At 36.8% G+C, this 144,179-nt stretch overlaps 4 protein-coding genes across 7 annotated transcripts; 2 read left to right on the top strand and 2 right to left on the bottom strand.

The window, feature by feature from the left end:
* Positions 1-58,762: 58,762 nt before the first annotated feature.
* Positions 58,763-108,503, bottom strand: ccser2b (coiled-coil serine-rich protein 2b). Its single transcript, XM_052610799.1, is given in 11 exon segments — positions 58,763-60,080; positions 60,082-60,831; positions 71,817-71,927; positions 73,525-73,611; positions 75,179-75,259; positions 78,628-78,784; positions 79,577-79,688; positions 82,013-82,112; positions 90,168-90,352; positions 90,779-92,140; positions 108,298-108,503. Coding segments are annotated over 10 exon segments (2,949 nt in total). The 5' UTR covers positions 92,106-92,140; positions 108,298-108,503; the 3' UTR covers positions 58,763-60,041.
* A 44-nt stretch (positions 108,504-108,547) lies between these two features.
* Positions 108,548-128,273, top strand: paqr4b (progestin and adipoQ receptor family member IVb). 4 transcript variants are annotated; one of them, XM_052610798.1, is made up of 12 exons: positions 108,548-108,645; positions 112,346-113,006; positions 113,112-113,267; positions 113,379-113,536; positions 113,692-113,789; positions 114,107-118,609; positions 118,919-118,969; positions 119,338-119,391; positions 120,030-120,144; positions 120,284-120,352; positions 123,218-123,433; positions 126,555-128,273. In XM_052610798.1, the coding sequence occupies exons 9-12, from the start codon at positions 120,117-120,119 to the stop codon at positions 126,986-126,988; spliced, it is 747 nt and encodes a 248-aa protein (XP_052466758.1). In that variant the 5' UTR covers positions 108,548-108,645; positions 112,346-113,006; positions 113,112-113,267; positions 113,379-113,536; positions 113,692-113,789; positions 114,107-118,609; positions 118,919-118,969; positions 119,338-119,391; positions 120,030-120,116; the 3' UTR covers positions 126,989-128,273. The 4 variants fall into 4 exon arrangements, with proteins under 4 accessions (XP_052466758.1, XP_052466757.1, XP_052466756.1 ...); XM_052610797.1 differs by having other exon boundaries at positions 119,548-120,144; XM_052610796.1 differs by lacking the exon at positions 119,338-119,391.
* Positions 128,274-128,557: 284 nt separating this feature from the next.
* pelo (pelota mRNA surveillance and ribosome rescue factor) lies at positions 128,558-136,733 on the bottom strand. Its single transcript, XM_052610793.1, has 13 exons — positions 136,535-136,733; positions 135,424-135,516; positions 135,141-135,291; positions 134,826-134,916; positions 134,166-134,329; positions 133,844-133,904; positions 133,592-133,753; positions 131,019-131,065; positions 130,849-130,922; positions 130,301-130,372; positions 130,120-130,194; positions 130,001-130,032; positions 128,558-129,914 (listed from the first exon to the last, which is right to left on the bottom strand). Exons 1-13 carry the CDS (start codon positions 136,573-136,575, stop codon positions 129,820-129,822), a joined length of 1,158 nt encoding a protein of 385 aa, XP_052466753.1. The 5' UTR covers positions 136,576-136,733; the 3' UTR covers positions 128,558-129,819.
* A 240-nt stretch (positions 136,734-136,973) lies between these two features.
* Positions 136,974-142,293, top strand: ppp1cab (protein phosphatase 1, catalytic subunit, alpha isozyme b). The gene is made up of 7 exons (XM_052610794.1): positions 136,974-137,400; positions 138,305-138,436; positions 138,540-138,770; positions 139,382-139,486; positions 139,902-140,125; positions 140,779-140,913; positions 141,227-142,293. The coding sequence occupies exons 1-7, from the start codon at positions 137,346-137,348 to the stop codon at positions 141,341-141,343; spliced, it is 999 nt and encodes a 332-aa protein (XP_052466754.1). The 5' UTR covers positions 136,974-137,345; the 3' UTR covers positions 141,344-142,293.
* The last annotated feature ends 1,886 nt before the right edge of the window (positions 142,294-144,179 follow it).

Here is a 144,179-nt window from a genome sequence, read left to right as displayed (position 1 = left end):
CACATCGTTCTTGTAAAATAATAATAAGTATATAAAAATCAAAATCACTTCGCTGAGAATGAAACACCACTTACCAGCTGCCACGGTGTTGAAAATATTAGCAATTAAAAAATGCGCGTGTGGCGTGAGGAATTTTCTCAGTCAGGTGAAAGGTCATCATGTTGGTAATTTTATTTACGGCAAAATTATTATTAATAAATTGTAATAATATTATGATTGTGCGTGGGCAGGCATTCACAAAAAGGTATGTTATTACAAAAAAATAATAATAATAGAGGAAATTGTGCTTTAACAAAGGGGAATTTAAGGTGCAAAGGAGCAGTGCACAAGTGAACCGGTTCATTCGGACAGTTCGATCAAATAAACCAGTTGAAAAAAAAAAAAACAGTTCACCGGTTATTTTGCACTCGATGTAATGTCATTAGCAATGACTGCCCTTTATTCAAGCCTTCGTTTACCCGCGCTTATAACATAAGCACAGAATCAGTTCAGAATCAATCACCAAATTGACCCCCCTTGGCACCGCCGGTGCCGCATTCGTCACTAATCACACAACACCAACATACTACATCATCCGCATATGACATATACTGGAAGTGTGAGAAAAGTGTTTATTACATTGGAAATATGGATGTTTTCTTACAACAACACATGGATTTGCTACAGGAGGCCTTAATTCACCCCCTGGAGCAGTCTGGGGCATGTTTTATTATGGATGCGCACAGTTTATTTGACGACTTGCGGACTGGTCAAACTGCCGATGACTGCAATGATAGAGCTTGTAATAGCCAGGACAATTTTTAATATAACCCCGAATGGATTTTTCCATATATACACCTAGGATGTCTTGAGGGTGAGTAAAACATTAGCTAATTTAAATTTTTCCATTTAAGTCCTGTAAAATGGTTAGTTTGAGAAAACTCAATAAAACAGTTGTTAACAAAAAAGAAATGCCTCAACGTTTGTCAAGTATTCAGTGGATAATATGATTCTCAATATGGCAACTTAAAGGACGATTGACATGTCACAAATTATTCCCTCACTCAGCTCCTGCGGCTTTTGTTAGCTTTTAGGCCACTACAGACAATTGTAAAAGAGCGGAACTGGATGATGACATCACTGAATCATCAATGAACTGGCTTTTCCTGGAAAAAATACTCCTTGATATTGTCATTGTCTTTCATGATCCATCAGAATAAAATTTGTTCCTGATTGAATATTTCACTTTTCAAACTTTCACAATCAAGCATGTTTAAAAGCCTAAAAGTTTAATTTCAAATATAATGAAAAAGGTGAGTGTGGCAGAGAAAAGTTGAATATAATATGAACATAATGACATCATCCCTCCTGCTGTTCAATTATTTGATCAGTGTTTAGTGTCATCTGTACCGCTTCATTCTGCAACCAGTTTGCAATTAGCATGACTAACACAAGCCATCCGCAACCTTATCTCTAAAAGCAAGGTTCCAATGGGAAGCTGACCTTGAGAAATAATTTGCTGGATCAATATTTGCCTGTAAGACAGTGGGTGAATTGGTGTTTAGCAGAAACCAGATTAAGTGAATATTTATAGGTTTGTGAAGAGCTGCATTTTCTGAAATGGACTGCAAAAAAGACATGCACGTTTACATGCAATACATTTATTAGCTGTCTCTGGGTTAATGTTGAAACCATCATAACCAGTATGGTAAAAGAGTTATCTGTAGATGGCACAATAGATTTGAATCAACACTGGAATCTTTTGAGCATACAGATGATCTGGGTCCTCTCATACTTTCAGTAATAATTGTAATAATTCATTCATTTCAGAAATAGTTTGACCACAAATGAAAATGTGCTGAAAATGTATTTGCCCTCAGTCCATCCAAGATATAAATGACTTATCAGAACAGATTTGGAGAAATTTAGCATCACTTGCTGACCAATTAATCATCTTCAGTGAATGGGTGCCAATAGAACAAGATTTTCAACTGCTGATGAAAACAGCCCTATAATCCAGAACTAATCTACATACTGTAACTCCAGTCCATAAATCAACATATTTTGAGGTAAAAATCTGCAAGTTTGTAATAAACAAATCGATAGAGAAATTTAATTTAAAACATTGCATTTGACCAAAATAAATAAAAAAATAAAGTCCTCTATTCATAACATTGCCTTCTCCATTGAAAAAGTTAATTTTAGTTTGTTTATTTAGTAAATGCCTCTCTTTACTGTATTTCAAACAAGAAAGTGCTACAACAAAGCTTAATGACATTTTCAACAAAGCGTTTTGTTTGTAGGTTACATTAACTTGACAAAATTTCTGCTTTATTGATTCTCCCTAAGCTGATAAAAAAATTAAAAAAAAATTCCAAAGCCTAATGAGGTTTCTGGATCATTCCTACCTCTAAAGGAGTCTCCGGCCTAATGGTAAAAAAAAAAAAAAAAAAAAAAATATATATATATATATATATATATATATATATATATATATATATATATATATATATATATATATATATATATATAATGCTCTGCATTGGCAGCATACCAATCATGAGACCTTTGCAAATTCCTCTGCAACCAGTGCATGCTCATCAGTACCAGACTTTAAAGTGCTTTGTCTTTGCAATTCTACAGCAGATAAGAAAGGGAAATCATCGAGTCTGTAAAATAACTTCTCTCAGCCATTATTTAATACTTGACTGCACGCATGCTGCTAGATGCCAGTATAAGTCCAGCAGCACTGACAAAACCTTTTACCATGGAATAAATTATGAAAACATAATTCATAATTATAGAACATTTATTATAAATAATGTAATCTCTGCTCATTGGGTACATTCTAGGATTGTATAGCAGATGTGCAATACATCCAATGCAAATACAACATTGTTCTTAAGGGAGCATCTTCCCCAATACATCTCTAATTTTTATTATTTTGCTGCATCAAATAGAATACAGTGGTGTAATTAACATGTGATATTGATGCCAAGCCTATGAACTCTGTCCACATTTATTTATATCATACCTGTTTGCCCGTTTGTATCTAAACATAACTACCATCTAAGGTTAATTAAACTTGACCGTGTACTGTATGTAACATAATAGTGCATTGCAACCAGCATTTACAATCTTGAAGTACAGTAGACATAAGGATGATAAATGACTAAAGTTAAAAAAGTTATTTACACCAATTGCTTTTAATAGCCAATGTAACGCATTTATTTATTTATATGTATAGATGCTGAAAGGGTGTTTGTATGGATGAGTCAGTGCCAAAAGCTATTACTCCATGTGTGTGCTAGTATCATTGTGTTGTAGATTCTAAAACAAATATTGTAGAAAAAAAACCATGACAGACCTGATGTATAGATCTTGTTAAAAAGTCCAAGTGTACATGGCTGGATCGCTGCAAAGGCCTCGTTACTTATCAGTCACTGTCGCCTTTTTGCAAAGAGATCTGTCACAAGTCAACCAAATCTGCAGCAACCTGTTCAGAGGAAGAAATCTAGACTTGCATTCCAATTTGCAATATGTTTTTTTTTTTTGTCCACTGTGTTTTGTTTTATATATTAATCAAATCATCTCAAGGACTAAAGGAGCCCCTGGCTTTTCTTCACTATTAGGCTGTAACATTGGCTATGTCATTTTGCTAATTTACTGAAAACTATGCAATCGCCACTAAATCAGGGTTGTGACCTGAATGATCCTTTGGGGTTAACAATAAATGAAAACAAAGTCTTATTTCAGTGCTATAATTTGATGCCTGGACATGCGGTATTAGCTCAGTAATTCTCTCTTCATGAGATAAAGGAATGTGGCTACACAGTCTCACTGGCCAAAACGTGACTCTACTGACACCTTTGAAACACGTACCTATACATACGTATAATTCATTGCCGTTTCCAGCTGAAATTTATAGTTGAAAACAACAACTGTTATCTCTTAACACCCCAATTATGATTAACAGGAGCAGATTATTGATTAATACTATCAGTTTAATACCTTTTTATTGAAAGTCTTTTGAGAGTTCCTAATGGTCTTCTTTTAACTGTGGATTCATGGGTTGGCACCTGCGTATTTATCAGGGCTTTTACATGTCCATGCTCCTGTTAAATCACTGAGGTCATCCAATCAGGTGCTCCTAAATGTTCTGAGAACCAGGTTAAAAAATAAAGGTGGCCCAGCTTTTTCAGTGGTGGCACCTAATTTGTGGAATAGTTTACCTGTACACATAAGAACTGCTCAGACTGTTTGTCTTGTTTGTGTGTTACTTTTTATTTTTTATTTTCTGGACATTGTTAAGCACTTTGGTCAACTACAGTATGGTTGTTTTTAAATGTGCTATATAAATAAATTGAACTGAACTGAATACTATGCTGCCTCAAAAATAATGTTACGCTATAGTGCAAGAATTGTGAGCTAATAATGTAGCAATGTTTGATTGTTTGCATAATGTAACCAGCTCAATATATATTTTATTTTGATGCACTAAGGTCAGTTAAATCAAATGGTACAATATTGCACTAGTTCTGTATAGCAGTTGGATAAGGATCTCATGGAACACAATAGATGAGCTGAGGCCAAGCATTTTTTTTTTTTTTTTTGCCCACTCTTTCAGCAGAGGGATTACTGAATATTAGCTTAAAAAAATCTCTAGAACATGAAACTAACTGGAATATCATCCCTGCAAATTTACAATATATAGGAAAAGTGACTTAGAATGAATAAATGGGTGGGTGTATGTTAAATAAATGGAATGTACACTAATACTTGGAATGTACAAAATCTAATATGTGTTCATCCATCATCAGATCCAGTTCAGTCAGGCAAGATGTTCCACACTGTTTTGCTAATAAATTGACTACTGCCTATCCTACTCCATCCCGATAGCTAATTCAAGATTATGTTGATCACTCTACAGTATATGTATTGCTAACTAAATTATTATTTTCCTTTAAAAGTGACTCCAAACTCTACATATTTTGAATGTCTTTATTGTCTGAAAAACCCATTTCAAACTATGATACTGTTACAATTTATTTTATTTTGTTTGTATTATATTCTGTATGGAATTGTCATTGTTCAGTATGCACTCCCTTCAGCATAATCTAACACACACACTCTTTGTCCATAACTATGTATTTATATGCATAAATTGTACGATTTGAATGTCCAGCAGTCTCAAAACATGCCCTTTTCATCATTATGTGTGTCCACATCGTATGGCTAAAAAAATATTCGAGCACAATGAAAGGACACAATGCTTTAAAGGCAATGCAAGCTCATCTGGTGATTGATCATTAGTAGGCTGCCATCTTGAGGAGCATGATCAGGGAATAGTAACAATCCAGATGCATTCATGCACAGCATTACACACACTCATTCATAACAGCCAAGCTGAAATGAGATATGGAACAGCAGATCAATCAATATTACACACTGAAAAAAATATGAAGCCCAACATAATGATTGATTTACAGCATCCAAGGACATGTGTTGGGAGTGAAATGTTTATAGTCTTACGTTGTTAGACATATTATAAAATGATCAGGATATTTTGGTTGCACTTTATTTTACAGTACGTGTACTAACATGTACTTATAGTGTACTCACAGTGTATTTATCTAAGAAAGTTTTGGTAACACAAGGTAATTACATGGGGTAGGGTTTGGTTTAGGGGTAGGTTCAGCGTTAGTACCTAGTTACTACATAGTTATTGTAATAACTATAATAAGTACATAGTATGTACATGAGGAACAGGACTGTAAAATAAAGTGGTACCGATATTTCTGTGAAAATGGAATGCATGGTGATGACACTGTAATTTTACATTTTTAAGAATAAATTAAAATCGCCAGAGATAATTTAGAATGTGAACTACTACCCTTTAATTATTTCATAAACAGGTGGAGCTGCAAGGCTCATTCTCAGCAAAAGTTATCATTTGTGCCCCCGTGATTCAATGTTAAAGGACTCATGCATGAATAATGATAAGGTATGTTTTTGTCATTGTCTTAATATACAGGGATGAACTATATAGATATCAAATATAGAAATGCATACTAATAATTACAACTAATAATTGAATTGTATTATTCTCTTTCCCATAATTACGGCACATCTCTGTGTTAAAGGTATAATACTCTTTTCTTTTTCTTTTTAGTTTTTATTTGGGGGGTGGGTGGGGGGTATTACACATACAAAAGAAAACATATTAAAATACAATGAAATATTATTTTTATTTGAATTGTTTGAAAATGTAGAAGCCATAGCTTCAGGGTGGCCAAAGGCCAAAACAATAAATTAAATAAATCTCAACCATTAAAAAAAAAAAAAAAAGTTAACATGTTCAAAAAAAAATACACATTAAAATACAATGAAATGTTATTTTTATTTGAATTTTTTCAGAATGTAGAAGCCATAGCTTCAAGGTTGCCAAAGGCCAAAACAATAAATAAAATAAATTTCAACCAATAAAAATAAAAAAATAAATAATAATAATAAAAAAACATAACGTTCAACAGAAAACGCATTAAAATACAATAAATTTTTATTTTTATTTTGATTGTTAAAAAATTTAAAAGCCATAGCTTCAGGGTGGCTAAAGGCCACAACAATAAACAAAAGAAATCTCAACTAAAAAAATGATAATAAAAAAGTATAAATAAAGTAGCCTACACAAATAAGAGTGCAGAGAACATACCTAACTTCCTAACTAAACAAATCAATGTAACTAAAATAAAAGGCAGGTCATCCCTACACTCCAACTTCTAATATAATTTACAATAGCAGGTAACATGGACATGGGTAATGCTATCTAACTTGCGTTTAATATAAAATACTTTTGATCTGTCTAAAGGAGGAAGAGTCCATGGAACCTTTCAATGCAATGGGAGTGAATCTGGAATGAACTCATCTAATAATCATCTAATAACAACAATGCCTTATTAAGGCACACACCAACAGAGCTTATACCATTCTCTCACCTGGCAATACGCTAGTTGGAATTGCACATTTGAGAAAGAAAAATCTAAGGGTTTGATCAGTAAACACTACAATGTGCAAAGAACTGGATCCAACATACCTGTAGTTGTTGATCCAACATACATCCTGATCCTCTTACTGTAATTTAGCTTATTAACTGAAAAATAACTGAAAAATAACATACAAGATTTTCAACAATATTGATATCATCATTCAAGTGGACAGCACCAGCATCAGTAGCACTTGCATCAATCCTGTGTGTGTCATTTTCTTTTTTTTCCATGTGAAACGACTTCTTGAACATGTGAGTGCCACATCAGTTTTAAAATAAAAACAAAATAAAATAAAGTGCACTGATACACAATTTATAATAAACATAAAAAAAAAAATGATAGGTTGTCAAAAGACAGGAGGGGGCAAAAGTGTCTTTACTATCTCAAAGCAAAATGACAGTCAGCAGTCCACACAAATTCCTGAGAGGAAATTGCTAATAGGCAAAACTACATCAGACAAATTCCTACATAATTCTCTAAAATGACCTATAATCCCTAGAACATTTCTAAGATTGAATTAGTTCAAGATGGAAAAAAACTCAACAAATGTCTTAACCTTTGAAGCAACAGGACAGACTTTTCAAATAAACAAAAGAACACTTATTGATAATCTCAACTCAGGATGGCGATTATCAAATTTGGGGCAAGTAACCATGATTAATGGTCAAAGACATAGCATAGCATGACCATCACATGAGGAAAATTTATTAGAAACTGTGCTGGGTGGTTTCCCCCAGACTGAGATTTCTTAGGAGACCTTTAAACCTCTCTGGCAGTGCTTTAAGAGGCCCAAAAGAGGTGCCGGTATTCTATCAGAGTTTATATATATATATATATATATATATATATATATATATATATATATATATATATATATAGTTTGTTTTTTTTTTTTTTTTTTTTGATGACTCCCCTGAGGTAACAACAAGACGGCGTCTGCGGTCTTGGGTGACGGGATGGGGGGATTAGACTTCGTAGCCTATAATACAAGATAATTAATTTCAAACCTTAACTAAACACATTTTTATTCAAAGATCAATCGTCTGTCATTACTCTTTAGTCTGCCACAAGAAACAAGTCAACTCAAATGTCTTTGTAAAAAAAAAAAAAAACAATGACTGTTGTAACAGTGCGTAAATCAGACCTTTCTGTAACGCTAACGCTAATGAGCTTAAACTTATTCTTTGTACACAGTGCCGCGAACTGTCAATCACTCCTGTACGCGTACATCACTGTCCTCCTCGCAGCTGCAGCAACTTGCGCTCTCTTCATCAATCTTTAAAACAAAAAGGGGACAAAAAGGTCATATTGTCTTTATGTATATAGATTAATTCGATAAATGAATATCTAAATTTGTGCCTAGCCGCCCACGGTATTTTTTTAGAACTTAGAAAAAAAGATGCTGCAGCCAATATACAAACGGCAGGGGGTTGGTTGCAGGACGACTCAACCTCCGCAGAGAGTTTTTAATGTTTAAAACAATAACTACTCAAGATTTTGCTTTAGTATAATTTTCGGGATAATTAGGGCCAGATTCGTGATTCGGTACAACAGTTTAGATTTCGGGACTGTCCCAAATTTTTCGGGACGTCTGGTCACCCTACCTGAAAGAGCTACTGCATTACTTCATTAGCTTGCGTCTGACTTACAGTGATATGATTCAGGCTTGGTGGGGTGTCAGCCAGCGAGATTCTGACCGTTTTGTTTTAGTACTCACAGTCTGAAGCCAGGAGAGCATATTAAGTATTTTTCACCGAATTTTTATTCAGCAGAGTGTGCGGGTTTCACACACTCTCTCCGGCCACGTCAAGTTGTTACTGACACCGGCAAAAGCGATGCATACGCTTTTCACTTGTAAAACTAAAGGATGTATGGGTAATGTAGTCTCTGCTCTCGGTGGGACGAATTAGGAAGCTTGCATTGTGAAGTGCGCTCTGAAAAGCGACAGCGCAGGCAAAAGATTAAAACCTCAAGAATACGCTCAAGATGAAAAGTGGCAAGACTATGCCAACACAGGGCAGCTGTCCATATGGAAGGCAAAGTTCACTGAGCCATTAAAATGGATCAGGAGCTTGTACAGTTATTGAGTTAGATTTTGAATTGAATCAGTCCAATAAATTGCTCCTAAGACAAACTTCCAGAAATGCAGAATCCTATGTACTAAATCTAATCCTGTCTGAACCAGACTCATAACATAGGCTCAAAATTACTTCCTGCAAGTCTGTGTCCCGGCTTTCAATTTGGTTTCAATAGAACTACTAACATAGCCTATTGTGTATAAAAGTTATATCTGGAGCTTACAAAAATAACTGGCAATAGAATGATTGAAAGAGCTGTTAACTTCTTCTTAGTCTTGTTGTTGTGTTGTATACATTCTGGAGCTGCCTGTTCCTGTCACAAAGTTTTACGTGTTGAGTTGCATCGCATAAACATAAAATCATGTCCGCATTTGTGATCGGAGAAACGACAAACAACAAGCACTACTCTACACTGCTCAAAACTTGTGTTTAAATCTTCAATTGCAAATTCTTTAAATATGAAAACATACTTACAGGCTGTGAATCAGAATTGTCAGAATGTCCTTGCAAAGTTGCCCCACTTTATAGAAACAGCCTTTATGCACAGCCTTCCCAGTATCAAGAAACAGTCCTCCATAAAATGCGCTGTACACATTTGAATATGGGTTGGGTTGAATGAATGGGAATGAATGGGTTGAATTGTTCTGGAACAGTGTTGTAAATATAACTTAACCACAGATTTCTAGTTGTGTCCTCTTTTGGAAGACCAAACCAAGTAGTTTCAAAATGAAACACAGCATCTCCACGACATGACGGCAGGGGCAGCAATAATACTACTGTGAGAATCAAAGTCAATCCTTCTTACTTCGCATGAAAATTTGAGGTGATGTTATGCAAATCTTCCCACACAATGACATAGACATGGGGGTGTGTTTGAAAATGGAGTTTATTAAATTAAAGGAGGGCATAGATGAGTCTTAATCTATCTGTCTTATCTATGCACGAACAGTTTGTAACACTCCAAAGAGAAAGCAAAACTTGAAATTGCCTCATATGACCCCTTTAAAATATATATATCAGATTTGAGCCTTTTTATACACTAAACATCTGGTAGTTTAAATAATATGTGAAAATACCAATACAGTAGCAAGGTGGAGCTCCACTGGCTAGAATATGGGTACAATACAGCAGAGGTTCTCAAATTTCCACAAAGGCAATTCTCTACAACATAATTAAAGATATTACATCTTAGGTTGAATCCAGTATCCGACACTAACATTAAGAGCAACTGGTAGGAACTAATGTCAAAACATCTTCATATGGTTCAGTGCATGAGTTTAAAGCACTTATCTGTGACACAAATTACCAGCAATCATTACATACTGTTTTAATTATAGAAGCAACCATATGGCCCCTTATAAATAATTAATACCTCTAATGTAATAAAGCAGAACAATATGTATTACACAATGCACAGCTGTGAAAAAAGCTCACTGCCATTGTATTAATGGTGTAAGTAAATGCAATGCAGGGCAGGCACTGTGGGAGGTCCCCGCATGGTGGGGGCCCCATAATGTTGGATTCAAATAAGTAGGCCACAGTTTATTTGACAAAGTTAAACAATTACATGAAGTCACTCTGCACACAAGACAGAACTCCTTTCTACGGTGCACATAAGGAGACATGGTCGGTTCACTTTGTTTTGTCATGGCCATGATATAATAACTCATGAGAACATGATATTATGTTGTGGCCACGAGATAATTTTGTCCAGGTAACCACATCCTTATGCTGTGGCCTCAAGAAGCTATGTTGAGGGAAGGATATTCATTTCTCAGGGCCATGACTTCTTATGTTGTCGGAACGACACATTTTTCTTATGGCCATGAGTTTAATGTGTAAACAAACCTGTGTTTATCAAATATACATAAAACATTTTTAATAACATTAAACATTTGGTAACACTTTATTATAGGGTCCAATTCACACTAATAACTACTTGCTTATTAGCATGTCTATTATTAACATATTGGCTGTTTATTAGTGCTTATAAAGTACGTATAATGCATGACATCCATAATCCTACCCAATACCCTAAACTTAACAACTACCTTATAAACTATTAATAAGCAGCAAATAAGGGGTTAATTGAGGCAAAAGTCATAGTTAATGGTTAGTTAACAGTGAGAATTGGACCCTAAAATAAAGTGTGACCAAACATTTAATTTAATATTTGTATATTATTATTATTACATTTACTTATTAGGGCTATGTATTTATATTCATTGTTATATATGCCTATTTCCATTTTCAATTTGTATATTTTATTTCACCTTTATTTAACCAGGAGAGTCCCATTGAGATTAAAAACCTATTTTTCAAGGGAGTCCTGGCCAAGAGGCAACAACATTTACACAATTATAAACATACAAAGAAACATTAAAATAACACAGGTTATGAAAAACAATTGCACATTATTTCAGCTTAGTTTTAAAAGTGTTTAAGGACAAGAGCTCAGTTATGGGATTTAAATCCTGCCATAATTCAAAACTGAAAATAAAGTTCTGAAAAGTTGAAACTAAGTGTTCGAAAACTCAAAATCGTACATAAAATATATATATATATATATGCAAACATTATGTTGTTTTCGAGATTTCCTTCTTCAGAACTGCAACATTCTTTTTACGATGTCGCGCAAAGAATTTTTCAGAGTTTCACATTTGTCAATGTTCTCCCACTCTATTAGATTGTTTTCCAGGTTTGAAACCTTGTAAATGGTGATCTGAAAGCTGGTGTGCGAATGTCTGAAAACATTTTTTGAAACTCTGAAAAGAGAGCTTTGCAGGCTTGCAAAGTGGTAAAAAAAATTAAATCTGAGTTTTCCTTCTTCAGAAGTGCAACACTCTTTTTAATGGTGTTGTGCAATCATTTTTTCAGAGTTTCGAATTTGTCACTGTTCTCCCAGTGTATAGTTTTAAACCTTGTAAATAGTGTTCTGAAAACTGGTGTGCGAATAGGTGAAAAAAAGTTTTGAAACTGAAAACTGAGGTTCGAAAGGGCGAAACTTATTACATTACATTACATTTGCACTCCTATTGCAGACAATTTTTTTAGAGCTGAGTTTACAACACCCACTTTGGGGAGATACGCCCACACAGTTGCGAGCTTGCGACTCACGTGATTTGTGGCAGCGTTGTCATGCAGCTCTGCTCTGAAACTCTGAAACTCAGACTGAGCGAAAATGAAGCCTGGAGAGAGGGCCTTCTGCTCTTGGCCAATGCTTTGCTGTCTGCTGACGTACAGTCCAATCACAAGTCGTATTTACTGGAAAGGTGGGATTGACAGACTGCTCCACCATGGGATTTAAATCCCATACTCAGTCAGTTTCCTTCTGCAGCATATTCCAAGCAAAAGGAGCCTTGTGGACTAAGGCTTTCTTCCCCAACTCAGTGCGGGCAAAAGGAACAGAGAGCAACAGCTGATCATTCGATCGCAGAGAGTAAGAGTCAACACTTCTCTGTGTAACAACAATGAGTTTTACATAGTAATTAACTCAAATGATATATAGGGAATTTGAATAATTAATCAAGAATTTGATTAATATATATCTCAGATGACAGTTACATTTAATTTTATTGATTATGAAAAATAGCTCAATTGCCAATACCAATACTAATCACAGGGCACTGTAATTTACTCATTAATATGTCAATATTACATTCTTCATATCAATTATTGTGATATCTCTTACTGTAAATTATTGCAGATCAAACCGTGGTATGTCCCGCACACCACTATAGACCTATCAATTTTCAATAAAGTTATCACGCCTTATAATTCAAGGAAAAGTATTCTCTGGCCATGAAAATATTATCCTATCCTTATGATAATTTTAGTTTCTAAATTTAGAGCTTGTAGCTAAAGACCAAAACATTTCAGTGACTCGTAATGTGAGTGGGGTGGAGTCCAAAGCCAATCATTTTATATATGAGTTTTTAATAATTCAACTAGTAATACATCAAACTACAAATCACACAGAGTAAATATGCGTACGAAAATACAGACAATAAACATTTAAGACATAACGGAATCCAAATAAAAGAGAGAGAGAGAGAGAGAGCGAGAGAGAGAGAGAGAGAGAGAGAGAGAGAGAGAGAGAGAGAGGGAGAAGTGGAGAAAGCGAGAGAGATCACAGAATGAGCTCAGGTATGAAAATCAGTCAGTAAACCTTAGTGGAACCAACAACAAATCAGATCATAACAACACTTTAAAGCAGCATTTAAATCTCCATAGAAAACGATACTTGCATGGCCCAGTGGGTGAGCGTGGTACCGGCGACGCACGTGTGATGTCACGTGGTCCTTTGAAAACTGCGCGCGTGGGCCGGAGGCCGTGTGGCGCGCGTGCAAGCTGCGCTGGATCTTGGCGTGAGCGTGGAGTCACGTGTTCCTTTGTTGCAAAGAGGTGTTCGTTCATCTTCGCGCGGTATTTGAAAGGTTCAACAAACAATGTTCCAGAATTCGTCTTCATTGTGTGGAGAGGCGAATAGTTGAATAAACTTAGTAAAGAAAAGAAAACAAAACAACGAAAATGAAAGTTTCCAAATGAGCCATGAAAATGGCTTTCCTCTCCTCAGTCCGTGTGCTGAGGGGGGAGGAGAACCAAGCGCGGCCTGAGGCCGCGCGGAGCGACGTGTCCGAGAACGGGAAGAAGAGCAGAAGAGAGCGGAGAGCGAAGAGAGAGGCGGACCTTGTTCGGTCGACTCTTATAGCTTGAGATGTTCACGCCTCTTTTCGCGTGAACCACCCAATGAACATCCGCGATCTGAAGCGGCGGGAAAGTTCCTTTGTCTCTGTTGAGACAACCCCCTGATGATTTAGGGCCTGTCCGATTTCATCAGGAATATTAAAGCAAGTTCATTATTCCAGATTAAATACATTTTTCATTACTTTGCTCTAGATAAATGGGTCTGTCAAAGCATGACGATTAGAACAAGACTAGACATAATATATATATGACCAAAGATCTAATTTTTAGATCGAATTACACATTTAAAGATTTGTTTAACACATGATAACACTGCAGATATTCCCAATTTATATGGGAAACCTCTAATGTACCGCAAAAACAATACTATACACATTAAGACTGCATTTGAGTACATTCTATCATTCTTTTGTAAGGATTAGGTTTCCTGTCCTGTGGTCCTGTGAGCTCGTAAAATTTTACGAGCTACCAAGGAGTGTGGGGGTTGCAGAACATTTCTTTTTGAGAAAGTATAAGATTGAAATCAAGCATTTCCACTTATAAGTCAGCACTTTAACCATTTACCCAGGATTAACCATTTTATGCAATACACAAACATATAAAATACATATTTAATAAAGGACTTACAAAAGTAAGGAACAAAAAGAAAGGTTTCTTTTGTGTGTGTGTGTGTGTGTATGTTAAGGAATTTGGTTTCAGGTATCCTTTGAGGCTCGCATGGGTATCGTAAAGTAATTTAAGTCCAGCCAGGCTGGTATTTAGTACCAACAGTCTGAATTTACAAAACAGAATTTAACCCATGAATCGCTGACCTGCATATCTGTTACATCTCCCCCTTTCGTCAGATGAAGTCCCTGTGTGGACATCATCGGACGGCAATCATCAGGATGGGCAGATGAAAGGTGAATCGTGATGGTCATGTAGCAGGTGGGTCATGATGGCAGGTGGTTCCTGAAGCTGAGGACTCCCCTTGATGAGGTTCGGTGTTGTCTTTGACTTGGCACCCCCTTTCCGGGGATTCCATCGGGGACCTCCAGCCACAGTTGTCGTGAGTTTGGCTGTAGAGGTTTGCATCTCGTTGAGTACCCTGTATAGGATGAAGGTTACGCCAAGAGTCAGGGCGGGACCAATGACGGTGGAGATGCACCGTGCAGTGTCGGCAGCAGTCCAGGCTAGGACCGCAGATGACTGGTTCAGAATGGGCTGTCGAGACATTGCTTGGAGGGCTGTATCGACAGGAGTAATGTCAATGTGTTGGGTGGTACCTTTCAGTACTTGGTCCAGCAGGTTGGCACGGGTGGCGGTGTCATGCTGGTCGTAGGTCAGCATAGCTGAGCGCACAGGAGTGTTGACGAGCCATCTGTTACCCACAATCTCTGCTTGCGTTTCTGTGACTTGTGTACGAGGCTTGGCTTCGGCAGGGCAGCGCGTATCGCTGACCCAGGGTTGCAGCTCGCAGATTCCTTCAGAGTTGTGTCTGAGGAAGGGTTTGCTAAGGCAGAGATAATGAATGTCTTTGGTTAAAGTACACATGTGCATGTTTGGGGCCAGGTACAGCTGTGTGTTGCTGTCGTGGTAGGCCACCACATTTGGAATGTGTGTTTTGGTGTGGGTGTTGCTCTTCCACATCCTGACACTGACAATGTCTTTAGGTCTGTAGACTTGGTTTGACTCGCTGATGAGTTGGTTCAGGAGCACGTTCACTTCTCTCTGTTTGGGGTTTACGTGCCGCAGGAAGGCGCTATCCAGAGAGTTGGCCAGGTGCATTCGTAGCAGGTCAGCTGGCATGGTGATGGTGTAAGACAGCACAGTTAACACAAGGCTTAAGGGTATCATGTATGGTGGGGTTTTACTCGTGGTTAGGCTGTCTTTGGAGGAGCTAACCTCCCACAGCATGTCTGTTGTTAACGCTGTAAACAGCTGAGTCTGGGTAAAGTTCTTCTGGAAGACAGTAAACAGTGGTTTCAAGGAGTTTACAGTCTGGTTCGCTGCATTGACACTGGACATAACAATGTTAAACATTCTGGCGGCAGCAGCAGCGGCTCTAAGCAAAGCTCCCGGGAACTGTTTGGAGCGGTGGTGGTGTCCACCTAACTCCATTTGTGTAACCGTCACTTTCTCATATTGGCTGAACAGGTGTTTGACATCGGCCTCAGTGTGAGTGAGGGAGTCCTCTCTCCATCGGAACCTTGTACAGCTGTATTCGGTTACAGTGCTGGGGTAGTGTGCCCTGTCATCGGTAGTCAGGAGTCTCAGCGGTTTTCTCGGTGGCAGCTGTCCTCTCTTTGGCTGACAGCACGGCACGGCAAACCACAGCAGCATCCTGGTACAGATAATAGGGAGAGAGAGAGAGAAAGGGGAGAAAGAAACAAACAAGGCCTGTCTTTGGTTGGACAGGACAGTCTCTTTGCTTCGTGGGCGGCGACTGGGTTTATCTCGCCCTCGCCCATGTTTTGCCACATCTTGCTGCTGGCATGACGCTTGCCTCAGTGTTGTGTCAGTGGCTCTGGTGCTGCGTGGTGCAGCACATGCTGCGTCATGGAAATATATTGGCAGTATCCCCCTTTTGCTCCGTGGCATTACACGCCCTGGCATTGTGATGTCAGACGGTGCACAACCCACAATATTGTTCTGTGCACGCAGCATGGTTTGTGTATCATGCAGTGGTCTGGGGCTTTTGTTGTCAGTGACTGTAGACTGGTTGCCAGGGTGGATGGAGGGGTCTGAGAGGTGGTAAAACAAAGTCATTATCAAGGTTTCAGAAGCCCGCATGTCCGCTATGTTGGTCTGTGTAGACAACGGAGCCTGCGTAAGCGATTCTGAGGTAGGCAGTTTAGCTAGTAAAGTTCTTGTGCTGTGTGTAATCACTTCAACCTTGAATGTGGGTGGGTGGGTTGGGAGTGACCACAGAATGTTGTTTAGTGTGCCAGTTTTGGCAAGGGTGTCAGTGTGATCTTTAAAGTCCTCGTCTAGACTTGGTAACTTTGAGTGTCCTTTTACCTTCTTCCAGTACACGATCACATTGTGTGTTTTTGTGATGTTATCACATTGCTGGAACAGGTGTTGGTGTTTGACATGCTTGTTTGCAAGTGTGAGTCCGAGTTTCACACATTCAGGTGAGGATTGGGAGAAACCCAGCGTGTGGTGTAAGGTTTGACCACCTTGCAGGTTGAGCCGAACAGCGACCCCTTTGGTGTAAGCTGGTACCACCGTACCCTGTTTGTTGACTAAGGTACAGAGGCTTGAACTTGGGCCTGTTGTTAGGGCGTTGTACTCATGGCTGGCTGCTGGGGTTCCCGTGACCTCTGTGACCTGACCGTCTGGCTCTGTGGGAGTTCCCGTGACCTCTGCGACCTGACAGTCTGGCTCTAGCAACCTGTGTGGCTGGAGAGAAAGAGGTTCTCGCACTTGAGCAAAGTCTTTTAGCTGTTTGAAGTTCAGAAAAGGGTCAAAGTGTTCTAGCAGGTCTTTGTCGATGAGCAATGTATGAGTGTTCATTGGTGGGACATACATGGGATGTATTAGACTCATCGGAACGAATGTCAGGTGAATGGAAACAACCTGTTCAAACTGGATGTCATCCTGTCTGTACACCTGTACATTCAGTTCATAAGTTTGAGGTGTAAGAGTTCGATCTTGTCTCTTAGCTTCAAATTGGAGTCTTTTGAAAAGGTAAGATGAGATCACCGTCAGGTTTAATCCTGTGTCGATCAGGTCTTCCCTGTTGACTCCTTTTCGGCCCACCCCCTTTTTGACAAGGCTGCCCAGGAATGTTGGCATCAGGGCAGGTGGGACGATCGGTGGTTGGTGGTCTTGTGTAGCTCGCTGCGAAGGCAGGTAGTCGAAACAGCATTTTCTGGTACCTTGTGTTTGTGGTACCTGTGCTGTCTCGTTCAGGGTGTGCAGGTGTTGACTGTGGAGCTTGGGTGTTGCTGTCACCTTGTGCTGTGACAGTTAGCTCTGTGGTCTGTAGATGACGGGCAGTGTTCTGGGTGCTTGGCTCATCTTCCTTGTGAGTTTTCATGTGAAGAAGCACTTTCAGCACCCTCAGGATCTCTGCTGTCTCAGACGTGGCTGCACTGTGTTGCCCTCTGCTGGCTTGGAACGGTATTGACTCTCTGTAAAAATGTCTGTGACTGTGGTGTTGTAGGGCGCCATCTAGGGTTAACTCCAAGCAGTGCTCAGAGACAGAGACTTTGGGTTTTTTCACAGTCTTTTCACAGATAGTCTTTTGCTTGGTGCAAGCTTTGTGGGCTAAGTTCCGTAACTCTTGTGTAGTCCTGTTACGGGGACACGCTGGGACTCTGAGATGAAAACTCCAACTGGCATGTAGGTTTGGGAGGAACAGAGTTTTTAAGTTGAAATCCTGTTCCATACCTGGTTCGTTGCATGCTCCGAAGTAGGTGTTTCGTAGCTGACTACAGAAAGTCTGTGGGTTTTCAAATCGGCCCTGTTTGAGGTCCATAGCAATAAGGAGCCCATGGTCTGAGTTTGGATCAGAGAATTCAAGAATCAAAGTCTGTAGCAGTTGCTGGTAGTACGCTTTGACAGTCTCTGGTTGACGATCCAGAAAGCAATGCACATCACGGCTGGCCGTGATTTTTAACAGGTACAATGTGTTCACATCTGTCACGTTGGCGACAGTTTGCAAATGAAAGTCAATGGCTTGTAAAGAAGCATGAACATCATGTCCTCCTGCAGGATCTGGAATGAATGTAGAGATGCTTCTGGCTAGCTTGTGAAGTTCTCTGTGAGCAGTGCAGGGTTTGGTGACATGCGTTCTCTGGAAGGGTTCTCTTCCCTCCGTTGTTGACAGATGTTCTTGTAAGCTGGGTCTTGTTACACCCCCTTTTCCAGCTCTGGGTTCTTGGCTGAAAGGGTTGGAGTGGCGGCCCGGGAGAAATTTTGTGGTGTGCGTTTCTCCGATCCAGCCACTCTGTAATCTGTGAAATTGTCTCAGTTCTGTGTGAACAGTGTAAAGTTCATCTTGGAGCTTGTCTCTCTGCAGAGTAAGCTTGTTGAATTTAGCTTGGGCCGCTTGCAAGTGTGTTTTGCAGGCCCAGGTTTTATAGTCTTTTTTTTTTTTTTTTTTTAGTTCAGTCTCTGCTCTTTTTAGGAGAGCGTCGCCTTGCTGGAGTTTTTTGTTGAGTTCTTTTCTGGCTTCTCTCTCCAGATGTTCTCTTCGATCTGTGTCGAGGCGAAGATCTTGCAGGGCATTGTGAAGTCTTTCAACTCCTTTCTGTAGCTCTGGATCTGTGTCGTCCTCTTTCTCGCGCTGGTTCTGGGTCTCGAGGAGAAGCTGATCAAGATGACTCTGGGTTGGGGCCTGGTCCTTCCAGGCCTCCTCCGCGATGTTGCTCCGTTCACTGAGCGGTGCCTGGGCGACGAGAATGGGAACTAGGCTTCCGAAGATCCTGGCGAGTTCTCTGTAGTAGTCGCTTTGGTTTGGATCGCGTGCCATCAGTTCATCTAGCTCGGTGTCTAGTTGCTCTGGGTGCTGCAGGTTACTGACGTCCTTGGGCAGGAAGGGGGTCGTCACTGCTTTCAACCATGTCGAGAGGTGGCCCCCGTGGACTGCTGGACTGGATGCCTGGAACATCCTGATTCTCTGTCGGTGAGAGAAGCACAGCACACACACACAAAAAGACCAATGCAAGTTCGTTCTACGTTTAACGAGCTATATTCATACGGGCTGTGCCGTTTATGAGAATTTTGGGGCTGACTGATGCAAACAGTCAGACAGTTAAGTAGCCAATTAACTTGGGTCAACGAAGGACCTGCAATGGAGATTTGACAGGCAGTAGCCTAGCGGGTCGTGTGATGACACCGGCTGCTGGTGGTCGCTCTACTATTTAACTTCGTTGGTGGCTCCCAGGTTACTGTCTCTATGTGAAATGAAAGAAACAAATCACAACAGAACAGGTGGTAGAAAAAGATCAAAGTGAAACACAACACTTGAAATGAGAAGAAACACAATGTGTTAGTGAGAATAAGGAGGCCTAAGCCTACTGCTAGGTTTTAAGATAGGGCCAACAGGTGAGTGGGCTATCTGGGTAGGAAACCTAGAAATATGGTGTGGCTTAAAGAAGCAAAAGGGTCAAACACTTAAAATATATCCGGGGGAATATCTAATATTCTGTGGCTTATAATAAGTGGATGGGTTTTATCACATTTGGTTCACCTGGGTGGAATCCAGCGGCACGGTCAGCCTCCCTGGCGCTCCCAAACACTCAACCGCAGTGTCCCTGGCCCTCCGTTACTCTGACGCTGCGCCCTCTCAAACAGCTTGTGACTTTTAACACAACCGGCAACACCAAGATGTCAACCGCCAGACAGCACTACAAAATTGGGCTGTTCCCCAGAACCCTCTCTTCGAAAAGAAAGTGGGCCCCGATTTAGCCCCCGGTTTAGGTACTGGTCCCAGAGATTGCGTCGTGTGTCGGCTGGACTGATTGATCACCGTTGGAGTGCCAAATTGCTGATGTCTCCACTGCGTGCCGCAAACGAACAGAGATAAGAGGGACCGAGTTTCACTCACAACCAGTGTTGGTAACGCCGGTCGGCCCCCTTGCTCACTGGAAACCTGAGATGATTGTCCAATCACCAAGGGAGTTCTACAATCAAATACACAAAGGATGAACAAAGGAAACTTTAAGTTAATTAAGGTTTGGTTTGTTTAACATCAATTGAGTAACTATGTAGAAAGGAAAGGTAACAGCTTTACCTAATAATGATAAAACAAAGAAAGGGAATTATAATAATGGTAATTATTAAAATAACCTAAATCAAAAGAGAGAAGAAAGAATAATACAAATCAAAATAAAAGACAGGAATGAAACAAGGGAGAAGGAGTAGCTGGTTTTCACCACAAGATGGGGGTAAGTACTGCTTCTCTGTCTTTAACCTGCTGAGCAGAAAACTTAATTCAAATTAAAAATTCAAAACTGGTTTAAATCAAAATTTAAAATAAGCATGTAAGAATTAAAAGGAAAATCTGAATAATATCCTATAATAACCCATGATAGCTTGTAAGTTATCATTAATAATTATGAAATTAATCAAACAGGGTGAGATTAATTAAAAAGGGTAGAAGTGGGCATGCACTTCAAAACAGAATGGAAAAGACAGAGGTATGTTAGTCGATTTAACAGGAGACTGCCACTAGATGGCTTACCTTCTAAGTGGGTCAATCAGTGGTTGACCTGACAACATCTAGATTTCCACTATTAACAATTACATTTTAATTCAAATCATGTTTGAACTAAACTCAAAGTAAATGTAAACAGTCAAAGGCAGGGAACATTCTTTTGTTTCCCTGTAATACTATTCGCACGAGCAAAGCTGTAAATGCAAATAATTATCGAGAATTTAGACATCCAATTCAAATATACATCACAGGGGATTATAAATTAGCAATCAGAGCGCATTATCTGAAATGGCCACAGGTTGGCAGCTTTGCACTCATGCAAGCTGGAATCAGAAAGCAGGGTGTACCCTGAAATTTCTAACCCACACGTTCCCTCTGGTGTTTAGATAGCGGAATTACAATTTCAATATGACTTAGAAATTATCTGATCGTTTGTCAGGCTGATTTTCTGCATCAAAAATCACAAGTAACAAACCAAAGGTTTTAATCTCTGAGGTGCTATATTAACATAGGTTGAAGAAGGATCCGTTCACTTCCAAAACACAACTGTAATAAAAACAGGAATTTTCCAACTGTTGACTCCAATAAACATTTATCAAAATAGCACTTATGATTTAAATGTTTTAGGTTTAAAAATCGGGTAGCTAAGCCAATTTTAGACCAGGAGTTTTTATCGTTTTATTTTTGAATATTATTGTGGTTCACCACGAATTCAATAACGATATTTAATAACAAGGCCTTTTTACTGAATCAGAGGAACATCGCTCATGTTCAGATTTACATGTTGCAACTAATAAAAGATTTCTTCATCTTTTACTTATTCATATTAAAATGTTCTCACTGTAAAAAGATTTTGGTCTTTCTTAACAGGATACTTTTAACATTATACTGCAGTTTACTTTCATTAAAAATAACAGTGACTATACTGTTAAGTTTCTATAAATACCTAGCGCTGACTGACCAGCTTTTTGCCTCAGTCAGTTGAGTGAGTTCGCGTCTTGCGACTTATCTCACCAGTAACGTTACATAATTTCATAGCGCACGTGCAGAAATTATTAAAAACCATATACACAGATTGATTGCTCACAAAACGAAGTTTGAAATGCCCGCATTCTCCACCAAAATGTAACAACAATGAGTTTTACATAGTAATTAACTCAAATGATATATAGGGAATTTGAATAATTAATCAAGAATTTGATTAATATATATCTCAGATGACAGTTACATTTAATTTTATTGATTATGAAAAATAGCTCAATTGCCAATACCAATACTAATCACAGGGCACTGTAATTTACTCATTAATATGTCAATATTACATTCTTCATATCAATTATTGTGATATCTCTTACTGTAAATTATTGCAGATCAAACCGTGGTATGTCCCGCACACCACTATAGACCTATCAATTTTCAATAAAGTTATCACGCCTTATAATTCAAGGAAAAGTATTCTCTGGCCATGAAAATATTATCCTATCCTTATGATAATTTTAGTTTCTAAATTTAGAGCTTGTAGCTAAAGACCAAAACATTTCAGTGACTCGTAATGTGAGTGGGGTGGAGTCCAAAGCCAATCATTTTATATATGAGTTTTTAATAATTCAACTAGTAATACATCAAACTACAAATCACACAGAGTAAATATGCGTACGAAAATACAGACAATAAACATTTAAGACATAACGGAATCCAAATAAAAGAGAGAGAGAGAGAGAGAGCGAGAGAGAGAGAGAGAGAGAGAGAGAGAGAGAGAGAGAGAGGAGAAGTGGAGAAAGCGAGAGAGATCACAGAATGAGCTCAGGTATGAAAATCAGTCAGTAAACCTTAGTGGAACCAACAACAAATCAGATCATAACAACACTTTAAAGCAGCATTTAAATCTCCATAGAAAACGATACTTGCATGGCCCAGTGGGTGAGCGTGGTACCGGCGACGCACGTGTGATGTCACGTGGTCCTTTGAAAACTGCGCGCGTGGGCCGGAGGCCGTGTGGCGCGCGTGCAAGCTGCGCTGGATCTTGGCGTGAGCGTGGAGTCACGTGTTCCTTTGTTGCAAAGAGGTGTTCGTTCATCTTCGCGCGGTATTTGAAAGGTTCAACAAACAATGTTCCAGAATTCGTCTTCATTGTGTGGAGAGGCGAATAGTTGAATAAACTTAGTAAAGAAAAGAAAACAAAACAACGAAAATGAAAGTTTCCAAATGAGCCATGAAAATGGCTTTCCTCTCCTCAGTCCGTGTGCTGAGGGGGGAGGAGAACCAAGCGCGGCCTGAGGCCGCGCGGAGCGACGTGTCCGAGAACGGGAAGAAGAGCAGAAGAGAGCGGAGAGCGAAGAGAGAGGCGGACCTTGTTCGGTCGACTCTTATAGCTTGAGATGTTCACGCCTCTTTTCGCGTGAACCACCCAATGAACATCCGCGATCTGAAGCGGCGGGAAAGTTCCTTTGTCTCTGTTGAGACAACCCCCCTGATGATTTAGGGCCTGTCCGATTTCATCAGGAATATTAAAGCAAGTTCATTATTCCAGATTAAATACATTTTTCATTACTTTGCTCTAGATAAATGGGTCTGTCAAAGCATGACGATTAGAACAAGACTAGACATAATATATATATGACCAAAGATCTAATTTTTAGATCGAATTACACATTTAAAGATTTGTTTAACACATGATAACACTGCAGATATTCCCAATTTATATGGGAAACCTCTAATGTACCGCAAAAACAATACTATACACATTAAGACTGCATTTGAGTACATTCTATCATTCTTTTGTAAGGATTAGGTTTCCTGTCCTGTGGTCCTGTGAGCTCGTAAAATTTTACGAGCTACCAAGGAGTGTGGGGGTTGCAGAACATTTCTTTTTGAGAAAGTATAAGATTGAAATCAAGCATTTCCACTTATAAGTCAGCACTTTAACCATTTACCCAGGATTAACCATTTTATGCAATACACAAACATATAAAATACATATTTAATAAAGGACTTACAAAAGTAAGGAACAAAAAGAAAGGTTTCTTTTGTGTGTGTGTGTGTGTGTATGTTAAGGAATTTGGTTTCAGGTATCCTTTGAGGCTCGCATGGGTATCGTAAAGTAATTTAAGTCCAGCCAGGCTGGTATTTAGTACCAACAGTCTGAATTTACAAAACAGAATTTAACCCATGAATCGCTGACCTGCATATCTGTTACATCTGTGTGATTAAAGTACACAGTGCCTCCTGGTGCTCCCAGAAGAACCTACCCGTTAATTGTAATCATCCATAAGGGAGCGATCCAGTATGTCCCTCGCAGGAACTTCTCTCCTCTGGACCGTAACCTTCCCAGTCCACCAAGTAATGGAATCCGCGTCCCCTCTGTCTAAAGTCTAGAATACGATTTACTGAATGCGTTGGTTCACCATCTACGAGTCAATGTGTGAATGAAACACTGGCTTTAATTTGGAAACATGAAACATGGGGTGTATCCTCCCATTCGCAGGAGGTAGTATGAGACAGACTGTTACCAGACAAAGGATCTTGGCAACAGGGAATGGACCAATGAATTTAGGAGCAAGCTTATTACACACGGAGTGGAGAGGAATATTTCTTGATGAAAGTCAATTTTTTTTACCCAGGACGTAGACGGTGGGCTTAGACCGGTGGCGATTGACTTGAGCCTTGGTGCGTGGCCCCACCTGGAGCAGAGTCTCACGGGCTCGACTCCATGTGTGATGACACCACTGGACAAAGGTGTGAACGGAGGGGACCACGACTTCATATTCCAGACTAGGACAAAATGGTGGCTGGTAACATTAACTAGCTTCAAACAGAGAGAGGCCGTGGACAACACTGGTAATGATTATAATGACCAAAATGATCACGGTTATCACAGAATCCTGTTCAAAAAGTCCTAATGCTACGCAATGAAATCAATTCACCAAGTTTTATGTAGAAAACCAGCAAATAACAAATAAAATTAGCATCAATATGTATCTTTTTGTTTGCATAAACATTAAAATAATAACATTAAAAATGATGGCCAGATTTTAAAGGAGTGTCTTGCAACATTATCTACACTGCACAAGTTCAAATAGTTTTGACAAAAAAGGTTTTATAAAAAGATAAAACTCACATATTTCAGCCTCTAAATCATTTTTATAAAAGTCAAAAAAGATAAATTACTGACATTTACAATGCACATTCTCCTTTATTATTAATAGTATGCTGTCCGATTTTCCCGTTGTGTCTGTCGTTGCTATGCAACCCTGCAGCTTTACAGGGGGAGCTTTACAGGGGTATGGCTTATCTAAATGAGATGTAAATGAGCCTTATTAACACTCCCAGCAGGTGAGAACAGGTGAGAACTGCACAATGTTTAGAGGCCATTTTTCACCCTTTTGAGCTTTTTTGAGTGCCTACCTTCAAATGGCCACAACTTCTGCAAATATTATCAGATTCCCGTGTGTTACACATCATTGAAAGCTTGGAGACTACACTTTCAGAATCTGTGAATAACTCAAAATGCCGCAGAACCGACTTGTGTCCCTACGTTCCGTGATTGGTCACATTTGTTTCCATGCTTTCCAGACACAAAGAAACTCTGCCTTTATTTATAACTGCTCCTCTAGCCCCAGCTGGCCCGCTTTGGCCTGAGGTTTTCTTCGGGCCAAAAATCTCTGGCCATTGGCCCCGAGGAAGCCTCGCCAAGGCACGATCAAGCCCCGGAAGTGACAGTGGAAACGCGACTGGCCCTGGCATGCACTAGCATGCCCGGTTTAAGCTCGCCAGTGGTAACGTGTCTACTGAGGCAGAAATATCAAAACTTATCTTATCCAGCCATCCTACAACATGCCCTCTAGACCAAATCCCCTCACACCTTCTCCAAAAAATCTCCTCTACACTCTTTCTTACATCATCAACACTCAAACAATCTCTCCTCAAAGGGACCTTCCCCACTGCAATCAAGATGGCTCAGGTAACCCCACTGCTAAAAAAAACTACATTAAAGGTCCCGTTCTTCGTGATTCCATGTTTTAAACTTTAGTTAGTGTGTAATGTTGTTGTTGTTGTTGTTAGAGTGTAATTAATATCTGTATCAAAGTTCATTGCCAAGCGAGATATTTTATTCAACAGAATTCGCCTACAAAAAATCGACCTGTTTGGACTACATCCCTCTAGTTCCTGCAGTAATGACGTCATTAAAACAGTTTTTTGACTAACCTCCGCCCACATGAATACACAAAAAGGAGGGATTGGTCTTGTTGCGCTCCAACAGAGATGAGGAAGAGCTGCGTTTGTGTTTGTTGCCATGTCGTCGAAACGCTGTTATTTTCATCTTGGAGTCCAAATAATCTTTGTTTGGCCTTCCCAGGGATGCTGTACTTGGAGATTAATGGTTACAATTTATGTTTAACTCGGTTCCCGAAAATTATAATCCACATGTAAAACTATGTGCAGCACATTTTGCTGAGGACAGCTTGCTGAGGACAGCTTCCTCAATCTCAATCAGTTTAATGCCGGATTCGAAGAAAGATTATTCTTGAAAGATGGAGCAGTTCCCTCTTTGTCTGGAGAAGGTGTTGTTTATGGACCACAACCAGTAAGTGTATTTTATTATTTAAGTTGGTGCGTTTAACAGTTTCTGTAACTTATTACACAAAGGGCAACGCTGTTTAGCTATGTTAACTAGATGTTAGGGCTGTGCAAAAAATCGAATGCGATTTTCATGCACATCTCGTCAGTAAAAATGTTCCTGTGATTATCTCCAGCACATGAGGCTGCGCTCAGCTGCTGTCGAATCACAACACAGGAACCGCTGGCACAATCAGAACTTGCTACGTATTTCTAAAGGAGGGTCTTCATAGAACAAGGAAGTCATCAGCCCGTTTTTATGACAGTGAAAACTGCGGTACACAGATAGGTGAATTGTGTGAAAAATACTGTTTTTTTTTTACACGCAAAACATGAACACATGTTATATTGCACAGTGTAAACACAATCAAAGCTTCAAAAAAGCGCGAAAAACTGAACCTTTAAACACTTCTCTTACAGACAGCTACCGACCTGTCATTTTCTTCCATTTATAGTGAAAACCTTTGAAACCTTTGAAAGTGTTGTTTGCAACCAGGTATCACTGTTTCTTTCAGAGAACAACAAACTGGGCATTAACCAGTCAGGTTTCAGGAGTGGCTGTTTAACTGAGACTGCGCTACTGTCAGTCATTGAAGCCTTTAAGATTGCAAAAGCTGATTCCAAATCATCAGTTCTTATTCTGTTGGATCTATCTGCTGCTTTTTACACTGTCAGTCATCAGATCCTCCTGTCTGCCCTCTCATTGCTGGGAATCATAGGGATTTGACTTCACTGGTTTGAATCCTATCTCAATGGTAGGTCTTTCATGGTGGCCTGGGGAGGGAAGGTATCCAAACTGGTCACTGGGGTTCCTCAGGGTATCTCTCTACATCACTGTGGCCCATCATACAGGCACATGGTTTTTCCTACCATAGCTATACTGATGACATGCAGCTCTATCTCTCATTTTTAACAGATGATCCAACAGTAGCTGCACGGATCTCAGGCTGCCTGGCGGACATCTCGGCATGGATGAAAGAACATCACCTACAGCTCAACCTGGCAAAGACTGAGCTTCTTGTCTTCCCTGCCACTCCAAATGGATTTCAAATGATTTCACCATTCAGCTAGGTTCTTCTACAATTACCCCTTCAACTTTGGTCACAAATCTTAGCTTAATCTTTGACGACCAGCTGACCTTCAAAGACCACATTGCAAAGACTGCTTGATCTTGCAGGTTTGCATTGTACAATATCAGAAATATTAGGCCCTTTCTAATGGAGCATGCTGCAAAACTTCTTGTCCAAGCCCTTGTCTAGGCTGGACTTTCGTCAAGCACAATCAAACCTCTACAAATAATTCAGAATCCAGCAGCATGACTGGTCTTCAATGAGCCCAAAAGAGCCAATGTTACACTTTTTTTTTTTTTTACCTTTATTTATATAGCGCTTTAAACAAAACAAAAAAATTGTGTCAAACAACTGAACAATATTAATTAGGAAAACGGTGTGTCAATAATGCAAAATGACAGTTAAAGGCAGTTCATCATTGAATTCAGTGATGTCATCACCTCAGTTCAGTTTAAATGGTATCTGTGCAATATTTTGCAATCAAGTCAACGCTATATTGCTGTAAATTAAGTGACCCCAACTAAGCAAGCCAGAGACGATAGCGGCAAGGAACCAAAACTCCATTAGTGACAGAATGGAGAAAAAACCTTGGCAGGCTCAGTCGGGGTGCCAGTTCTCCTCTGACCAGACGAAACCAGCAGTTCGATTCCCGGCTGCAGTAAAGTCAGATTGTGCAGAAGAATCATCTGTTTCCTGTGGTCTTGTCCCGGTGGTCGTCTTAGACAAGGTCTTTACAGGGGATCTGTATCTGGGACTCTAGTTGTCCTGGTCTCCGCTGTCTTTTGGGGCTGTAGAGGTCCTTTCTAGGTGCTGATCCACCATCTGGTCTGGATACGTACTGGATCTGGGTAACTGCTGTGACCCTATGATCTGTATACAGACTGGATCTGGTGGCTACGGTGACCTCAGAATAAGAAAGAAACAGACTAATATTAGCGTAGATGCCATTCTTCTAATGAAGTGTTTCCGGTTCCGGTTTGCCTAACTAATGCAACCTAAAAATCCTTTAATGGATTTGGATATTAGAAGTGTATTAGTGTGTTATGTGTAAGCTAGGATAAAGAGATGGGTCTTTAATCTAGATTTAAACTGCAAGAGTGTGTCTGCCTCCCGGACACTGTCAGGTAGGTTATTCCAGAGTTTAGGTGCTAAATAGGAAAAGGATCTGCCGCCCGCACTTGATTTTGATATTCTAGGTATTATCAAATTGCCAGAGTTTTGAGAACACAACGGACATGGAGGACTATAATGTAACAAGAGCTCATTCAAATACTGAGGTGCTAAACCATTCAGGGCTTTATAATTAATAAGCAAGATTTTAAAATCTATGCAATGTTTGATAGGGAGACAGTGCAGTGTTGACAGAACCGGGATAATGTGGTCATACTTTCTGGTTCTAGTAAGAACTCTAGCTGCTGTATTTTGGACTAACTGGAGTTTGTTTATTAAGCGTTCAGAAAAACCACCCAATAAAGCATTACAATAATCTAAAATTGAGGTCATAAACACATGAATTAACATTTCTGCATTTGGCATTGAGAGCATAGGCCATAATTTAGATATATTTTTTAGAAGGAAAAATGCAGTTTTACAAATGCTAGAAATGTGGCTTTCTAAGGAAAGATCAAATAGCACACCTAGTTTCCTAACTGATGACGATGAATTGACAGAGCAGCCCAGGGCCGTAGCTGGGGTTTGCAGGGCCCCGGTGAAGGTTGTACCAGTGGCCCAATACCTGAGGCCCTGTTTGAAATAGTTTAATTTGTATGTTCGTTAATTTTTATTTATTTGTGCTATTTACACAATGTTTACGTTTTTTCAAGTTTGTAGGCGTCCAGGTACAGAAACCGAATAATTAAATGTAAAATAGCACTTGATAGTATTCAATGTAAAAATGAAATATACAATCAAACCAAAATTTATTCATACACCTTCAACATTTCTCGCATTATTACAGTTTATTTGCTATCGCTTGTAAAATGGTTAAAAAATGACAAGAACTTAGAGTTAACCTGTGTTAGAACAAATTTGTCTTGATAATGTCATAACTTTGATAGAAATGTATGCAATTGATTACAATCAACCAAAACTACAGACAACTGTTATTATGACAATATTTACACAACTATCAATACTTTGTTGACCAATTACCAAGCAATGCTTAATTTTTTTTCAGACTGTGGTGTGAAAAGGTTGCATTAGCAATTCAGAAAGAAAAAAAAACATAAGCAATACATGGTGCTTTATAAGGTGCTGAAAAAATTTTGGTCTCTAACTTATATATATAATAGATAGATAGATAGATAGATAGATAGATAGATAGATAGATAGATAGATAGATAGATAGATAGATATACACTTTTTATCAGTTTCACTAGTAGTTCACTGTATGATATCAAAAATGATATCTGGTGTATGAATAATTTTTGGTTTGACTGTGCATTTATTCTTGTTATTTTAAGAGAAAATGAACGAATCCAATATAATACACATCCCATTTTTTCCCTCAACTGTTTACTTTTACCTAAGGAATAACTGAGTTTTTTCGAGCATAATTTCCAGGGCCGATATTTTGAAATATTTTGTATGTATTTGTCGGCACCAGAATAATAAGAAGCAAATTCGGTGTTCAAGCATTTTAAGAAGCCTTTCTCTGCGTGAGCCCTGAACAACAGAACACCACAGTACTGAATTGGACTCTTTCACATCTTTTTATTTGTTCAAACTGCGATTTGTATTTGTTTGTTCAGTTGCTTGAGGGTCTTCGAGGAGAACTTCGCAGAAGAGAGCTTGGTTCAGTGTTGCTGTCCGTGATATGCGGCTCTCTCTCTTGTGCGCACCGAACACAGCGCGCGAGTAACCAGTATCATCAACATAACAGTGAAAGCTAACACCATGTTTCCTGATGATATCTCCCAAGGGTAACATGTAAAGAGTAACGGCCCTAGTACTGAGCCTTGAGGTATTCACCTGTCTTTATCTCCTTGCACTGGCTACCAGTTGAGCTCTATCTCTCATTTCAACCAGATGATCCAACAGTAGTTTTTTACTTAAAATGACAAAATTTGTTTTTTTGTTTTTTACTTAATGTAGATAAAATGGAAATAACCATTTTTGGCCCCACAAAGTTAAGTAGTAGTCTTATAAATTAGCTTCGTAATAATTTATCCTAAGTCTCTTCCAAGGTCAGGAATCTGAATTTATTAGCTTGGTCAAGCAAAGTTCAGTTCTCAAGAACAGTTTTTACCAATTATGTATCATCTCAAGATTGAAATTATTTTTGGCTTCATGCTTTTATTACTTCTTGCCTTTATTACTGTAATTCATTGTATTTTTGTCTTCCACAGTCATCCATTATACAATTAGAGATGGTACAAAATGCTGCTGCAAGGCTGTTGACCAGAGCAAAGAAAAATGATCATGTTGCACAAATTTTAGCCTCTCTTCACTGGCTATCTGTTGAGTTTAGAATTCAATATAAAATTGTGTTGTTTGTTTTTAATGCTCTCAATGATTAAGCCCCATCTTATCTCACAGACCTTCTTACTCCTCTTTCATCCTCCAAATCTTTAAGATCTTCTGACAGGTCAGTTATTTTTTTAAGCTGTTCCTTGTTCACGTTTAAAAACAACGGGTGTTTTCTGCTTTTTCAGTTGCCGCCCCGCATCTTTGGAATGAGCTGCCTCTGAACATTCGCCTTGCACAATCTGTTACAACTTTTAAAACGATGCTAAAAACATCTTTACTCCCTGGAATTCTAATTGGATTTTACCTATGTTTTTATTGTTTTACTGATTTATTTATTTTAATGGTTTGTCTTGCTTGTTTTATGTTTTAAAACTTTGATTCTGTTCAGCACTTTGGCCAGCTTTGCTGAGATAAATGTGCTATACTGTATATATAAACTTTACTTACTTTCTCACTCTATCTTGTGTTTGCAGATACTGAAGTTGATGTTCACCTCCATCCTCCCCACCAACACCAGGTTGGCCCTTTTCCATGCATCGGGTGTTAGGCTCCAACTTATTCTTTAGGTAGGAACACATAGAATCTACATCCCTCCAGATCTGAGCTATGGCTGGGGCCTACACCAAAGAACTCTATAATTATTGGTTCTGTTTGCTGTTTATTGTTAAATAAATACTATTTATTCATTGTCATCACCTCACAAGTCTTTCTGATAGAACTGAAGAAAAAACCTTGGGAGAAACAAGGCTCAGTCTGAGCACAATTCCTCCTCTGGCCCGAAGAAAGCAGCAGGGCATGGTTTAATTCCAGGCTACAACACAGGTCAGATTGTGCAGAGGACCACCATCAGTCCACCATCACATGCTTGTATGGTTCACCAGTGGTTAGATTTGGATTTAACGGAGAACAATATTATTCGGTTTTCCAATCATTTAGAACACATGACAGCTTCACCAGGCCCGAAATAATGTCGAAGTACACAATTATATGTTCTGTTTAGTCCCATATGACCAGCAAATGGACTATTATGCATGAGTCTCAAAATTTTAGAAAGATATGAGGAAGGAACTATTATCTGCTTAATGATTTGCCAATCATTAGCAGCAGATGCTGTTGGTTGTTTCCAATTCCTCATGAACACACCATCTTCAACAAATTATATTTGTCATTCATGTTCAAAAATAAGCTGCTTGCATGACAATCCTGACCCGAAAAATGTATATCTCTTGTTTTAACAGCAATGTCTGAACCAATAAAGGGGGGGTGAAATGCTATTTCATGCATACTGAGTTTTTTACACTGTTAAAGAGTTGGATTCCCATGCTAAACATGGACAAAGTTTCAAAAATTAAGTTGTACGTTTGAAGGAGTATTTTTGTTCCAAAAAAACCTCTTCCGGTTTGTCACAAGTTTCAGAAAGTTTTTTTCGAGTATGGCTCTGTGTGACGTTAGATGGAGCAGAATTTCCTTATATGGGTCCTAAGGCACTTCTACGGAAGTTCTAAGCGGCCATGCATTATAATATTTTTTCTTCTCGTTTTCTCGTTATAACGACTTAATTTTCTCGTTATCTCGACATAACGAAGTTCGTTTTCTCGTTATAACGACTTCATTTTCTCGTTTTCTCGACATAACGAAGTTCGTTTTCTCGTTATAACGAACTAGTTTTCTCTAAGAAGTTACAAAACTGCGCCAGCAGGTGGCACTATAGACCTGAATATAACTGATGGGGTGTTGTATACTATACACTTTACTGTACGCGGACCTTCCTCATGATCGCTATAATTTGTGCAGTCTTCATTACTGACATTTAATTAATTCATAAATGTTAAATATGCTTGAATCAATATGAATATTTTGTGTATTAAGTTCCTGCTAGATGCATGAGTTTCACCAACGCGTTCTGTGTCATAAAATAACTGCTTATCAAAACCAAGGTTGACATCACTGTATTCTGTTTATCTACAGTAGGACGTGATTTAACGATGTACGCTGATGTGCTTCTTTTCCTTATTACTAATCTTTATTGTTAACCATATTAATGAGAAATGTGATATATATGTAAAATCCATAGGCTTATTTAATTCAGTTTTGTTCTATAATGTTGTAATCGTTTTTTTCTACACACACACACACATACACTACATGTACACATGGACGCTCTTTTAAAACAGAAGCTTGTAACACACATGATATCTGCCACATCATATAATGACTACTACAAATTACAAATTATATATAATTTTATTTCAAATAAAGGGAAAATGAAAAGTGAGTTTAATCCAAGCAGCTCTAATTTCGCGGTGTTGCCATTTAAACATGTTAATTACAAAAACAAAATGTTCGTTGTACTGTCTCTGGAAAAATCAACAGTGATTGATCAGCCTTTATTTATATACAGTATTGTAGACGTTATTACCTAGGCGAAATATAGGCTACAGTATAGCCCCTGCATGGTTGTCCATCAGATGCCTGTCAAAGTTGAGTTCGTTACTATAGCAACAGTAAAACTGTCATGTCCTTATAATGAGAAAACAAACTTTCGTTATGTCGAGATAACGAGAAAAATAAGTCGTTATAACGAGAAAACGAACTTCATTATGTCGAGATAACGAGAAAAATAAGTCGTTATAACGAGAAAACGACTTTCGTTATGTCGAGATAACCAGAAAATTAAGTCGTTATAACGAGAAAACAAAAAGGAAAAAAAAATTATAATGCATGGCCTCTTAGAACTTCCGTACACTTCTGCCGGAAGAGCGCGCGCTCCCGTATAGCGAGGCTGAGCACAAACATTTCACTGATCAGAGCGATTCACTGATCAGAGCGATAGCGTCGCGAAAAGTCACAAAAGAAGTGTGTTTTTGGTTGCCAGGGCAAGACAACCCTGCACAGATTACCAAAAGAGAAACAGCATTAAGGGACCAGTGGATGGAGTTTATTTTTACAGAGCATCAACGGAGTTTTGCAAGTGTTTTTGTTTGTTCCCTGCATTTCGAAGATGCTTGTTTTACAAACAAGGTCCAGTTTGACGCCGGATTTGCACATCGTTTATTTCTTAAGGATAATGCAGTTGCAACGAAAAAGGGTCACGATCGTGTGTTTGAACCGCAGGCGGTGAGTAAAACTGCTTCAAATATCTCTGTGTTGTTCACTTAGCTATCGGCGCGTGAGCACATCAAGTATACAACATGCGATGTTGTCATCAAACTGCACTTTCCACATGTACAGCTTAAAAGAATAAATAAAAAAAAGACGACATAAAGTGGAACTTAGTCATTTTCCAAAACCGCTAAGCAAATATATACAGTTTCAGTACATACCACATAGAGACGCCTTTGCTGTTGCTGCTCTTGTTAAATTTCAGCCTCTGGATCTGTGTCACAGCTTCCAAACGCTCTCAACACAAAAGCCTACTGGCGCTCGTGATTCTTTAGCTCCGCCCACACGTCACGCCTCTAGGCGCTCGTGTTTTTCCGGGAAAAATCAGTACAGACTATCTTTCTCTTATAAATATAATAAAAATAAAGACTTTTTGGAGTTATGAAGGGTGCAGTACTACTCTATAGGTACTCAAGATTAACAGGATATTGAGTGAAAACAAGCATTTCACCCCCCCTTTAATAAAGTTAAAAAAAGAAAAAAAAATCTGAATTAGAAACAAAAAAGTGAAGTGACGTGGCCAAGTATGGGGACCCATACTCAGAATGTGTGCTCTACATTTAACACCTCCAAATGCACACACACACCATGAACATACAACCAGAGCAGTGGGCAGCTATATTGCTGTGGTGCCTGGGGAAAATTTGGGGGTCTGTTGCCGTGCTCAAGGGTCTCACCTCAGTCATTGTATTGAGGGTGGAGGAGAGTGCTGGTTATTCACTCCCCCTACCAACAATTCCTCAACTTTCGGGTCACAAGCCCAACTCTCTTACCATAAGGACACAACTGACACAACTAATGGTTAATAATTGGATTATCATTCAAAATATAATTCCATTTTATGATTTACCAAAACATTTAACTCTCAGTCTCTGGTTCATAGCACGAGTAACAACATACTTACTTCTGGGTACTTTTGTGCCAATTTGCCAGGAGTAGAACAGGGAAGAGCAACATCAGTTAACAAACTGAGTGAAACCATCAGTGCCGTTTTACAACAGGGTCTACAGCTTACTAAACCTCTGTTTCCTTTAATTAAATGTATAAATGTCTTGGCCACTGAATTAGTGTCTGGATGCTGTCTCAGATGAAATTCTTGTTTTTTGAAGGTTCGATGGTGTTGGAATTGTAATTGTGCTCTTCCGGGCTGGAAGAGTGACAAACTTCAAAGATCTTAATCTGACTTGGTGGCAGGGAGAATTCGGTAACACTTTTGTATAGGGTCTAATTCACACTGATAACTAGTTGCTTATTAGCATGTCTGTTTTTAACATATTGGCTGTTTATTAGAGCTTATAAAGTACATATAATGCATGACACCCACAATCCTACCCAATTCCCTAAACTTAACAACTACCTTATAAACTATAAGTAAGCATCAAATAAGGAGTTAATTGAGGTAGAAGTTATAGTTAATGGTTAGTTAATAGTGTGAATTGGACCCTAGAATAAAGTGTGACCGAGAATTCTGTCCCAGATGAAAAGTTGAAACATGGCATGATGCAACTTTAATGTCCTGGCGATGTGGGTGAAGCCCCATGGGTCACTGTCTGACTGGATGTCTGAGAGGCAAGGAGGTAAAAGCGCCAACAAAGAAAAAAGACCGGTCACTGATGTGAGGCCTTTTAACTTCTACCTCCAGGTGGTCGGAGAGACAATGGTAAAAATTAAAGGCGTGGTTCAGTGTTTTTTTTTTTTTTTTTTTTTTTTTTTCTCTAGGCTTGATTGTATTTATGGGCTGCAGTCTAATGTGTAAATGCTTGTTTAAAAAAAAAAAAAAAAACGTAATTTACCTTTTTTCCACACTTCTCTGAGAAATGGGCTGATCATTTACTTATTTTATGAATCCACTCCCTCATAATTGGGTGATAGGATCTTATTGGTTAGCTAGCCCAGTGCACATCTAAATTTACCGCCCCTTACCTCCGCTCCGCTTGTATTGTAAACAACGGCATCTTTAATATGGCATGTTTACAGTTTGAGCCCCATTGAGTAGCAGAGGATACTATCGAAGAAGATCGTGCAGAACCTGTGCAAGCACTGCTTTTAATGGTAGCCCTATGTTTTTTGTTGTCTAATACTTTTATATACGCTTTTATTTGTAAATGCTACTGCTTAAATGCTACAGCATGACGTTGCCCCCTTTGCTGCCTTTTCCTGAGGGTAGGGTTTATCTGGGTTTATAATGTCACCTGGGAAGTAATTCGTTGTAGTTCCTACCAGCCATTTTTTGTAGGTATTAAACTGCCAGAATTTTAAAAGACGATATCTCCAGTTGCATTGAACTTTCATCTTTGTAATTTTGCAGATATTATTTATGCTCAAACAGCAACATTACACACTAACTAACATTAAAAAAGTGAAATCGGGGTGATAGTTGCTCTAAAGAGTTTTCCACAAAATATTGACACATAATTAGCCTTTTTTTAGGGTGAGGGGGTCTGCTGGATTATTCATTAAATATAATAAATAATTGTGTATCTGATTGGTCCTAACGCTACAGACACATTGTCCATCAAGGGTCATTCAAATAACTTGGTTCTATAAAATTGTCCTCCTCTCTTGGGACATAACAAAGTGCAATAATTGTATTCACAATTGACACAATTGCTTTTTGTTCTGGTTGCTGGAAATAATACAATACAGTGGGTATAGAAAATAATAACTGTCCTTTAAAATAATCACATTTTGTTGCTTTACAACATGAAATGAAGATGGACACCTTGTCTTTTTTTTTTTTCAGTGCAACTTATAACATCCAAGTGAAAGATATAATACCAGCATGTCATTCCACAGATTTTCAGTGAGACTGGGGTCTGACCAGGCCATGAAAGGACATTCACATTTTTCTCCTTTAACCACTCTGTGGTCAGTTTTTTTTGTGTGTGTGTGTGTGTGTGTGTGTGTGTGTGTGTGCGCTTTGGGCCATTGTCGTATTAGAAGGTAAACCTTATTTCCATTGACAACTTTCTGGCAGAGGGCAGCAGATTTCTTCCCCAAGTGTTTGATGGTATTTGCCCCATCCATTTATCCGGTCCCACTTTATATTAGGTGGCCTTAACTACTATGTACTTACATAAAAAAATAAGTACAATGTACTTATTGTGTTCATATTGTATTGTAAAACACTTTTGCTGCTATTGAGGTGGGATAGGGGTAAGGTTAGGGAGAGGGTTGGAGGTGTGGGTAAGTTTAAGGGTGGGTTAAAGTGTAAATTATGGGTCAACAGTGTAATTATAAATGTAATTACAGAAATTAAAGATGCAGATGCAATTACACGTAGTTTTTTTTTTTTTTTTTAAATATAAGTACATTGTAAAAACATGTATGTACACAATAAGTACATTGTACTAAATTATTAATTAAAATGTAAGTACATAGTAGTTAAGGCCACTTAATATAAAGTGGGTCCATTTATCCTCCTATCCTGAAAAGTGCTTCAGTGTTCAGCCCTTCCTACAGAGAAATACCCCAAAAACAGGATCTTACCACATCATATCTTTATTGTAGGAATGTTGTTATTTGGATTCTGAGCTGTATTGGATATATCGGTTGGTGTTGATGCCAAATCATTTCAATTTTAGTTTCATCTGCCTCAGAATCTTCAGGCGTTTTGGCAAAGCTCAGTTGTGACTGCATGTGGCCTTTCTTGAGGAGTGTTTTTTTGTTTCTTGTAACCTTCTCATACAAGCCCCATTTGTATAGAACTTTTGAAATTGTTTTCACATGCACACAATGACCACTCTTTGTCATAATTTCCTGAAACTGCTTCAGAGTAGCCAGAGCTCTTTTGAGAGTGCTGTTGCTGCCCATAGTTGATTATTTCTTCAGTTTTACTACCAAGGCCTTTAAAATTTCTTGCTGAGCTAATCACAGCTGATCACAGTTGAAAGTCAAATGGATTTGTGTGCCATTGAGAAGGTGATTAGCTACACCTGATCAAGTTTACAAATCATTTTAGGAGGGGGTGATTCTTTTTCCAACTCATTCATTCCGTTTATATATATATATATATATATATATATATATATATATATATATATATATATATATATATATATATATTTGTATTTTTTTTGACATGTGTTAGATCTTGCACTTGAATGTTTTTAATAACTTATGAATATAACATGAATAGAAACAACTCTAGTGGAAGTCTGTACATTAAAAATAAAAAATCATTGTGCGCATGTATGAAAATATAAGATTAATGGTTATTCTGTTGCTTTGTATTTTTATGTTCAAATGTGGCTCTTAAGTGTAATGTGACTTCATTAAGGTACATGGAGTTCGCTGGTGTCTGTTATCTTGCATGTCACTATGGTAAAAGGGTTAAAGAAACCCCAAATTAGGTAATATGCTTGTTTATGGACCAAAAGTGTGGTGAAATGTAATGGATAAAAGAACATTATATTGTCATGGTTGATTCAGAGTATATTCAGGCTTTAACAGAATGTTTGTGCTCTTAAAAGGGTTTAACAGATAAAAGATAATACTTTGGTTCATAGTTTGCTTACAGTTAATGCAAGATGAGCAGATAATGCAAGAGAATTGAGACACTCTGTTTCTAACTGACTTTATATTGTGTTGTGGTATAATTCTAAATCTGTTACTAAATTAGAGACAGAGTGAAAAACCAGTCTTAGGATTTATCTTTGTAGTGTTGTTAGGTGTAGTAAATGCAATAATAAAAGGAATTTGAAATGTAGGTCTTTGGTATGAGGACAAATAAAGGGAATTATGCATATTTTCCATTTTCAGAATGTTTATTAAACATACTCTTTTCACCCCTGTTGGTATAATGTCAGTACAATAATGAAAATGCTCACAGTTCAAACATGTCCACAGTTCATTTAGTGGTATACTAATGTTTACCACAGAGCCACAAACACAGTAATTATTCTCAATTAGAACTGTCCCTGCCATACTGAGAATCTCTCTTCCCCTGCTGAAGCCCTCCAGCTCTTTTCCTGTCACTTTTTCTATTTCAGTGATGTAGTCCTTACCCCCTGTCAAAGTTCAGATCAGTGGAGGCCTCAAAGACTCTTTTAGAATGATGAAACCATTACCAACCTCATGACTTTATATGACACGCACGCTTACGAAACCTATTTTTGTTTTTACTCCTTATTTTTCTTTCTTTTACTGTGCATTCCTTCACTCCAGTCATTACATTTTCAAAGAGTCATTTCTATTTTTTTATTATCAAATTTAAATTTATTCCTCAGTCACATTTTCTTAGTTAATCATTACTAGACTATCAGAAAAAGAAAAAAACAACAACTCTATTTAAAATTTTTACATTAACAATGCATTTATTCCAAAATAATTACTAAAGACAGTAACAATTTTAACATAATATGTTATTTGTGAACTTACATTCAGCTATTCTTTTTAATAGTTAATTTTTAACTTTGTGAAAATCTTTCAAATAATCGACCATCAAAGCTTGGTAAAAACTGAGATTTACTTTAAATTTCACCAAGCTGATGACAAATCATATTTTCAAGCTATTTTAAGTCTAATTTTGAGTGTGTGTGTGAGTTGTTTACTTTATTTTATTTTATTAGTCTTCCCATTAATGCCATATTCTGTTCAATCAGACTGATTCACAAACACGGAACGTGCACAAACAAGAGGCAATTTATTATATGTATTATATTTATTATATTACAAGAGGCAATTTATAGAGGGTATTTATTGCATGAACCAATCACAGCGGATCTAATCATCCGATCATATCACAATGGAGGCACTTTCCCATATTCATTCTCAATCACCCCCCACTAAACCCACCTCAGGATTTATGGTTTTGTTAAAACTCAATGTGTTTAGGCGAGTCGAGTGAGATGCGGACTACAACTGTAACTTTACCTGCTGGTGCCACTGTTGGACAGTGTTTCTTTTAGATTATAAAGCAATAAAGCAATAAATAAAAGGCACAGAAGGAATGGCTTACAGCACAAATATCAGTGTCTGTCACATGAGCACTCAGTCAGTCTACAATCACAATCATTGAAATGCAAGGCCAGTCTCTCCAAGTCCATTTGGTATTTCGGTCAAGTGAGATTTCTGTGTTGGCTGGGTCCAGCGCAAGGGCAAAGAAATAGAAAATAAATAATGGAAACAAAAATGTGTGTCACTCATGGAGATCGGGGAATCAAACACACCTTATTCATGACATCAACTCATTAGTTAGAGGCTTCACTGAACGTGGTTGGTGTGTTACATGTTGCTTTGTCATGCAATAAAAAGAAAATGTTACATTGCTAAACCGCTAATACATTATTAAAATGTAACCTTTGATATGCCACACTTCAACGTCTTGTTTCAACAGCAGTCAAGTAGACACAGGAAATAATATTATGTTTATTAAAGTGTTCCATTATGCCTTTTCGAATATTACCTATCATGAAATGTGTCATATAGCTGTATGAGAACATGAGTGCATGATAACTAAAGAACACGATAACTAAAAACGTAAAAAAAAAAAAAAAATGACTCAGCTCAAAATCATCTAAATGAGTCATCAGGAATTTGAACCTTATTCTGTTACAGCTGTACGTCATGAAGTAACACATTTGCATATTGTCTGCCCACGTTCTACATCGCAGACTTAACTGCCACAAACACAGTAACATTTCTGTGTGGTTAACATCATGTCGAGAAGACGCTGTATCCTACACTGTGAGAGTAAATTTGTTTTATCACACCTTATGATTACCACAAACTTGTTAACACTTGACACTTACCACTGAGAAATGTCCTGCTCCAGTCATGCTTGCGAATCAGTCTCTTGTTGATCAGCCACTTCAAATGTTTCATCATCTGACTCCAGCTCGAATTGGTAAGGTACAATCGATACCATCTTTTCTATGCATTGACAAGTCTCCAAGGCGACCCTGGCTGAAGAGGTGGGCCAGAACACAGTTCGGTTGGGCTCGGGCACAGTACACATTTAGTTTGTGCACTAACCATGCTGGAGCATGGAACAGTTACTATTTTGTTTGCTCTACAGTCATCATTATGACCGCAAACATATTATATTACTAATACTACGCTACACTTTTCAGTTAATTTAATTCAATCAAGTATATTTAAGTTTAGAATGAGCCAGGTTCTCAGCTTATTGATGAACTGGAATTAGTCTGGGATTTAAAGCTGCAAATTCTTTAATTAATGTCAGCTGCCTCTATAATAATTCCGGGGGATGATCGCACTCGGTTCAAGGCAACAGTGCCTAGTGTGAGTACACCCAGTCTTCAGAACGTCATTTCTCCAGTTGCATCAGACCCTTGCATCAGGCAAGTGTTACTATGGAAGCTGCATGTTAAAAACAGAAATAAAAAGAGCCAGAGGATGATTTTCCAATGCACCATACTGAGATCAATGCTGGCTCCACAGTGAGAGCTGGCAGTATGTATTATACCCAAGTGAACCCCACTATGGGACAGGTCATAACTAACTCTGATTCATACATATTTGCATAACAATTTGACTTTTACTGTGAAAGGTTATGATGAGGTAGAAGTGGTTTAATGATGAACTAGGCAGGAAAGACCCAGATATACTACTAATAAAGTATCTAAATTTGAAAAAAACTACTTCATCTGCTATTAAAAACACCTTTGTGATTCAACTGGAAAGCAAATTGTCAAATGCAAGATCATACAATAACTATGGAACAACAGCATAACAAACATACTAACAAAAAATTTACAGTAGTGGCCAAAGTGATATCCTGCTTAGAAAAGCAGAAATCTTTAATATATATATATATATATATATATATATATATACAAAGCAAATATTATGGCAATCTCCTTACATTTCTATTGGCCACTGCTCTTTGGCAAATTTCAAGCACAAAAGCCCCTAAACTTACCAAAAATCAAAGTAAAAGAACTGCCTTGTTGTCTACTGTCTACACAGGCAGTTTCTATCTAAGGCAGCATCCTAGCTGGAATTTACCTAATTGATTGATTTTAAATTCTTTTTCTCGTCGTATTTTCCTGACTCTTTTTGATGATTTGAAATATTGATCTTGTTGGGACTTTGCCATATATATGGCCATTCCACACAGCACCTGATTCCTGAATGAGACCCCTCCAAAAAATGTACTGCTTTCAGATTTGAACCTCTTGGGTTGTTTAGCAATAGCTCACCACAATTAGAGGCTTGCATGCTGGTGAGATCCATAATTCCTGGAGACTCTTTGTACAGCATTTACCTATATTATAAGTGAATATAATAAAGAGAACTAATCACTACAAAATTAAAATCATTTAATTACATTAAAATTACATTATATATACTCTGGTGAGGAGTCATAAAAATGCACATGCTTCCTCACCAGGGGTCTCTCTCCGTAGATTTCATCCTAAAATTTTACATAGACACAAAAGCTAGATTTTGGGTATGCCCAAAATTTTCAGATTCTTAAAATATTCGTACGCTAAGACCTGTGCAAAAATCTCTTTATACATTCCAGTCGGTGGAAGTATGTGCATCTCCACCCCAACTCCTCCCCGAAATATATGGAGCTTACAACGCTTAGATTTACTATGCATAACCTCATCTGCATATCATGTTTAACACAGAAACAGTAGGGAAATAGTATTTTTCCTATGTTTTAGAATAAATATATGAAAATATCCATAAAACTAAATGGTTTAAAGTTGTTCTCAGATATATTGTAGTTCATCTCATTCTTTTACACTGGCCAAATCGTATTTCAATTGTTTAAACAATTATTGCAGTGTATTGTCTGATAAGCAACGTCACTGACAAAGTATTTTTTAAAAGTAAACATGCAAATCTTACCATTTTTCCCTAGTTATATCCTTCAAATATATTGGTATTTTTCATAATGTTGTAGAGATGATTTATATGACATTAACAACTCCATGCAGCTGTGGTTGTACAGTTATCCAGCAGTGTCCGCCATAATATTGCAGTGAGTGCGCATCATCGATCATTGTTCTCGCTAAAATATTTCTCATAACATGCGATCTGTAGTTTAGTTTAGTTTAAAGATGAATTATTGTGCACTTAGAGCACTCTTCGCTGTCATTAAAAAATAACGTCACGGGAAAAATGTGTTTATTGTTAATGAAATTATGTAATTATGTTGTTTGTAAAATTATGTAATTTCATTGTTAATTTCCTTTAATGCGAGTGGAATATTTAATGCAAATTAGTATATCAACATGAAAACTATATGAAAAGTTTAAAATCGTTGTTTATTTCATTACTTTTCTCACTCCATGAAAAAGAGTTCATACACTTGGTTTATAATGTCCGTACAAAAAAAAAGTAAAGTTTAAAGTTTATTAAAAATAAAGTTTATTTTTTATAAATCACGATATGCGCATGGAAAATTGCATACGCATATATTATGCCCATTTTGTGCATACGCAACATTTATAAATGAGCAGCATTTAAGTAAGAAATGTATTCTTATTAAAGCTGCTAAAGTTATTCATTCAAGAGCAGTGAGTGATTTTTTTTTTTTTTTTTTTTTTTGTCCAAGAGCCAACTTATGAAGCTTGTGTCATGGTCCAAATGCCTATAGACCTAAACTCCGTATCCACAGTGACAAATAGCTTGCTTTGGAAATTGTCATTAGATGACAGTGTTTTCAGTAATATCCCAATGTAATTCATTTCTCATTTTGCAAAAATAAATAAATAAATAAATAACAATTGCTATTACATTATAAGTTTAAGACTATAAAGTTTTGAGAAATTCATTACATTATGAACTTTGTATTACATTAATAATGTAAAGTGAGAGAGAGAAAGAGAAAGAAAAACAGAGGGAGAAAATTGATTACTATGAAATTAATATTAGCTTAGCAACAATATATCATGATTCATTTTTTTTTTTTTTTTTTTTTTTTTTTTTATATATATAAAGTGTAAACAGAGTGCATGCAACCATAATCAACAAACAAAAGGAAGATAAACAAATCGCTTCTGATCATGAAGATGCATGAATGTCTCCACAGACACACAATAGCTGAAGCAGTTGCCACAGTCAAAGCCTTTGGAGGATTACATGCTTCTCAGTCTGACAGACACCAGCTGAGATCCGACTTCACTAATCACTTTCCCCAGAGCTTATACCCACAGCACGGGAAGCAGAGAGAACACAATTTATCCCTGACATTGATCCACATCATTAAGTGGCTGGTGGCACAGGACAGGCCTGTTGCAAGGATCAGTAACTCCTATAAGAACTGATTAAAATCACTCTTGAACTTTTGCTGGTCCCTGGACTCCCAGCCGTGTTGTGAGTTAGGAGAAAATCACACTTCTGGTGAACCTTCATTAAGTTCCTTCCATCTATCTCATTATTTAGATACTTTAGGTAAAATAATGTACATTTTTACATTTTCTTAAATAAATATGAAATTTAATACAAATGTAGTAACATCAACTTGCCACCACAAAATGTCTCCCACAAAGATGACATAAAGCATCATCACTGATTCTCATGTTTCTTGTCACCAGCATTGAAAGTGTTATGAAAATTATTCAACACAAGCACACATGAATCTGAAAGGCAACATTATTAAATTAGGCATTGTGGTTATGATCCAGTTTCCCAAAACATTCAATTCATTTTCAATTAAATTCCCTTTTATTGTTATTGTATTTTTTTATGATTAATAACATTAACAATATTTTTAGCATCTATCTATCTATCTATCTATCTATCTATCTATCTATCTATCTATCTATCTATCTATCTATCTATCTATCTATCTATTTCGATCTGTCTTTCTGTCTTTCTGTCTATCTATATCACATCATTATTGTGAACTGGCCTTACATACAATTAGTCCAACTGAAATATGATCGTTCAAAGTGCAATTGAGAATTCAGTGTTTAACAGTATTCATTTCCCGTATGGCTCTGGGGTAAACTGTTCTTAAATCTGTTTGTTCATGATACAATAGATCTGAAGTGCCTACCAAAAGGCTGCTGGACAAAAAGATGATGTCCAGAGTGGGATGGGTCAAGAGCTGAATAAGTCTTCCAGTGAGGGCAGTGGGCAGCCGATGATCTTCCAGGCTGTACTGATGACACTCTGGAGGACTGAACTGTCCGCTGCTGAGCAGCTGGTATGAAACACAGAGATGCAGTATGTCAGCACACTTTCTATGGAGCAATGAAATAACAACAGGAGGAGTATATCAGCAGTTTTCCTTGCAGTTGATTTTGCTTGAGGATCCTCAGGAAATGAAGTCTCAGTTGTGCTATATATTATAAAAAGCTTCCTTTGGAAATCATCATAAGAGTGATTTCATTAAGATCACAATGTAATTAATTTCCCATATTGCAAAAATTATATTACATTATGACTATGAAGTTTTGAGAAAATCACTACATTATGAACTTTTTATTACATGAATAATGTGTGTGTGTGTGTGTGTGTGTGTGTGTGTGTGTGTGTGTGTGTGTGTGTGTGTGTGTGTGTGTGTGTTTGTGTGTCTGTGCAGTAGTGTTTTAAAATGAGGCAGATTTATTTAGAAATACTACATAAAAAAACAGAACAAATATAATCATATTTTGTATTTTATTAATATCTTTTTTATACTGATTATACATTTCATAATATTTTTATGCAGTTTTATATTTATTCTAAAATAATAACTAAAGGAAGTAACAAATTGAACAATATTCTGGAAACAGTTTAGAAATGTTTTCATTAGTTAACATTAGTTAACTATTTTAATTACCATTAACTAAGAGTAAACAATAGCTTGCTTATACAGCATTTATTAATCTTAGTTAATATTAATTACAACATTTACGAATTAATTATTAAAATCAAAAGTTGTGTTTGTTAACAAGTTTATGCACTGTGAACTAACAATGAACAACTGTATTTGTATTAACTAATGTAAACAAAGATGAATAAATACTGTAATACATTTTTATTGTTTGTTCACCTAATGACACCTTATTGTAAAATGTTACCAATATTGTTTAATTGTGAACTTAAGTTCAGCTGGGTTTTTTTATTTATAATCAACTTATTTCGGGTCATCGTCATAAAAGCTCTGTAAACACTCCCACAGACATGAAGATATATCTTTCCTTTCATCACACTGAATGCTCACTAAAAACTGATGCAGTCATCACATTTTCAGACCATGTCAAGTTTTATTTTGACGTGACAACGTAGTAGTTTCTAAGCGGGAGAGTTGCTTACTTACTTTATAATTAGTCGGTAATGCCATAATTTTCTTCATTCAGACCAAGAGCTCACACGAAAACAAGAGGTGGAATTTATCACACGCACCAATCACATTCAACCTTAACCGTATCTTAATCATATCTTCTTATAGTGCGATGGAGACATTGCCTCCTCTCACATGAATTTCTCCCATTCATCTCAATGTGCCTGTGCTTTGGGGTCTCTTTAGAAAGTCAATGGACCAAAGGGAGGCAAGCCTCTGCATATACAATAATGATTTATTAATTATTAAGTTGTGGCTGCTCTGGGCAAGCAGTGAACAAAGCAAATTGCCTGTCCAGAATATTAAATTAATTGTCCTGATCTATCAAGCTTTAAATGCTAATATTTGTTATCAATATTTCACCAGACTGCATGGAGTTGCCTTTAGATTTATCAAGATTATTATACATTATTACTTTGATTTCTTTTGTTCTAGTTTTCTTTTAAAAGCTACTTATAATTACCAGTACATTTGTGCTACATATTTCAGAGTAGCCAAAAGCTACAGTTTACATATTTGTAGTGTCATTCAACAGTACTTGTTGCTTACATTAAATTGCTCAATTACATTTCCTTGATTGTGTATATTATTTTAGAACATCTGAATACCTGTTACATACTGTATTAATGTAACATAACATTCCATATTTCCCAGAGTTGATTTCGGATCATCCTCTCATTCAATCAAAGCAACTAAACCATAATGTAAATAGATTTGTAAGCTGGGGGTGACAATATCTTGGGCAAATTTGAAAGTTTTCTCTCTATTTCACAAGTTTGCCTTGCAGATAATAAAGCGAGAAGAATAGTATGCGTATTTGGTGTGCTGTCCGAAGAGTGGGCTCCGAGCTCAATAATTCTAGAGAGAATGAAGGTAAGTCTGCTATGTTTATTTATAGTGGTTCTCTTTTGTGGTGGTTGGATAGATGATGAGATTACTGATGGTTAATTGCCCACGTTTGATTATAGACTGTTTCATCCGGCACACGCGCCTGGCCCTAATTTATCTTTCGGTCTGGCTGCGGTGCCTTCTACAAAAGCAGTTAAAGTCAAGGTGATTAGTTAGACTGAAGTTGGGCTCAGGTGGTTGTGCTGTGGGGTGTGTTTCCCATACATTTATTTATTTTTGGAGACTCACCACGATTTTAAAACTGATCGATTTTCTAAAAGGCTTTGTTGAATAAACATGAGTAACGTTACGTACTGCATGTTTAATAATAATAATTCCTTACACTTATATGTTTAAATATCAAAACGAGACACGGGTGTTTTTAATTTGCATTTTCATTAAGTCCACCTGATTTACGCAGCAAACATATTTTGTTTGTTATCGAAAAAAAAATATCTACTCTAGAGGGACTTGGCTGTTGTTATTGATTCTATTTGGAAGTCTACCGGAAGTTAAGTTAGGGCCACAAAGCGCGCATGTGGAGTAACGTTTGTTTATGTTGCTGCTGTTGAAACCGTCTATATGTGCATGCTCCTCCTGAAATTTGTTAATAAAACATCACTTCATGCTTTATATGTGATCATAGTGTCCATCAAGTTATTTGAGAATGACCCATTATCTTCAGCAGCAGATTCATGCTCCCCTGGGAACCTGCAAACAGTTGTCAAGTGTGCATGAAATAAACAGCTCTGGAATATCTGACCATGCAAGACACATTAATAATTCATAAATAAACAGCTAGTATTTCTCCAGCACAAAAAGTTTGCTGTCCTCTATAAGCGCTGCACAGTAAGGTTTGTGTCAAAGCATACCTTTGTCTGTTTGATGAGAGAAAGAAGACATGTAGTGGCAATAAAGTCTTGCAGTTTACTGTGTTCTTCAATAAAGGAAGGATGATGGCACAGGTTAATCTTTAGTTGACCAATCAGTGGAAAGCTGTGTTTCATCCCCGCCTACTTGTGGAAATTCAAGCCTTCGATATTCAATCTCTTTTTCCAACAAAAATGAAAATTAAAGTCAAAGCTTCATTAAACAAGGCCTTGAGAGCTCTTAAAGGGTTAGTTCACCCAAAAAGGAAAATGATGTCATTAATGACTCACCCTCATGTCGTTCCAAACCCGTAAGACCGTTCATCTTCAGAACACAGTTTAAAATATTTTAGATTTAGTCCGAGAGCTTTCTGTCCCTCCACTGAAAATGTATGTATGTATACTGTCCATTTCCAGAAAGGTAATAAAAACATTATCAAAGCAGTCCATGTGACATCAGAGGGTCAGTTAGAATTTGTTGAAAATACATTTTGATCCAAAAATAACAAAAAATTACAACTTTATTCAGCTTTGTCTACTCTTCCGGGTCTGTTGTGAGTGCGTTCGCAACGCTGCTAATGGAAGTTCATATGTCAGCAGCCTCACTGCAGTGTTGTGAACACACTCATAACTGACACGGATTTTTGTTATTTTTGGACCAAAATGTATTCTCAATGCTTAAACAAATTCAGTTAAAACAAGTAAATAATTAAGTTGTTATTGTTACTATTTTGATTGGAAAGGGTTTTGAGATTCATTCAGGATTGAATGTGAAGATTCAGGCAAATGTAGAGTCCACCTAAAAGCACAAATACTCCATTCTCAGCCAATTATAGAAGACACAAGAGATTGATTGTTGAAATGTCCCTCACTGGTCACTTGGCATCCATCCAAATGTGAAATTATTAGACAGCAACATTAGGCTGCTCCAAAAGTCGAATCTAGCAGGCTATACCTACCATAACCTCAATTCTATCAATCCATTAATGTTTTCTGAATCTGTGCAAAAACATCTCTTCGACATTACTGAACACATTAGAACCCTTGATATCCTATATAATTCCTTCATTTACACTGCCCTATATACACGCCACCCCATAAATGTAGACTTGTACCTCCTACACATACATCTCCCTGGTTTACCCCTGCACTTTGCAAACTGAAAACTACTGGTCATTGCCTTGAACACCTTTACAGGAAAACTGGTTTGAATCTAATCTGATTGCTTAGAAGGACCAAATTCAGTTATATAAATCTGTTTTAAAAACGGCACACTCCAGTTAATACTCTGCTCTTATTACCAATGCATCCTCTCAATATAAAACACTTCTTCCAAAATAAAATAAATCCCATATACAATCTCTTTCCACCAATTAACTCTCCTCTCCTCTCACAGGACTTCCCCTCTGATTTTGCACCTGGTACTTTTACTGACTTAGACCCTCCAACTCCTGCTTGTATTTCTGAGCTACTCAAGAAATCAAATGCATCTTTCTGTGCATCTTGATCCTGCTCCTACTGTTCTACATAAAATCTCTGCATCTGTCGTCTCACGGCCTATTTCACTTCTCATTTCTCAGTACTGGTATTGTTCCTCTGGAATTAAAAACTGCAACTGCCACACCTGTCATAAAGAAATCTGGACTCGACCTATCTGACATGGTCAATTACAGACCAATTTTGAATCTCCCGCTTCTTTCAAAGCTGCTTAAAAAAGTTGTCTCTGCTCAACTTCAGTCATATGTGTAATCTCATAACCTATATGAATGTTTCCAATCCGGCTTTCATAGTCTCCACTGTACTGAGACAGCACTTCTTATGGTTGTCAATGACCCCTTTCTGGCCACTGACTCAGGCTCCATTAGCATTTTAATTCTGTTAGAACTTCCCTCTGCTTTTGACACAATCTCTCACAGTATTCTCATCTCAAGACTCTCTGCTCTTGGTATTTCTGGAACTGACCTTTCCTGGTTCACTTCCCACCTGTCTGACCATCAGCATTACATCTCTATCTGCCAGGCTAAGTCCACTACTGCCCTTGTCTCTCACGGTGTTCCCCAGGGTTCTGTTCTTGGGCCTTTACTGTCATCATCTACATGATCCCATTATACATTATCCGTTATCATGGTTTAAACTTCCATTGCTTTGCAGAAGACACCCATCTGTATATCCATTCTCAACTCAATTCTTCTTTTCCTTCCAACTCCATATCGGCTTGTATTTATAATATAAATGCTTGGATGACAAGTAACTTTCTCAAAAACTGATAAAACATATCTACTTCTTGTTATTTCACATTTCTGTGTCAACAGTGTTTACATTTCTGGAGTCTTGGTTCAAAGTTTCCTGTGAGGGTTAGGGTTAGGTGTAGGGTTGGTGAAGGGCTTTAGAATATACAGTTTCTACAGCTTAAAAACCATTACGCCTATGGGATGTCCCGACTTTTCACACTTTTTGTTTGTGTGTAATAGAGCAAATTTGTTTCAACATTCGCAGATCAGGCAATGCATGGAGCAATAAAGACATCTGCTGGCCATAGTCATTAAATAACATTTCATATCATGCCAGTGCATGATTCATTCACTCATTCATTCATACATTCATGACACATATTTTAGTTTACTAAAAATATTTTTTTACTGACATGAAAATGAAAAATAATACACATTTTATCCAAAAAATAAATAAAAATTAATGGTGAAAATAAACATTTTGAGGTAAAATATATATATTATATATATATATATATATATATATATATATATATATATATATATATATATATATATATATATATATATATATATATATATATATAAAATTACATGCATTGCATAAAAATAAATCCATTCTTTTTATTTTATTTAGAAAAGTTACTGCATTTGAAAATTTTGGAGAAAGAAAAGAAAATATATAATTCATGTTCTGAATTCAATTCAATTCAAATCCAGAATACCACTTTTGTTAGTCTCTCCAGTATATAACTGTGTATAGTATAATATTGGCTTTCACAGTAAGAAATATGTTTCTGCTAATGTCTTTCTCTGGGAATGTTGGTGTTTTTTTTTTTTTTTTAAATCAAGTCCCTTTCCACCCTCTCTATACTCTGCATAATGTGTCAGCATCCTACTTTCAAGAAGCAACTCCAAATATGCAATTTGGCTGATAAGTCCTGACAGCTGTTGGAAAACTCACATTGAAATTCAGATATCAATTTCATGCCATTTGAATTTCCTTTTATAATCTTACAAATGGCATGAGAGGGATGCTATGTCAAATTGCATGGGACAGGCTTGCCTTTTGATGTAAATGTTCACAGTAGACTGCAACAGGTGGTTAGTCTGGCTTCAGCATGTGTATGAATTTTATAAAGAGTGTCAGTGACATAACCACATAAAATCACCACAGCTTGGAGAGCCCATTTCTCTCTCTAAGGCATAGTTAATTATTAATATATAATTTATTTATTTTTACCAATATTCATAATTATGCACTGTATTGCGATTTAAAGTTAAAGAAAATATCCATATACTTAGTGTTAGTCCATAATCAGTTGCCTAAATAAATGTGCTTTTGAGTTATTCATACTTCTTTTTTCAAGTCATTCAAATAAAAGTAATGATATCCCTGTTTTCCTAAGCCTGATATAGAATGCATTCAGATTTCTGTAACAACCCATACAATTTAAGAAAACTAACAATAGTAAAGCAAGTGATAATTTGTATAATTTAGACACAAATAGGGTGGTTCTTTGCCTCCATGTTGTGAATAATAATAATAATAAAAAAAAGAATAATAAAATAAAATTGTTATTAGGTGCAAGTGTTGAATATTCACTCATTTGAAAAGGGGGGGGGGCATGATTTGGGGGGAATGCCATTATCATGTGTTGTTTTGTTTGTTAGTCCTATTCTGAAATAAATGTGTGCCATTGATACACTGTTGATTTTTATTTTATCCTTTTTATTTTTATTTTATCTCAATCCTCACGTTATCTTTCCTCACCAACTTGATTTTCTCTGTGTATCTGTTGTTCAATTCTGTTCCAGACAGAATGAAATACTTCAGTAATGAAATACATTCATAAAAAAAAAAAAGAGTTAAAAATGTTTGAATCAAGCATACATTTCCACAGATAAGACTTTTAACAACGTTTCAACAACTTACCACAACTTGCTTCAGTTTACTTGTGTCCTTGGGATAGAAGTTAAGATGAATAGAATAGAAATTATGATGCTGTAATAGCAACTTCTTGCAAAATTAAATTATTAATAAACTATTTTATTTTTTTAATTTTTTCAACTTTTTTTTTTTTTTTTTTTGTCAATTTAGTTGAATTTGAGCAGAAGTATGGTTTCCTCATTAAGCATTATATGTGAAACTATGAGCCAATATCATACTCCTTTTTTTTTTCTGCCATAACTTCACACTCCTGTATTAGATGCCTTGAGTCAGCAAATGGGTGTGGGGGTAGTTTCAAAGACTGAATATGCAAATGATAATGCCAGAAATGGCTTTGGTATGCATCAGATTGAGTGGGTGGAACTAGACACCAGACAGCTGCAACAGTTCTTCCTACACCTACTAATGAAATGTTATATGTTTTATATGTTTTTGTCATTTTGCAGTGCTTAGGAAGGACAAAAGACACCATCTGCTTGCACTTTAGCAAACAAAGTGGAATACAGGTCTGTGATGTGAGCTACTGTATGTGAATGCTGGACTAATGCTTGAGATTAATTCAGATTTCTTTTCTTGAATTTAATATTGTAAGAGGGACTGTGGAACATAGGAGGAATCTCCATTCTTTTGTAGATGGGTTTAAGATGTTATTTCCAGCAAACAGAGATATGAAGCCTTAGTGGCTTTTATTTGTCAGAGCTCATGCTTTACAGCTTGCTTTCCCATCTTATGCGCACTTTGCTCACTACACATGCTCACTCCATAAATAATGTCAGTTACCGTATTTTTACGGTTACTGTAAACTATAAGTCTACTATAACTGTAAATAATAAGTCGCACCTGAGTATAAGTCGCATCAGTCCAAAAATACGTCATGATGAGGAAAAAAACATATATACGTCGCACTGAACTATAAGTCGCATTTATTTAGAACCAAGAACCAAGAGAAAACATTACCGTCTACAGCCGCGAGAGGGCGCTCTATGATTTCAGTGTAGGCTACAGGAGCACTGAGCAACATAGAGCGCCCTCTAGCGGCTGTAGACGGCAATGTTTCCTCCTGGTTCATTTGTCTTAGTTCATGATAATTAAGTCGCACCTGACTATAAGTTGCAGGACCGGCTAAAATATGAAAAACAGTGTGACTTATAGTCCGGAAAATATGGTACATCACCCAAAACTACACCTATGAACAATTAAAAATTTACCCAATTTACATAAACATAAAATATAAACACAAAAATAAATCTCAGAATATTATAGGTATTATCTTAACCCTCTGGAGTCAATTAACGCTTATACGCCTTATGAGGCATTTTCTCCTGATAACCCCGAAAAGAAATAGCCAGTCAGCCTAAATCGAAAATTTACCCTATTTTATAAATGCATGAGTGATGTTATTTTGAGATGTTAATAAGTTTCATTAAAAAAGGACCTTGTAATGTAAAATAATCTGGTACACTCTCACGAAAAGATGTTGCTAATTCTGTTTCATTGTGACTTTAAAGAGAATGACAAATTGATACAAGACTAAGTACCAGTTTGTTTTTGTTTTTTTAATAATCACACCAAGGACAATAACTATAACTATAGAGTTATAATCGGTCTAATTATGTGAGAATATGGATGTTCACACCAACAAATAACAAATAAAACCACAGAGGATATTGTCGGAATAACTTACAGTATCATATTTTTTCCAAGTGATGAACAATAAAAACAATGACAACCAATCAGACTTCAAAGAACTTCGGCAATTAAAGCAGCAGAAGCCATAACTACAATGCATGCTCATAATAAGCCAAACATTGTCAAGCATTGATGTGGGCATTACCGTTTTTCTCGATTGCTTAAACACTATAACCAGGCTTTTGAACTAACATTTCTAAACCATAACGCCATTTATCAATGCCCCATCAGCCTCTCCCCAATGACCGCATCCTCCGAAAGCACCAGTTCCGGATGAAACCGGTATACCGCGTCCCTTTTGAACTAAACGCTGACAGAGTGAAAGACCAACGAGTGGAATATGTTCAGGTATGAATTTTGATATCGCATGAAGTATTGTGTACTATCAGAGTATAGCAGTTTATGCTGCCATTTGTGCCCTCTTGAACTGTGCTTCAGCATAGTGATTTACTCTACTGTGTTTCATGTGTTTTGCAGAGAATCTTTGAGATTGAAGGCTGGCCTGTTCCCCATGAAATTATCTTTGCAGATGAGGCTGGATTCAACCTGGCCAAAAGAAGGGAATGTCACTATGTGCGCAGCCATCAGCCAACGAGGGGTACTCCACCGCCATGCCATTTTAGGACCCTATAACACTATGCTCCTCCTTGCTTTCCTTGACGGTCTAAGAGAGCATATGTTCCAGTTGGACCACAGGGAACCAGCACAACCAGAGCACCCTCACTACGTTGTTGCTTGGGATAACGTCAGCTTCCATCGCGCTGCTCTGGTTCGAGACTGGTTCACCAATAACCCGAGATTTTCAAACATCTTTCTGCCTGCATACTCTCCCTTTCTAAACCCAATAGAGGAGGTTTTTTTTCGGCATGGCAGTGGAAAGTGTATGATCGAGAACCTTATATGCATGTTCACCTCATCTAGGCCATGGAAGAAGCCTGCCAAGATGTGTCAGTAGATGCGTGCCAGGGGTGGATCAGGCATGCAAGAGGATTTTACCCCCGCTGCCTGGCTAGGGCTAATATAGCCTGTGATGTGGATGAGATTCTCTTGCCTTTTTTTTTTTTTTACTGTGTAGTACATGAATGAATAAAAATGTGCCAATGTATCCATTGGTTGTGTCTTTTGTTCATCATGTGAAAAGGTTTGTGAGGAGGGGAACCACAAGTAACATAACATACCAGTTTTGGAAATGTTGTTTTGAATTTATTGCACCAGTGTGTTAGACTATGTTGTAGTGTGTGTGATTTTGAGGGCTTGTGTGTCCTGTCTGAGGGCAAAGTTTGGTTTTTCAGCAAGAGTGAATGGTTTTGAGTGTAGAGCTTCATTTTGACTTGAAAATAGGTTGTTTTGGGAAACTGGGTGAGACGTTATGGATTTGTGTTTCTAGTTTTGAGAATACGAGGCATAGTTTCAAGAAACGTGTTTAAGCAATCGAGAAAAACTGTAATATACTGTATAGTTATCGTTCTAGTTTTTTTTATAGTTATCTTTCTAGGAGAGAACGTCTGCCTGCACTTGTAGCTTTGAATCGCACTGTGCTTGGTTGATAGTTGTGGTGACATTTCATCACTGTTCTTGGCTAGCCATCACCTGCACTTTGAACCTTTTCAACTCTACTGTTACTATCCATAAGAATATTTTTATTACCCTCAGTATACATTACATTCATTGTTTGGCTAACACTTATATTCCGACCTCCAGATATTAGAACATACTCTGTATTAATCATAGTTCTGTGAAGTGCTATTTGAAACCAGAAGGCACAGAAATACACACAAAACACACACACAAAAAAAAGACTGCAGTAGCTTTTGGTGCTGTCTTTATTTAGAGCTCTTGTACACTCATGAAACAATGTAAAGCACATGAAAACATCTCTCATTTCTACATTTAAAGTGCATATCGATTAAGGGGTTTTCTTTTATCAGTAACATACACACAATTGGAATTGCACAAATAAATAAAGTTTGAACAGAGGTTTAAATTAAAAGGCAGTGCAGTTTTTCATACAGTTATAGTGTTGCACAAATTAAGTAAACAGGTGGTATACAACATAAAGAACAATAAAACATTACTAAAAAAAGCTGTCTCCATTTTGCATTAATATGTTGCAGCATCTGATTCTATATATCTGATACTAAAGGGGGACACACAGTAATGACACAGTGATATTGTTCCGTAAATGTTTGCATGCGTCAGATGAGACAAAATAAAATAAATAAATCAGAAGTTGAAACCCTCATCTCCCCTTTAAACTAGTTTATTATATGTATAGGTAGCACAAAAGACAGGATACAAGTATTATATAGCAACAAATCAAAACTTTCAAGTAAACCACAAATTCAAAAGATGTTGAGGCCACAGAAGCACTTTAACATTTGTGCATTTTATACAGACGTAAAATAAAAGTGAATCCATAGACATTAGTCTCTAGTTCCTAAACCTTCATACCGAGGTAAAGACAGTAGTGTACCACATAACATTGCTTGGATTTGTTTCAGACCTGCTCCAGCTTGTTCCTGTGAGATTCTGGCCCACTCCTGCAAAACTGATGTAAAATTTTGACCTACTCCCACCTGCAAAAGCCTGCAGGCAGAGGCTGGATTTTTCAGTCCCGCTCCTGCCCGCTTATTTACTTTTAGATGCAAAATTTACTGGAGTAGTAGGAGTGGAGAAAAGAAAAGAGGATGGAGTGAGAGTGAGTCAAACTCTGGTTGTTTGTGTACTGATCCTTCCTTTACCCTCCAAATCACCACAAAAAAAAAATTAAATTCCTAAATGAAATTTCTGTGGTTCCAGCAGACTATTTGGGTGCAAAAGAAAATGCTTCAAAAAGTATTTGGGGACTTGAGCCACATTAAAAATATATGAATGTCATTGAATTAGGGGATTCAAATAGACAGCACAAGTATACATTTCCAAGCAAAACTTTCTAATTATAAGTTTAAATTAAAAAGCAATAGACAGGTTAACAGTATAGTGTTCAAAATGAAAATTTCTGCCAAATGTTAGAACAAAGTACCACACTTGCATTACTCACTTCGCTAAGACACTTGTGTGAACATTAATTGTGTAGAAAAGAAAAGCAAAACACTGCAAATTATACCAGTCATTCTAGGTTCAATAACATTTATCCATTATACTTTAATGATATTCATAATCAAAGAAGCTTTGCAGCTACTTGCGTAATGTTTAAGTAGGAGAACACAGCTATGCTTTTTTTGAATATGAGAATATAAGATGAGTGTTTGCTTGAGCCTTCAGTAATGGCTCTACTCTCCTCCATCAACAGAGACTCCAATCATCTTCACTCCAAAAAAAACCTCATCTCATGTAGGGTTTGTCAGAAGAGATCAAATATGTACTTTCTCCAGCAATAGCTGAGACGATGAGCAATGGGACAATTTTGTGAGGTTGAGCGTACATTGAAGAGGATTTAGAGATTAGGGTGAGGGTTTGGCGTTAATCTAGCTATTGCGTCAGGTTCCTCTTTTAAGGATTTGTATCATTAAAACCCTTTTAACATCAGCAGTATGCAATATGGATGCCATCTCGTCAGCTTCATTAAATTACATCTGCAAGTATGTTGAAGTGGCAAAGGATGGATGAGATCAATGAAATAAGATGAACTGAGATGCAGGGATGAACAGTTTGACTTGTGTAGAAAGCTGTCACGCTGACTGAAGGGCCTGACGGATTCGCACCAGATAAGTTGTTGTCTGCGCTAACCATATCCTGCAATGTTTGCTAAGGAAATCAGACAATCGAATCCTTTTGTGAATAGATGTGCAATAAAAGTAGGGGGCTGCTGCTGCAAACCTTGGACCTTTTATTATTAAACTACAAGAGTAGAGAAGGTGGAGGATGTTTCCCCCGTTCTAAACTGTGTGGAAGTAGAGACTGTGAAGAAAGAGGAATTGCTCAGTTGTCGAACCTAGCTAAACAATAACTTTTAAGATGAAATCTAAAAATAATTATTTTTCAAAATATTTTGAACAAAAACTAAAAAAGCTTAAAAGAAACCGATGAGTGTAGTACTGAATTTTAATCAGGAATGGCCTGGATGTAACAAGTAGGCCAGCTAGTAAGAGCTGTGCACCTAACCTGGCCTCAAGAAGCGAACTAGTAACTGACGATAGACTGCAATCTTCAGCATTCTGGTTAGCGTGCCCACCTCCTATGTTAACTGTTCCCGGTTCAAGCTCCACTCAGAGTGGGTCAAGAAGAACTGGTTGCATTGGTGCCATGACCCGGATGGGAGTTAATTTTAGTGTAACAGAGGCCAGCTAGTAAGAGCTGCACCACATAATAAATTAAGTTCCTTGTTCTATGATTTGCAATCAGGCACAGCTCGTGAATCACTGTGTGTTTTATTGTGCAAAAATGTGCACAAAGTTTTCCTTGATTCCTGTGAGTCACAATCAAGCACAGTTTACCATTACTACCAAGCAGGACATATATATATATATATATATATATATATATATATATATATATATATATATATATATATATATATATATTATTTATTTATTTATTTTTTTTCAAAATTCTTTGATGAATAAAAAGTTAAAAAGAGCAGCATTTATTCAGAATATAAATCTTTGCTATCATTTTTTATAAATTTAGCACATCCTTGCTGAATAAAAGTTTTAATTTCTTTCAACAAAAAAAAAGAATAATAATAAAGAAATAAAGAAAGAATAAAAATGTACTGATCCTAAACTTTTGAACGGTACTATATATTGTTAGAGAAGATTTCTTTTTAAAATAAATGCTCTTCTTTTTAACTTTTTATTCATCAAAGAACCTTGTTTCCAGCACTGATAAAAAAATCTGCATATTAGAATAATTTCTGATGGATCATGTGACACTGAAGACTGGAGTATAGATGCTGAAAATTCAGCTTTGCATCTAGGAATAAAATAGATTTTAATGTATAATAAAATAGAAACAATTTATTTTACATAATAATATTTCACAATATAATTTCTGTATTTTTGATCAAATACATGCAGCCTTGTTGAGCATAACAAACTAATTAAAAAAAAAATTTAAAAAAATTCTGATCCCAAACGTTTGAATAGTAGTGCATATATCAAACAATGATAGTCCTAACGATGTCCCTATCCCTCATAGGTCTCTGTTCCTAAACCTTAAATCTGAAGAATGTGGTCCAGAACCAACAACCAAAAGACGTCCTACTTAGCGGAATCACTCTGATTGTAAAGTAACCATGTCAATAACTTCAAACTCCATCACTGTATAGGCCAGTGTTTCTCACAGCCAGGTTTTTTTTTTTTTTTTTTTTTTTACATTATGTTCACTGCCTAACAACTCTTTCTGGTGTTAATACTGACTTGGCTTCCAGAACTTGCTCTCATTAGGTAAGGTGGTGGGAAGCCAATTCCAGCAGGATAGAACTGTCATGCATGTGGCAAAGAACAAAGGTATAAAGAGAGATGGGTAGAGAAGCAGTTGGAAGAGATGGCTCCTCTGAAAATCTAAGTGGGAACCCTTTATTATGGCCCACACTGCGCACATAACATGGTAGTAGTTAAGACAGGAAAATGCAAGTCTCTCTCAACAGAATCAATGAGAGCAATACAACAAAAAAATGATGTGGGAACAATAACAATACTCTGCTTGGTTTGAGTCATTATCCTGGAGAAGTTGTGCCTTGCTAACTATCAAAGGAGTAATATCTTATGCAAGATGCATAGGTACAAGGTAGACAATAGTGTCTCTTACAACAAGTGCAAATGTCATGTTTTGTTTTGTACATGGTAAGCATAGCTGGCAAGTACTTGACTGGTGCCTTATAAGCAGGGCCTTAAGGAGCAGCTTTTCTACACCCTGGTGGGATGCCCTGAAGCCCTGTTTAACTAATCTAGAATTGTGGAAGCATACGAGAAGGCAGAGCAGGTTGGGGTTGTTGTTTGACCTTGATGAGCAGCAGGGTTTGGGAGAGAAGAAACTGTCTTTGACTTAGGAAGGTGGGAATGTTTGGGCTGGAGGGTGCCACTGGCTCTGGGCAAACTGTTCTGTATCTTTCTGAGCAATAAAGTCTGTCTGCACCCTTGATTTTGTTGGTTAAATATTGATGCACTATTGCTGTGCAGGGTAGTTTCTCGGGGTGGGTTGATGCAAGGTAGTCCAGGAGGTGATAAAGGTTGATGTCTTGTTCTGGATAGACCTTGGCCTCCAAACCTACCCAGGGCTCCGGTGAACATTCTGACCCGCTGTACTCCCTGGGGCTTGATGAGTGTTGAAGCTCTCTTAACATAAGTTTGTGGCTGTAGGGTTGAAAATCTGCTTCTTCTCAAAGGAAATTTGTGTATATCTTTCCCTAGCTTACAGTAAAAGCTGTCAGAAACTGGTGGACTTGCTGGCTCATTGATTTTAAGCTGGCTGCTCATGAGGCCAAGCTCAGCAGGATCAGTGCTTTGAAAAGTTCTGGAAGAGGAGGCAGCAGAGCTATCAGCAGATATTGTTACAGTTGGAACAGCACAGTTTGGGGTAGACTTAACAGTGATAGGACATTGTAGGTCTGGGGAGCAGGACTGGGGCGTCAGTGGGTGGTGACCAGGCTCGGCAACCAAACCGTCACAAGGGGCCTCTGAAGAGGTTGGACTTGACAGCTTGTTTGGCAAGAATCTGGGAGTCTGAGGTATTTGAAGCTATTGGAGAAAAAAAATAATTAATTCATAATTATTGAACATCTGTTTGCTCTAATTTTAAAATGATCATATTAGGGTGATTTTTCAATTAATGGAATTGATCTGTTTGATTAAAAAAAATAAAAATAAAAATAATATATATATATATATATATATATATATATATATATATATATATATATATATATATATATATATATATATATATATAAATTCAGTGGTTTAAAAAAAACAAGAGTATACAAGACACTAGAGGTCAACCTATTTTTTAGATAGATTCTATAATCTAGAAAACAACTGTAATATCTCTGGTTTATCGTGGAACCATGCATAGATTTGCTACTAAACTGCTACTAAATATTAATGTTGAATGGTGTTGTGTTTAATAACTTACTGCAAAATAATGTTGCTGATATATATATTTAGACTTTGGTTAAACCCTATGATAGCAATCCCATGCATGACATATCCCAATTTTATTAAAGTAAAATAGCAACTGGTAAATATAAGGTAGCATGCACAATAAATGACTACAAGCTGGAAAACATTACTTATGCAATAAGGCTGGTTTATCATGGAAACAAATATAATATATATAACAGCGGCGGTGATGAGGCTCCATTCACATCAGGGGTGCCCCATCACACGCCGCCAGCCCTGGCTCATCCAGCGCCCCTCCTCTCACACACCCACTCCTGTCGGGAGCCTGGTGAAGGGTGGCGATTTAGGACGGGGTGCCGATGATAACCATGGAGGAGGCAGCTGACTCGTTGCAATATATTGTTTTTGGTTCCTTGCCACAGTCACCACATGCTTGCACACTGGGGGATTTAAGCATTATGAAGAGATTTATAGCAGCTCTTTGATTAAACTCTTAGAAGTGGGCAATATAGCCAAAATCTTTACCACAATATCTATATACTGTGCCTTGGCTTTTCCCTGCTGATGTTTTAAATCCACTTTCTTTGTGTACAAAACAAGGCATGCATCACAATTAATTACAGACTCTGCAATTAGTTTTATTTTACCCCCAGAATGTAGACCCCACCAGTGCCGATGCACATAGGATATAAAGAGGGATATAGAGGATTATAAAGAAAAACTATCAACACTGATACTGATAATAAGAGTACAAAAAAGCAACTACAAGTGTTGATTAATCATTAAAACTGATATATCGGTCGTGCTCTAAGAGACGCTATCCCCGGCAGCAGCCACACAACTTCAGACGAACCTGCTCTGGATGTTAACTTGACTTGAGTGAGACTGAGTGAAGCATCCACACATGACAAGCTGTCTGAGAGGGCTCTGATCCTTACAGTTCTTGCTGAAGTGGAGCTCAGCCTCTCCACACTAATTAGCAATGATGCAGACTAACACGTGAGGTGGTGAGGTCATCGCCAAAGCATTACATGCACTCAAGTACACTCTCAGACTGACAAACAAGAATGCAATTCAGGCTAACAACCTATGACTGGCAACAAAAAGATTCTAGAATAGAGAAGCTAGCACTGTCACAAAGCAAAACATCCAATATAGGACAGACATTTTCTAAGGATGGTACATAGACAAATTTCTGCCTGCTTTTAATATTTTAAATTCAAGATCACAAGAAATGCACATGAGATTGCTAGAGAAGCCAAACTATATATCTCAAAGTGAATTATTCTGTGATGCAAGGATTTGCGGTATGCAGGACACCGAGGTGCTGGAATACAGTAATATTATTAGTACAGCAAGTCTTTGATGTCTGCTCTGGCGTTTCATTGGCACTGGTGGATGATTTCCAGTGGGTGGCATTTATTCCATGTAAACAGAGCTTTAGGAATAGTTACCCGTGTCCCTTTATGTTATCCTCACACAAATACCTAGCAAAAGTTTCCAGGATTGCACACTTTCTTTAAAGTATGATGTGAGTTTTGAATACTTGTATTTACACAAGGTTGGATCACACTATTTTCATGCTAGAATGTAAGAGGTTTTTTTTTTTGGCTTTTATTTTGGAATACAGTTCAATATTTAATTTATTTGTTTATTCTATGACCGCTGATCTGAAAGATGACTCAAAATCATTGTCCGAGGTAAATTATAGCATGCAATATGTTGCAATATGCAATATGTGTTATTTTTTATTTTTTTTTACTGATCACTTTTGATCAGTTTAATGCATCCCATGTATGATTCACAGACGATCTTCCCCTCTGGGTATCATATACGAACAACATAAGGGTGAGTAAATAATGACAGAATGTACATTACTGGTCTTAAAAAAATGTTCACAGTAAATATCCATTATCTCCCCTACTTCACAAGTGTCTGTATGCTAACTGCAACTTCATTTCCTGGTCCACAGCACCCTCTAATGGATATCACCCTCAATACAATGCAGTGTTGTGTGCTTGTTTTATTGACTGACTCTTTGTTTTGTGCCAATTCCAAGCCCCAGACTTGGAAAATATAATCCTTTGAAGTTTTATCCAGCGCCTGTGGTTCAGAATGGACGAGACAAGACAGTGAGGGTTTTGTCTAGAGAGGTGAAGTCTCAATCGGGCTAACCTGAGACCACCTACAACCCTGTCAAAACTTCAGAGAGAGTCTAAGCAGAGCTGTGTGGGGCACTCAGCTGTTCATACATAATTTATGACAGCTCGCCAAGAATTAAAATAAGGCAACTGAGAAAAGGTGACAGAGTTCTGGAGCAGAAGGATGATGTGGAGGGAGGGATAAGGCACACAGACAAAAGACAAAGAAGTAAAGAAAGTAGAGCAGAGATAAAAGTAAGCACTATTCAAAGTGCTATGTACTCGCACCTACATTGACTCCAAATATGCATTTTAATAATAAGCTACTACCACCTCCAGCTACATCAAGCATTTCAAATAATTATCTGAATTACAATAATGACTCTTTTTTTAAAGGCAGGGAGTCATGAGAAGCGTTAGTTTTATGTGACCGTTTGGTCTAAAAGAGGCTTTTACATTGCAATGAGGTGTGAAGAACAAACTGCAGAACATAAAAGCACATCACATAATTATGCCTAAAGGCCCATGCACTCTATGTTCTCTACTTAACAAAAAGAATGAGGCATGTGAGGGAAGATGTTGTATAATCAGGTATACAGTATTTATTACAATATGACCACTACCTAAAAATGGTGAACTAAGTACTACTTGAAGACAGAAGGGCTTAGAGTAATTAAGTTTTTATTAAGCAAAAAACATGCCCCCTTTAAAGTGCAATTTAAACATATGTCAATATTTGAAGGTAAATATGACATATATTTAATGAGGATGAATTTAAACTTTTCCTATTTTTTTTTTTTTTTTTTGGAAAGTCTATGTTCCAACTTTTGTTGGTTGCTCTGATTGGAACAATAAATGATCATTGGCAATTATCAGGCAATCTTAGCTGACAGGTTAGATGACATAGAGAATTATTGTCCTACATAAAATCATGGAGATGTATGTTGCTTATTTTATAACTACTTTAACGTAAAAATCCAGGCGCAATATTTTGTTTGATTTGTGTACCAGTAGTGTCAACAGATCAGCAATACTCAAATAGTGAACAACTAGTGAGTGAAAGTTATACAACAACATTAATCATTTTTCTGAAAATGTAATTTTGCAAACTTGTCAATGGCTGAGGTCTGATGACTGATGCAGGTTTACATTTTGTTTTCTCTGAATGCCAAGTAATTTCATATTTTGCTTCAGCGCTGATTTTGCTACAGCATTGCTCTTCTTATTGAGTTGAGGGCAAAGCTACGGAAATCCACATCTTTTGTTGTGTCTACCATTTCTCATCACAGCTTGCTCACTGATTGTCACACTAAGTGAACTTACGACATTTTCCACAATGTCTGCATCTTATTTTTTATTTTTTTTATTTTTTACATTAAAAATGTTTTCCTGTTGCATTTTTCAGTAGCAGTATACCTTGCATTCCTAATTCACCCTTCACTGGGATTTTTTGTGATTGACAGGCTATCTGACAAATGACCACATAAATACAGCCTTGGATTGGGTCTTTGTCTCATTACTTGATTTCTTGGTCTGACAGTCTTTGTGCAATGTTTGAAATGAATGTTGGAATTAATTTATCATTTTCCTCTTTTCTCCATTTAAAATGGACAGTCTGGTTCTTGAGCATAAAGATCTTGGTCTGGATCTAGGCCTCAAGAGTTAAGGCCAAAATTTTCTTCAGTAATTCAGTAGGCACTTCATCTCGCAAACAGTGTGCTTGCTTTGAATTTCACTATAGCAAAAAGTTGGGCCGTTGCTTTTAAAACCACTATAAAAAGAAGATGAAAATGTCAATAAATCAACAGGAGACGAAGTTAGAAAACAACAAAAAAGGACATGCGAGGAGTTCAGAAGGTATCTTGATTAGTTCAAGTTTGAAACAAGTCTGAAAGAATATAAATCAGGGATGGGCAACTCTGGTCCTGAAGGTACACTGTCCTGCAGAGTTTAGCTCCATTCTTTATCAAACACACTTGCCTGTACTTTTCAAATAATCCTGAAGATTATGGTTAGATGTTTCAGGTGTGTTTGAATAAGGGGGAAGCTAACCTCTGCAGAACAATGTACAGTGGCAGAGTTGCCCATCCGTGGTATAAATCAACTCAGTACTGTCCTCTGCAGGGGACATGTCTGCACAAGTTCATGTTCAGTGAAGTATACTCGGATTATAATGCTTGACTGTGCATGAGACAGCAGATGGAAACACAAAGCATACCCCAGACTTTAGGGAATCTGGTATTGGTCTCAGTCTCGGGGGTCTGGTAAACCACAGTTAGATTTACTTATGATTGCATAGACAATCAAACATACCATAGGCATAGTAATAGTGTCTATAGAGTAAATCATCTACATATGAATGATGTAGATGTTTAGACGTCCTTATTTATGAATACTGAAATTACGGAAATAATTGGTTGATACTATTCTATTTGTTATCATTATTATTATTAAATTATGTTTTCAATCACATTTGTTGACTTTATTTCATTCTGTTCGGTGTGACTTCTGGTGAAACTTGTTTCAAAGGATTGCATCACGTTTAACATGACTTCACATTAAAACCTCAAAATGAATACAATTTTTGTAATTGTTTAACTATTATTGATGTAATATTTATTTTTGACTGGTGTGGGTGATAGTATATGTTATATTTTCTTTATATGATATCTCAAAAAATAAATAAATAAAAGAATAATAATAATAATGGTGTATTGAAACAAAAATGTCATTGTACATGTTTCTGCCCATTACATTTTATATATTTATATATTTTTAATGTGTCTATGAAAAGGTTTAGGTTTAGGGCTATGGTTAAGAATATAAAATAAATCTATAAAAAAACGTAACTATACAAAAACATGTATAATATAAAAGATTTGTATATTTGTAAGATTTGTAATTTTAGCTGCAACTATCTATCCAAATTTACAAAGGGTCTTTATACTTGTAAATGTCACATATTAAAACTTACCTATAAACAATATGACAAGGCTGGACTAATATTTGTCTGGATCTTGGGGGTCTGGTACAGGTACTTGACTCCAACTCTTGAAGTTACACTGGCTACGTTTACATGCACAATTTTTGGTTCAGTCAGACTGAATTAATCCAGATTGATGAATCTGAATGTAGTGTTTACATGAACGCTAAATAAAGTGATCGGGTTGATGTGCGCGTTTATATATCATAGCTTCAAATCGGAATAGATTTTTTTTTTTTTTTTGCATGCGCACACTGCACAAATATAGAGTTTCTGTCCACACTGCCCTACATGGTTTCGTTATTTGATTTTAACAGCAGAATTAATATTTATACATTTATGGATTTGGCTCATAATGGGTTGCCTGTGGATGAGTATCCAAAACATGGTTGTCCTGCTCCACTTCACAGTTGCCAAGTGAAAGGAGAGTTTTATAATGACAGGACACACATTTATACAACACTTTATTCAAAAGGAAGAGCCGCTCATCATATGTCATTACGTTATTTCTGCATCATTGCACATGCACAGTCCTTTCAGTTTCGTGGTTCAATCTAAACCAGTGTTTACATGGACTCTCAATCGTATTAGAAGAGGAATAAACAACCCGATCTCACGGCAATTCGTACATTTTTCACAAGGTGGCTTATTCGTACGAATTCGTACGACCACACTCGTACAAATTCATACGATTGTTGCCAAATCGTACGTATTTTACGAGTTGCACAATTCATATGAATTTGTATGAATGACCTACACCTAACCCCGCCCCTAAACCTAACCGTCACTGGGGTTTAGACAAATCATATAAAATCGTAAGAGTGAGGTCGTACAAATTCGTACAAATAAGCCACCTCGTAAAATACGTACGAATTGGCCATGAGATAGCATTGGAATAAACCACCCCCTTCAACCTGATCCAAATTCCGATCAATCTCAATCCGATTACAACTGAATTGGATTATTTGGTTGCATGTAAATGTAGCTAATTTAAACTTCCAACAGACAGATTTCACAAAGTTATATGGGTTAGTCAAACAGTTAAAAGAAAATGAAAAAAACTGAGATGACTTGAAAACGACGAGAGCATAAAATAGAATAAAAGAAAGAGAGAGGTTTAAAGAAACAGTGAAAGAAAAGATAAAAGTAGGGTGAACCTGTATGATGCAGATGGACAGTCCTCGCTGTACAGAATAAGAGACCATGCAAACAGAGAGAAAAGAGGAAGGACTTTAGAGGATGTTAAAGACAGGCAGTACTATACCACGCAGTGTCTCTGAAGTAATGTACTAGATGCTCCACTCCTTTTGCCAGAGTTTGGGCAGTTTGGGAGAGGCAGAGGGAGAGAAACAATAAGGAAAAATCAGTCAATTAAAGATTTAAACAGATCACAGGGGCAGAACAGGAAGCTACCTCACCACACTAGTCAAAAAACACAAAAGCTTTTTTTTGTTTTACTATTAGAAAAAAAAAAACAAAAAAAAAAAACATTGAAACCGAAAAACTGACCAGCACATAAAGCCATTACAGTGATCTATGACATTTGCCCATCACATGACATGAATCAAAGCAAAAATAAACATAAATAAATAAAATAATAATATATGCATTCAGGTCCATGCTCATTAGCATAACTAAAAACAGGCAGAATTTAGGTTCTATCTGGACAGTTTAATCTAAGCACACTGCCAAAGACAGAGACTGAATATGTGTCTTAAAGTCGAAAGGTTGTCACCGCTCTGGTAATCCCACATTAGATCCCACAGAGCTGTCCTGTGATGTACTAGCAGCTCTCTTTCCTAATACCAGTCTCCCACAGCTGCCTTCTGACAGCCGTCATCCTGACTGGACCACAGGTCACATGCACATTCACCAAAAAGGTTTGTGGGTAAGGACTTTTAAGTCAAATCGTGTTTATTAGATGATTAGTCTCCATGATGGCAGCTACTGTATGGTGGGTTACTTTACAGCTGATCCTTTACTCATCCTCATGTTATTCCAAAAAATAATTATTTAACGTTAGGCACAAATGTAGATGTTTAGCAGAATGTTCAAGTTAAATGAGTACTGGGGCTGTCAAAAGACAAAAAGCACAATAAAAGTATCTTTAAATTAGTCTATATGAGTGTAATCTTCTGAAGGCATGCATACAATGTGTTTGATAAGAAACAGAGATATAAGTTTTTGTTTTTTTTAACACTAAATTTACTGAAAATCTGCTATAGCTCTCAAATCACAATTGAATTTGCGTACATTCAAACTTGATGCCTAAGGGTGAGTTTCATCAAGTTACATCATTGGTTTTCATGTCTACTGATTAAACATCTTGTGACTAATGGATGCTCTTGTCAAAAAGATTTGAGAGCAGCAGATGGCAATATTTCAACATAAACACTTATGAACACTGTTCCTTAAAAAAAAAAAAAAACTATTGTATGATTGAAGGAAAATGGTGGAATGACATAGGGGAGAGTAAATGATGAGTTTACATTTTTGAGATAACAATTCATTCCCTACACCCTCAGGATCTGACTCACAACTGCATATTTTCAATGAATAAAGATGACAAAACTGGAAGATGTGCCCTATTGAAATCAAACAGCTCATATGTTCTAGGAAGTTCAGTGGAGGGACAAAAACTACAGGAAAAATATTTATTTAATGCGAGTATGATGACTGTCTGGCTTTACAGAGATTCATCATAAGAAATACTGTATACAGAAAAAAACTAGAGGTCAGACTCTAAACCAAGCAGAAAGACAGGGGACATAAGGACAGGGAAACTAAAAGGAGTGGAAATGATGGACTAACTCTTCACTAGAATATGATTGGTTGGTGGATTTATGTGCATGACTCAAGGGGGCACAAGGAGGAGGCAGACAGCGAGCAGCAAGCACTGGGGCTAGTGCACACACAGACTGGTTCACTAGGGTAAAGACTCACTCTGTCTGTGGTGACGTGGCGCGCATGGCCGCACACTCTTCCGCTTTGAGTGTTGCCAAGAGGAGAGGATAGGGCCAACCAAAATGCCCTGTACAGAGGAAGAGAAAGAGAAAGGCTGATCCCACAGCACCACAGACACACACACACACAAACGATACACACAGTTAAATGGTCAATTATCTCTCAGTTCAAAATCTTTTAAAAAGTTGGGGCCACAATTACTCAGTAAGGTTGTTACAGTACATTTATGAAAAATCTGTTCTGTCAAATTAGGGGAATACTAGTCCCACAGGGCCAGACTTTTAATTTTAGCATCCAAGTAAGGTCTACTTTTCAAATGATGACATGTAAAGCCACTAACCATAACTACATTTGTTTTTAAGCAATTTTTAGATGTTTGCGATGTTTAAAACTGGAAATCGTGTATTTATCTCAAAAACCAACCACAAAGGGTGCAGATGCTACTGACCATTTCCAAGCTTGACTCGAGGCCAGGGACACATACTATCCTCACAAGAGGATTTATAAAGTTAAGTGAAAAGCCCCTGGTGCCCAAGAGGTGTGCAACGAGATCGACTATGTCTCTGTCTCTAAGCGTTGACACTTGTCCATCCTTCATGGACAAGTCCATGATGTGTGAAATTATCGAGGTGATGATGTTGCTACTGACCATTTCCTGCTTGTCACAACCTGCTGACTTAAATGATTTAAAACTTAAAACTGGCAAAGCTTACATGAGTTTAGTTTATCAACTTGTGGTGTTCAGGTCTCACCTGTTATTATAAAGTCTCTTTCCGGCTCAGACAGCATAGGTTTAGTTTATGGGGCTGTCACGTAATGAAGGAACGACTAAAACCTGAAGACTAGAAAGGTGAATTAATCAATTGTCTTTCCGGCTGAGACAGCATAGGTTTAGTGTATGGGGCTGCCACGTGATGAAGGAATGACTCAAACCCAAAGGCTCGAAAGGGGAACTAATCAATTGATTAAAGATTTGTTCATTTTGCTGAACGAGACTGAGACAGGTCTGAGTCTGTAAAATGATCCGAACTTCCCATCACTAGTAGGTGGAGCTGAGATGTCTGGTACAGAGAATGTGACTGACTCTGTGACACTTGGTTTGCTTGACACCAACTACTGAAATGCTGGTATTGTGGCAATGCTACTCTCAACAGACAATGAAAACATTTACAGCATAGCAATTCTAATTTAAAAAATTTACAGTCTCCTATAATGAATGAAAAATAAAACAACACCTAGTGTTTAGAATGACAACCAGAGGTTGACAATCAACATTTTCTGAAGGTTAAGCACATCTTTTCACTGACAATTTATTAAGAACAAAGTTTTAGGCATTATCTTGTATCCTCTTCGTGAAAAGTACCAACTATTATAAACATAAAGGAAATTTATTTAAACTCATCACCGCACTCACTGAGCCATTTAGTTTGTCAGACGTCAATATCTTCCTTTGTCTTTTATCTGGGCCCTTTGAGGGGGTCTTTTCTTACAAATAAATGCATTGGTTTTCCCTGTTGTCCATGACCCTGTCAGTACGGAACCACAAGACAACCAACTGAGATCCATTTAACTAGATGGATTTCCTCCAGATCCAGCAAGAAATGTGTCAGATCCTTCACACAATTATGTTCCCAAGACTACTGACAGACTTTCTTCAGAATCCAATGGCATTACCAGTGGCACTTCTATTAGAACACATTTTGGTACAGAACAAATAAAAACTGTTCCATGTGTGGATTTTTCATTATGGTTGACTAACCAAAAGAACCATGCTGGTGAACACACCAACCCTCAAATGGTCACTTTTCAGTTGCTAATATAACTTATAAAAAGAAGTGATTTTAAGTAGCGTTCTAGAAACAAGTATATTTTTAGCAATTTGTTGCAATGATGCACAAATCACACACCACAGCTTTACAAGGATAGTTCACCCAAAATATCTTCTTTCATGTTTCACAGAAGAAAGAGAGGCTTTCAGATTTTTAATGACATAAAGGTGAATAAAAGATCTCAGAATTCTCTTTTTTGGATGAAATATGACATTAGGAAAATACTGCCATTAATATACTCAACAAATTGTGAATCTTTGAATATACACTAAAGAGTTTTCAGTTAGCAAACACAATGCAACTGTCCCTATGTGATGCAGTGTAACATAGGAGTCAGATCTTTTAAAATAAAGTACCATATAAACAAGCCCTAACTTAATCCTAATTGATAGTGTTAACAAAAGAAAACACACATTTGCCTAAGTAACCATGTCAACTTTAGTTTGCTTATACAAGTCTTTGAGCTATTTCGTGACTTGTTTTTACAGGACTCGTACCCAAGTACTCTGCATCATAGTTTTAATGCTATATCAGGTGAATTAAACAGCAAATTCACTACATCAGAAAATCCATACATATGAAGCTGGTTACATGAAACAAACATCACAATGTATTATGTACCCAACACTTTAATGATGAAACTGCCCCTGAACATGTTTTCTATCTCTGCATACAGTATATACTCACATTATGTGCCTTCCACAAGGTTTGAGTATCCTTGTCTTGGTGCTCCAGTGACTCCATGTTAGTCTCTGACTCCTGCAAGCAGCAGAAATGCATATCTTCTTTTGGAGAAGACTATGAATAGAAATAAAAATAAAATTCTAAATTAATTCTATATATAGGGTAACACTTTATAATAACTTTCATTAATAAATCATTAACAAACTTTATATAATATTTACTGGATCATTTATTAATATTTTTTCAAAAAGTGTGATATAATGTGTGTTAATGTTTGCTAATAAATTTATTAAACATTAGATAATGTTCTAACAAATTATTATTTCATGTAATAAAAATTAGGGCTGCCCTCAACTAAGGATTTGTCTGGTCGCCTCTGGTCGTTCATTTTAAGCATTAGTCGACTAATCACCTGTTAATTAATAAGCCATTAAATCATGATAATGAGCCTTTAATTGCCTACATTGCCTAATTAGCGCACACATAAAGCTTGCCACAGCACACCAGCAGAAGCAATGATGATGAATGTATCAGGGGAAAACAGTAAGATTAAACTGCATTAGCATTTTAATAATCTACTGATAAACTAGAGTTTTCTATTTTCGGCTTCAGATATGAAGTCGGGGACACTGACTCATCATCTCCACAGTAGTGGATGCAACTGCATGTACGTTTTATACGGATTACATTGTAACAAAGAATATTTGTTTTGTTTTTGTTTTTTCAGATATGAATTGTTTAATTTGAAAATTCATGTCTGTAAGGCAATTTTACACCGAGATGGCACAAAGCGCATCCTGTCATTATTTTACAAAAGCACAATGTTTTGTTGTTATAGAGAGTGCACACAAATAACAGAAGAGGCTTTATGGATTCGAAAGATGTATTACTTTTCTCTGTATGACCAAAATGACAGAGTATTACTATACTATAAATACTATTTTTAATACTTATAAAATTTTGGTCAACCAAACCTCTTCTCATCGACTAAAGGTTAGTCTACTATAAAGGGGCAGCCCTAGTTAAAATGCTTACAAAAGTCATTAAACTTTCAGTTCCAAATGAAAAAAAAATTTTTTGTCCCTGTTTATTTATGGTTCAAGGAATATCCTGTTCAGTGATATACTGAAGAGTATTATACAGAGTAATATAGAGTATTATAAACCTTTTTTCTTTTGCACCAAAATGACAATCTGTTACGTATTTGTTACAGAAAGCTTGTTACATTAAAGTGCAAACCCATAAAGATAGATAATTAGATAATTAGGAATAGTTTAAACTTTTGGCTGCTGCAAAAACATGAACAATTGATTAATAAATGATTAGTAAAGATGAGTGAATAGGGTAAATTCAGGTCTTTCAGGAACACATTTTGCCATTGAGATGACTTCTCATAAAGGTACTAATGATTAGTAAACATGATAAACCTTTGCAAATCATGAATAGTTTCCATTGTATATTGGGTACTGCAAAAACATGAACAAATAATTAATAGATTATTTTTAAGATGTGTACATAGAAGTCTGCACACGTGCTACAATTAACACTATAATTAACAGCATATAAATGAAACACAGGTCTCATCACATCTGTTTGTTTTTTCAGGAACTTGTTGTTTTTTCTACAGTGACTTTAGACTGGTGTCTTTGTGCATTTTGGTTGATTTGTGAAGTCAAGTCTATTAAGCAAATATTTAGACTATAATACGTACGAGCTGTTGGGAAAGTTCAGCAATCATCCTGTCTTTGCTTCTGAGCTCATTTCTCAGTTCTTGAACCTCTTTCAGGAGCAGTGCCACCTAGAAAATAACAGAAGACGAGATAAACCTGTATCTTTTTTGCTCAATCAGAAGCTTTTTGCTTAGTCATATGTGATCAGTTATTAGCCTAACATGATAATTTAATGTTATTATTTGTTTTTGTTTTGAGGTGAGTTGGCTCTGCTGTTGGTAAATTAATCTCAAATCAGGTTTACAGCATAATGTTAATAACGCAAAATGTCAGCTCATTTACTGTAAATTAAGCTCTTGTTTCTGTCAGAGCTGTTGGCTTGAATGACTTTGCCTCATCAAATGTCCCAAGTCTCATAAGCATGACCTAACTGTTAGTCAATTTTTGTTCATTTAAATAAAGCAAAAAAAAAAAACCTAAAACAACGCTTTTATAATAAATAAAAAAATCAGTGCTAAATATGCAGAAAAGTTAATGTGCTAATCTCCATCTAAAACAACTTTATTAAATAAAAACTTTCATTATTTAATATTGAGAGTTAAAAATTGGATTAGACATTGTGATAAAAAGAAACAGCGACCAGATAAAATACATTCCTATCCAAAATGAATACATTTTTAATATAAATATTCTACTTTGTTTACAGTTTTATTGTGCACAGCTTATTATGTTGTATTGCAAATCACTCTAGCTGCTATTGACATGGGAAACAGGAAAGGTTAAGGACAGCTTTAGTTGTATAGTCAGGATTAAGAGTAGATTACAGGGTAAAAAAATGGTTCAAAAGTGTAATTACATGCATACATTATAAAAATGTAAGTACAATATAAAAACATTTAAACGTATGCAAGTAATAAGTACTTTGTATCAAATGATTAATCCCAATGTTAGTACAGTATAGTTAAAAATAATATAAAGTGGGTCCAACTCTTTTCTTTTCTTTTTTAATTTTTTTCCCGAAACACTGAATTAATTGACAGAGTCATGTCTTTCAAAAAACTGAGCAAGATCTCACAAAAACCAGATATAAAAAAGATTCATACCACATAATTATATTGGATCCCACTTTATGTTAAGTGGCCTTAACTACTATTTACATTTTAATTCATAATTTGGTACCATGCACTTTCTGTGTACGTTTTTACATTGTACTTGTATTTTAAAAACACCACCATGTAATTACATCTGTAATTAATTTCTGTAATTACATTTATGATACTGTTGACCCAGCTTTAAACCTACCCATACCACCAAATCTGTTCCTGTCCTTACTCGTTTCTCACCTCAATAGCAGCAAAACTGTTTTGTAATACAATGTGAACACAATAAGTACATTGTACTTACTTTTTTGATGTAAGTACATAAAGTTAATGCCACTTAATATAAAGTGGGACCTTTTCATATTTTCTCTTATAATTGAATAAGAAGTACTGCTTTGCATTTCTATGGATGAAAAGATGATATTACAGAGCTAGATGAACCTGGAAAATTATTATTGTGCTCAAAAATGTAAATATGAAATATGGCTTCAAATGTATGGTTACCCTTTTGCAAACCCCACTTGAAAAAGTATATAAGATATAAGAGATATAAGAAAGAACAAGAACTTTAAATAAGACCGTAACAAGATCTTACCTTCTGATCAAATGAAGACTGGTCATTGGATTGTGGTGTATGAGGCTCTTCAGTATCTTCAGCTGAACCATCTGTCTCCATCTAAAACAAACCACATACCAAAATAAATCATGCAGTTCTGCAGTTGAGCCATATGTTATATTGTAAGAGTTCCTCAGGGTGTAGAGATGGTTACACTTTTTTTGCCCCACTGACTGTCGTTTGTTTGTATGTGAATAATTGAAGACCAGAAATACAAACTAATACAAAGTTCTGCATTCAGCTGCGTACAAAAGTTCAAGTTAGGTGCACTCTCACCTGCATCTCTGCACCCCTGAACTAGACACTGTGACACAGAATAGCAAACTAGCCAGATGTTAACAAAAGTAGGAGCTAGCTCCATTATATGCATTTACTCTGACATCAGTTTTATCACTGGAGACACAGTGTCATTGTGCTCCTGGCTGATACTAGTCATTCTACACCCCCTTTGGTAGAATCTTTACCTCTTGACCTCACTATTTAGTTGCAAGTCCTCAAAAGTCTCAAAACTTTGAACCCAATGGTAACTGTTGCATCAAATCACCAACTTCACCAATGAGTGTAAATGTCCTTTGGATGGCATGCAGATCCATGCCCTAGCAATTAGCACTGTGTGATTCTTGCATCATTTGTCAGCCCCATTACCCAAAGATTTTCTCACCAATTATTTCCTTTTTTCTCTCTACTATCCTCTCATTTCAAGTCAACGTGAAGTCATAGGGCCAAAAAATATATGTATGCATACATTTTTTATCTACCTACTAATAAAAGAGACACAAACAGCCATTATTACTATGTATGTAATGCATCTCTTGAGATAAAAGTTATTTGAAAAAAGAAACCCAAGAAATTAGCTTTTTGATAATGTTAATATATTATCAAGGTCTTTTTTATACTCTGGACTGTTGTATTTTTATCCAACAGTCAAACAAAAACTAAGGAACTTACTTGTGGGAAAAAATCTGGATCTATATATAAATAGTAAAAAAAAAAAAAAATCAAAGTTGAGTGCATCAGAATAGAAAAAAAAATAATACATATCTCACATATTTTGTGAGACATCATCTTAAAAATACAGTGTTTGTGGACCAATACCCTGAATAAACAGTCAGATGTTACATCTGCATTTGTACATACACCAACAAGTACTACATATTGGCGTTTCCCAGTTTTAGAATGCTGACATTCAAACAGTTGCTAGTTACTAGACTTATAACTTAACCTCGATAATTGATTAGAAGGTTGTTGGACAGTGTTCATATTACACCAAAGCTTTCAGAAAAACAGGTCTATGAATACAGCTCATAGAAAGCGCTTCCCAGTATCAAATTGAAATTCAAGGGTCTTGGTTACTTATGTGCAAACAGTGGTTAGACTACAAGCCAACCATTGGCGTTAACCCTTGTTAATACTGCTTTTACTGGAGCATACAAAAGGGTGCGCTTTTCATGGTATATTGACTGTTCCTGTCGTCACATTTTTAATTGCTCAAAAAAATAAAGCAGCAGCAATCCAATATTTTTCTCTATAATAATAGCGGACCATTATCTTGTTTAGAATCAAACCAATTATCACCCATTGAAAAATAAAATAAAATAAAAAATAAAATAAAAGTTTTAGTTTTTCTGTCTTGCCGCAGAAATCGTTGCTGTAGACACATATTGATATTTTGTCAGCAAAGAAAATTAATTGTGCTGGGGGAATGATGTTTTGTTATTTTTTTCTTTCTTTATTATATTGCATGAAAATTGCATTTCTGAACACAACATACATTACAGCATACATCCAGACCATCAAGGAAAATATTATTGGTGCATTCCTGAAAAATTATGAGGGTGAGATATGAGTCGCATTACACTTGCATTAATTTAGAGCATGATTTGACTCAAGTTAATGACAGCAGCCAAATAAATGAGCTGAAAACGCACTTGCTCTATTCTTTTTCTATTCTATCTGTTTTCTTTTTATTTATTATATTATTTAAAGGCCCTGCTGTGCCGTGTACTGTGTTTAAGCTAACTGAGACTTGTTATAGCACTTGTATATCATTGCTCTTTTGTTGATTTTGATTGCTTCCATTGTCCTCATTTGTAAGTCGCTTTGGATAAAAGTGTCTGCTAAATGACTTAATGTAAATGTTAATGTAATGAAAATTAAAAGTAGATGATCTAATAAGTTACATTACATTAAAGCACACTGGAAAATATTTAATTGCAATTAAATTTGGGAAAGTTTAAATTATTTTATCTTAACTTTTCCATTAAATGAAGGTTGCTTCTCATGCAGTGATTACTAGGTAGTGAAATTTTGGTAATTAATTCTGTTTTAAAGCACATGACTATCATCTTGTGTTTATCTAGACTTCACTGTAAACACTACTGAAATCAGATTGTACTGCCTCTGGCTTCCACGATGTCAGCTGTGTTTTGATTAACACTGTGTGTAAACCATGTTTTGGCATTTTGCCACTTACAACAAAAAAAAAAGTTTGAAACCTGGTTGGTATAAGCTATTTTTGACAAAGTAATATTATCAACCAATTTTAACTAAACCAAGCCAAATTGTTTATGCTTGTAAAGCTGCTCTCTTACAGTGTTGTCATTTCCACTTTCATAGTAATACCATAAGAATCTCTGGGCTTGTTTATTTTCCAATTTATGCAGTTAATAAAGTTGAAAATTGCTTTTCTTTTGTTATTTTTCCTAGCAAGATCTGGCAACAATGTCTCTTTAGACAGACCTGCCTGTGACTTTCTAGGAAGCCGTGAACACCTTGATTAGCTGAGTTTCTGATGTTATTGTTTCTCTCTGGTTTTCACTGTGCTACCGCTTGCACAGGTTCTGACTGCTGACCTCATTTGTTCACCTGCCGTGCATGTACGACCAAAATAAAAAAATGCACTAGGTAAATAAGTTTATTTGCACACCGACATGGTTGACAGCTGTGAAAGAACAAACATCTTTTTAGATTGGCAAGCTGTAATACTGTACTGAATTTTCATTCGTACTGAAAGCGTAAATCTAGACTATCCACTGCTAGATTCAGAGCGAGAAGAAAAACTGTGACATTTCATTCATTAATGCACTTCACTTGGCAACACTAAAACTGGGCAGCACATATACTTACTTGCTGGCAACCCACCAAAATAAAGTTTAGGTATGAAAATGATTACAATTAATAAAAATAATGAAAGAAAAAAGAAACAGAAGAAAATTACAATTTACACTGCATTTTTAGGTGTACCATAAAATAAGTGTATTTTTATTTATCACTCATTTCTATTTTAAAATATAATAGTATCACTGCACTTTATTTATAATTTTGTTTATTATTTTAATAAATAAATTGCAATAAAGTGCAGTGTGAGCAACAAACCAAGTCTCCAGTTGCTCCAGGTTACATATGCAAAGCATTAATTTGTGTCTGACCTGAAACAGAGTCTTCAGTTGAAGCAGCTGTTCTTTGACAGAAGAGCAGTCTTGAGCCATGTGTTTCAGAGTCAACTCATCCAGTGTCACATGGTTTGACCCTGACCTCTCCAGTCCCTGTTCCTTACGCCCATCAAAAGACTGCAAAATTCCACTTCTGTAGGTCAGACAGAAAGTAAACAATGAAAAATATAATAAACACAGTTTAAAACTGCCGTCAGAATGTGGGTATTCTTTCTAAAAAAAAAAAAAAAAAAAAAAAAAAAAAAAACATTTGCTTATCTTTTTTTAGGTTAGATTTAGCCTCAGATGGCTTTACGTCAGCCCACTCACAGTCTGTTTACAGCTACTGTATCTGCTGCATAATGGACTCAAAAATGGAAACAGCTAACTTTACGCAATTCGCATTGGTTTTGCCTAACCCAGGTCATTGGAAAAGTGTGCCTTTAGTGACAAGTTCTGCTAAATGATATTATGTTGATTCTTGCTGATGAATAAGCCGACTATGTGATGCGAACTTCAAAATGTATTAGTCATACATTATGGTAAAAGTGTTTTGTGGTCATAACATAGGAGCTACGCAAAATAAATACGTCTTTGTAGCGTAAACATAGTTGGTGTGAAAAGAAAAAAAAAAAGTTGGTGGTGTTTTACTACAACTAGTGTTCATTGCATTGCATTGAATTGTTTATGTAGGTATGTTTTCAGAGTTTTATAAAATTATAGGTAAAGGCACATTTTTCCAATCCCTAAACACTAAACTTTGCACCAATAAAAAAAGGTGTAAAGTTGACCAGATTTGATGCTAAACACATTAGTCCAGGGGACTAAGGGTTGCACTAACCTAGAAAAAAATATGACAATGTATTGCTCTTACACACTGCGATGATCACTGACAAAATGTACAATAATTTCACCAAATGTCAAAATGCTTGAACGAAAAGGTCACCTGTCTTCACAGTGGAACTGATCATGCCTGCCCCAGTACTGCTGTCGTCTCCTCCTCGGAGTTGGCCAGCCATCTTTTTCAGAGCATTCATAAGGTGACGTCCCATCAGTGTCTACAACAGATAAGTATATCAAGAACTAGTTTGTGAGAGTTTTTTGAGGTTGACATGACTGGCCCATGTCAAACTGCCCCTCTCTATAATATTCAGGTATCTAAATATATATTATGTCCTTCCTGTAATACATGACTAAGGCATTTATTTGACTGTTTTATTATTAACCAAGTAAAAGTCTAAGGCAACATTCATAATGACAAACAGCAATATAAATAAGACATTCTATAAGGACATACTGTACTCTATGGTCATTTTTTTATTTTTTGGAAGTCGATGGGAACCATTAACTGTTTGGTCACCCATATTCTTCAAAATATCTTCTAAGAAATGCATACAGGTTTGGAACAACTTATGGGTGAGTAAATTATGACCAAATTTTTCATTTCTGGCTAGACTATCCCTTTAAGGAGAAGATAAGGACAGATCCACAAGTGAATTTATACTCCTACACGGTCAGAACTTCTGCCAGCTCTGTATTCATTATTCAGATACTGCAGAAAAAAAGCTCTAGTAAAAGCTCACAACTGAGCATAATATCTAAAGCTCCACTTGAGAATGACATCAAACTCTGTCTCTCCCTCATATAAAGATATCACAGTGATGGCATAGAGCAGTGTACGGTAAAACATTTGTTGAAAACTTGCTGTGGAAGTATTGAATCAGTTTCCTTTAATTCCGTGCACTTAATTTAACATTATAAAAATCAGATTTTTTTATACCGTGGGGAAGAAATGTCCCTTTACAGGAGATGTCTGACATGGTTTAAACAATGTTCTTCATTAACTGTTCAATGATCCATAAACAATTATTCCTCATGCAGCTGTGAAACAGTCCTTAGGACACAAAAGGTTTACAGGCCCTAGACAATGAAGGTCACAGTTATAATGATCTGATCAAGAACCTGCAAGTGGCTTTGGTGGAAGAGTGGGGTAACATCTCACAGCAAGAACAAGCAAATCTGGTTCAGCTCATGAGATGTGCTGTATATTGCCTAAAGCTGCTGGTGACTAAACTCACTGCGTCCCTTTGTTCAGGAACTCGTTCTATACATCCTATGCCTGTGAAATTCGTTCAGTTTATGTCTTGTTTAACAGTAGCACTTTCTATTAAGCCTGTATTTATAACAAATTATAAAGATATTATTAAGTCATTAAAAAGACTGAGTAATGCATTAAATATTTTTTATTAATTTTATATAATTATTGTTTTTTTTATTGTTGTTGTTATTATGTAAAAGTTGTCTTTGTCTGCTTTAAGGAAAGTAACAAGTTAACAATGACAAGATTACATTATAACTATGGGAAATATAATCCATTGTGAGCAAAGTGGATGCATTGTGTTCATTGTGTATTTTAAATCATCATAATCTTTTAAAGCTATTGTCATGATTCTGCCCTCGTGTCCTTGATTTTTCCTAGTCTTGAGGCAGGATCATGGCAGACCCGTGTTTTGTGTACAAGCACATGGCCTTGTCTTTGGGCCATGTGCTTGTGTTGTCTCGTTCCTTTGCCCCGCCCCCCTTGTTATCCTAGTCTTGTCGTGATTGTCCTATCTGTGTCACCTGTCGTGTCTTAATTGTTCCTCCTATTTAGATCTCTTAGTGTGCTCTGTCTTGCGTCCGTTCATTGTGATTGTTCCACATTTGTGATTGTTCCACATTTGTGATTGTGCTACATTTGTGATTGTGCTGTACCTCTGAAGTCCTTGTATTACCGTGAGTGTTTGGTTGAAGTTAGTGTTAAGAGTTTGTTTGTCATGTCAATCCTGTCCTGTTTAGTTTCCGCCCTAGCTGTTGTTTTCCCCTTTTTGTATTAAATAAATCCTGTGTTGTGATCCCTGTCTGCACTTGAGTTCCTCCCTTGCCAACCCTGACAGCTATAACAAATAAGTAAATATTATAATGGATTAAAACTGTTGTTATGATTAATCATGAGATAATAGGTTTTAAAAAAGTACATTATTCAATTCAAGTTTATGTGTATAGTGCTTTTTACAATACTACTCATTACGAAGCAACTTTATAGAAAAGTATGTTTCTGCAATATTTAGTAGTAGCTTATAAGTGGTGACTGTCAGTTTGTGCATGTATGACAGGATTTTTTTGAAAAATTAAAATGATGAATATTATTAACAGCAATTATTATATGATGCAGTCACACTGCACTGCAGTAGCAATATTTGTTATTTCTGTTTGTTGATTCATTGATTGTTGATTACGCATTCATTATCATGCCTTACGAATTCCCTTATAATGTATTATAAATATGGGCTTCATAGAAAGTGTTACCGGATGGTTTTGCTGAGTTTACACTATCACTCACCGCTGTGTAAGGATGCATCTTCAGACAAGTCCAAATCCAACATGAGGTCATCTTCCTCCAGGTCACATGACTCTACATTCTCCAGGTTGTTGAGAATGTCCTTAAATGTAAAACGTAAAAAGAGAGTTAAGCCAGGATCGTTGCTATCTATCCTATGTGACAGCAGACCTCAGTCCAACAATTTCAGACAAGTTTTTGTAAAGAAGCAGGTTCAATTCTTTAAGACAGATGCCTTATATTTGAGAAAATTATTCTCTACTTCGGTATGATTTTTTATTTATTTATTTTTTTCAGAGCTGCAACACAAACTATTTCAGTATGGAATGAGGTACAGCAATTACTTCAGGAAAAATAAATAAATACATTTTTGCTCAGTTTACCAGAACAAATGCATAAGTGACATTTTGAACTTCCTTCCTCCCCTAAACCATCCTTACAACATAGAAACGAAAACAACAACAAATCGCTTTTCAGGAATAGGGGTGCAGAAGATGCCCTTTAGCTAAAAGGAGAACAGCAAACAAATTTAAAAGATAAGGATGGGTAATTTCAGGATGAGAAATCAATGGGCAGAGTAGACTTCTCTGAAGGAGGAAGGAAGACAACTGATGCGTATTCAAGCAAGGAACAGTTCTCATATGCTGGACCTCCGTTAAATGACTTTTCCCCATGACTGGCTATCTACTCACGGCATGACAATATTTGCAAACTCAGAGGGGAACAGCCTATTTCGAAAACGCAGGATAAAATCAGAACAAATGCCACCAAGGACCAAAGTTTGTTTTATAGTCTCGGCCAGTGAAACGCAGCCGTATCACTGTCTGATGATATTATGCTAAGTATTGTCACGATCACTAGCACCTGAGTAAAAGTCACACAGCCTATACAGTAAATAGGCCTACTATTAAAGTGTGAGAATTAAACTGTGCAAGACAATAAAAGTGTGCAGCTCTGACAAAACTGGATTTAGCTGGTAAAAAAAAAAAAAAAAAAAAAGTTTAGGAACTTCTGATATAGGTGATAGGAAGCAAATCAGAAAGTGTAAATACGCTTTCCATTGGGGTGAATGAATTCATTTTCACTTCCAATCAATATCACACTCGCAGTTGTGTACAATGCCTCTATATCACGATGCGACCTCAGGCCGCAGGTAATCATAGCCTTGCTGAGCCAGATCATACTCCTACTCATGTGAAATTGCTAATTTAAAGTGTTATGGAGCAGATCAACAGCCTCGACAAACAGCACCATCAAGAAGAAGAGGAGATGATAACAGTGCCATGCACCAACATCAATTCTTCACAGAAAAATTCTTCATAGACTTTTATTTATTATTATACATGTATTACATAAATATTATAGTTTCATAATAAATCTAAAAGGGGCAATCTATATGACTTATGTGAAAATAATATGATACTTTTTTTTATCCTAATAGTAGCAAACTCATTTCAGTCTATTTGCTAAAATCAATGGCCATACAGCCATTACACATTCTTCCTCTTGTGACATTGCTTTATTATAACGAGTGATGTCATCCACCATAATTTAAAAATGTATTCTGTAAGAAACATGGCCTCAACAGCATCAACTATCTAGCCTTGATACTGTACATATCACAGACTATTGACTGGACCAAGGTTTTATAATAAAGTGATGAAAAGAAAAGGGGGAGAGACATAGTTTCAAACATGGTCTAGCAAATGCTTGCCTAACTCATCAGTAAGAACAGATGCAAGAAAAGAAAATCTGACCTTGGCAGTAGAAACTGAATAACAATGTATTTGGGAGCGATCATTATCTAGCTCTCAGAGCAGCCTGTTTTTCCTCTGCCCGAGACATAGGCATTGCTCCTGAATGAGCTTTACTGTCTGCTCCATTTTTGGCCTTTCTCTCCCATCAGACAGTAATTTGCTATTTCATGGTGCCTTTTTTCATTAAGACAACAAAAGACCATTTCTTATACAGCCTCCAAGCCTTCATGGAGCTACAGTCTTTCAAACATGGCCCAGATTTGTCCGGCTCTATTCAAAAAGATACGATTGTCTAGCTCGCTGCTTACACCTAGGAAGCTTGCTTTTCAGGGCTTGCTTTTTGATTAATAAACTTTTTTTTTTTTTTTTGTCTCACCAACCAGTTAGATGTGAAATACTATATGCTTCAAAATTAACACAAACATTTTGAAATAAAAAAGTAACTACCGTATATAAGTCCAACTTTTTTTTCATAGTTTGGCTGGTCCTGCGACTTATAGGCAGGTGCGACTTATTTATCAAAATTAATTTGACATGAACCAAGAGAAATGAACTAACAGAAAACATTACCGTCTACAGCAGCGAGAGGGCGCTCTATACTGCCAGAGATGTTGCTCCGTGCTCCTGTAGTCTACACTGAGCAGCATAGAGCGTCCTCTCGCGGCTGTAGACGGTAATGTTTTCTCTTGGTTCTTGGGTCTAAATAAATGCGACTAATAGTCCGGTGCGACTTATATATGTTTTATTCCTCGTCATGACGTATTTTTGGACTGATGCGACTTATACTCAGGTGCGACTTAAAGTCTGAAAAGTACGGTATCTAATTGTAATTAAGAATCTGTATATCTAATAATCAAGCAATAAAGACAATGGGAATAAGTTAAATAGGGTTATTTTTCAATTTGTTGATTTAATTTTAATGTGTAAATTAAGTTTTCTATCAGAAAATCTATTTAATCTTTTAGAATACCGGCTTTTCTCGAAATACATGAAAGGGACATACTCAAAAGCATTCATTTTGGCTGCAAAATCAACATTGTTATCAAGAACTGAAAAAATTCAATTTCGTGTCTCAATTTCGAAATTTTCATATTGTAATGATTGCAATTTAAGATGATAGCTTTAATAGATTTAACCATCCTATTTGTATAATTCCTTTAGTGAACAGGATGTCACCCCAAGAGTCTTCACAACAGGCCCTCAAGGTTTACATGAGAAACACATCTCCTAAACCGTCCTTTTTGGATTTCTTGACATTGGTGTGCTTTTGAACAATTTCTAAAGTAGTTATACTGTTATGAGTCTGGCAACAAAGCGGAAAAAAGCAGAAAATAATACACGGCTGAAAGATTACCACAGAGAAAAGGGAAAAGGGGTTTCGAGAAGTAGATTTTAGAAGCAAAGGGAGTAGAAGAGAAAGTCACTAATCAGTATTTCAGAGAGATTCTTGTGTCAGTGGCGTGTGACCGTCTGAACACACTGTATTGAAAATCTGTAGCACACTAGGCAGTAGTTATAGGGAGGGACAAAAAAGCAAAGGTGTAAAAAAACAAAACTAAGTTGACTTAATGTCTGTTGTATTTACTTTATCTGTTTTTTTACTTTTGCACCAGACAGCAAATGAATGAAGGACAAAACCTCAACTAAACAGAACCTTCCTTGGAATAAGGTCTATTGGTTTACAATTACAAGGGACTGGTATGACTGTGAAAACTCTTAATTAAATCATTAGCTCACTTGAAAATACTCAAGTGTACTTTTGTTCCAAAACTGTATAGCATTTGTATTTCTTAATTGTGAAAAATGGTACTGTTTGCTCTTGTCCATGCAGTTGGTTAGGTTCTAACAATAGATTCTAACACTTCATGTTTCATAAAAGCACCAATGAAAGTCTTAAACAACTAAAATGCATTTAATTAAAGGATATAATGCACATCAGCCAGTCATTATTGCAAAGAAAGGTTAAAAAAGGTCTTGTATCACCCTAAAGGTTTCAAAAACTAGTTTTGTAATTAATAATATAATTCTGCTTTTCAGAGGCAATGTGCTTTTTTGTGTTCCTGATGTCCCATGGGGTGTTCTTTTTTCTTCTTTTTTTTTTTTTTTTGATGATGATGATGATGATGATGGAGGTGGGCACAATGTGGTATATGGTAGGATTGGAATTGGAGAAATCCTGTGAAACTAAGCACTAGTTCAGTGTGCATTATGACAGCTCTGCTGGGGCGGCACCCTGTCGATATCGCCAATGGCATTGACTGTTGTTCTTCCATGCAACAAAAAAAGAGAAAAGTCATGGAGGTCATTCACACTGCTCTTTTCCATAAAATAGATCCTCCCTTTTTGCTGTGTTTAGAGGGAGTGTTACAATGTTAAACAAAAGTTACAAAGTTAAAATGTTGCTTATTGGAACTTGTGAAATTACTGTACAATGCACAGTGCCCTTTGTTCAGCTCTATCAGGTATCTAATGCCCCACAAATATTGATAATATAGCACTGTTCCAGAGGCTGGTATTTCTTTAAGCTTTATTTTATTGAGTCAAAGCAACTCAACCAAAGCAACTTAAAAGATGACCTCATTTTACTAGCTAATGAACAAACCAGAAAGACCTCACAATGGAAGAAACAGTCCAGCCCTAAAGAAATAAGACCCACACTTTTCCGCCTGTAAACAGACTTGCATTCACATTTCTACCCAGGGCTTCAAGTAGATCTAAGCTGATCTAATATATGTTGATGGTATTTGGAATAAAAGCGCCCTCAGAATGTCACGACTCACCAATCAGAATCAAGTATTCCACAGAGCCATTTTTGCCCTGTTATACCCTAAAACTTTTAAACAATGGAATAAAAGTTATTTAGTTACACCTTTTGTACTGTTGATTACAATTAAAATCCAACGCTGTAGCAAACCTGCAGATTCGTCTGGGAACAGTTATAGATTGGGTTTTGCCTTCAGAAAAGAAAAAGAAAAAGAAAGAAACGTTATCTTAATGGATTCAGTGCCATAGCGTGGACCCTCAAGTGATGCTTGGCAGGGAAAAACAACAGACGGGCCTGGAGAACTAGGGAGATGCATCAAACTACGAAAAAAGCCCAAATGACTATACTATGTTGAAAAAGGAGCAATGAAAGCCCATATGACAAGAGTGAAAGTGAGAAGAGACCAAAAGAGAGAATAAGACAGCAAAAGAAAGAGTTATGTATTATGGATAATCTCAGTGTCTCTCTTGCAAACAACAATCTTGTAGCGATTCACTATGTTGGAAAAATGCTGCACTCTACTGGAGCACTGTCTTATCTGACCTGTTAGTTATTTGACCTTTTCAGGTTTGTGGAGCAATCAGCAATGTTTGGACATGTCCTATATGAAAATCAAAACATTTCGGGTAAATTTTCCCAGAAAATAAAGATTAAAATACATCCTCCATGAATTAATTTTTACATTGGCTTACGTGGCTTCCAATAAATTGAGCTGGTTTGGACACACAGTGACTCCGACACATAAATCTTAAACAAATTTGTATGACTTTAATATCCTGAACTCAGCATAACCCAGTCTGAGAGCAGGTGCAGACACACAGCACACTGGGTCAACTGGACTGTCTGAAGAAATACTCATAAGCAGTGGGGAGGAAATCATGCTTTCTGACTCAGCCAATCAGAGGAGGAGTGCTCATATCGGAGCGTGACAGACGTTCTGGCAGAGAGAGGGAGCAGAACAGATTTATCTCGCATGGTTGCATCCTGAGACACTTTGGTGCCTTGGTTTAATATTTGACGCAGTGTGTGTGTGTGTGTGTGTGTGTGTGTGTGTGTGTGCTACAGTATTTACTGTATTTGCTAATTAACTTTCGTTTGACCAAGGTTTCTCCAAAACGGAAGTCCAAAGTCTACACAAAGGCAAAAGATGAGAGTTAAACAATCAGTCTTAAAAAGATGTAAAAAGTACTATACAAATATAGTATTTTGTATGAAAATACATATTTTGCCTGTGTTATGAATTGAACTGAATTTAAATGAATGTATTAAATGCATTATTATTTTTGGATGGGCAGAAATTCTGATTACTAAATCTACACACATTTTCAAGCCATTTGGAGACTACTGCATTGTTAATGTTATTCTTGGAATATCTAAGATAATGGCCCCCTAAATCACTAAATAAATAGGCCTAAATATATATATATATATATATATATATATATATATATATATATATATATATATATATATTTTTTTTTTTTTTTTTTTTTTTTTTTTTTTTATCAAACATATACCGATTTGAAAGTAAAAGGTCTGCATCAGACATATATGAGAGAAGTGGATACTGTCAGCTGCTTACAACACATTGGGATTTTTCATCCTAATTTACACCCTCACAGTTGCCACAACATTGAATTGTCATGAATTTGCCAGTATTTTATCACATCTGATGAAAAACAAGGCAGAGTGGTGAATTGAAAGATGTGACATCCAATTAATCTGTAATACGCAATGCACAGATGCACAGTGTCTGTATTGTTAGGGACAAAATTTGGCAAAAATTCTCTCCCCATTTTTAAACATTCATGTTTTACGCCCGGTTTCCGCATCAATGTCATGACATCGACATGAAACCTGGCATAATGCAAACAAATATTTGACACCTGTTGTGAAGGAGAACCACTGAATAAGAAACTGAATTTGGGTCTATTCCTCCATATCGTATGAAGTCTTAAGACTTAACAATAGTGCATACAAGTCATACAAGTTCCTTTATGATATATTAATCTACAAACCCCATTCCCCATTTAATTTTACGAAAAAGATCAGCTGCAAAACATTTTTCAAAACAGTTCATTGTGTGTTCCAAGGAAAAAGGAAGGTCATATGTGTTTGGAACATCACAAGGGTGAGTAAAAGAACTCTTCCTGTAGTACAATAAGCTTATTAAAATGGAAGACGCACTCTTGAAGAGTGAATATTTGTGAGTTTCCGGTGCCCCCCTGTGGTCCTTGAAGGTACTACAGATGCTGCACAGCACTACTTCAGCTGGCATGTTCTGCAGGTTATCAGAGAATTTTGTTTCCCACAGTCAGAGATTCTTTCGGGTGCTTTTTTTGCAAATTTTAAGGGTTCAGGCCCAGATTGGAAAGGTAATGCAATTTATACACATGGTCTCAGGTTCTTGTTCAACTCATTTACCAAGGGCCTTTTGCAGTGATTGCTCACTGTGGTGTGGAAGATTCCTGGTTGTTCCAAGATTCATTTCATTAAGAATTAAGGAGGCTACTGTGCTCTTGGGAATGATAGGGACTGTCAAACACTGACACAGACTGTGTCCAAACAGCATGGAACCACTGAAGCAAAAGTGAAAGCAAACCTCAGTATTCACCTTAAAGACCCTGTTTCCATAAAAACTGACCACAGAGTGCTTTACAAAGCCCATGTCCATGAATGAGCTGCAACTGCTAAAACATTCTTTTGTTGTTTGATTAGTGACAAACAGCTTATATACAGTAGTTTCTGATTAAATCTGAAGATAAGTAATAAAACTGCTGAATAACATTTTAGTCTAAATGGCAAAATCACAATAACCACATAATTTTTCTTCATACACAATGCACATAAGTAACTAAACAAACATGCAGCATAAACTAAGCCCAAAAGTAGGCATATATATCATCAAACTATGACATTAAATATCCACAAGATGTCTCTCTTAGACCAGTCAATTATGTATCAGAGCCAAATATTAATAACAAATATTATTTAGCAAAATGTAGTGATATAAATACGCATGTTATTTATCTAATCTAATAAATTTCATGTTTACACAATCTATTTTACAAAACAGAGGCATAGTTAGACTAATTTATTAATTTAGAAGCCAGCTTAAATACTTAAATATAAATAACATTATAGGGAGAGGCAATTAACAAGCTATCATAGATGCAAATGAGGATAAAGGCTAGCACTGCAAGCATAAATGCTGAGTCATTCTCTCGTCTGACTTTGCTGTCATCTCCCTATTTACTGATGCCATGAAGCTGACATTCTGATCGTCTGCTTCCAGGGGAAAGACAAATGAATATCAGCAGGAGCCAATTTGGGGTAATCTCAGATGCATAGTCTCTGGGCTATGAACACAAGACAGACTTCACTTTAACCACATAAAAAAAAATCACCAGTGTTGTGCATTTCAGGAGCTTGCAAACAAGATTAGTTGATAGATAGTTGTCTAGAGGTCTTTCTTTGCTGCAGGTGGATTGCTTCAGGAGTTAAATAACAACTACTAAAAATAAAAAAGAGATATGTAACCTCAGTAATCCTCTAATTATGAAAAAAAAATGTTATGTTGCTGTAGTACTTCTCTTTTATAAATTTTGCATTTTAAAAAAAAATGTTTTGGACTCACCATACTGTTGAGATCAGAGCCAAAGCTTCCACAGAGGTGTCCAGAGCTTCCCAGTGCCTCCATTCCCTCTTCATCCCACATGTAAGTCCCTCCAGAGCTGTCTGAGGGTGATAGGTCGAAAGATGAGCCATGAGGAAAATGGCCTACAGGAGACAACGTCTCATTCTCACAGTCATCTTTACCAGCTGAAAGAAAGACAATGAGCTTGGTAAGAAAGTGATAGAGAGATATATGTTTAAGTAATCTCAGTGACAGTATTACATCATTATGCTGCCTTCTAAGGTACCTGGTTTTGGCAAAAATCGAAGGAAGCATCAAATATATGCTTCGCAGAAATGCAGTGCAGCATTACATGCAGTATTGAGAAATTCCAATAAAAATATACAAAGTACATACGTATATTACATACTGAGAAAAGATAATCTTTTGTGAGATTTTTACAATTATTAAAATAATAATCACACTGACTAGTATTTAATGTATAATGTAAAGTCAGTCTGTCATTACTAAACCTTGGCAGCCAGATTCATGATACATTCTTAAAAACAAATGCAGAAAATCTGAAAAGTTGCACTGACGTGTAATGAAAATAGACTGATTCTCATTCACACCTGTGAAGCCCATCCCTGCCCAGTCAATGGTTTCGGATAAGAAGGTGTGCAGGCTGGTCACTGATGATTCCTCGTTGCACTTGGTAATTAGAGCACTGTCATCTTTACATAATCCTAACTGGGCAAACCCCTCATTGAGGACAGGGAACAGCAGGGTCTCACCTCCATTCCCGAGATTATCAAAGTCATCCATGTACTCTTCATTAATGTCATTGTACTCCACAGAGGAGGATGATGATAGCGATATGTCCTCCAAGGAGGGGCCCAGACTCCCCTCAGCCTCCTTTGCTTCAACAGAAATCTCATTCAGGGAAGTTTCAATATTTTCAGTGCTGCTACTTGGTTCTGAACTGTTTTCTGATATATTTGTAGTGTCTTGGACATTTTCCCTTGATTCTGCTTCTTTCTGGACAGTTCCAGGGAAAACAGAACGGGGAGGTTTGGTTAATCTTGGACGTGTAAGTCTATAACTGAGCACAGAAGGTTTTTTCCCCGAAAAGCTGGGTAAAAGGGATTTCTTTGCTATGTTTGTCTGCAAAACATGACTGCTAGTAGTTGCAGAATGGCTTGGCAGTTCATATTTACTTACTTTCTCTTTGGATAATACTGTGTTTGGCTGTATGAGGGATGATCTAGCCACTGGAGACTGTGCCAAAGGTCTGGGAAGTTCTTTAGCAAGCTCTGTAGCTTTGTTAAAGGAGAAGGAACGGGTAATAGGTGGGTTGGTGGACCATGCTAGCCTTTTGGAATGGGTGAAACTCTGAGAGCGTACTATGCTGTATTTAGAGGCAGACTTGGATAGTTTGCTCTGCGGGGTTCTTTGTTGGGGTACATGACCATCACCGGACGCTGAGGAGTCACAATGCCCGTTACCACCACTTGCTGCATTTTGAGTAGCCTTGTCATTATACCGGGGATTTCCTGTTGAGAGGCTTTTTGGAGTAGTCATGCGGAGAATGGTTTTGCTAGGCTGAGGTATGCTCCTGGGACAACTATTTTGTGAAGTGGGGACTGCACTTTTACATTTTATTGCAGCTGCAGGGGAAGGCTTTTTAGTCACCATCAATGGGGGCCTTGAATTTCTAGTTACACTAGTCTGCTCATCCAAGCGGTCAGTGTGTTGAACTTTATTTTCAATGTCCTCTTCATCCTTTCTACAATTTAGGGATTGCAGACGTGTCAGATTATTTTGCCTGCCTAGAGGTCGATCTTTAGACTCCGCAGAGGAAACCGGGATGACAGAACTTTTGGGAAGTTTGGTCATGGTGGTGCCAAGCTTGGGTAACCTGGAGACCATGTTGAGCTGTTTGACAGCCTTCCTTTCCATCAGCTTGGTTCGCCACCATGGAGGTGAATACAGAACTGCAAAAAAAGATAGAAAGAGAGGATGCAATATGAACAAAGCAATTTGTCTGCATGTTGTACACCAGAGGTGACCAATCCTGTTCCTGGAGATCTGTCTTCCTGTAAGGGTCAGCTCTGACCCTGATCAAACACAACCAAACCAGCTAGTTAAGATCTTCATAAGCACATGATGTGTTCGATCAGGGTCGGAATTCTGCACCTATATAGATCTCCAGGAACAGGATTGGGCAGCAGTGGTGCAGTGCATTGATATGCAGGGAATGTACATTTGTATTATCACAGTGACGACTGATGGGCCCATTCATATTATTTGACATGTACACTGAACACAATTATAAACGTAACACTTTTGTTTTTGCCCCCATTTGCCATGAGTTAAACTCAAAGATCCAAGATTTTTTCTTTGTACACAAAAGGCCTATTTCTCTCAACAAAAAAAAAATCACAAATTCTGTCTAAATCGGTGTTAGTGAGCACTTCTCCTTTGCCAAGATAATCCATCCACTTCACAGGTGTGGCATATCAAGATGCTGATCAGACAGCATGATTATTGCACAGGTGTGCCTTAGGCTGGCCACAATAAAAGGCCATTCTAAAATGTGCAAAACCAGTCAGTATCTGGTGTGACCACGATGAAGATGACAAGCATGCATATGAGCTTCCCTGAGACGGTTACTGACAGTTTGTGCCACACTTGTGAGGTGAATGGCTTATTTCAGCAAAGGAGAAGTGCTCATTAACACAGATTTAGACAAATTTGAGAGAGATATGCCTTTTGTGTACATAGAAAGTGTCTTATTTCGTTCAGTTCATGAAAAATGCAGGCAAAAACAAGTGTTGCGTTTATAATTTTCCTCAGTGTATATTCTGTTCTACTCTGGGATTTAAAGTCACAAAAAATCTTTTACATATATTCAAATTTGATAATGTGATGATGCAAATAAGGGCCAACGACATTTCAGCAAAGCATTTACTTCAAGGTTTTCTTAAAGAAAGGTTTTCTTTAAAAAATCAACTAAATGTGGACCTCACACATAGTTTTGTTATGACACAAGGAATGCGACAGCTGAAACGCATGTCTTGCATACATCTGTGCATAGTAGTTCTTGAAGCACTGACTCCAGCTGCAGTCCACTCTTTGTGAATCTCCCCCATATTCTGAATGGGTTTTGTTTCACAATCCTCTCCAGGGTGCGGTTATCCCTATTGCTTGTTTAGCTTTCAGAACTAGACTGAGAGACCATTTAAAGGCCTTTTCACAATATTCCAATTTTTTGATATACTGAATTTGGGATTTTTCTTAGTTGTCAGTTATAATGAATGAATATAATATACAAGTTTCACTTTTTGAATGGAATTAGTGAAATAATTCAACTTTTTGATGATATTCTAATTATATGACCAGCACCTGTACAGTCTTTATTAAATATTTAAGCCAATTAATAAAGAGCTTTTTGAGTTTAATGATAAGCTTGACACTAAATGACTGCTATGGGATACATTTAAGCAGAAATACTGAGCATGTTCATCTGAAGAAAGAAAATCATATACATATGAGGGTGAAGGGTAAGGGGAATAAATGTTTAGGGAATTTTCATTTTGGGGGGAATTATCCTGCATTTAGCATCAGCATCTTTTTCCACTGTGATATCCCATTGGATCGAGTAATAACTTCTGCTTATTAATCAATTTTGAGATCTCTGAGATGTGGCTGTACTAAACATGGCACCTGACTACTTCACTGTAGTTGATTGTTACTGCACAGTGTTAATTGTTGAGTTGTAGTACCAACCATGTAAGTTTGCGATGGTTTTTTTTTGTGAATGTTTGTTTGAACTAATATCTTTGAATCAACATTGAACTACTATTTTGGTAAAGATGTAACTTGTGACCATACTAGGCTAACAATTATTTTATTTATTTTTTTAAATACAACTCTGTTCAGTTTATGGAGCTCTCTTCTAAATAAAGACATTCAAAATTCGCAGAGCAGTGGAGCGCCAGGCAGAAACACCTTATTCACTGTCCTCAGACTTCCCCTTGTTTGAAGGGAGCAGGCAAATTTACAGGCAAATGATATACAAGGACTTTAAAAAGTGTCTCGATATTTTTAACAAGGAGACATCATATGAGAGTTCCACCCTTCCAGGCAATACTCTGATTAAGATCAGAGAGGTGAAAACCACGTGTGCACTTGGATGAAGATTAACCTGATTCAGGGGAACAAAGCATTGTACATTCATTACGTTACAAAAATTCAAAAGCCCTATCCATGTTAATGAATTTACTGGAGGGATAAAGCATGACCAAGTGGAGATATTGCCGTATTGCCAAGAGTTGGTGTATACAAAGTATCTATTCAGGAGCAAGAAAGAGCAACATGCAAACATGTGACTAAACAAAGATCCATATCCAAAGATCCAGATCGGTATTGGAAACATGTTATGTTCAAGCCTCTAAAGAATTTGTTTATATTGCAATGAAAACTCTGTAAACCATTTTGGAATGTTTTATTTGACACAGTCTGACTAAACTACCAACACACAAGTAGCCAGAGAACTATAGTAAGTGACCCATCAATTTTAGTAACTTAAAGCATCCTTTAGCAGCAACAAACTCCACCAAATCCTTCCTGTAGCTGCTTATAACATTTGCACAACACTGATTATTAATTTTGGTCCTTTCCTCCCTACAAAACGGTTTCACCTCATCAACAATTTTGGGTTGCAGAGCCTTCTTCTGGTTTTGCAGATCATTCTTGTATATTGTTTAAATTTCTCATCAAGTAATCAACAGAAAAAATACTATGGTAATACAAAGATCTTTGGGACATACCATGATACCTTTAAAAATATCATGGTGCTTGAATTTCACAATCATTCATTATAGGATTAAAGCTATGAACTAGCAGAGTTGAGTTTTTTAGGGTTGCTATATAATTTTTTTTATTTGTGGTCAGAACTTGCCTTTACCTGTTACTCTATTAGTTAAACAAGAAAAGTACAATTTAATAATGAATGGGTTCACACCCATCTTATTTAACGTATCCAATAATGCCTGAAGAGTATTTTAAAAGCAGAGATGAATTCAATAAAAAGTAAACTTGCATATAGCACAGTGTTCGATAAAGACAAAATATTTCTCAAAACATTTCATTACAACTTATGTAAATGAAACAAGGCTTAAAATCACTATTTTCAGCTGGGTAAGACCTCTGTGGTAATGGGGAAACCTTTTTTTTCTACAATCCAGGAAGCATATGTGAATCCCATGAGCATTGGTCAAGTGTGCACCAGACAGCACACGTTTTTAGGAGGCAAGAGAAAATATCATCAATATCATCCGATCCTATATAATTTTAAAGAATATCTGGAAGAACATTTATGCATTCAGCAGACACTTTTATCCAAAGCGACTTACAGTGCATTCAGGCTATAAATGTTTTACCAGTATGTGTGTTCCCTAGGAGTTGAACCCACAACCTTTTGCACTGCTAACACAGTGCTCTACCACTGAGCCACAGGAACACTAAGAACGACGACTCTCAAGCATCATGTCCATATCTACCTGCTTTTTGAGCTCCTGATTTTAGCCCAGCCCAACTCTTATTACTAAAAGCCCATGCCAAGTTATAAAATATATATATATATGAATGAACAAACGAATTAATTATTCAATGACTCACTCATAGAAACCTGTTTCGTTACTGGATGAATCAGTGTTCTTGAATGTATGATTCAGTGACAAATAAAGTTTTTAACAACTGACAAACATTATTTGAAGTGTCAGTTACTTTCAAAAGGTGATTTGCTCTATTTTGATCACAACCATAAAACATCAGTGTTTATATCGAAACTATAAACTTCTGTGTTTATAGCTGTGGATCCTCCAGGTAACAACACCGTGATTAAGAATCAAGTGTATGTGTAAACTTCTGAACAGGGTCATTTTTATAAACTCCACTATTATTTACTCTTGTGGACTATATGTAAACTATTCGTAAAAAAAAAAAAAAAAAAAAAAAAAAAAAAAAAAAAAAAAAAAAATTATATATATATATAATGTGAAATATCTTATTCAGGTCAGTAATAAAAATATAACATGCATTTTTGTATGATCCCCCCTTATTTTAATAAGTACTGTTAAGTGGATGTAAAAATTTTGTGTGTGTGTGTGTGTGTGTAATTTTTTTTTTTTTTTAAGAAGTCTCTCATGCTCAACAAACTTGTGCTGATTTAATCAAAAATGCAATAGTAATATAACATTGCAAAACAGCTGTGATGCTTAATATTGTGAAAACTGTGACGCATACAACAAGTATATTTAATATAGAAGAAAAAAGTACCAAGAAAGATTGAAACAAGACCACATGTGACATAAGATACTGTCAGGACAATTCCAGGAAGTTATTTTTGGTCCTGCTGAGTCACTGAAAAGAGTGAAGCTGCATTGAAACCCACTGGACTGAACAATTAAAGATTTAACAGGATAGTCGATGCACCTTTTATATCTATTTATTTACTTAAGACACACATTTGCTTCTCATCGCTATTTGCATGAACTGTATGTTGTGCTAACTGAGTGAATGTGTTCGCAGTGAAACTCCCAGACACACCTATGCTTACACATGACACATGAGGTGGTGCAAAAGGATGCGAGCATGAGAAATTAAATATTGTCTGTAAAAGGCCAACAATAATAGATTAGACAAAGTGACAAACACATATAGATGTGACAGATATGACTCACTGATAAATAGCAACCCACATACACATCTGTATCATTTGTGACCCTGGACCACAAAACCAGTCATAAGGGTCAATTTTTTTAGATTTAAGGTTTGAGTTATTGAGATTTATAAATCATCTGTAAGCTGAACAAATAAGCTTTCCATTGATGTATGGTGTGTTATGACATATATGACAATATTTGGCCGAAATACAACTATTTGAAAATCTGGAATCTGAAAGAAATTAAATACTGAGAAAATAGCCTTTAATATTGTGCAAATAAAGTTCTTAGCTATGCATATTACTAATCAAAAATTCAGTTTTGCTATATTAACAGTAAGACATTTACAAAATACCTTAATGGAACATGATTTTTACTTAATATACTAATGATTTTTGGCATGAAAGAAAAATGGATAAGGTTGACGCATACAATGTATTTTTGGCTATTCCTACAAATATACCCAAGCGACTTAAGACTGGTTTTGTGGCCCAGGGTCACATTTGATAAAAATTGTTACAGGCCTATCACAGTGTGAGTAACTACTCAAACTGGCTGAGAGTCTTGTCTAGCAGTGCGATATTCTAGTGTTAAAGGGGTCCTATTATGCATTTAGCGAAGTCTTGATTTTTTTTTTCTGGGGTGTACTAGAACAGGCTCTCATTCTAGGTTGTTAAAAAAAATAATAATAATTCACATATTTTATATTATTACAACACCTCTCTCCCATGTGTGGCATGAATGGCTCGAATAGTTTGTGTATCAAATGAAGAACTGCCTTCTGGAATACGAAAAGTGCTGTGATTGGTTAGCTGGGCTATTGTGTATTGCGATCGGCAACTCTGCGCCTGGTCTGGAGAAGTCATGCCCCTTACCATAGACGCCTATGAGCTTCACTGTAAATATTGCATCAAAATCAAATCAACTTGAGCACGATAAACCCAGATGTCTGTAAGATGATTGGCAAAGTTATCGTGTCTCAGACTTGGTGATAACACTCGTTGCCGTCTCTAGTGCAGCTCAACCAGGTCTCGTCCCTATGCGTTGGTATTTGTGATTTCACAAATCCCGGAAAATATGCACTGTAGTCCAGACGAGTCATTTATTGTAGTTTTTGAAAAGTGATTTCTGTTAACCTGTTAACCTTTACCACCCATTTTCTCACAGCTGAAAATTACCTACCTAACTTAAAATTGCAACAGTTCCTGACTTCAGTGTGCTACACACACATTTTTGGTGTCTTTGGAAAGAACACCCTTTGGGCTTAACTGTCCATCATCCAGATGAATTTGGTAATTACAGCATTATGATTATGTATGCTTTGGTGTATACTGCTTACACAAATTAAGCAAATACATTCGTCAAGGCTTAGATCTTTAGAATGATATATAGTTTGTAAAGATACATTTTGTCCCATTTAATTTAATCTATTCGTAAACACTGAAATGTGCAAACAAATAGCATTCAGTGTGCTAGCGTCCAGGTGCGGGTTTAAAAAAAAATATGGTTAAGGTTCTCTGCTTTCATGACATGTTTGTGGCTGCCAAGTTTCTGCTATAGAAGCACGCAACATCAAGTAGGTAGCGCTTGCTCACTCTCCAGAGCTCGCAGAATTAAAAAATCCCTGGTAGCCTTTCGAGCTGGCATTCTTCAGGCTTTGGTCGCCCAAAACTAATTTAACTGGCCCGAATTAAAAAAGACATGAGCTGAACTTGTACTGTTAACAAATAAGTATGATCAGTAAAGGGATGTATCGATTCACTAAACTTATTATGTGTCCTTTTATTAGATCATAGTTAAATAAATTACCATCGATGAATATATTAGCGAATGATGAAGCCTACGTTTTGTTAAGTAAGTTAACAAGTTAACATAAGTGTTGGCTAAGGCGTTAGCTACAGAACGAATGGGCTAGCTAGTTACGTTACTTATTGCTCAAAAATATGTAACGTTAATGTTAAATTACTTAACAAAACATAGGCTTCATCGTTCGCAAATATATACATCGATGGTAATTGATTTAACTATGATCTGCGCAGCATTTTATACGTGCAGAGACATTTTATTTATATTAGAAAACTCATTCTATTTCATTCCCACTCTTCTTCGGTGGTAACTTAACCCAACTTCGTGCTTCCTGTAATGAGAGCTGTCAATCAAGGTACAAGGATGTCCCTGTGTGAAAGTGACCAATCATAAGAGGGTCAGTGCCCTCCTTGGTTTCCGCCCCCATATTTTTAAAAGTCATGTAGACTCGAGGGAGCAGAAATCAGCTGAGCAAGCAGAAATCCACTGCGCGAGCAAAACAGCACTCCGCGAGCAGAAGCCCGCTGCGTGCTAGCAGGATTCCACTGTAGTACAAGCAGAGTTAACCTATGAGAGTATGCCAGGTGCTTGCTCGCAGCTACATGTACACCTCTCGGTTGTTGAATTTGTGTTCAAGTACTTTTATCGTGCCAGCTGAAGGTTCATTTTTGCGCGTGTGAAATAACATAATATGTTTGTGAGCATGTCTTACATGCTCATAACTTTTGACTAAAAAATAACGCCATAGAACTGCTGTGAAGAGAGAACTGAAGATGAACACCGAGCCGAGCCAGATAATGACTCATTCACGAGTCAAGAACCGGAGACATCGGTTTTCGGATCACCAGTAGTTCTTTCGGACAGTTCGATTCAATAAGCCGGTTGAAGAAAACGGTTCACCGGTTCTTTTGCGCTCGACGTAATGGCGTCATTGGCGATGCTTGCCCTTCATTCAAGCCTTCGGTTTACCCGCGCTCATAACATTAGCACAGAATCAGTTTAGAATCAATCACCAAAAGAATCAGTTCGGTTCAGACGCTCTGTGTGTCAGTCTGTTTCACGCTGAATCACACATGCGCAGTATCATCAGTTCTCGAAAAAATGTAATGCATTTGATGCATTTAATGTTAATTTGATGTTTTCCCTATTCTAAGAGATAGGAACTGCACTTGCATGCCCGAGTGGCATTTCTAAGATGGCCACCGAGTTATAGGTCTTTCCTTAAATGGACTTTTGAGTTTGTATTCTATTACAGGTGTGAATGGTTAAAGGTTAGCCTTAAGCATGCTGTTAATTGTCATGTTGGGACACAGACAAGGTGAGGTGGATCCAAATGCAAGTAGTTTATACAAACCCGATTCCAAAAAAGTTGGGACACTATTAGGGCTGGGACAACGCGTCGAGGTCATCGATGACGTCGACGCAAAAAATACGGCGACGCAAAATATGCGCATCGATTCGTCGACCTGTTTTTATTTCTCTAAAAAACTTTTGCAAAACGTTTACCTTATGTGCGCTGAATATACGCGATGGCCGGATCAACATTCTGTCTAACGTTATATAACCAATCCAGGGGTTTTTCTGCATTGATCTTTTTTTTTGGCGGCTGTCAAAGCCTTATTTGATGTAGAATAGAATGACTGCTGGGCCTGACAGGGCGCATACGAGAGAGAGCCCTGGCTGTGCGCGCACACTCACTGTCTTCAAACAACACGAGCGCTTCTTGCTCTCTCTCTCCCTTGTGCATATTAATCAAAATCATTAAAAACAATAGAAAAAGGGCGAAACACCAAAGTTTCACGCATGCTCGCACACTCACAGTCTTCAAACTACATGAGCGCTATCTTGCTCTCTATCTCTCTCTCTCTCTCTCTCTCTCTCTCTCTCTCCCTCGTGCATATTAACCAAAATCATTAGACACGATAGAAAAAGGGCGGAACGCCAAAGTTTCACGTGGAGCATTCTGAGATTTTTTTTTCTCTATGACAGGCTGCTGGCTCCCACTGTAAATTGTTTTTTTTTTTTTTTTTAAAAGCACTCTCTGTATAAGCTTAAAGCCATCAAGTTTACATTGGTTACTGTATTCTTTCAGGACATTTTTTATTGAATGCTAGACATCAAGTTGTTGTTATTTTCATCTGAAAGAAGAACTTTTTTTTTTGTTTTCAAGGCTTAAAGGTTTTATTGGATGCTATCTTTATACAAGTGCAAAGTAATGCATTCTTAGTCAGTCTTTTATTTTGTAATTTTAAGAGCAATAAACATATATTGCAATGTTAAGGAATTCATGTTTTTTTCATTCAGATATGTAAATCAACATGTATAAATTATTAGTAGTCAATTAATGGGGAGATAATCAAAATCAAATCGGTCTGAAAAAATTTATCGTTAGATTAATCTATGCATCAAAAAATTATCGCTAGATTAATTGTTTAAAAAATAATCGTTTATCCCAGCCCTAGACACTATATAAATTGTGAATAAAAACAGAATGCAATTATGTGGAAGTTTAAAATTTCAGTATTTTATCCAGAATACAACATAGATGACATATCAAATGTGTAAGCAGAGAAAATGTATTATTTTAAGGGAAAAATAAGTTGATTTTAAATTTCATGGCATCAACACATCTCAAAAAAGTTGGGACAATTGTAATGTCGTAATTGATGCAGTACTGTATGTGGTCTGACATTGTCATGTTGGAAAATGTAAGGTCTTTTAAATGAGCCTTGGCCCAGAGAAAACTCCTGCGCTTCTGGATCATGTTTAGATGTGGCTTCTTTTTTGACCTATAGAGTTTTAGCTGGCAACGGCGAATGGCACGGTGGATTGTGTTCACCGACAATGTTTTCTGGAAGTATTCCTGAGCCCATGTTATGATTTCCATTACAGCAGCATTCCTGTATGTGATACAGTGCCAGCTAAGGGCCCGAAGATCACAGGCATCGTTTTCCAGCCTTGACCCTTACGCAAAGAGATTGTTCAAGATTCTCTGAATCTTTGGATGATATGCACTGAAGATGATGAGAACTGAGAGGCTCTTTTTATACCCAATCATGTTGCCAGTTAACCTAATAAGTTGCAAATCGGTCCTCCAGCTGTTCCTTATATGTAAATGTAACTGTTCCGGCCTCTTATTGCTACCTGTCCCAACTTCTTTGGAATGTGTAGCTCTCATGAAATCCAAAATGAGCCAATGTTTGGCATGACATTTCAAAATGTCTCACTTTCAACATTTGACATGTTATCTATATTCTATTGTGAATAAAATATACGTTTATGAGATTTGTAAATTATTTCATTTTTTTTTTTACTCACCATTTGTACAGTGTCCCAACCTTTTTGCAATTGGGTTTGTAGACAAAATGAGAAAACAAACATGGGTAAATAACAGAGGAACACTGAGCAAGAGTAGGAGCAATACCAAATATCCATGAAATGAACATCACATGGAAACAACGACTGACGAACAAGCACTGAAACACATGGGTATATACTGAGCTGAACTAATTGATGAAAGAGTGACTATGTAAACTAACAAGCATATGGGTGTGGTCCAATGAGTGCCCATGGTAACTAACAAGGGAAAAGAGCAGAAGTAACCATGAGGGGAACAAGGCAACATTAAAAACACAGAGCTACAAACTAAGAGTCCATGAACAGATACATATGAAACACAGACATGGATCATGGCATAGCCCCCCTCCTAAGGAACGTCTCGACGCTCCTTACAAAAAGCACAATACAAAACTCCAGAGGGTGGTTGAGCGGATGCGGGACAAGGGGAAGGATGGATGGCCGGGTCTATGGAGTGGAAAAACTGGAGACAAGGGTGGAGCAGCTGGAGCTGAAGACCACCACAGCAGAGCAGATGGGACTGAAGATCCTAGATTCTCTATGGGATTCAGGTCTGGTGAGTTTGCTGGCCAGTCAAGCACACCATGGTCATTTAACCAACTTTTGGTGCTTTTGGCAGTGTGGGCAGGTGCCAAATCCTGCTGGAAAATTAAATCAGGTTCCCTAGCCCCTAGCCCCTGGAACTTTGTGCATGGTAACTAAAATATTAGTTAACGACACTAAAATAGTGACAACATAAAGAAATTACTGATAAATGTAATCCTAGAGCCCTGTTAAAGATGCAAGAGACCCAAGCCAGCTTCGTTTGAGATGTTACTGTTACCACACAGCTCTTTTTATAGATATTTGTCTCCACTAAACTATCTGAAATCACACTGTAGAAGTCAACATATCTGATTCAGATCAGACATAATGCACCCACAGCCTCCAAGAAAAAGAGGAAGAATACATCATCCCACAGTCACAAGATCATGTCACACAGACACTCTTAAAATTATCATCTTTCCAAAACTTTTTTATCTGTCAATCTACGCTGACTTACCCTACAACAAAAACTTTACTGCTTCATTCTCATTACACACCCTTCTGGCCTTATCCAGCCTCATAGAAAGACTTCAGATGACCCTATACCTTTGAAGAGATGATGATGCTGTCCCCTGCGAGGACCCCAGATGAGGCCAACTTGAATCGATATGCACAGCTGCCAAATTTTCTCTATATTGTAATCATTATTATCACACTTGTAATAATCGCTTTAATGAGCTTCTGCCTAAAAATTAATTAATGCTAGCTACAGGTAACTGTATGATTCTATTATCTTGAACTATTAATTTTGTGAAATTAACATTACTTGAACACATTCACTTCTGCTTTGTGATGTAAACACATGCATTTTTCTGTAAAGCTGTTTTGAAACCATTCAAAACCATTCATTTGTGTTAAAGTGCTATACAAAAAAAAAAAAAAAAAAACACACACACATATATATATATATATTAAGAACTGGGGGGGGGGTAACTTAATTGTATATTCAACATGAAAATAGTCACATGAAATGGAAGTTGCAACTTACTTAACTACCATACTGTGATGTATTTGCTAGTGAAATTACTTATTGAACAAGAAAATACATAGGGCGAGCATGATTTTATCCATCTGTTCATGATTTGATTGTGAAATGTGAGCAGTTAGCATTGTGTATTGAACTGGGGCACACATCTGCATGCAAATGGATTCAATGCAGCATAGTCTTGCATATATCAGCAGAAAAGAAAAAAATATTTGTAAATATAAGTTGTTTACAATAAGACCAGTGACTTGCATTAAGAATATTTGATTTCATGTTGAATATTACCATGAGCAAAAATGTGTTATATCAGGGCTGTGATTTAGCTATATGAACAAGTAAACAGCTGATCACATCTGTGCTGATAAATGGCCATAACAGCTTGGTAGTAGCTGTTAACGCATTAAAATGAGTGCATGTACATAGGTGTGGGTAGCTAATTTTTGTAACTGCAATCAAAGCCTGCTTATTACAATAATATGCAATGCATAAATTGCAGCCTTTACAATTTGATAATTGCACTGGTAAGCCGTTTTGTGATGTTGGCTTTATTCTGATCAATGGTGCAACACTAAATTCAACAAAGAACATAAGAATGGATAAATTAAGGAGTTTCCCAAACAACCATCTGTTAGTTGAAAAGATGCATTCAAGCCTCTGTCACTAATTTGATATGTTAAAACTAGGGAAATTGGCCTGATTCATTTCTATGCATTTCCATATTGGGGGGGGGGGGGTGAATGTTTTGCCATTTGGGGGCTTCGCAGTAGTTTAATTTGCCTTTACCTGCACCTCTTGGGCTGGTATATATTAGACATGATAGTGTATAGACTGTTTGAAATATTCTCATATTTCATGATACAGAGTCAAGTCTAATGAAAATACAGAATTTAATAAGGTTATAGCTCTATAGTTATTTGATTGGTCCATCAAGTGCTTGGAAAACAAAGCACATGCAATATGTAAAGAGTGCTTAAAAGCCACCTGCAGTCACTAGACACACCTTATTTTCCTTATTTTATGTTGCTACCTTTAGGGTTTGGCTATTTCAAAGCAACTGATCTGAACGAATCACCAATGGGACAACAAAGCTACATCAAGCAAAGTTTGCATAGTTTGTCTGTACTAAACAAACACCAAGTCACTGTGCAAATAATGCACACAAAATGAATGAGTCTGTAAAAGTTTCTGAAGATACAGCTGCAAGAACAAAATTATTAACCCGAATGGAATTACCTGGATTTCTTGGATTATAAAACATTGATTGATCTTCATATAAATCCTAAATATAAACACAATCAGATTAAACTATTAACACACAAAAAGGTTTTCATTTTACTGAAGATATTAAGATTATGGTCAGGACTCTGACCTGGCCATTCTAAAGAGTGAATGCATCTTGTTTGGATTTACTTCTATGCATTGGATTGTTTTGTTGATTTACCCCACCGCTCAAATCTGAAGTCAAGCACTACTGTCCTGACATTCTATGGTAAAATGTCTTGGCTCTTTGGAATTTTTTGTTGAACAATGAACATGTTTACAGACACCCATATGCTGATAACTAGCAAAAATCATCTTACTGAAATGCAATCCAGTAACCTGACAAAACAAGAAAGCTGTGTTATTCTCCAGTAGTGACATTAAAACACAAGATTTTTTTGTATTAAATTAATAAATAAATTTAAAGTAATAAATTGCATTGTTAAATTAAGCATTAAAAACCCCAGAGTTTTCCAAAATGTCAGTGAGAAAAACAGACATATTCTTTTCTTAAAAGTTTCTACAACTGTACCCTACCACAAAATGCTCACTCCTGCTAAATGGTGCTTAAATAGCTTACTAAAAAATGTGTCAAACTCAGGTCCTAGAGAGCCACTGTCCTGCAGAGTTTAGCTCCAACACACCAACCTGGAAGTTTTTTACCAATCATATAGGCTTTGATCAACTGGATCTGGTGTGTTTAATTAAGAATGGAGCTGAATTCTGCACGACACTGACCTCCAGGAAAGTTCGACACCCCGGCACCAGAAAAACAAGGTTTTAATTGCTTTCTTTATATAAATGGCAGGGCACCTGTGCAACACATCCAGTTCTCAGCTGGCCACGTACTTAAGATCTTAAGGCCTTTATTATGCCCTATTTGCACCCCCGATTGAAGGCTTGTCACAAACTATTTTTTTGTCCAAAAAATCCTCTATTGTGTGGCGTCATTATGATATTTTAACTGCTCCCAATCGAGACTCAAATTGTAAATATCAAACATGTTTGTCACCCATATTTTTTCATTTTGTTTTTCACTGTACAACAGACAGCGTTCCACGAGACATGATGTCGATTGTACTCCATGTGATTTTCTTCTCTAATCATGCTTGATCTTATGAGTCCCATCTTACGAGTGAGACTGAGATCTCGTTTTTTTTATTGTGAAATCGTTCAACAAGTGTGTTGTCTCGCGGTCTGGTCGAATCATCTAATGTGCAGGGTCAGAGGATTTTAAGGCTAAAAATCGGTTGAAACTCTCTTCATGTATGTGATCTCCCATAGGTTTAAAATCGCGAATTGAAAATTGTCTAGTGTGTTCCATGCCTGACTTAAACACTCGAGACAGTTTTTGCAAAAGCGTTTAACTTATTTTTCCCCAGCATGCCGTGTTAATGATTACTCAGTGTCTTCAATAAAGTACAATTGTTTGTTAATTGTTTGGCCATTGCAAACAGCGGCAAACGACCAAGAAAAACACAGCACACACACTGATCCCTATGCTGTATATGACTAATTCCAACAGGACCACATGCTGAACTGAAGCTTTCGAGCAGCCATATTAGAACGCATTTACGATTTAAATCTTAAAGCTTAAATCTTTTTTTTTAAAGTGACCTAAACCTGATATCTGTATTTCAACTATACACTTGAAGAAACATCCCAAGATAGACATAAAAGCTTACACAAGAAATAATGTGATAATGGCTCAATTTGCAATGGATGCAGACAATACATGCTTCTCCTTGCTCAAAGGCTCAAAAGACATAAAACATCAGCATAAGTCTACCGGGTTGAGCCTTTGTCCTCCACTGAAAAGAGTCATGTGATCTCGGTTGGTGTCCACCTCAGGTCACATCATTGCCACCACGCCACCGCTACTTTTTCAGCAACGTAAAGCTCGCATCGACAGGAGAATATCTCATCTGTCCTCTTACATGGCAGACACAAATCTATAACTGATATATATCTGATTTATTACCACATATAAACCAGGCCTGAAAACCATTCTGAGATATTGGATGCATGGATCTTTGTAGCCATTATGTTCTAAACCACAGCAAACAAAGCTGCATGACTTTACTAACTAGTCAGTTAAGCTTAACTAACTGGATAAAAGTAGTAATACAAAAAAAGTCTAATCCCCTTCTTATCATTAAAGCTACGTGACAGAGTAAGCAAAAATCAGCATGGTCATTATTTGCATCATACAGGCTAGACTAAAGTCATTATGGAAGAGCTCATGGATCATTAATGATTATGAGAGATCATTATGGGGCTCAAAGTTTTGGCATCATCAATATTAGTCTTTTGTAGCGAGGGAGTGTCACATTACCTAAAGACCACCATTACCTGTGTCTGACCTTCAAGCTTTCAAAACATCACAAAAGTGTTTACCGGTATATCATCTGCTTGAAATGCTCTTATCAAACAGACAAGAAGTTTGCATTGGAGAAATGCTGATTGAAACATGAACTGTTTTTGTTGTTGTCCTTTGGAACAATCAATAGATATAGCTATCATGAAAAATCCTTCAGAAGATGCCTTAGGTTTCATGCACCCACTTAATCTGGGAAAAATGTTTGCATATAAAATATAGAATAGGAAATAACATTGCAAAAAGAGATATATCTCTCAGATCTAAAGTTTGCTGCCCCCAACTAAAAAAGGGATGGTTAATTAATAAAAAAAAATATATACTAAGACAAACAGTGGAATTGCCAGTCATGTGATATGATGAGTAATAGTTGGATACTCTGATACACTAGGAGGGTCATTCTACAACTGTGGTCACATTTCCAGCTGATTTATATATATTAATTTCTATATTTTTCCACAATTAAATAATTTTTAACATTAATTTATCATGAATAACTGTCTCGTTATTTTTTAAGAACACATTTTGATTAACAACCTTTCACAAATAACAGAACAGTCTGTATCTGAAAATACACAATGATAATTTCAAAAATATCTCATTCAAAACGTTTATGAAATGTGTTAAATAAATTTTTACAGATTTCACTTCTTTTTTTTTCTTTTTTTCTTTTTTTACAAATACTCTAAATTTCACAACTTGCAAAATGTGCTTCACTGCATTATGATAAAAAAAAAATCATATTTGCAATCTCTTCTTAAGTGAATTTCATTAATTAAATGACACCTTAACAATATAGATAACAAAATTATTATTGTAAAATTAAATTAAACGCGTCTGTGTGTTCAAAAGCGAGTTTGCATTTTAGTTTTTCCATATTAATATAAGTGACAGCATCTGCCACTGCCCAGGATTGTAAACAAAGACAAAAGCACACCAGCTCACATGTTCAAAACCACTACGAGCAAACTACAGTACTAACATAGATTAACATAACGTAAAAAGAACAACAGAAAAATGCTGAAAAATGCACAGTCAGAAGGAAACCCACACCTTATCTGTACGGCCGCCTGTACGATTTCATCCGATCGAAGGCGAATATAGCTGGGCGTGAAAATCCACCACAGCAGTCAAGCCCGTTTACTGCCACTGGTAAACCTGATCCGACGCTTAGTCGATATACACAGCGACTAGCTCTGCTCGTCACGTTCTGTCATTGTGAAGCTATGTCCTGCCGGCATGAGAGCTTGTTGTGTGAAAACAGCTGACACTGACGTCAGCATTCCTCATACTGCGGGTATACCCGGAAATGGGCGTTGCTTAGCGGCGCGGACGCTCATTCTGATTTGGGCCTGTCCCTGTCCTGACCCTGTCAGAAGAAGATGTCGCATTTGGCTGCAAGTACGCGCAACGATCAGCAAGGTAGTTGGTGGGGAAACAAAGCTTTTAGAAACTACTAATCAATTAAACCAAGTTCTTAGCAAAATGATTCACTCACTTATCTATATATTCTATATTATTAGATCAGTGGATTCACCACATCTAAGCACCGATCACCGAACACTGGCTACAAGTAAACACCGTTCTCTGGTGGTCAAGAAGGTGTAAATGCAACTGTAGCACGGTCTAAAAATGTACAGTATAATGGCACCTTTTACAAACTAAAAATTGTAATCTATTATTTTAACTAAAACGATTAAATATAAGGCATCTGTACATAACGTTTTATTTGATTAATTAAATGCTGACCAGAGTCTTTTACTGTTGTTCACTCTTTATGCAGATTGTTAAAACTAGCAGACAAAAGCAGTGTGAAAATTTCAAAGAAAATGTATCGTTCCAGATTTTATACGTTTCATTTGTTTTTCACTTGGCACGAATTGCGGGAATCGAACCCGATTAGGTGGAACATATCATTTGGTGATTTGCCCACCACCCCAATAGCTATTAATCGTGACAGCATGCGTTTAAACTTAACACGCAGTGACGTTTAACAGTCTAAGTAACTTGATTTATATCATTAAAAGAAGCTTTTGATGCTACATACATTTCTAAAATTAAAAGGAATTACTGCATAGGCGTAATTATAAATATGCATTATTTATATTAACCCGGGAAATAATTATTTAAGTAGTATGGGAAAGTTAAATGGAATGCATGTCTTACGAGTTTTGAGGACAATATAATCAGTTTTAAATTAAGTGCATTTATGCCGTGATGGTCAATTTGGTCTTTTTTTTTTTTTTCAGAGGTCGCTTATTTCTTTTGAAGAAACTTGGCAACACTGCAAAGGAAGTCGTCTTCCCCAATAATTAGATACGGTCGGATATTCTTGATTTGCTCAACTGCATGACATTTTTTTCACAACTCTATATGTTATCAGAATGAAAAAAGGTGTAAAACGTAACATTTTAGGCGGTTGATCTGCCTAAGTCTGACAACGCTTGTCAATGTCAAAATGAGTGAAAGAAGCAATCAGTTCAAAGAAGGCAGGCTTTTATTTTTAACAGAAAATGAAACAAACTGTCCAAAACAGGAATAAGTGTCCAAGGGGAAATTGTGTCCAAAATAAACAGGAAGGAGTGGATGGAAAATGACCTTTTCCAAAGCAGAGCAAACATGCCTACAATACGAAAAGAGCATCGATTGCTATGGCACTGACAGACAGAGAAACAAAATCACACTAATCATACACACGACTATACATTTTGTCCTGTGGGAGCCAGCCACTAACAAGCCCAAATACACAACTTTATTCTGGTCAAAAGCCCAAAATAAGCGAACTCAAGTATAGGTATCTGCAGGAAAGTAATGGGAGTTACCAAATCAGGGTGTTTTTACATCATGATACCTGATTGGTTGACGTCATAGTGATGTTAGGTTTAGGGGTGGGGTTAATTGCATGATTAAGAAACACCCAGCAGTTTGAAAACACCCACAAGGTGATAAACGCCCACTTTTGCTCTGCAGAGACCGAAGTCTCAGCGAACTTGGAAACTATATGGTGGTCACCCCCCCTGCGTAAAGTACCACCTCCAAACGCGCAGGTGTGTTCATTTCGAAACACTGATAAGCACTTGTAACAGCACTGGTTGTTGTAGACGTTCAGCGAGGGTGGAAGCTTAATTAAATATTTCACAAAATACTGACTATATTTAAATGGGTGATTCTGAATATCCCGTAAGTACATGAAGCAATAAAACTGTGAATGGGTGGCACCTTTTAAATTGGCGAAAAGAACGAAAGCCCATGCCATGCAAATGCCTTAAATCATAGGTTTACGCATTCATGTAATATTTTCGTTATCACTTTACAGTAAGGTCCTATTAGATAGCATGGGTTAATGCATTTACTTGCGATAAATAAAAACGTTTAAAGCGATAATTACTCTTAACATTAGTTAGATTAAAAATACAACAGTCGATGCTTGCTCCGTTTCATTAATTATAACAGATACAACTTTTTTATTTAATTACTTGTTAACGTTGCGATTGTGTTAATATTGAAATTAACTGAGATTAAGACATACTTTAAATGTTTAGTTTATGTTAACTAATGTAGTGAGGTGATGTTAATAAATTAACCTTATTGAAAAGTGTTAACACTTTCTTTGAATGCAATACAAGAAAAACAGCATTGGTATTCAGTTTTATAGCTTATAAAAAGTAGGTGAAAGTTTTAGGTTAGAAGTAATGTATTTATAAGAGTGTGTATATGTAGGCTATGTTTATAAAAGTGTATGCGATTTTTCACTATTTGTAATCACTTTTTTCCAGTGTTTTTTACACTGTTAAAGAGCTGGATTCCCATGCTAAACATGGACAAAGTTTCAAAAATTAAGTTGTACGTTTGAAGGAGTATTTTTGTTCCCAAAATACTCCTTCCGGTTTGTCACAAGTTTCCGAAAGTCTTTTTCGAGTATGGCTCTGTGTGATGTTAGATGGAGCGGAATTTCCTTATATGGGTCCTAGGGCACTTCTGCCGGAAGAGCGCGCGCTCCTGTATAGGGAGGCTGAGCACAGACATTTCACTGATCAGAGCGATTCTCTGATCAGAGCGAGAGTGTCGCGAAAAGTCACAAAAGAAGTGTGTTTTTGGTTGCCAGGGCAAGACAACCCTGCACAGATTACCAAAAAAAGAACAGCATTAAGGGACCAGTGGATGAAGTTTATTTTTACAGAGCATCAACGGAGTTGTACAAGTGTTTTTGTTTGTTCCCTGCATTTCGAAGATGCTTGTTTTACAAACAAGGCCCAGTTTGACGACGGATTTGCGTATCGTTTATTTCTTAAGGATGATGCAATCCCAACGAAAAAGGGTCACGATCGTGTGTTGGAACCGCAGGCGGTGAGTAAAACTGCTTCAAATATCTCTGCCTCCTTGTTAGTGCGTCCCCTCCCATCGGAGACCCTGGTTCGAGCCCCACTCGGAGCAAGTCGTTGCTGCTGCTGCTCTCGTTCAGTTTCAGCCTCGGGATCTGATTCTGGATCATAAATAAACGGCTGAATCTGACTGTAAGCCATGGTTTGTTTTGGATGATGGTTTTTCCCTCACGGTAATGTCACAGTTTCCACATGCTCTCAACGCAAAAGCCTACTGGCGCTCGTGATTCTTTAGCTCCGCCCACACGTCACGCCTACAGCCGGTCATGTTTTTCCGGGAAAAATCGGTACAGACTATCTTTCTCTTATGAATATTATAAAACTAAAGACTTTTTGGAGTTATGAAGGATGCAGTACTACTCTATAGGTACTCAAGATTAACAGGATATTGAGTGAAAACGAGTATTTCACCCCCCCTTTAAATGTTACATTTGTGCTAACATCTATTTCTATATTACAAAAACAAACTTGAAATCATTTAATACTACACGATTATATGCATGGTAATTAAATGGGAGTAATAAGGCTCAGATAAAGGATGATTAAATTTAATACGGATATTAAAGTTTTTTAGTTTTTTTTTATATTAAAGATTTTAATTTACTATATCTTTTAAAAGCTGAATTTGGAGTATATCATGTCCTGATGTATTTACACAAACTTTATGGTTATTGTTAGCAATATTTTATAATACATATTGTTTCTCTTTCTGTGTTCAGGAGAAAACTGGGGAATCTGTTCCTGATGCCAGCTGGCCAGAGAATGGGGATCAGTGGAGCGACAAAGGAGAAGAGGAGGATGATGAATGTGGACTATTGCAGGCAATGGCTGAAGAGGATGAGGAGATTGACCTCTTCAATGAGGAGACATTTGGCTTGGGTATTGTTATATTATAAAATCTGTAAACCTACAGGAATTGGATATCATGCACAAACTGTGACTGGAATCCAACATATAATGTGTTTAAAATATAAGCTAAATGTCTGAAGCTGAAATTCTCCCATGTATTTATTTTTCTGGGATGGGTAGAGATGAAAATTTGTTAGATTGATTTTAATCTCTTTAAGCATTATCACTACAATTTTTTTTAAACTGACTCTCTAATGTCACTATGCAAATAAATGAACCCAGATGATGCCACGAGTGGTGAAAATCCAGATGCTGACCCTATGGATCTCCTCCTGCTGTTTAGTGATAACTCCCCAACTCCACGATCTTCACCACTTCCACCTCCCAGATCACCTTCCCCTCACAGTTCCTATTCACCCTCCAGACCAGGATCTCGTGTCTGGCCCCACACTCCTACAGGCTGGTCTCAGAGAGGAAGAGCAGCTCGAGGGCAGCTGTTTGAGGACCCAGCTGTTGTGAAGACTGTGAAAGGTCGATCGAGCCTAAAGGTTTACCTCACTGATGTCCACTGATGTGGATTTTCACTCTGTAGCTGGATCATCTGCAGCCTGATTATCCATTCCTTCTCTTTATCAGACATGATCTGGGAATATGGGTCCCAGCTCACTGGCTTTCTGTGAATTAAAGAGGATGCTTGCCAGACCCTCCTTCCTGTCACATGATACATCTCTGCATATCCTGGGTGTAGTGACCAAACACCTTCCATTATTGATGAGCAGAGATGCAGATGAGGTGTGGAACATGTAATATTGTTTTATATATATATATATATATATATATATATATATATATATATATATATATATATATAATTATTATTATTTTTTTTTTGTGATCCTCAAGCTTTAACCTCTTCTCAGACTCTGCCTGTTCGGTATCCATCTCTCCGTGTTGTGATTGATCGACTTGCATTCAGTCAGCTAATCCAAATTCTCAAAGAGTTCACCACATCACTGCCTGACTCGAAAGACACACATTTAACATTGGCCTGTCAAAATAAGGTCAGCTTTTACAGAGTTGTTTTTTAATTAAGTTTGTCATTTTTATGTGTAGTTTAGTATGATCCCTGTTAGATGATATTTGATGTTCAACAGCTTTAAATCTCAGGGTTGCCTAGTGGTGGTATTGCTATCTGAAATTAACTTTTTGTTTGCAGTTTGGTCTGTCGCTGTTGTATGCTCTGCTCTCACAGGGCGAAAGGATTTTATCTTCTGACTTTCCCATGGAGCCCAGCATTGGAGATTTTGAGGCCTGGTATTGTTTGTGCTTGCCCTTAAATTATTTGTAATAACTACTGAAACATCACTCTCTGAAAGATATTTGGCAGTTTTTCCATACAGATCCAAGTTTAAGCCCAGTTCAAGTAATTGAACATCTAGAATTCTGTAGATATTGTTCTGTTTGTTGTATACAAGAACCAGTAATATTTAAGATTTCTTCTTATAGCGTTTCATATTTTTCAAATATATTATGAATGTTTGAAATTTGTGTTCAGTGAATGGCAACAATCTTTTTTTTTTTTTTTTTTTTAAATGGCATGTTAAAATGGCTTGTTGAAATGTCCCATCCAGGACGGAAACAGTATTCCATGTGGCCCGGCAGCTATCCCAGACAACGCCTGCTGAGCCACTTCTTCTGCCCTCCAACCTGCTAACACTGTTCTGTTGATATCTGGACAAACGGACTGTGCACCAACTAAAGAACAACTTGGAGTGAGTACAAACACTGCACTCAGTACTCTGCACTTGGCATATCTCTTAGGACAGGGGTGTCCAAACATGTTCATGGAGGGCTATTGTCCTGCAGAGTTTAGCTCCAACCATAATTAAACACGCCTGAACCAGATTCAAATTCAAATGAACTGATGAAGATTTTAATTTTGCAAAGTGCTAGAACCTTTCAATGCTGCATCATCATATTCCAACTTATTTTTTGCCATGAAACTCACACTGAACTCAGCGGCTCTCACCATTCTAAAATGAGACTAGAAAAGACACAAGAAAATCAAAACATTTTAAATCTACATGCAATTTACTGAAGCAGCCAACTCTCTGCAGGTATGGGATCCATATAAATTGTTCCTCATACTTTTGTACATGTTGTCATGTTTGTAATAGTTTTAGAAGGGGTTAACTGAGAACTATTTTCGAACTTTCAGCAGTTATTAAAGACAACTTTGTGTAGTGTCCCAAAAAATAACTTGCTGTGGCTCTTTGCAGAAAGTACTAAAACACATGGTTAGTGTGGTGGAAAACAGTAAAATCTAATGTTATCAGATTTTTTATCGGTGTATCCAGATTGAGAACCGCTGTTGTTGAAGCCATGTTTTCCTATCTGATATTTTTCCTCGTTCTAAAAGAAAATTCTGTTGACACAAAACCACTGAAATTGATTCAAAATGATATAGTATAAATGCCAAACCAGTTTGTCGCTTTAATTCTGTCAAAGAGATGCACTAAAAACAGGTAACAGTTGCATGTGCATAAACCTTGTGCGCTGTATACAAACATCTTTGCTTTAGTAATATATATATTATTTTTAGAAAAGCTAATAGACTCTGTAGCTTCTGCAGCATGAACACAAGCATGAAGTCCGCTGTTGCTGTTACTGTAAGTGATGTAGTGGTGTCTGACTAGGGTTTAGACGTGGGGTGATGACATCATTGTTTCACAAAATATACGGATTGGCTGTACACCAAAAATGCAAGGGAATCGTTTTCAGATTTATCCACTCTGGAACCCAATAAAAAAAAAAAACTTGCGGTTTCGGCCCCCAAAAAACTGGATCCGTCTGGAAGAAACTCAGATTTTTGTATTTATTTTATACATATACAGCTAAGCATATCTCTGTGTAAACTGGGCCTAAAAGTTTATACCAGGGATGTCCAAACTCAGTACTGGAAGGCCGGTGTTCTGGAAAGTTTAGCTCCAACTTGCTTACACTTGCCTGAAAGTCTCAATTTTACCTATTAAGGCCATGATTAGCTGGTTCAGGTGTGTTTAATTCAAAGAGCTAAACTTTGCAGGACACCCACCCTCCAGGAACAGGATTGAACACCCATGGTTTATACTAAAGTTTTAATTTGGCTAATTGTAAGGTTTTGTTTTTTTTTCCCTTTCAAGGTATATTTTAAAGGTGATCTATTGTGCGTCATATGTAATATGTATTTGTCACTATTGCAGAGCACATGCAAATTAAAATGTAAAAAAAAAAAAAAGGAACTGACTTTAATCTAGATTGATGACTAAAAGATGTGAGACCCTGTTTTGTTTTGGACATATTTTGATTTGTTTTATTCATGATATAGCATGGCCTTGAGAGCTTTTAGCATTTTTAAAAGCAATTTCTTAAGGGCACATTTTGACTTGAGCAAATTCATGAATACCACAATGGTGTTGGACACTGTACTGATCTCTATTGATTTACATTTATTCATTTAGCAGACGCTTTTATCCAAAGCGACTTACAGATGAAGACAGTGGAAGCAATGATATATAAGTGCTATAACAAGTCTCAGTTAGGTTAACACAGTACAAGTAGCATGGGATTTTAAATAATATAATAAATAAAAAGAAAACGGCTAGAATAAAAAAGAAAAAGAAAGAATATAGCTCCTGACGCGAGGAAGCAACCGACGCCGGGGTCTACCACGAGGTCGAGGGGCCGGTTTTTCCGGATGCGTCTGATGAAACTCCTCAGTGATGAAGTCGATGGCGATGTGAGACCATGGGCGTTGTGGTGTGGGCAGTGGTTGTAACAGTCCTGCTGGTAGTTGTCTGGGGGTTTTAGACGTGCTGCAGATGGTGCAGTTTTGGACGAATTTGGTGGTATCAATTAGAAGAGTGGGCCACCAGAATTGGTTCTTGAGCAGATGCGCTGTGGCAGTGATTCCGGGGTGTCCTGAACTGGTTTACACATGTACCTGGGTTAACAGGTGTTCTCGTAGGGATTCTGGAACATAGGTGAGATTAGCGGGACATTCAGGAAGGGGGCGGGTTCTGAATATTCAGGTTGTTTATTTCAGACATGATGTCCCACTGCACAGGGGCAATGAGAAGTTTCGTGGGAAGAATAGTCTCATTGACGATTGAGCAGCCCATTTCTTCAGTTTGACGAGAGAGGGCATCGGCCTTGGTATTTTTTGAACCAGGTCTATACGTCACAGTAAACTGAAATCTTGTGAAGAATAATGCCCACCTTGCTTGTCTGGGGTTTAGTCGTTTGGCCAAGCGGAGATATTCGAGATTCTTGTGGTCGGTGAAAACTACAAATGGGTGTGATGCTCCCTCCAGCCAGTGGCGCCATTCCTCTAGTGCTAATTTCATGGCCAGAAGTTCACGATTGCCCACATCGTAATTCCGTTCTGCTGCCGTTAATTTGCGAGAAAAGAAAGCACAGGGATATAACTTCGCTGGTGATCCATGGCGTTGAGAAAGTATGGCGCCTACCCCGGTGTTAGAAGCGTCGACCTCGACAATGAATGGATGGCCTGGATCCGGATGTCAGAGGATGGGCGCTGAAGTGAACAGAGTCCTTAGTGTAGTGTATCGAAGGCCTGTTGCGATACCGAGGACCAGGTTAATTTGGTGGATTGATGTTTAGTCATGGCGTTCAGAGGAACGGCGATAGAACTAAAGTCTCTAATGAATCGCCGGTAGAAGTTTGTGAATCCTAGGAAGCGTTGCAACTCTTTGACCGTCAGAGGAAGCGGCCATTCCAGGACTGCCTTTACCTTTCTCTCATCCATTGCTACCCCCTCCTTGCTGATCACATTCCCCAAGAAAGTGGTGCTTGTTTGATGAAACTCACATTTCTCAGCCTTCGCATAGAGTTGGTACTGAATTAGGCGTTGTAACACCGCTCTGACCTGACGAATGTGTTCCTCAAGGGAATTTGAGTATTCCAGAATGTCATCGATGTACACGATTACTCCTCTGTTGAGCATATCCCGAAACATATAATTCATGAAGGATTGTAAAGTGTTTCCATATTAATATAAATTCTGTCCAGTTTTGTGTAACTTTATTGGCTTGTGTTTTTCATCATTAAAATTAAGTTAAATTTTAAAAGTTTTACAATCACGTTTTTTTGGTTTCGGTTTTTGGCCAAGTGCATCCAGAATTTTAGGTGGCGCTCTCCAAAATATGGGGTGTCCCAGTGGTGGAACCAAGGGACAAACTTTTTGTTTGCATTTTATAAGTATGGTATTACTTTTTCCTTTATCTTATTTTTCCATATCATTTGAATCCTATGTGTGTTGGGTCTTCAAAGAATATGGCACTAAAGCTGGGAAAATGGGCAAGGAGCCAAGTCTTATGCTAAACAGCATGTGATTAATTACTAATGGCCTAATGGTTAGAGGGTGGGACTCCCAATCAAAGGGTTGTGAGTTCTAGTCTCGGGCCGGACGGAATTGTGGGTGGGGGGAGTGCATGTACAGTTATCTCTCCACCTTCAATACCACGACTTGGGTGCCCTTGAGCAAGGCATCGAACCCCCAACTGCTCCCCGGGCGCCGCAGCATAAATGGCTGCCCTGTGCTCACAGTGTGTGTGTGTGTGTGTGTGTGTGTGTGTGTATGTGTGTGCATTTCGGATGGGTTAAATGCAGAGCACAAATTCTGAGTATGGGTCACCATACTTGGCTGAATGTCACGTCACTTTCACTACTTTACTCATTTCAACTGATAGCTGTCAATATTACATAATGCACCTTTAACTGTAGTGTAGCCCTATTTAGATCAATATCTGTATTATTGGTGGAGGATTTGTTTATTAGGAGTAAAGCACTTAAGGTCTGTATTATAAAATGAAGTGACTGGGGCACGTCTAAACTGATTTGGGTTTGGCTGTGTTCAGGATATGGAGGATTTGCTAATGGAGGTGCAGCAAGGCAGCCTAAAAAAGGTCATGAAATGGATGTCACCACCTTATTTATATATTACTTTGATTCTGCAGTGCCTTTAATAATTAATTCAAAAAAGAACTGAATATTATACTGGTCTTAAGTATTTTTCCTAAGCTCTTTTCAAGGTATGGGATATCCCTGTGGTGGAACCAAGGGACCTTAAGCAGGTAAACTTGGTCTTATTTTCCATATAATTTGAATCCCTTGTGTGTTGGGTCTGCTTCAAATGATATGCTGCTAAAGCTGGACTCTCAAATGGGCAAGGGGTCTAAAGTTTCTAAAGATACACAGATCCAAATGTTTTTTTTTTTTTTTTTTTTTTTTTTAATTAGGTGGTTCTCTTCAAAATATAGGGTATTCTAGTGGTGGAACCAAGGGACCACATATGTGTGTAATATGTATGATGTGTGTTTATTTTTCCATTGTTTTAAATTTCTATATTATTTGAATGTGTGCATGTTGGGTCTGCTTTAAAGGATATGATGCTAAAGCTGGGCCCAGAAATGGACAAGGAGCCAAGCCTCATGGTAAATGTGATGCATGTTATTATTACTGTTATAAAACATCATATATAATTTATATATAAAAATGTTTGATTGCAACTTTGATTGCATGTGATTAGATTTTTTTTTTCTAGTACTCCAATTGTATTGTAGCCACATTTAGATTAATGACCCATATTATTGGTGGAGTTGTTCATTAGTGGTAAAACACTGAGTATATGTACACATATCTTGTATTTATTGTGATTTTTAATATTCTACAATTTTCAGTGTGTACAGAATTTTACCATTCATTTGGGTAGCTGTTTTAGGTCCAGTTTTAAACAATTGAACTCTACATCATCTGATGTAAAACCTACACATAGTCATATCTATACTCTTATGATGTACAGGTTATTGTGTTCCTGGACATATGTTAGAAGGACCTTATGAAGCAGCCAATTCAGGTATATCATAATTATCAAAAGTAATTTTAATTTTAATTCCACATGACATGAATAGATGTAGTTTTATAATTCGCCTTTCAGAAATACATCTCTCTCTGAATGCGAGGGTCATTTTGGGCATTGTAAGTTTTTTAGTAAAATTGGTTTGGCTTCTAGGATATATGCCTGTTATCAACTGGAAAAGAGGGTGTTTCTAGAAGAAATGGACCTAAAGGGGAGATTTTAAGCCATGAAGCACTGTGGCTTAATGTGAGCCAAATACAGGATTACTTCCTGAACTACCACCAGTTCTGCAACAAACAAAAGGACAAAATCTTAATGCACCACTTCAACAGGGCAAAACCCCTAACTTTATGGCACCTCTGCCTGCTCCAAAGCCATTTATGCAAGGTCCAGGTTTTTATAAACCTAATAAAGCTTATAAACTATCCATATCTGTAATTCCACAAAACAAAGCTTCAAAACCAGTTGCAAAAGAAGTCCCTCAAGCAGTGCCTGCACCAGAATCAGCTCTCAGTTCTCAGACAAATTCTCCTCTAACATCACAAACAGTTGCACTAGAGCTCGAACAAGTCCTGTTACCGGTAACTCTAGTGGCACCACAACCAGTTATGCTACAAGTCAGTATTTCTGCACAGGTGCCTCTGGTGCCAAATGCAGCTGTTCCTCAAATAACTCCAGAGAAGCAATAAACCAAGATTCAGTCCGACCCAGCTTTGCCGCAAATGAAGAATCCATCCACAGCAAATCCTGGTAACCTAATAGCATTTAACTTATTCACAACCATAATCAACTATACTTCCTATAACTCCAATTTAAAATTTAATTAAGAAAAATATGGATCATTTGAATTCAAACTCATCATTTCATCCTTTTTTTCTCATTTAAACAGAAAACAGAAGCCTGGAGGCCTTGCAACAAGGTCCTGAGATTGATGGACAGAAACCAATTGACCAATTTGGTTAGTCATGTTTGTATATGCTCTTTCAGTTATGTGTATCTCCATTTAGTCTCCATCAAGTTAGTTTTAACTCGCATCTGACAGAATCACATATGTAAATACAATATGCTTCTATTGTCCTCATTTGTAAGTTGCTTTGGATAAAGGTGTTTGCTAAATGATTTATTGTAAAATAAATGTAACCATAAAAATCCATGTGAGATCTAGTAAAAATAAAATTCTGAGAGAAAAAAGTCAGAATTGTGAGATATAAACTCTGAATTGAAGGGAAAATATTCAGAATTGTTAGATGAAACAGTTTTCATTTAATTTAATTCCATGCCAGAAATAAGCTTCCATAAATAACAAAAATTACCTTTATTTTTATCTGTTCAGTACATTTTTGCAGTTTTGATCTATGCTGGCAAGTGATCATGGTATAAGCAGGACAATCACATCTGGTGTACATTAAAGTCAAATAACCACCTAACGTGAATTATAATATTTTAACAAAAACAGAGGGTCAGCGATGATCATAAGATGCTCACTTGTGATTACACATTATGTTGACTGGCAACTAATAACTATTGAACTATATTCATTTTTAGAATATTTTCTTATTCTCATTATTATAAATATGTAACGATTTGAATATCAATTATTTACCACAATCACTGACATTTAATACTTAAATGCACAGCTTAATGCATATTGCATTTTCTATCAAAATAAAACAAACAAAAATAACCTAAAAATTTAAATTTGGCATAAAATACGAAACTTTGTACAATAAACGTTGGCTTTTTATTTATTTTTTTATTTATTTTTTACAGAAAAGGAAGGCAAATACAAATTGAATGAATTCTTTGGAAATAAATACCAAGAAAGCATGTGTCGAAGTCTGCTAGCGTTTGTACTTAAGGAACTGTAATCTTCCATGAGCTGACCTCTGCTGAGTCTGACTGCTGCCTGCTGATTGGCTAAGACACTAAGTAGCAGTAAATTGGCCCACATCTTCTTTGCAAGCAACTAGTTGCTGCAGTTCTACACCCGAGTACTTCCGAGACAATGGGTATCTGGTGCCAGGAAGTTACAACTTTTGCAATCACTAGCTAGAATGTTCTTAAAAACTATGTATGTATAGCTTAATGTAAAACATTTGAAGAGATACAGATTTTCCTCCCAGGGGAAGGTGGTCAAGGACACCTGAGCATATTTTACTTTTTATGCCATGGATTTTTTTACTGGGCCAAAACTTCTGGATTTTAAGAATTCACCGCCACATCTTCAGTTCAACAAGTATGTCCTGACAGGATACCGGCCTACATCCACTTACAGAGACTGTCTGCGAAGTTTGTTATATCTGCACAATGAATTTGGGAACATCTATACACATGGTATGAAAAATGTCCTTCATAATTTGCATTGTAACTTCTGGAATTTGTTTAACATATCAACTGCTGTAAAGTAACAGAGCTGTAAATGAATTTTGAAAATGTAAAAATGTATAAAATGCATGCATTATAATACTAATAATGTGAAAGTTATTGAAACAAGGTGGGGAAATCCAGTGGCCCTCTTAAAGAGAAGGGGAACCCTCTGAATATGTAATTTAGGTTTACTTTCTCCACCATTCACCCAAGTGACACTATACGGAAGGGTGTGTAAATAGCATTACATCAGATTAGATCTAATCCTAGTCAGGGATTTGCTGTCTTGGAAGCTATGCTGTGTAATTGATGTGATTGGTAAACGTGCAGTAAATATTCTGGAGGCAAATATTTTGGAAGTTCTTGGAAATTTTTTATAGATTTTCTTTGTAATTTTAGAATACATTTTCATGTATGTCTAATGTTAACCCTAAAGCATACTATCATATTTGATAAAAAAAAAAAAATCTGATTTTGTTAAAAATCTACTACATGCCTTATACCATCTGATTGATAATTTTTTAGCATGTAAAAGGCATTTTAGTATAATTCTAAGATTTCCTTTCAGTGACGTGACTTTTTGCTGTGAAATCTTTGCAAATCAAATGCATATTTTTGTCTTATAAATATCAGCAACTGCTCCAAAAAAAAAAAAAAAAAAAAAATATATATATATATATATATATATATATATATATATATATATATATATATATATATATATATATATATATATATATATATATTAATTTATTTTATTTGATTTTTTTCTCTCCTGGAGCTCCATATTTTCCATCCATAAAAGTCTGATACATCAAATATACTACATGGAAAAAGGTATTGAGATACCTGACCATTACAACGGCAGGGACTTTAATGATATTGTATTTTAAATATGGAGACATTAATATACATTTGGTCTCCTCCTTGCAACTATAACTTCTACTCTTCTGGGAAGGCTTTCTACGAGATTTAGTTTTTATGAGGTCAGACGCTGGACAAGAAGGTCTGGCTTGCAATCTTCCTTTCCATTTCATCCCAAATAGTTTTCATGGGGTTGAGGTCAGGGCCCTATGCAGGCCAGTCAAATTCTTTCACGCCAAACTCATCCTACCATGTCTTTATGGAACTTGCTTTGTGCTCCTATCACTGTATCACTGTGTGGCATCCTATCACAGTAACACGTGTATGTGTTTATATGCAGACTTCATGGATAGGTACTTGATTTTAAAAAGCACAGGATATTACTGGAATATTATCAAGAAATTTGTACTATTCCATAATCTTTATGTCTCCAATTTACAGGGGACGTTTGGTTGAAAACGCTAATATTAAGAATGTTTGTGAACACATTTGGCTTGATCATTGCATCAACTCTATCATAATAATTAATTTCACTCAAATTAAACCAGCCTTATATTCTAACACATTCTTTTCTTGGTGTTTCGTCCATCAGGTATCCCCTTCATCTGTTTTTTGCTGTTTTTGCCTTTGAGTATCCCATGGGCTGAAGTCGAGTGGTGGATAGGAGTGGTTCATTATTTGGCTTGTCTCTCTCCCACCGTTTGTTCAGTCTTCTACCATCTCTTCATGAACCATGAGGGTGGAGCACCTATTTATGACACACTGCTGTGCTTTGACATGTTTGGTGTCTGTCTCGTCAACACTCTTGGTAAGCTTTCAAATGTAGGACTATACAGAGATTCCTGGTATATACACTGCATAAAGTATTAAAAATACAAATACTCGCATGTTAATAACATGCATTTAGGCTATGTTTACACATCAACAACATAGTCAAAGACGGAAAAGTTTTTCCCTTGCGTTTAAAAAAAAAAGTTTCAAGTATACATGACAACGTTTCAAAATGATTTGCGTTTACACACATCCTCGAAAACGGCCAAAAATGCTGTATTTTACTCATGCTAGGACAGTGGTAGGTGCTGTCACCTTGTCAACCCTGAAACAACATGTGTAACTACCAAATTTTGTTATATAAAATTTGTTTGATTACATCTTTAATTAATTTTTCCCTACATTTATGCCATATGTACATATTGCCGTCACCACTGATAAGCTACTACTAAATATTGTAGAGACTTCATTTTCTGTAAAGTTGCTCTGCAAACATTTGTATAGTTAAAAAGCACTTTACAAATAAACTTGAATTGAATTGCATTGTTAGTAAAGGTACCTGTAAGAAATTGATGATTATATGTTGCATATGGTGCAACATATAATCATCATGGTTGTAATATTGGTGACGTAAATCCACACTTTGCTGAAGAAGTGTTAGCAAACTCTTAAGCAGCAACAACAGTTATATATACTCTGCCATTGTTGTGTATGTTTGTTTGTGTTTGTTTTAAAATTTACACGCATAACACATACTGTGTACACGCATGACGTCACTGTTTTCAAAGATTCCCCAATTTGGGGTTTACAAAAATATGCATTTTCAGTCCCCAGAACACTGTTGTTGTGTACAGGCAAAATGCATAAAAGGTTCCCGTTTTTTTTTTTTTTTCATGTCAACTTTAACACATTATTTATGTCTATTTTAAGTACCTCTATAACCTTGATTTAAAAAAAACATATATAATAAAATAAAAAAAACAGTTTTTACTTGGTGTGTTTAAAGCGAGCACATGACATTAATGGGTCTAACTTAAATATGTTCATATATTTCAGGATGTAGTGCATCCTTGGGAATAATTTGAATCTAAAATAAAATAAACTGCTTTCAAAATATGGCTTTCCAGAAAAAAAAAAAAAAAAAACGGTGGTCTCTTTGCTTGGGATTAATTGAGCGTATGGAGAGGGTAAGTTGAGCTGCATGGAATTAAACCATGCCACTGTTGAGCCACATGGAATTAAACCATGCCACTAATTATGTTGAATATTATGATATTTTCACCTCATGCTGTATCAAAGGAAGAGAAATTCAATAGAAATTAGTTAAAATCTATGTGTACGCGTTGTGATGAACTGGCACTGAAAAGGACATAATAGGTTTGGATAACAGAATGGATGGATGGATGGATGACTTCTTAAAAGTTTTATTCAAAGATAGTTCACAAGCCTGAAGGCGTTTTTAAATTATTAAACAAATTCTGAACAAAATGTCAAAAAAAAAAAAAAACTGACCTTACAGAAATTGGATAATAGTGCTCAACATCCCACTTATAAATGTTGCAGGGAAATATAATTTAATAAAAAGTTCAGTGGCCAATTTTCATAAAAAAGGCGTATTTAAAATGTACAGAACAACATCAAGTTCACTTCAAAGAACAAAATGAAATCCTGTTTGGTGTAAAATGAATTACATATAATTACAGTAAAATAATAGGCTACTTTATAATCATAAAAAGGGGTGGGCCACTGGCTCAACTTACCCAAGGACATTTGGCTCAAATTAACACACTCCTACAATTTTAACTTGTATCATCCTGCAGTTTAGAGCTAACATTATAGCCTCATGTTATAAGCACAAACACGTGATTTGCCTTTTTTTTCTTTTTTTCTTTTTTAATTGTTCAGACACAACAAGCACAAGTCCTTAAAAATACCAAAATCACATTGAAAAGCAAAAAAGTTTTTTTAACCTAAATGTAGTTACAAAATGTTCCATGGCCTCTCTCTATCACATGCTGAGTAAAATGCATAAATATTCAAATATTTGTGTTCATATCACCGATTTTGCTTAAAGTTGTCTTGAAACAAGGGGTGGCTCAACTTCCCCACAGGCTCAAATCACCCTGCTCTCCCCTATATGCCACAAGTAGAGATGAAACAGTATAATGCAGTTTTACAGTACGCTGTAGATTTTAAACACATTTTCTCATTCATAGTATTGCATGAATGTACCCAGTAAAGGAGTTACATTTTCATTTTCTATTTTTGTTCAATGATGGGAGAATCATAAAATAACTTTCTTCAGCTCAAACAGCATAGAGCATGACGCTCTTAACACTAAGGCCATGTGTTCGATTCTCAGGGAAAGCAAGAACCAATCAAATGTGTGCTATGATTGCTATGTAATGTAAGCTGTTTTGGATAAAAGCATCTGCTAAATGTAAATCACAGCCTTCTTATTTAAATAAATATAATTTCTGGCATTTTAGTAAAAGTATGTTAGCCTTATTGTTATCTATAAGCTATAGAAGACTTTCTGCAGTCACCTGCTCTCTAGAATAAGTGCTTACATAATAAAAAATACATTAAAGCTTCTTCTGAAATCAGTCCCTTTTCCATTTGGTTAATGCCACATAGGAATAGTGAGCATTTGGGAAATTGAAGCCACAGCATTGAAGTAGATCACCACTGCTATGCACCAACTAAATTTTGATTTCAAAATACACATCATCATTTATTACTACAATTGCCACTGTTTTGTAGCAAGTTTCAAATGAAATCTTAATGTGGGAGCTATTACACTTATTGGGGCATTTGTATTTCTAAAGGGGGCCTCGAAATAGCATTCCAAGAGTAGGTTGACCTTAGCTGAAATTGCATTCTCACGGCATCGACCCTGCTGCTGCTGCTGCAAAAAAAAAAAAAAAAAAAAAACCTAGCCTAAGCTGGTTGATTGGTTTTAGCAGGTTTCAGAAGAGCTTTTGACCACTTCTTGTTGGGAGACTAGCTGACCAACCAGCTAAAACCAGACCAGCCAAGCAGCTTAGGTTGGTTTTATCAGATTTGTTTTCTTATACTTTCTCTCAGTAGGGGACAGTGATTGTTGATTCCTTCAAGAGCTTTTATTCAATGAATTCCCTGTACTTTTTGTTTTGTAGGTGCTCTGCCAATCATTCACATAACTTTGTTGTGTTACCCATCATCACGGCGTGTGGCGATGTTGGCATATCTCCTGCTCTCTGGCTACGGTGTTCACTGTGCTGTCTCTGCTCAGAGTAATGTGCACCGCCTGCAATCTTTCGCCTGGCAGGCGATCTTCCGGCTGGTTCTCTTTATGTTGCGTCTGACGGGTGCAGGCAGAGGAAGCCCCACATCCCTTCGCCTCTACCTCACCATGGATACTCTTGCATTGCTTGGAGGACTAGTCAATATTTCCCGCCTTCCAGAGCGCTTCAGTCCTGGACGCTTTGACTACTGGTTTAATAGTCACCAGATTATGCACATCATGGTCGTCCTCTCCATTGTGTACTTGCATTGGGGCATGCTGGAGGATTTAACATGGTTAAAGGGATATCACTGTCCTGGTGAATAAAAATACAAAAACAAAAAAACAATACCTGATAATTTATTATGATATTTAAAGAACTGCAGGGAAATTACTGTAAAACCCAAAGTGTGATGTTAATATTTTAAATGGTGATATCAGTTGTTTATGCCATGGCACTTTCTTTAAAATACATATTTACAGCTACAAGGTGACATGAAGTTGCACTACAGATGTTAATGGCACACAACCTTGTACTGTATGTCAACATAAAAAGACAGGGAAAGAGTATTTTACCTTTGGTTGATAGTCTAATATTTTACTATTTTATGCATGCACAATCATATGGTAATTTGCCCTGTACATTATTTCCCTGCTGCCATATTAGAACAGAAGTAAACCCATTTTAGAATTGAGAAACACAGAATACCATAGTGCAAATCGCGAAAAAAGTGAAGCTCTTTATAAAAAAAAAAGAGTACAATTCTTGTTTCTTAAAAGCTTTTTCTGGTGAAGTTGTCAAAATATTGAATATTGAATAATGAAATGTGAAATATTGCATATCCTTATCCTTCTAAGTTTTGGAAATCAGATTTAGATGATTGTATTCTGGATAGCACTACTGTTGACAAATATGATGCTTTCTGTTTACATGGTGCTACATATGTCAGAAATGAAACTTATATCAATATAAAATTTTACTTGAATTAAACAAGTTGGATTTGAAGGTCTTTCAACGTCTTTCTCTGTAAGACACTGAACTATACCATCTTGGCTCATGTGGGGAAATAAGAATACATTTGAGTGTATGCACTCATATTTTCAATTTTCAGCACTAAAATCTGACAACTTGCACCAGAGGCTGACGGTTAAATTGACCCTTATGGCATGTGCATAAAATGTAAAAATGTGCTTTAAACTTAAAACCTTCATGGAGAAGTACAAAATTTTGAAGTCAGGTACTCAGTTGGACTTCAAGATTTTATTTTTATTTTTGTGTGTGTGTTAATTTATGGTTATCATAAAAAATTACTCAAATGCACAGCCTTTTAAAGTATACTGTGGGCACAATTTCTGTGGCCACTGTCTGTGCTATTAGCCTTCTGCTGTAGCGAAACTGCAACTACGTGTATAAATTATACAAAAGAAAAAAAATTGTGAGAAAGGTCTTATATAAACTTTTGCATGGTAATGTGTGCATTGAGATCAGAGCTACTGCCATGACAGTGTGATGTAACTTAGCTAGTTTTTGATTCAAGATTTTGTCTTGTGTAAATATAACTTACTTGGGTATATATATTTTTGTAATAAAAATAAGCTTCCGTTTCATAAACTTGGTACTGATAACAGCTATTCCATTATGATTATGCCTCAATTAGCTAGTTATAGATTAAGAGTTATCGTTTTAGATGTGCGTTTAATCACTTTTTTTTTTAAATAGCACTCTGTTCCGTTGTCTGCTGGTTTATTTCAGTACACCACATCAAGTATGCCACTTAGTAGTGTAAGATTTGGAATATCAATGTGCAAATTAACACTGGACCACACTTGTGGGTTTGCTACTGTTACAATTAAAAATCGCAAAAAGGGTAAAAACATAACAGGCAGACACTGGTATGATGTAAGCAATACAGCTATAGCAAATACAATTTATTTTGGGTGTGTAAGATTTATAGTGTGTGATTAATTAAGCATTGACAAGAATCAGTCATATCGGCGGCATTGAGGGGGCCCCCATGTAAAATTCTGCAAAGGGCCCCATAAAGGCTTGGGCCAGCACTGGAGATTTTTATTGTAAAAGAAATACAACTTAATTGATTTCAACAAATCTATAGTCGATATAGATGGTGCATCTATTGTGTCCAACTTGTTTTCTCACTGACATGCCCCCAACTCGAAAACTAAGGGAAAAATAACAGCTGTATTGAGTTACCCACGCATAATTACGATTTCGTGATATCATTTTGTGCATTAAATTGATAAAAAGTATCTTTCCTACATGACTTGAATGCATCATAAAACATGAGTCATCGTCATCAAAGAAGCTCCATTAAATCTAGGATAAATATTGACTGGAAACCGCTCTTGCATGGCTATGTAACTAGTTTGTATTGCTATTGGAGTCTAAAGTGTGTGACATTTTAAACAGAATTTATAGCATTGTGTTTATGCTTGGCACTGGTCTTTTAAGTGTGACTATTTAGGTGTGTTTGCCACCACTTCTGTATGTAACAAACTGTGATGTTGGACAATGGACTGACAAAATATGCATGGTAATTTCTGAATAGAATCGAATCACCTCTGAAAACGAATTTTACTATTTACACCAATGGGTGTTAATCTGAGTAGTGCATATAGAGACATAATTGAACATTTACTATGCGTGTTTTCAAACCTGGCTCGTTTGGAGCATTTGTTTCGAAACTGCATTTTCTTCCTTAGTTTGGTTTGTTTCTCATTCATAATTGCTCTTTTCTGAAACCGGTGCATTGCAATTAAGGTACCAATGTCGGAACTATTCACATAATCCACAGTTCTGAAATGCCTTAAGACTCTATAGATTAATTTGCAATTATTCACAATTAAGTGTTGTTTCAAAGACTGCCGAGTACCCACTTAGCAATGTGTGTTATTATACATCCTTGATAAGATATAACACAAGGATTTATAAAGTAATATACATCCAGTACTTCATAATATTCTTCAGCTTTCCTGCTTAATAATCACTCCAAATAATCATAATTATACCGGTGTTTTGTGACGTTTCAACTGATTTCATATCCTTTATTTAGGGGCATAACAGTCTCATTCCCTTTAGTTCCAAACTGCGAAGCAGTTCCACCCGTTCACATCACATCCTTTTGCAGAAGAGCATGATGTCAGTCTTCATCAGAGCTGCTGTCCTCCTCAGCGTCAGACACGTCAGCGATGGGGAACCTCAGGATGGCCGCCACTCCACTCAGCTGATTCAACTCTACAGAGACAAATCACATAACGTCAAGAAACATGACGATCCAATATAATTCTCTCTGAAACCAAGACTATAGAAAAGAAACTTACGGTCTCCAGATACATGTAGGCTTGAGAATATTCTAAAAATATTATAAATAAAAAAAAAAGATAAATATTTTGCATAATATAAGAATATTACCTTACTGGATTGAAAATCATATGAATACCTGACATCTCCTCCATTTTCCTTCACGCTGTCTACAAGGCGAACATACCGGCTGCGGGTGGCTATGTCTTGATGTCTGTCATTAAAAAAATGTAATAATGATAGATATATACACACTTTTTTATAAAGTACATAAAGGTAAACATAAACATAATTAGGACTGTATTACTTTTTTAATGTACCTAAATAGTTGGTCACTGATCATCAAGATGTCAATGGCTAAAGCTTCACTCGCTCTTTCCACATGGGCCAATCTGTACAGAGCAAAAGCTTTATTAACAGATGTAAAGACTGTTTTAAACAATATCTCAAGAACATGTTACATAGCACAAACGTTTTGGTTACACAGACCACATAGACATTCTTCTAACTATAGAAGTCATGTTGATAGTGCTACTATACGTCAGTTAACTCTCAGAGTATTAGCAGACCTTCAGGTTAGGGTTAGTAGAATCATTTGACACATACTTGCAAAGATACTTAAAGTCAGTAGAAAGTCTGATGGGGGTTCTTCAAAATAAAGTGTTAGCAGATATTAGTCTAGTTATACTCTAATGGTTGGTAGTTGGCATGTAGTTGCAAAGTTCCATACAGTTAATAGAATGTCTAAAGTGGACTATCAAAATAAAGTGTTAACCAATGTTTTTTGTTTGTTTTAAGTTTCTTCTTCTCATTGAGATTCTTTGTAAAATTGATAAGAATTCATTTTAATGGTAGTGATTCTGATCACCCATAGAAAGCTCGATCAGGCTCCTGTTGAAGCATCTTGTAAAAGTCTTCCAAAGCCTTGACCTCTCCAGCTGCCTAAAACGGACAACATCCCACAGCATTAAACACGACAATGTGCTTGCAGAATGCTACAAGCTATATGGGCAAATGTACAAATCCAAACTTAGTCACCTTGGTGTCAGACAATCGGGCTGTGACTGCTGGATCACACAGCACTTCTGTAGAAGTAAAAGCCCACATTTATACTGTCACTTTAAAACAACAATGGAAAAAAAAAAAAGAAATACAGATACACAAATGTAAAAAAAAAAAAATGACAGTACATATTTATATACTTTTTCTATGACAGTATATATGAGCATTTTAATTATGTATTTTTTCATGCATGACTAAGGTTTGTAATTTGGATTAATAATATCCATCCATCTATATATATAAATAATATGAAATATGTAGGATTAAATATCTATGCATAAAATCGTTTAGAATGTCACCATGAGAATGTGATTTTGTGTGTGTTTTCAGTTGTTCCTTTGTTTGTTTGTATTTTTCAGAAATTTACAGTAAATTTTAGTTTAAAGAAAATGTTTTTATGTAGATATCACACATATTTACACTTACATTTGGTTGGTCAGAGAAAGTGATTTTACTGCATTAAACGATGTAGAGTCCACAACTTTGTGGCATGCTGTAGTGTTATTTGCTCACTTAGTGTTTGACTATTTTAATAAATAGTTGCTGTAGAAAAGTTATCATGATATTTCTAAACCAAGCAATTTTGGACCACTATATTGGAGCATGAACGTTTTGTGTAACAAATGATTAAAATAATTTTGCTTATTAATTTGCTTTATATCTGTAAGTTACCATTTAAAGCAGTATTAAGCATATATTCAAAACAAAGATGTCTGACTGGGGTCTAGTGGAAAAGATGCAGTCAGTCAAGTATTCATGTTCAAACCAAATCTTGATGGATGAACAAGAGATGGTGCTAAAGGGGACAATAACCAAACGCAGATTATTCTGAAACCTTGAATTGAATTTTATTTATTTAATATAAATAATAAAAATTAAAAATTAAACTAAAACATTGAACCAATCAGATCAATATTGTATTGTCCACCAGACCTCAACCATCTTGCCAAACAGATAACTTTTCTTTATTTTGACAATTGTCCTGACTTTGAAAAGCAAACTCTTCATTAGGCGATACTACATTATGTAACGCTGTTCTACTCACTTATTTATTACTTGTATCACCGTAAAATGTAACAAGCATACGATTCAACAGGGATGCACGATATTAGATTTTTTCCCACATACGATATGCCGATATTTAATTTCCACCTAAATTTGGCCAATAGCTGATACAGAAAATGTGATTATATATATATATATATAAATAAAATGTTTTTCTTTCTTTTCTTCTTTTTTTTTTTACAACACCAAACCTCTCCAGTTCATCAGGAAATCTTCCAGTGGCTGTAGACGGTAATGTTTTCTCTCGGTTCTAAATAAATGCGACCTATAGTCCAGTGCGACTTATATAGGGTTTTTTTTCCTCGTCATGACGTAGTTTTGGACTGATGCGACTTATACTCAGGTGCGATTTATAGTCCAAAAAATACGGTAGTTGGATCAGGTGTGTTTAGTTAGGGTTAAATCTAAACTCTGCAGGGCTCCGGCCCTCCAGAAATTGAGACCCCTAGTCTATAGTAAAAGATTTCTTTGTTTTACACATTAATTAATAAATATGTATTTATGAAATGACTTAATTTACAAGTGTCATGTCTGTGCTTTTTATTTTTGCTTAATTCCCATCTATGTTTTACGTTGGCAGGCCATGAACAACTTGACACTGTGCACAAACAGGTGATTTTACTAATGAATGCTTCTCATGGAGTTGAAAGATGGCTCAGTACTTTGTTTATTTGGACCAGCAGGCTCCACTGAATCACAATCTTTAAGTATGATAAAATTATATATATTTTAAATATATTTCCTATTGAGCGTTCAAAATACTTAATTAAGAAAATAGGCATATCGTTTCTGACACGCAATATACGCGGTAGACCAATCGCAAATGACTGGGCCATCTGACCAATCAGAGCAGAGTAGGCTCACGGAAAGGAGGGGTTTAGAGAGACAATCTTAGAACTGCTTCAAATCGCAGGAAAATTAGGTGATATTAAATGCATATTTTGAGAAAACAAATGTTTGTTTTTTTCTACCTCGCATGCATGTAATCTTATTGCAAAACAATATTAGGAACCTTAAAAATGGCATAATAGGGGCACTTTAATGTTTCTTGTGTATTTTACTATCTAATTTCTATTTAATTTCAAGTCGGCCCACAGCGCCCCCTAAATAAATATAAAATTGTTGCTGCTTTTGCACACCCTAGTGGCCCTGTCACAAATGACACACTTCATTGCTGCTACATACGCATGTCGGTTGGGAGTTCCATTCATCATTTTAGCTTTCAGAAGTGTGCTTGCAAGCAACCCTTGCAGCTGCTATGCACCCTTGATGTGCACTTCTGCCGACCCAACACTGAGGCGTGCTCCGCAGCAGACGTCTACTTAACAGTCAAAGTGGCATAAAGTCACGAAAGTGTGGTCTCAGAAGAAGACTGCGAAGGTTAAGGGTGTAATTTGGGACAGGGCCAGTGACTGTTAACTATTGTACAATGGACTATGTAAGTTTTTCCGAACTATACTTTTAAAATTGAAAGGAGCATTGACCTTTGAGTGAATATTTGTGTCCAGATGAGGAGTGCACCACCATGAATTTGGATCTGTTCTCCAGAAGAAGTTTACAGTCTTGCCTCACAGCCTCTTTAAAGAGGTACGAGATGAACTGATCTTTCACAAATCCTGGACTGGCCACCAGAACACACTTCACCACTGAGAAACACAAACACAACAAAAATATAAGTATTTAATTGTCCACTGTCCATTCTTATTATCTGACTGAATTAAATAAATAAAAATTACCATCAAAACTGAAGTGTCTCAGAATGCCCTGCATGACAGCCTCATAAAATCTCTCTAATGCCTGAAATAGAAAACTGTGTCACTGTATGAAATTTGCAGTTTTGTTTCAAAATCATATTTTCAAATATACATGCAGTAACTGAGAGATAACTCTTGCAGCACATACAAGAACAATAGTTGCTATCTATTGTATTCATTCCGCATTATATTGATGGATTACGGTTTACAAAAACAAAAAAAACTATCAATCTATTGATCACTGTCACAATGATGAACACAAATATGTTATCAGATTTCTAGTCAAAAACTTTTATCGGTTCACCTTGTCATGTTGGGTACAACTGCCTTTCCTCTTGCGCGGGATGGTGACCTCAACCTTCGCCCTTAGTAAGGTCATGGCTGGAGTCACGAGAACCAGATTGGCCAGACCTTCCTGCATCACAACAGCAGCCACATCTGCTTTCTGAGCGGGATCACATGCCTGCTCTATAGATACAGGCAGAATCAGGGTTCAAATAAGCTACAGATTAGCTGGATCGGAATCATTCATTTTTTTGTATGCTCATGGCTGCTCTGTGCCATGCAGTGAAAGTGACTCACAATTGTATATATTATTATTTTAGTTTGTGTGGGAAATTATTGTAAAGATACCAGATACAGGGGAAACGGCCATTTTAGAGTTTGATAGATCTGATTACCATCAATTTCCAATCCATGAAAGTAGAAAGCAGTGTGATATTTTTTTAAATATGTTGTTGTTTTGTGTGTGCGTTTTAAAATTCCTGTTTTCAAATGTGGATGTCTACATAATATTATCAAATCTAATATAATTATTACTAAATATAAAATGAAAAACAAATTTTTTCTTTATTTTGTATAAAATAGTTATGCATTTTACTTATTAGTATTGTTACATAGTATGTGAAAATGTTATCAGCCCGAGAGCTCATTTTAGTTTGAAAATACACTAAAAACACATTACCAATTCTATCTAACACCACACTGTCCCAGACTTTTTTGGCGAGAGTGAACTTCCTGTTGAGCTCCAGCTCAATCGTATGATAGGCTCCCATCTGCATATGACGCAAGAGAAGAAATATGACTTCATTCATTCCAGCTTTCACATTTAGGCTAAATTAACATATGGAATATTCCATGAGGAATTATCACTAATTTTAACTATTTATATCATACCTACGTCATAAGTGAGAAGGGCAACAAACTTTTGAAATATGAAAAAAAAAAAGCTAAAGTTAAATATTCCAGAAAGTAAACAATTTTTTAAAGGCATTCTGACCTTCACATACTGGTTCTCCTGGAGGTTTGTTCCTTTGACTCTGAGCTGACAGGCCTGGGAATCAAAGTCTATCGTCTCCACACATAGAGTCAGTGTGGTGCGCACACGTGAGCTGCCCACACTGCCCGTGGCGGACTCTGTCTGCACTTTCCTGTTTGTGACATCAGATTGTTTTTCATTGAGTAGAAAAATATCTGATAATAAGGATGATAAACCAAAACTGGATAAAGATCAGTAAGGTCAGTATTGGGGGAAAAAAAGCACACAAAAAAAAGCGACAGACCTGATGGTTGAGGCTCTGAGGCTGTCGCCCACCTGCAGCAGGTTGTAGGTGTGCCACATGTCCTCTGCTTCCTCAGGTATTAGTGTCACCTGACTGAAAAAAACAAATCCATAAAAAGAAGACAGAAATTTCCACATTTGTGTTGCTTACTTTGCTCATGTAATTTTATTCCAAGGCAAGTCAGACCACATTTGGGCAGCAGTCACGCAAGTACGGTTTCAAAATTGATTGAATGAAAGTACTGAAATCATGAAATCGACTGTTTTCATTAACAAATATCAAATATCAAATATCAAATTCATTAAAGCTCATTCTGATTCTGATCTGACATGAATGGTGTCATAAACCGTTTCTTACCCTCAAATAATGACAATAAATGACACTATTTCACATTAATTTGTTTGTCTCACTATTTCATGGTGAAAATAGACTAAGATAATATAAAGATTTAAAAAAAAAAAAAAGTCTACACATTTACTTTATTGGCGAATTTACCTAGTCCTCTGGTGAATAAATTAAACATTTGTGTGCCAGTCTGGAGTGAATGAATGTTCATTAATTACATAATAATTCACTGAATAATTCACTCTCTATATTACCTGTACCAGATGGCGCTACAGCATTTTTGGGCTGTGCTGTGGCAATATTGAGTTTGTGAAACAATTATGCTAAGTTTGGCAAAAAGCACTGTTTAAACAATGAACATTGACGGGTTCTGAGGTATAACAGAATCGTTCCGTGTCAGTCCGACGAACACAAAATCATTATACAAGGGGTCTCCAAACACCTGGAGGACCAGTGCCCTGCAGAGTTTAGCTCCAACCCTTATAAAACACACCAGAACCAGTTAGTCTTACTAGAAACTTCCAGGCAGGTGTGTTGAGGCAAGTTGAGGCTAAACACTGCACCACACCAGTCCTCCAGGACCGAGTTTGGAGACGCCGGTGTCATACATTGTGTCATCAATTGTATTTATACCGAAGTACTCAGTTGATGTCTATGACACCACCACTGCATCATGGTCCAACTACAGCACTCAACACACAAAGCGCACATGATGTCCAAAAGTGGTGTACAGAAAGACGCAAGTCATGTGTTCTCAAACACTCACCCGGCATTATCCTTCTCGATGTCTTTATGAACCAACTTCATGGTCAAAGAGATTAGCTATTCAAACACAAAATGCATATTTGAATGAGAAAGTTTTACTCAATTTAACCATCGAATTGGGTGACGTTTCTTCATCAGCGGTTGTACATTCTGTCACTTTAGAATGAATCAGATGTTTCGAACTGTCGCTTTCTGATCGCGTCATTGGCTGCTGATGGATTACGTCATTGCGTCATTTCTATCTACTTCCGTAGGCCGGAAGAAGGAATACATTTTATTTTTCGAGTGTATTTTAACGTACATTTTATGAATAATTAGTAATCGATGTTAATAAGGTATATTAACCGTCCAATCTGAGAAACGTTTTTACATCGCTCTAATGACTAGGGTTAACATTGTTTAAGATTACAAACCGATGAATGTGGTTTTAATTTGCTTGTTACGATTAAATATAGAAAAGACGGACACACAGAATATCCTATTGGCTCTTCGGATCTGCAGTCGAAGCGTTCGTCATGAGTCGAGAATAACCAATCAGATACGAGATTGGGTGTCTATCTCCGCCTCTTCAGCGTTTGCTACAACCGTCAGCGCGGTCGTGGTGCTAGTTAAGTTTACAACACGCAGCGAGCTGCTGAAGGGACCATTCACGGCAATAATATTATAATATGAACTCAGGAGTACTATCAAGAGTGTGATCTTCTTTTATAGAGGTTTGTTTTAAAGCTATTGCCGTGTAATAGTATTGGGCGGTTTCCTGGGTCGTCTTGTTCCTGCCTCTGTTAGCCGGCTAATCTCCAGCGAGCAACAAAATGGCTGAATCGGACAAGTTAAACATCGATTCGATCATCCAGCGCCTTTTGGAGGGTAATGAGGTTTTTATTCTTTCTTATTACAAACTGTGCCGTTTTATCATGTTTAAATAATGATTAAGCTTTTGAAAATGAATTATTATATTTGTGTTCAATTCGTCATTTGCAATCGAAAGTATGTGTAGCTGTGTATTATTACGTGTAAATACGTAGCACTCCATCCAATAAAAATTTTCGTTCGTATGTTAAATGATTGAAATCCGAACAAAAATTTTGCGCATGCGCAGTGCGTCGGTCGTCTCCGTTCGGAAACGGAGAAATCCACTAGAAGAATGTCACCGATGTTGTGCCAAATTTTCACCCCTGATTATTACCCCTTCTTTAAGCTTGGTAGCCGATTTGTCTAAATATCAGGCTATCATAAGAGAGTATTATTGCAATTCTTTTGGCTCTCCAGTGGATTAAAGAGGTAAACAATGAGAGAGGAGTAATATGTGCAGTCTCACTGCTGCTCATGGCATAGTATATGAAATACTGTACTGTAGGTGCTATATAGATTAAATAAACAGTACATTTCTTACAGTACATTTTTGCTTGATTTGGGTCCCCGCACACAAGGAAGTGGAGAGTAAAAACAAAGCAGTGGGCAAAGAGGCAAAAAATACACACAACATATAGTCATATGTATAAAAGATACAAAGGAAAGTAGAATGACAGTGAAAAATAATAATCTCTAGATGCTGCATAAATCATTCAAGAGTAAATGCAAATCTGTATTAAAACATCCAAATTGATTGTGATTATTGTGGTGAAGCTGATGTCTCATGGCCCTGTCGTCTGTTTTTTGTTGTCATGCAGCAGCAGGCCTCACAGCAGTTCTTTACACACATACAGATACATACTCAAATATATATGTGGTATTCATGATACTTATGCTTTTTTGCTGTTTCAATTTTCAGTGAAGGGCTCCAGACCTGGTAAAAATGTTCAGTTGACTGAGCAGGAGATTCGTGGATTGTGTCTGAAGTCACGGGAAATCTTCCTTAGTCAGCCGATACTGCTGGAATTGGAGGCCCCACTCAAAATTTGTGGTAAAGTTCTGATAACCGGACACACAGTTTTTATTTTAGTTCTAATGAAGTATTATTTTTTTTAAAAAAATTATATATATATAATCTCAATTTCTATCTGCAGGTGATGTTCATGGTCAGTACTATGACCTCCTCAGGCTTTTTGAGTATGGAGGATATCCTCCTGAGAGTAACTACCTGTTTCTGGGAGACTATGTTGACAGAGGCAAGCAGTCACTGGAGACCATCTGCCTGCTGCTTGCCTACAAGGTCAAATATCCAGAGAACTTCTTTCTTCTCAGAGGAAACCATGAATGTGCCTCCATCAACAGGATATATGGGTTTTATGATGAATGTGAGTATATGGGTGTGTTTGGTATGATCAAAAGCTTAGGTCATGGTCTGCAGGTCTCCCTGTATAAAGCTATTTACTATTTAAACTCAAAAGTAGCACAGGTCACAGTAATTGTAGGCAACTCCATCTCTGCATGTTCTGTGAGTGCATGCATTTAGGAATTGAACTAAATGGAGATTAATTACAAGATTAAGATATAATTTAGGGTGCATACACATTTGGCAGGTTTGGTTTGCTTAAAACAACTGTTGGTGCGATTGCTCTGATCAGTGATCACAGTACAGTTCAGTTGCATATGTGTGAATGCTGCCATCTGAACCCTGGCATGCACCAAACGAGCCGCAAAAATGGGTCCATTCTGTGTTCAATTGAAACAGTCCATGTTCAATTGAAATACGAATGCAGCACGGACCTAAACAAACCAAAGGCTTCTAAACAAATCCAAAACAAATGATGAATGCTAAGCATAACAGGATTAATGGTATAATTTTCTTTTTTGGTATGGACCAAAACAGCCAAGAGAACTGAACTGAACTAAGTGTGAGTCTTCTACCTGAATGAATGTCACCATTTTGCAGTCTGAACATGCATTTTTTTTTTTTTTTTGGTAGGTAAAAGGAGGTATAACATCAAGCTTTGGAAGACATTCACAGACTGTTTCAATTGCTTACCAGTTGCTGCTATCGTGGATGAAAAGATTTTTTGTTGTCATGGAGGTAAGTTAGAAGTTTTCTCCAATGTCTACTTGAGGTTTGAAGAATCTTTACAGACTGTTACAAAATTACATATAATATAAATAAATGTATATATATGTATGTGTGTGTGTGTGTGTATATATGTAATATAGGGTTAATGATTTGTATTTATTTAGAGTTTAGAGTTTTGTTGCAGAATTCTTGACATGAACTGTAGGTAAAAGTCATAGGTAGAGTCATCAGCAAAACCAATATAGGAAAGGTCTGCAGTGTTGTAAAGCACACAATAGCTTATTTTCCTGTAAAATGTGCATTTATCACATGGACAGGTTTGTGAAATAGAATCAATGAATGGTGCACTTAAGTCTTGATGTACTTAGTTTGGATGAATTCAAAATATTATTTCTAAACTGTAGTTGAATGGTCTTTTACCTAGGTCTTTCTCCAGACCTGCAATCTATGGAGCAGATCCGACGTGTGATGAGGCCCACAGATGTCCCTGACCAGGGTTTGCTGTGTGATCTGCTCTGGGCTGACCCAGATAAAGATGTCATGGGCTGGGGAGAGAATGACCGTGGTGTCTCTTTCACCTTCGGGTCTGATGTTGTGGCCAAGTTCCTTCACAAACATGACATGGACCTCATATGTAGGGCCCACCAGGTAAGCAATGTTCACCACATTGTCTGGATGTAGCCAAAAGCTCTATATCTTGATTGAAGAGCAATTTTTCACGGGTTTCTCATGATTTTCTGCCACTGCTTATCAGAAGAGTGTAAATGCAATGGAAACTCCAGTTTTGACTAGTTGCTGCCTCCGCTGCTGACATGGCTTTAAAGTTTTTTATTATACATACTGCGCTATACTAATCTGTTTAATATATTCAGTGCAATTAACAAATAATCTTATACCATTAATATGAAGTGTGTGTACAATGTTATTTTATTAAATTATGTTCTATCGAGAGCTTGGTTAATCAGCCCAGTAAGAGTATTAACTATACCCCTTCCTGTTTATTATGCAGAATGACACATTTATAAAACAGATCAGAGGTCAGGTGAAAACCAGATAATACATTGGTTCATGGGTTCTCAGAGATCTCCCCCAGTGGCAAACCATTGAAATTTAAAAAATTATGATGTAATAAAGCCGCCTTTACTGATTTCATGTGACTTTGGCATTTTGATGTGCTCTGAATCGCTGGTTTAAAGCATGATTCACAAAAGCAGTGTTTTGAAAGTGCTCATCACTAGTGGTAATAACATTGTATTTTTGTGCAGTATTCGTGACGCATAAATCATGTGCTCTCTGAACAGGTGGTGGAGGATGGCTATGAGTTCTTCGCTAAAAGACAGTTAGTCACACTTTTCTCAGCTCCCAACTACTGTGGAGAGTTTGACAACGCGGGTGCTATGATGAGTGTTGATGACTCCCTGATGTGCTCATTTCAGGTTTGCATGTGTTCTTTTATTTCTAAAACTAGTAGCTACCAGGGATGCCAGTTGCGCACCTTTGGAAACAATTTACAGTTTCCTAAAGAAAATCTGCGAAATTTAACTAAATATTTAAAGCCGTATTGTACATATGAGTTAAGTGTATAAAGAGCATGCCAAACAACGTGATTGGGTTGAATATTTCCAATCTTGGTTTATTTACATAGTCAACAAAATATTCAATATTAATATTCAGTATGTTTCCCAAGCCTAGCCTCTTAATTAATAAATTTTACCTGATAAATGATTTTTAATGCTCTGTTTCTGTCAGATTCTGAAACCAGCGGAGAAGAAAATGCTGTCGTATGGAAGTGCAGGAGGATTTGGATCTGGTAGACCTGTAACTCCTCCACGAAACGCTGCCAAGGGCGGCAAAGCGAAGAAATAACGTCAACTGTTGCAACGCGCCTATACATTCTGTTCATCATTCTACCTCTCCTCTCCTTCTCCTCTTCAACTCCAAGCACCAAATCAGTGCAGGACTTTTTTTAGCTATCTCTGTCAAAATGACACTGCTGGGAATCTGAGCGGTCATATGTGTGTGCTTGAGTAAAATACCCCTGTGGAGTATGTTGGTTTTGTATGTTTAAAAAAAAAAAAAAAGGTGTGAATTTGTAGAAAATGTTTTTGTAGCGTAAGTTTGTGTATGAGAGTTTTTCTTTCTTTCTTTCTCTTGTAATTACACACCTACTGTCTTTTTTAAGGTGTTCTGGTCGATTTCCTTCTAATTTATCTTCATGTCTTCAGTCATAAGATGATAATCCTTTTTAGGCCATTAATTGGACCTGTGCGACGCCCTTTTCTTTAGACCAAGCCTCAGGGTCCAGCTTTTCATCCCCACTGTGGGAACGGACTTTTCCATTCACGTTTAGCTCTAAAGCAATCTGGAAAGAGGTGATTGTGCTCTTGAACGTGCAAATCACTGCCAGTCTTCTTAATGTGAAACTTCGTCCAAGTGCTTGTCTGTTTACAGTAGTTATTGACGGCATCCTGCACGTTTTATCATATGGCTATTTTGCCACAACCTTTGCTTCTTTAAACTGCACACTCAGGTAGAATTTAGCCTGGCCTGTGGAAAGTCTTTTTTTCTTTTAGATTACAATCATGTACAGTGTGCAAAGAATTCCAAGTGTGAATGTCAGCAAAGTGGGTGCCATCACTGTATCAGTTTGCACAGAAATGCACTGTTCTTATTCTTTTCTCTTTTTTTTTTTATTATTTGTGGCTGTGCGCCACTTTGTTAACTGCAAAGCTCACCCTTTCCTGTTAAAAGGACTTTTCTGTTTTCTTTTTAAAGCAGTCATGAATTAAGCCAATAAAGTGAAAATCTGGTGCAAATGTTTCTTGTTTGTATTTTGTCAATGAATGTTGAGTGCATTCTATGTTGAGTGCCTTCTTATATGCATTGTGAAATTCATTGAGGATAAAATTGTTTCAATGGAATCCAAAATATTCAACCCAAAGTCTGTTAAATTCAAAATCCATCAAAAAAAAAAAAAAAACTGGAACAGCAGTAATGTTGGCTATCATGTGAAGGTTTATGTCACTCCAAATGATATTCCATCAGTGACCCACTGGTAAACTGGTCATGCATGATGTTGCTGGCAGCTTAATGTTCTCCAAGGAATCTCCAGACTCTTTCACGTCTTTCGCATGCCCTGTGAACCTGCTCTCATCCATGAAACCAACGGTAAACCTGCCAACTTTGGCACTGCCATATACTGGTCATGTTGTTGGTTTTCTATGGCCCTGTCCAGCTCTCCTTGTATAACGTCTGTCACCTGGTATCTCCTCCATGCGCTTGAGACTGTGCTGGGATACTCACCAAACCTCCTTTGGATGGCACATATGAATTTGCCATTCTGGAGGAGCTGGTCTACCTGTGCAACCTGATTGATTTGCAGGTACTGTCTCATGCTTAAGTGTGAGAAGGACCCTAACAAAACTAGAGACCAATCCCCTGCAAAAAAAAAATTATTTTCTTTTTTTTTTTGGAACTCACCAAAAATGACAATACACCAGATTACATGGCAAATTAACCAAGTGATTCTCAATAAATTAGAATGTTGAGAAAAAGTTCATTTATTGCAGTAATTCAACTCAAATTGTGAAACTTGTGTATTAAATAAATTCAATGCACACAGACTGAAATAGTTTAAGTCTTTGGTTCTTTTAGTTGCTTGAAGTCCAGTGTTTAATTTCCACAGTCTTTGATGATTTAGGGTGCAATGTCATCTGCTGGTGTTGGTCTGTTGTGTTTTTTGAAAACCAAAGTCACTGCACCAGTTTACCAAGAACATTTGTAGCACTTCATGCTTCCATCTGCTGACCAGCTTTTGAAGATGCTGATTTCATTTTCCAGCAGGATTTGGCACCTCCTCACATTGTCAAAAGCACCAAATGTGCATTGGTGTGCTTGACTGGCCAGCAAACTCAACAGACCTGAATTTGAAAAATAATGGAATGCATAGTCGATATAAAAAACTGGATGACGAGTAATTTCTTACTGCTAAATTCTGAAAAAAAAAGAGGTGTTAATTATAGGACCTAAAAACTCTGCTTGTAATAACCTAGAACACTGTCTAAGACTTGATGGCTGCTCTGTCAATTCTTCGTCATAAGTTAGGAACCTAGGTGTGCTATTTGATCGCAATCTTTCCTTAGAAAGCCACATATCTAGCATTTGTAAAACTGGATTTTTTCCATCTCAAAAATGTATCAAAATTACAGCCTATGCTCTCAATGTCAAATGCAGAAATGTTAATCCATGCATTTATGACTTCAAGGTTAGACTATTGTAATGCTTTATTGGGTGGTTGTTCTGCACACTTAGTAAACAAACTACAGCTAGTCCAAAATACAGCGGCAAGAGTTCTTACTAGAACCAGGAAGTATGACCATATTAGCCCGGTCCTGTCATCGCTGTACTGGCTCCCTAGCAAACATCGTATAGATATTAAGATATTGCTTATTACTTATAAAGCCCTGAATGGTTTAGCACCTCAGTATTTGAATGAGCTCCTTTTACATTATAATCCTCTACGTCTGCTACGTTCTCAAAACTCAGGCAATTTGATAATACCTAGAATATCAAAATCAACTGCAGATGGCAGATCCTTTTCCTATTTGGCGCCTAAACTCTGGAATAACCTACCTAACATTGTTCGGGAGGCAGACACACTCTTGCAGTTTAAATCTAGATTAAAGACCCATCTCTTTAACCT

This window comes from Carassius gibelio, chromosome A12, assembly GCF_023724105.1.
Source record: "Carassius gibelio isolate Cgi1373 ecotype wild population from Czech Republic chromosome A12, carGib1.2-hapl.c, whole genome shotgun sequence".
Classification (NCBI taxonomy): Eukaryota; Metazoa; Chordata; class Actinopteri; order Cypriniformes; family Cyprinidae; genus Carassius; species Carassius gibelio.
Note: the sequence above shows the minus strand (reverse complement) of the source record. Positions and strands in the feature narration are given on the sequence as shown.

Excerpts from the sequence above, each read along its gene's own strand:
- paqr4b (XM_052610795.1), top strand. The coding sequence starts at position 121,563 with ATGGATTTTTTTACTGGGCCAAAACTTCTGGATTTTAAGAATTCACCG. Across the intron at positions 121,729-123,217 it reads TGGGAACATCTATACACATG|GTATCCCCTTCATCTGTTTT; the intron begins GTATGAAAAATG and ends TTCGTCCATCAG. Across the intron at positions 123,434-126,554 it reads CTGTCTCGTCAACACTCTTG|GTGCTCTGCCAATCATTCAC; the intron begins GTAAGCTTTCAA and ends TTTGTTTTGTAG.
- pelo (XM_052610793.1), bottom strand. The coding sequence starts at position 136,575 with ATGAAGTTGGTTCATAAAGACATCGAGAAGGATAATGCCGG. Across the intron at positions 134,917-135,140 it reads AGGAGAACCAGTATGTGAAG|ATGGGAGCCTATCATACGAT; the intron begins GTCAGAATGCCT and ends CGTCATATGCAG. Across the intron at positions 130,373-130,848 it reads CCTGATCGAGCTTTCTATGG|ATTGGCCCATGTGGAAAGAG; the intron begins GTGATCAGAATC and ends TGCTCTGTACAG.
- ppp1cab (XM_052610794.1), top strand. The coding sequence starts at position 137,346 with ATGGCTGAATCGGACAAGTTAAACATCGATTCGATCATCCAGCGCCTT. Across the intron at positions 140,126-140,778 it reads TCATATGTAGGGCCCACCAG|GTGGTGGAGGATGGCTATGA; the intron begins GTAAGCAATGTT and ends CTCTCTGAACAG. Across the intron at positions 140,914-141,226 it reads CCCTGATGTGCTCATTTCAG|ATTCTGAAACCAGCGGAGAA; the intron begins GTTTGCATGTGT and ends TGTTTCTGTCAG.